We start from the raw sequence: 144,179 nt of genomic DNA on the forward strand, positions 1-144,179 counted from the left end.
TTGATGGTTTATTCTTCGCACGGCCGTGATTCCATCATCAAGAATTCAAAGTTTCACATTTTTTCTTGAAGTGACGTCTCGCTTCCAGACGTCTGACTGTCCCTGAGTTTTCTCACTGACTGTCTAACTCTAACTAAAGTTTTTCTCTATTCCTAGAACTTTCTATTTTCCGTGACGTCATACACATGTTAAAACATGTGCAATTCTTTCACGTGTCCTGGACATACGTGTCCAAAACTTTCCTATTTCTACAAAAGGAATTTTAACCTATATTCAATATGTTAAAAACATTATCTTATAAGCTGCATTCTTTCAATTTAAAATTTCATAACAAACTTGATAGTTAACATTCTTTCCTTGAAATATTTATCTATTTCTAAACAAATGTTTGTTTTACATTTTTAAATTCTCACACGTAATCTATTTCTAAACTAGATTACGAGGTTCGAATTTCGCCTATGCTATTCATTTTCATTTTAAACTAAATTCTCCATTTTTATACTTACATGAAAAGGGGACATCCCTTATCATGTAACATAAGGAAGGCAGGGAATCTGTGAAGCATGATGAGAAGTGTGGGAGGAGTAAGGAAGTCAGAACATCAGAGTTGATTGATCAAATAAAGAATTTCATGGATAAGAACTGTCGTGTGTCTATAGAGACAATAAGTGCATAGTTTGATGTCAGTGTGGGAACTGTATACACAATTATTCATGAGAAACTGAAGATTTGAAATATTTGCGCAAAGTTTGTCCCAAGGCTGCACAAAGAAGATCAGACAATTTGACCAAGATGGGCATCGAGACAGTTTCTCGCCCTCCCTATAGTCCAGACCTTGCTCCCTGTGACTTTTGTTATTCCCTAAGCTCAAGGAAAACTTAGAGGCTGTTGTTATGAGACAACTGAGGAAATGAAAGAGGCAGCGACGATGGTCATTGACATGCTCACACAAAAGGACTTCTATGGGCCTTCCAGAAGTTGTTGGACGATACAAGTGCATTGCAGCCAGAGGAGATTACTTCAAAGGGGACCAGAGTCCCATGTGTGTGCTATCAATAAAAGTGCTTATTCGAAAAATATGTCTGGAAACTTATTAAAGGCACCTCGTATTATCATCATATTTTTAATCATTTAAAAATTTCTTAAATATTTTTCCATATTGGCTCCACCTCGAAGCTCATTTTTCTCCTTTTTTTTATTTTTATTTTATATATATATATGTATATATATATATATATATATATATATATGTATATATATATATATATATATATAATTATAAAACACAAATGGCCTTGTAACCAGTGATGTGACCCACTTTCCGGTTTACGACATCCGGTTGCGCATGCGTGCATAAACATTAACCTATAACAACGTAAACAAATAAACACAAATCGCTTCTTTTGCAGATTTTGACTTCGGCACTGAAATATTAACGTTATTATTTCGAAATTATTATTTAACATGGGAAGAGTGGGGGTGTTTTGCAACTATTCTTTATTACAAGTATACTGTAATTGCCCCAAGTTCAACCTAGATATATGTTGTCAGCATACCCACCTGCAATGACTATAACTAAAAAAATAAACATTGGGGGTGGGTCGCAGTGTCGTGCAGAGAGAAGTACACTTTTTTATCGCGTGTGCGTAGAACAGTGAATTACAGTGCATAATGCATGTCATTATATCTCGAAAACTACTTGTTTCCACCAAAGTTAAAATATATTGTCTTATTCAGCATAGTCTAAAACCTACAGAAGTCGTTAGTTTAAAGAAAATAGTGTAGTTGGTGGTAAGGTAAAAAGTACTAAAAAAATTTAATGTATGAGCAGTGTGGAAAAGGAGTCCTGAAACGAGAACTAAACAAAAAAACAACTATAGTAAAAAAAATTTTTTAAAGCCAATATAAAACAAATAAGTATATCCATAGGCAATGTAATAAAGGAGAAATTTGTATTTTAGCGGTGAAAATTATTTGACAGACAAAGGAAGTAAAAAAAAAAAACTGGCGTAAATGTTGTCAAATACAAATTGAATGAAAAGTAATGAAATGATCATTTATCTGGACGTAATTCAAGCTTAGAGTGTGAAAACGTGTTTTATGTAAAAAGAAATGATTTCGAAAGTGAAAAATAATAATTCTTTTTTTTTTTTTTTGCCTAATCACCCTCTAGGCTCGGTGCCACTTTGATGCCGGGAGCTACTACAACTTTCTATTAATATGCGATTCGGCAGACTTTCATGAAATGCCCCCCCTGTAAATTCCACAATATACATTTTTTTCTTTTTTCACGTTAATCTCATCGATAACAAATTTAATTTTCAGATAAGAAAAAAGTAAAATTGTAAAAAAAAAGCATTTTTATGTCTTATCGTCAGGGATAAGTTTTCAATTGTAACATTCTACTGAATTGAACACTTACTTTGTGACCATCACCGAGAAAAATATCATCACAATATTGTACTCGGTGATAGTCGCAAAGTATGTGTTCAGTTTAGTAGAACGTTAATGAGTAAATAATGTTAATCCAAATAATGCGTAATTACATGTGTAACTTTTAAGTAAATATTATGGTTAATTTTTGTAAAATACAGGAAAAACGATGATAGTAAAGTATAAATGATTTAAAAAGAGATTAGTTCAGTTTAGCATTGATTAATTTTTTTTTTTACATAGGCATCACCACTTATTAAGGCCAAGAGGCCACTCGAGGATAAGGGTTAAAGAGTGGACAGTAGAAATTGGACAAAATAGTAACGGTTAGTAATGGAGATTCGGTAAATTTGTTAACTTATATGGAACGGCTCATCAGAAACTTGTTTACGTTAGACTTGAAGACAGCCATATTGTAGTCAGCTAGAAAGCAGGAAAACGGAAGACAGTTCCATAGGCGTGCCGTTCTAAGAAAGAATCTTTGCTCATGGAATCTAGGTTTAGGTTTAGGCAGAGATAAAGAGGTGGGGGGGGAATTAGTGACAGTGTTTTCTTGTGAAAGTTTGGCGAGGGGGGGGGTCATAAAATGGAGCTCAGCCGAGCACTTGCCATGAAAATAACGATAAAGCAGAGACAAACTCGCAACATCTCTTCTGTGAGAAAGATGTTGCAGGGAAGAGAAAAGGACCCCCCCACAAGGTTACGAAGTCTATTTTGAACTCTATCAAGGCAGGATAAGTCCTTTCTAGCAGCTCATAGTTGGTACACGGAAACCGGATATGATATAAAGAAAGCAGCGACCTATTTTTTTTTAATGTAAGAATGTCTAAATAATGTTAATCCAAATAATTCGTACTGGCATGTTTAAATTTGAAGTAAATATTATGGTTATTTTTTATAAAAATCAGTCCGTAAAATAAAGGAAAAGTGGCGGTAATAAAGTATAAATGATGTAAAACAATGCGTGGCGATTGATCGGCCATATTGAATAAGGGCTGCAGGGTTCGTCATTTTTTTGTATATGTGTGTACAATCAGGAATTTCATGGTCGCAGCTAATAAGAATATGCGGAATATTATTGGGGAGAAATCATTATTTTGAAATAGTGAAGTGTTTGAGTGTTTAATCCAGTTATTAAGGATGTCAGATCAATATAGTTATAATGGTTGTATATTTTACCCTGTTCTTGCTGAGAGAATGGGAGGACTTTTCAGGTAGAGAGAAAAATACAAACTACTTTGTCTTGCCACTCGTGATGATGTTCTTAGGAAGTAAGATAGGATTTTATTATAATGAATAAATATGTCTGTAACAGCGTTGAAAAGTTACATAAGATGGTGGGTACAAGTTTAGACACAATAAATTTGTATGGGACATCTGTTATTGCAAACCTAGCGTAATTTGGTCCAGAGGGGAATTTCTCCAATCAAATTATATATAATGTTATGAGATAGGTAGAACCGAGTAAATTATCTATCTGTTGATCTAGCTATCTGTCCATCTCGATCTATCTATCTATCTATCTATCTAACTGGAGAGGTGGACAAATGATGGATATGATGAATATTTATAAAACCTGTCAAAATGTGAAAGGCTAGATCATAGACGAAGTTTACCGGAAGGTCTGGTCAGCTGATCAGATCTACGTGTATGTTACATATGAGTCACGTGATCAGGTTAGCTGGAGATCATTGAAAAGTTGGAACTTGGATTTGAAGCAGAGCAGTTGGGCTTTACGGTTGTCTCTTCTCCCTTCTTGGGAGGGAGTGACGTGTCTCTCAATATAGACTGTTAAGACCACAAGCAAAGAAACTCAATTTCTATTTTCATCTGCGCGACATCCTGGAAAGTGAAATAAAAAACTAATATGAAAACCAATCATCGTCTTGGAGTCAAAGTGTTTCGTCCAAAAGATTGCAGTCCCCTCCAAGAACAAGATGAAGTCAGGATGGACCAAGTTCAGTGAGCAGAGAAGATAAAGGTATGTCGAAGATACGCATGTGATCCACACACGCACACATATGAACACTAGATGATCACGAAGCGTAAAATAGGTTCAGAAAGTGAAGAACTCCTAATAGAAATTTAGTAACACATTTAGGACACGTCACAAACAAACACGAAATGTATACACACGTTTACATGAGTGCCTTTCATGTTAGATAACATAACATGGCTCATATATATATAATTATAAAACTCAAATGACCTTGTAACGAGTGATGTAACCCACTTTCCGGTTTACGACATCCGGTTGTGCATGCGCGCATAGACAAATCGCTTATTTTGCAGATTTTGACCTGCACACTGAAATATTAACGTTATTATTTCGAAATTATTATTTAACATGGGAAGAGTGGGGGTGTTTTGCAACTATTCTTTATTACAGCTATACTGTCGCTATTTTCTTACAACTAAACAACTTTATTTATGTTAAGAGTGTAGATATAAAAGGTTCTAAGTTTATTAAAAAATGGAGAAGAAAAAAAAATTGTATTAAAATAACTTAAACATAATACAGAAATGAACTATGTCAAAAAAAAAAAGCAGACAGTATTAACAATTGTTTATTTGGATAATTCAAACGCGAAAAAAAAAAGAACAATTGGGACGCTGAAAACGTATAAGTATGGCCAACCACTTATAATTCGATAACTTTTTTTTCCAAAATAATCAATTATAATAATCAGAACGACTCATAGAAATTTATTTAGATTCTTTTTTCATTTTAATATACTTTCATAGAAATATTTCTGTTATGTCAAAAAAAAGACTATTTTCTTTACATCACAAGTGTCACGCTCATACATGAATTCCATAGCTAATATAACATACTGACCCAAAGGGTGGTAGTCTAGTATATATATATATATATATATATATATTGTGTATTTATTTATACAAGCATTATTGGCTGCATGTGCATGGATGTTTCTGCTGCAACTCCTTTGGAGAAGCAACCTGTTCAAGGCAGATTTTATTTCTTACGAGTGTACAGGACTAGGATATCTCAATCCAGTTCATGGAGAGAGAAAACGTATAAAATGTACATACTGTCTGTTAGCTCTTTGTCCCACATAGTAGCAAGTGGTGTGAGGCACGCGCATACACGCGCATGCCGAAAAGGCACGCTGTCGGTCCGTAGACCGTCCAGCTTGGAGGCTGGTCTGAAAAAGGCTGGAAACAGCTTGTCTCTTTCTTTTATAGGTGTTTCCGCTGGTCTTTTGCACATGTGTGGATTTCCTTTGAAAGGGGAAGTGACGTCGTCCTTGTGTACGTACGTGTGCGCGTGTGTGAGTGCATGTGTGTACGTTAGCGTGTGTGTATATACACGCGAATGTGAGTATATGTACGCGAACGTGAATATATGTACGTGTGTGCACGTATGTATATGACAAGTAATATAGCTTGAGATGTGAATTCGTGTTTTTGTGTGAGACTAGAAAAGGCTCGCGCACGAGCACGGCCCGTGTAGGCATTGAACGGCGCTGTGTATCCATAGATTAATACCATCATCATATTAAGCCGGTTTTGAAGGAAAGATTAATACCTCATACTATGGTAAACAATTTAATGTTAAAAACAACTAATTTCAAAATATATAACTGTTCATTCCATGGCTAAACACGGAGATAAGCGGACTTGTATGTATTAATAAATACTAACTTATACATGATATGTGATATTGATGCTTAAATGATAAAAAGCGAAATATAAGATGTAATATATAAACGGCTATATGTCTGTCTGTCTTCATATTTTCAAACTTTATCTCCTCCGAAACTAAAAGTTGCAAAGTGGTACTAGGGGCCTCAGATGATTGGGGTTTTTTTACGAGCCATTCTTTAAGGGTCTCTAGACGATTAAAATTGTTTTTAAGGGGTCAAAAATGATTAAAATGAAAAAAGAAATCGTTAACATTTTGTACATTCATCTTAGTTTATTTTAAATTTTTAATTTTTAATCGGTTTATATGCATGTCACACTGATACAGTGGTAACGTCACCAGCTTTGAATGCTATAGTTTCGGTTTCGATTCTGGTTGATGATGCCTAATTACTTTTTTTTTTACTTTTGAAATCACGACTCTATAATAATATATACGAAATCTTGACAAATTAAAATATCATATTTAAGCATATTTTACGCCCGGGCAAAGCCGGGCGTCCCCTCCCTCCGCTAGTTGCATATAAACCGTTTGTCTAAAGTGTTAGATATTTTCAATTGTCCGTAGCAAGAAATATTGACAAGCGTTGTTACGTTTGATATTATCTATTTCGTTTACCATATTAAGATATTTTTTATATTATTATTTAGATGTTGTAAATTAAGGTATTAATTGGATAAAAAAAGACACATTTTTGAATATGATAAAAATCCTCTTTGATTTATTTTGTTCAAGGTTAGATTCAATTCACCCTTAATCATTAACAAATTTCTAAAAAGAAAAGGCGATGGTGATAATACTAATTCTATAACTTTTTTTAAAAAAGCAAAGGTTTACCCGTTGTATAATGATAAATACTTGAAATTTGGATATCACTGGTTCAAATATACACACATTTTCATGGCAAGTGCTCGACTGAACTCCAATTTTTGATCCTCTTTGTCAAACTTCCACAAAAAATGCTTAACTACTTACAACCACTATATACGATTTCCCCACTCTCTATCTGTGCCTAAATCTAAATGCAGATCCCATGAACAAAGCTCTTTTCCAGAACTTCCTGCCTGTGGAACATTGTTCTGCTAGCCTGCTTTCTGGTTGAATACAACATAGTAGCTATCAAATCCAGCGTAAACAAGTTCTTGTTGAGTCGTCCCCATAAATAATCAAATTCTACCTAATTTACACCATTAACGGTTACTACTACTTAGATTTATTAACCCTTATCCTCGAGTGTCCTTTGGGCTTTGATAAGTGGTGACTCCCAAGTAAAAAAAAAAATTCTTTATACAATTGTTCATTGCATATTCCCTTTGCTAAGCAATTATGTCTTATGTTTTTACTCCTTTATATGAAGCCCCAAAAATCATGCAGTACCGAGCACCATATACATAGGGAAAACAACTTGTGTACACAATTGCAGTCCCCAAACTTTCCACTACATATCATGCAGGTCAGAGATGCAAAATGCATCTGTCAACACGGTCAAAAGTAAAAAATAAATGAAGGTGACTTTCGTCTCTATATCCCACTGCTTGGAGCTTGCATCCGGCGTGAGAATCAAAAAGTATCTTATCTCCGTGGTGTTCTAGATGAACAAAAATCTCTTCATAATAGAAACCCTGATCTCACAGGCAGCTGCTGCCATCGGTGAAGAATCTGATAATGCTGATGATCCGGATGATTGCAACGCATTCATAGATTATATTGAGATTAGCATCAGTACAGAATGATTACGAAGCAATGTAAGTGCAGTTTATCCCCTGTTGTAACGTTTTTCCTTTATTCAGACCCTTGTGTGTATTATGCAAGATGACATGTCATAAAATGGCAGCTTCATGCTTGGGAAAAGTACCCGAACATATGGTCATTGAAAACGTGAAAATTAGAATATGAAATATTTGGTAGCTTTAGAGAATATTCTATCCTTGGTGTGATTCTTTTAGTTTTCAAATTCATGAATATTACTTTTTTTAACATTCAATTCATTTATTTGTATTTAATGCAACCATTAAATTTACTCGTACAAATATGCACCCAGAAGCAGAATATATTTGCTAGGAATAATAATATGTTTTCAGTATCTGTTACATTGGAATCGCCAATCGGGTGTGAAATGCAGTGATACGTCACTACATTGTGTTATATTGACGAACCTAAGAACACTACATTTCAATTGTATTTTTTTATTTAATTAAAAAGTTAAAGAATGGAAGTGCGGAAAATATATTGTTACTTATATTATTCTTCAAACTGACTTGAACGATGGCGTTTTTATCCATTATATAAATATCTTCTTGTCTTTCTCTGGAGTCGTAAATAAAACGCTTATTTGCCTCTATTCTACCAGTCATAATGATGGTGAAAAAATTCTTTTTTAATGTAGACTTTGTGAATTATTAAACTTACACCACTTACTTAAAGTAAATTAACTAAATACTTACCTTTTCTATAATACTATTATGGCATGTGTTCATTAGAATTATCTGATCTATTCCTTGCTTCTTTTGTTCCAGCTCATTTTAACTTGTTGATCTAGTAGTCTCCTTCAATTTGGTGTTTCAATACTTCATTGAAATACAGCTTCATATTCCAGAAGACTAAGACCTTGTTTGCGATAACCATCATACGTCCTTGCTGGCTCTTTGCATCAAATAGTTTCATACCTTGTCTGGTGCGATTTCCATTAAAAATAGATAAGCTTATATATATATATATATATATATATATATATATATATATATATTATTGTAAATAATTATATATATATATATATATATATATATATATATATATATATATATACGAGCAAACAGTTAATAAAACATGTTAAAAAAACACTTTGAAATGAGTTAATAACATATTTAATCTGAAAAGGAAACACTAGATAAATGGATAGTCCTTAATCCGCGGAGTTTCGAATAAATACTTTCCTTCTCATCAGAGGGTAGGAATTAGCAAACTGCGGGATTTATTTTATTTTATTATATATATATATATATATATATATATATATATATATATATATATATATATAGAGAGAGAGAGAGAGAGAGAGAGAGAATAAAAAGAAACAAACCGTATTATGTGTTCATCAACGTTTCGTCTTTATTTCGAGACTTCCTTTCGAAATAAAGACGAAACGTTGATGAACACATAATACGGTTTGTTCCTTTTGATTTTCTCTATTTTGTCGGAATACTATTTCCATTACTTTCATTATATATATATATATATATATATATATATATATATATATATATATATATATATATATATATATATATATATATATATATATATATATATATATATAAAATGAAAATTACAATTGAATTTACCAAAATGATCCAAGATGGTAAAATTAGAGTAAATTATAAATATTAAAGAATTAATATTTATAAAATTATCTCAGCCAGATATAAAAGCTCAATAAAACCAAATAGGAAATAGAGCTTATAATATGAGCAAACAGTTAATAAAATAAGTTAAAAAACACTTTGATATGAGTTAAAAACATATTTAATCTGAAAAGGAAACACTAGATAAATGGATAGTCCTTAATCCGCGGAGTTTCGAAGAAATACTCTCCTTCTCATCAGAGGGTAGGAATTAGCAAAATGCGGGATCGGATTTTGCATGAAACAAGTAAGTCAAAGATCTTACTTGAAAACAAAATAAGTTAAGCAGAGGGAATATGGTAAAGAAAAAGGTGATTACACATGAATGGATAGTCTGGTGGAAGATAAAAAAATCCAGTGACGGTAAAATCCAAATGTAAAACTTCAAGAAAGTTAAAAGAATTTCCATTTGTACAAGTAAAATCCAAGGAAATCCCGTAATTGGAAGAAGATGGTCCATAATAATCCAAAGGCAGAAATCCATGGAATAATTCACAAAAATGCGTATAAGGAAAAAAATAATATTAATAAAAGAAAAATAAGATGTGCTTTTCACTCTACTTCCGAGACATAACTATAAATAAAAAAGATCTGGGAAGAGAAAGGAGAGAGAGAAAAAAAAAAATATATATATATATATATATATATATATATATATATATATATATATATATATATATATATAGAGAGAGAGAGAGAGAGAGAGAGAGAGAGAGAGAGAGAGAGAGAGATGATTTAACTATCCTTCAGGGAATTAAATAATGTATTACCAAAATAATGTAGTGGCTGAAGTACGCATCTAATATTTAGTGAAAACACGTGAATATCTTATTAAGATATATATAACAGGCACGAATTATTAAAAACATAACTGTCAAAAATTTTCAAAATGTTCCATAATAAAAGGGAAACAACCCACTACAAAGTATCTACATTATTACCTCCCTTCATTCTGAACATTAATATAATGTTAATTTTTTTTTTTTGTTTTTGTTTTTCCTAACAAACATTTTGACCAGCAAATATATCTGTACATGGGTGAAGTAAGTGAAAGGGTATTTGAAAAAAACATGAGAGACTAGTATACCTGCTAAGATAGGCTTTATTAACTAAAAGAATACATGCGCCATGTTCTTGACGAGGGTCATAATGGCGGAAGCAGTGCTATCAGAATTTTTGTAGGAATTTTTGACACCCCTAACACGAAACTGCGAATAAAATATAAAAAAAACTCGTAATTTCTCTTTTAAAAGTGGGTTGTTTATTTTTTTTATGGATTATACTTCCAAAATAAATTATTAAAGTTATATAAAAAGTAATAGAAATATTATTTTTTTAAAAACAGTAATGAAATTAATCGAATTTTACGAGTTCAGTATTTTTCAATTTTTAAACTTTAAAAATCTATCAAAATTTTTCTATTGATTCTATTTTTACCATATTTTCAGAGTCAATGTGAAATTTTATGCTCTTTCCAATAAACTGAATATAATATTTTAGACAAACGTTTTCTTTTAATTCACGCCCACCCCCATTTGTAAATGTCTATTAAAAAGTAAATAATTAATTTACTCACCAAAGTTTTATATATCACAAATTGAAGATAAAAGATCAATAAATAATATATTCAAATTTAAAACAAAAAAAGTAGTGTTTTTTATAAATTTACCTGTAAAGTCCGAAGTTTAAAACCTTTTTTTTTTTTAAATCAAGTTTTTTTTTTTTTTGTTTTTTTGTTTTTTTAAATGAAACCTTGGTCCTTTCTCCTTTAATTCAAAAATAAATTAGGGCTTGAATTACATTTTTCGAGTAGTTATAAGCTTGGAAACACAGGGGGGGGTCGAATTATTCAATATTTTTCACAGAGTTTCTGACACACCTACGGAAGCACGTCTACTGGCCAAGGAGAATAATCAGCGGTATTTTATTACCGCTAAGGGTCGCTGGAAGTGATAATATTAATGGGGCGGGGGGGGGGAGAATAATTTAAAACCATAAGATTTTCATCTTCAAGAATTATTATGAAAGGGGTTATGAAGGAGATAATTGAGGGTTGCCTGTGCAGCAATGAAATCCTTAGGGATTCTTCGTACTCTGGATGATCTTCGTACAGGTTCATGGGAATTTAAGTCCTTAGTATTTAATTCTTGGAAGGTTTTGATATCTTCAGAGGTGAGCAAGGGATTCTTTTCCACCTCATCGGTTACTTTTTCATCAGTAGGTAGTTCTTTAGAGGCCTCAGCGCTTATAGAGTAGTTTCTATTATGAAGTTCTTCATTCGAGGAGTTAGGAGCTATGCCCCACACAATGATAGTAGTTTCAGCACCAGACGGTAGACGCACATGAGCATAGTAAGGGTTTTTGTCCAACAGAGTAGCTGGAATTATGGATAGTTAAGATTACTAGTTTTAGTGTGATTTCTGACATATGTAGGGCCCGATTTTACCCACAAAGGAATTGAAGTCTCAGAGGTGGATTTATGGGTGTTGTTTTCCAATTTGTCATTGTTCTGAGGGAGGCAACTCTCTTTTACTAAAAGATTCGTTCATTTTTTTATTTCATAATTTAGGACGCTAATAATGCTGTCAGTAAGTTTTCATTAGCGGTTTACAAAGGCATGTTTTTCGTTATTTTTTTTTTTTTTGGGGGGGGAAGAGGTATTCAATTATAGAACTTGTATAGTTTTTAACAGGTCCTTCCTCAGTTAAAATAACCGTTTTTCCATAAGTAATATGCCAACATTAACTGAGCAGAAGAACCATTTAATATTTCACAAAAATTCTGTTTACATGCGAAGTGGGGTGGAGGAGCAGGGGGGGTGGCGGTTCATGTTTTTGTAAATCGCTTGTGTAAACTTACTGACAGCATATTTAGCGTCCTAAATTATGCGATGAAAAACTGAACGAATTCCTTAGTAAAAGAAAGTTGTCTCCCTCAGAACAATGACAAATGGTAAAACAGCACCGATTTATGGCTACACCTGAATAGTCTGTTGTGAGGAGTCGCGTTAATAATGACCTAATCGAATGGAGCAAATCAGGTAGCATGTCTTCTCAACAGGGCAGTTTCATGTTGATAGAATGTAAAATTATTTGAATGGCCTTCCATAAAGTGCCATTAAGTTTTTCAACTTGTCCATTATCTTCTGGGTGGAATGTACTTGTTTTAGATGTAGTAATACCTTTTTGGAGTAAGAAGTCTCTGATTTCGTCTGTTAGGAAGTCAGTAACTTGATTCGTTGATTCGTATGTATCATATCAGGCATACCAAAAATAGAAAATAGTTGGTTCAAACAGCGGATTACAGTTTTGCTTGTCATGTCCATCCAGGGAAAAGCATAGGGAAAGCGAGAATACTCATCAATTGTGGTAAGTAGGTATTTGTTATCATGTGTAAAAAAGTTGGTAATGGGCCTTTAAAATCAATGTTCAATCACTAGAAAAGTAGTATGGTCTTTTTGAGTGTTCTCTTGTTACTACTGACAAATTTGAGTTTCAGATACTGGCAGGAGGAGCAAGAGTTGGTTATGCTTTTTATTTGGTCTAAAGAGAACAGGAGATTTTTCGTTCTGATAAAATGGCAGAACTGTGTAACACCAGGATGGCATAATCGAATATGCAACTCATGAAGGTCTTGCAAAGTGTGAATGAGAGCTGAGATGTGAGAGAACGTGTCAGCAGCGACATTTTCTGTTCCCAGACGGTAGATAATGCTGAATTTGAACTGCAACAGTTCAACACACCAACAACATATTTTGTCATTTTTAAGTTTAGATTTTTTTTATGTTGTCGAACATAAAACTAATGCTCTTTTGGTTCATAATGACTTTGAAATGTCTGCTGAGTAGGAAGTGGCACCATTTTTGAAATGCTTCAACAATCACGGCCGCTTCCTTTTTGGCCACATGATGCTTGATTTCACTTAGGTTCAGTGTCCGAGAAAAGAATGCAACTGTTCGACCCTGTTGGTTTATTGTAGCAGCTATGCAGTAATTACTTGCATCTGTCTCTACTTCAAATTCTTTATCAGGGTCAACCATTATTAAGGTAGTATTTTTTAAGTCATTCTTCGATGTCTGAAAAGAGTTTAAGGCAGACGGGAGCAGTGGAAATTCCTTGTTGTGGTTGAGCAATAGTATTTTGTCAGAGAAGTTTTGAATAAATTTGCTATAGTACAAAAACATTCCGACTACTCGCTTTTGAGATGCGAGATTTAGAAGGCGTGACATTTCGAGAAGAGGTCTCAGTCTTTGGTAGTCAAGAGAAATTTGGTTGTTTTGTATAGTGTATCCAGGTAACCGAAATGACATTCTTGCTTTCATTCAGTGTGATATTATATCTTTTTGCTACATCATAGGATCTTTGAAGGTTGTGATCATGATCTTTTTGATTTCTTCCACATATTGTGACATTGTCTATGTACATGAATGTATCCATTGATTTTTCCTTATCCATGATATCATCAATACATCTTTGGAACGCACTTACTCCATTAGTAATACCAAAAGAAAGACGAGTGAATTGATAAAGTTTATCACTTCGAATGCTGTGTACTTCCGATCAGTGTGACTTATCAGTATTTGGTGATAGACAGACTTCAGGTCGAGTGTTGTAAATATACTATAATGTGCTATGTCATCAATGATTTTATTGATATTAGGCATAGGATAGGCATCCAATTCTGTAAATCTATTTATGGCATCACTGTAGTTAATGACCATTCTTTTTTTGTGATTTTAATTAGAGGTCACCAGAACTTGAGCCTGCCAAGGAGACAAAGAGGGCTCTATTATGCCTTCTCTCAACATCCTAGCAGTCTCGTCTGTTATGAATTTAGTGTCAGCAATAGTATGACGGTATGATTTGGTGGCAATAGGAATTGTACGTGGGGAAGGGTGAAAAAATAGAGGAGACAGAGGAACGTTTATAGATGAAAAAGGGTTATTCTTATTAATAGTTCCAATAATGAGCTAATCTCCAGGACCGTCGAATTTAAGAGTCACTCTTTTGTAATTTTGTAGGATGTCTTTTCTGATAACTAGAGATCCTTAATCACTTCTACTGTTATGCCAGGATGAGTTTTATTTTTTAGTGTAATGTCTACAATTGTTTCACTAATAATTTTGGTGTGTTGGTTAGGGTTTGTCAGAGTTATAGTTTTTTGTTCAGGTATAGTAAAGAGTTTCAGTTTTCGGCAGTATTTTTGTTGATAAATGTTCCCACACTACCCGCATCTATCATCACGTTTACTATATGTCCATTTATTTCACATTTAGTGAATGTAATGTCTGTAGTTTCTATTCTTAGTCAGGCAAGACTAGGCAATAGAGAGTCAGGGTCGAATAATACAGGCAGCATTAGAAGAGGAAGATTTACATGTCCATTTTTTTTACATTTCCGGCACTCAGTGTCACAAGCCGGGTATAACAGTCATGGATGCCAAGCATTTTCACAGAAGAAGCAAACTCTTTTAGGTTGGGCTTTTTCCTTTATGGGTGCTAAATAGGCGTCTTCCGGAGGAATTACAGCAGTAGCTATGTTAAGGTTGTTTTCATAGCTTGTTTTCCCACCCGTTCCACTGATCTGGCCATTGCACAGGTTTCTTGAAGAGATGCCACTGATAAAAGCGTCTTGAATGTACAGTGTTTTGTTTTCTTCAGCGGTTACAGCTTGAAAATCGCACGACTTTGCAAGTACTTCCAACTGTTGCATGAAAACATCAATAGTTTGTGCTGGTTGTTGTTTGTTCGTGAGTCATAGGTGTCTGTTGTACACAACATTAGTCGATTTAATGTAAGCGGTGTCAAGGGCCTCTATCGCACTATTGTAGTCTGTGGCATCACCCATTATCTCGTAGACTGCAGCCGAAATGGTGTTAATTAAAACAAAGAGGTTTGGGGGGGTTCAATTTCACCATTGTTGATAGTCAATAAATAGTTTCTGAAAGTTAGTTTCCAGTGCTTATATAATTTCTCCAAGTTTGAATCAGTAGGTTCAATGTCAAATCTTTCTGGGCATAGTAGTCTGTCCATTTCTGGTTTTTTGATTTTGTTTGTTTGTTCCCTCCCCCTTTTAGTTAATAAAATTGAAGTGAGTGAAAGAATATTTGGAAGTGAACTCTATCAAGGTAGGACAAGTCCTTTCTAGCAGCTCCTGCCCAGATGTGGCAACAGTATTCCATCCTTGGACGTACCTGGCTCTTATATAGATAGAGAATTGCATCAGCAGTGAAATATCTACTGGATTGATAGAAGGATCCCATCATTTTTCCAGCGGCCTTGGCAACAAAATTTGATGTACGTGTTCAATTTCAGATCAGGAGTAAAGGTCTAGCCCAGAAGCTTGTCAAAACATGAGGCCTCCTCAAGACGAGAGCCATTCATTTCAATTGATGTCAGATGGAGATCAGAGCATTGATGATGTAAAGATAAAAGCTTGGTTTTAGATGCATTAAAAGTAACCAGCCACTCCTTTCCCCATTGTACAACGTGATCAAGATCAGAGGAGAGAGAATCGGAGAGAACTTGGTCGTTTACTGTCTTAGATGTGCTACCATAGATGGTAGTTTCATCAACATAAATGTCTACGAATGATGTAAGGGTGTGATTTGGTAGATCATTAATGTAGATCAGGAAGAGAGTTGGGCCCAGGATGGACTCCTGAAGGACTCCAGCATTAATACTGTGATCTTCTGATGTTTGCCCATCAACTACTACTCTTTTGAACCTATCAGAGAGAAATAATTTAATAATTGAGAAGACATTTCCAGCTATACTATAGCTGGAGATCTTGTGAAGTAAACCTTTATGCCATACCCTATCAAAGACCTTCATTATGCCATGAGCAATTGCCCTAGAAAGGTTGCCTTCATCGAGAGATTCGCTAATCCTATGAGATATAACTGTAAGCACATCTGCTGTAGATCTAGCAGAACGGAAACCATATTGTGTGTCACTAAGAAGCTTATTTTTACTGAGATGGTTGATTACTTCTCTATTTAACACAGATTCTAGCAACTTACTCATGACACACAGGAGACTTATTGGCCTGTACTGAGAGGAAGATGACCAATTACCTGAATATTTAAATACAAGGCATACTGATGAGATTTTCCGGAGTGATGTGAAGCAATTCACCTTAAGACAACGTTTAAACAGTTTTGTAAGTATAGGCACTAGTTCTGGTTGAAGCTTTTTGAGTACTATAATTGGAATACCGTCAGGGCGGTTGCTTTACTGGAATCAAGGTTCTTGATTAGCTTGGCAACATCACATACAGATATACGTATATCACATAGCGTGTTTTCTGATACAGGAGGAAATATTGGGGGTTGGCGGCCTTGGTCGCAAAGGGTAGAATTAGCTGCAAAGTTCTTGGCAAAGAGTTTGGCTTTGTCTGATGCTGACGAGATTACCTCAGGTCCATTGATAATAGTTGGGATGGAACACACGCTTCTGTTCAGGATTCTGTTTGCTATTTGCCAAAACTGGTGGGAACCAAGCCGCTGCTCAGCTACTTTGGACTTAACAGATTGAGCATACAACTCTCTTGCGTTCCTTATTACTTTCTTACAATGGTTGCTGGCAGTCCTGAAAACGGCTTTAGTTTCCATACATCTATTACGTTTGAAGCAGTGGAAAAAGTGATTTCTGTGCGCAATGGCAGCAGCACATTCTGGAGAGAACCATGGCTGGCTGTTAGGTTTTTACTGGAACTTTTTGGATGGTATGAATCGGTCTACACCTACAATTAACCATTCTGTCAGGTCTGATACAATAGGGTACACATCCTTTTTAAACATGCAACGCAAAGGTAGATCTGATATAAATGTATGGAAGCTATCCCAGTCAGCCATAGAATATCGATATACTGTACAATAGAGAGGTATGTCTGAAAACTTATTACATTTCATTTTTATCTTAATTGATACAACAGAGTGGTCGGAAGATCCAAGTGGAGACAGAATGGAAACTGAACATAGTTCAGGGCAAGTTGTGAGAAAAAAGTCTAGGAGACTCGTATACTGGCCGTCAGGGTTGGGCACACAGATGGGTTTGTGAACAATCTGAGTGAGGTTATAAGCAATGGAAAAATCGTGACAGAACCTCCCCTCATTATCGGTCTTGTTTGAGTGGGTTAACCATTCCACATTGTGAATATTGAAGTCTCTACATACATGAATGTTAACTGAAGGATAAGCAAATATTCCATGCTCATGGCGATCTTGGGAGTCAGATTTGGGAGTTAAGTTAGAGTATCCTTTAATTATGAACTCATCTAGAGAAATAGTCTGTCCAATGCCAGTTTCGCTTAGAAATAATAGGTCTGGTTTAGTCTCCTGTAATTGCGTTTCAACCTCTGGAAGATTAGAAAATAGACCCCTGATGTTGGAGAAGGAGACATAGTAAGGGAGGTCTACGTTGGAAGTTGGAGATCCGGGTTTAATCGTGTTTTTTTTCTTGAAACTTGTCATGATGGAGGTTTGGGATTTGTGGACTAGGTCGACAGACTTGCTTGGAGCAGGACGGAAAGGAAAAGTAAGAGAGAAAAAGAAACAAAGAATTGTTTTTGTAGCACACGATAAGGTAAAGCCGTAACAATTACCCACTACTATGGCATCGAGAGGCCCCACCAGAAGCTACTGCATGGTCCAGAATCCATTCACCAAATAGCAATACATCAGTCCCAGTACTTTGCACCTGCTGATAGGACAGCCTCCTTAGTGGTTAATCCAAGGTTCGGATCCCTGACTATCAAGTAGATAACGTCAGCCCAGATAAAACGTTTACTTCCAGCACCCTTACTAGTTACATGGCTACAAGAATAAACATAGAAACAAAAAATTTCTGACATCTCTGGCGACTGTTCGCGCAAAATACTGCCAAGCTAGAATACAGCTTATTATTCTCCCTTTGTCAGAAAAATCACTCATTAAAAATAAGGACTGAGGGACAAATAAAGAGACCCGAGAGTAACGGGAGCTGCCGATAACGCACCCACAATGCATTCTCTACTCTCCATTAAAAAAAAATATATATTTTATTAGATATTGTACTTAATAAAAGTCCAATTGGCGTGTTTAAGGGAAAATATGGTGATAGATTCCCCTCTCACGAATTGAAAATGAACACAATTTCCTAATCTATTTATGAAATCAACTTGGTAGAAATAATAAACAACATTTATGGACAAGAAAATCTATTATTAAATAAAACAATCAAAAAATAAAAATATAAATTAAATACTGAAATAAAATGTAGTTATTAATATTTGAATCTAAAAAGATAAAAATTAAAATTAATATACCAACGACTTATCTCGAAAGAGTCCCATCTCCAAAATGCAAACGGTTGAAGGGAAATTAGCTTTAAAAACATCAGTGTTCCAAAGACATTTTTTTAATTATAATTCTTCTGCAATTACCATCGCATAACGCGACACCCTTTTTCTGTAATGTCAATGTTTTTTGTTTTGTTGCTGTTTTGTTATATATGTTATAAAAATTTGTTACATTAAAAAAAAGTAATTAAAATGATGTTCTTTTTTTTTTTTTTTGCAACTACTGGAAGGTTTTGTTTAATAAAAATTGCAATATAGTTTTTTGTAAGATAAATTTTTGTAGTGTCCCAAAGTCTCGTACAAAAAAAATGAACGGATCTCTCAGTTATCTCCCGTTAACCAATGACGACGATCACAAAAGCGCCGTTTATATCAACTTTGTTACAGGTAAATGTATATTTTAGCGGCATAAATTATTTGACGAACAAATTTATAAAAACTATTATTTATTTTTATATAAAACACATTATTAGACCGAAAGGCTGCAATAAAACCAGAGAAAAAAATTTCATGTTTATTATTTTTTCATCATTTTATATTAGACTAAATGTACGACATTCGAGACCGATGGTGCCGTATTGCTTTTAAAATTTAGCCTTTCTAAGATTTGACAGATTGGCCCTTTTAAGGCCAAATTTGGCCCTTTTTATGCTCTTTCATGACCTATGATTTTGGCCGCCATATTTTTGTAATGAAAGAGCGTAAAAAAGGCCAAATTTGGCCTTAAAAAGGCCAATCTGTCAAACCTTAGAAAGACTAAATTTTAAAAACCATATGGCGGCCTCGATTGTCATACATTTAGTCTAATAAAAAAAATGATGAAAAAATAATAAAAATGAAATTTTTTTTTTCGAGTTTTATTTCAGCCTTTGGGTCTAACAATGTGTTTTATATAAAAATAAATAGTTTTTATCATTTTTTGTCTGTCAAATAATTTACGCCGCTAAACTACACATTTGCCTTGTTACATTTTTTAAATCAATCGCTGCCGCTTTCTTTTTTTAATGTTTTAATTTAATATATATATATATATATATATATATATATATATATATATATATATATATATATATATATATATATATATATATATATATATCGCGTTCTGAATTATGAGATGAAAAAAATGAACGAATCTCTTAGTAAACGACAGTTGTCTCCCTTTGCACAGTGACAAATTGTAAAATAGCGCTTATATACGTATACGCACACACGCACACACTCTAGTTAGATATTTTACTGCAATAAAAAACTAAAGCAAGTTATCTGGTTATTCAAGGAAGATAACCCTGTAATATTTTATAAAAGTTATTTCCCTTGTAAAGTTATTTAAAAATATATATATATTATTTTGTTCCTTTTTACTTGTTGCTTTACGGGAGCACAGTTAGCCATAATGTCGGTTTTTAATGTAGCATATATCGAGCTCCCTGAAAAAGGGGTATTCTGGGTCGAAACAAAAATTTTAATTTACGTAGCCAACAAGAACATCTCCTTCACTGACAGAAAAGATAAGCTATCACCAGAACAGATAATATACTTTGTTTCTAGCCAAATCATATTGTTAATATGTACTTTTTTATCTTACTGATTCAGGGAATATGTAATCCATATGGCATTCATTATTCATGAGTGAATCAACTCTCCTAAAATATCTTATCCAAGTCAATCCTATTGCATAAAACATCATGATGATCTATTCAAATGTGGAGAAATATACAAAAGTGAAATAAGGCATATAGTATGTGCAGAAATTTAATAAATCAAACATGGATGACCACATATGAAGAAAAAATCATCTTCCGATATGGAAGGAAGTAAAAATCATAGACAAAAGAAGTTGCAGTATTTCTGCAACAGAGATATGAAGCTTTCAGGTAATGAATGCATAAGTTCAGTCATCATAACACGCAATTTACAAGTCATTCAGATCCATTCAAGAGGAATAAAAAGAAGAGGCTGTAGCGGGACTGGTGGATATATATCCCCCATTCGTACAAAATAGGAAAAATGAATTGCTTTGAGGAAGGAACGAACAACGCGTTTATTGAATTAAATGAACTAGGATTTATTTTGTGAAGAAACAAATGAAAGAAAAGGGTACAGCACGTGTTTAGTTGGGCGTGCGTCTCTCGCTGTTAGCTGGTGAGAAGGAGAAAGTCTATTGTTGTAGAGAGAGAGAGAGAGTGTGAGAAAGTCAATCCAGGTTGGCGTGCATCTCTCGCTGTTAGCTGGTGAGAGGGAAAGTCTATTTTTGTAGAGTGAGAGAGAGAGAAAAAGTCAATCCAGGCCATGGAGATAGAAAGCGTGTAAGGTGTACGTACTGTCTGTTGACTCTTGCCCCACACATAGTAGCAGGTGACGTGAGGCGCGCAGGCGTGCGCACCCCGAAAGGGAGCTGATGGTCCGTCGACCACTCAGCTCGGGAGCTGAGTCGAAAAGGAGGAAACAGTTCATGTCTCTTGCTTTTATAGTTGTTCACGGTGGTCTTTTGCGCATGTGTGGATTTCCTTCAAAGGAGAAGTGACATTGCCCATGTGTGCGTACGTGTGCGTACATGTGTGTATGTTAGTGTGTGTGTGTATGCACGTGAATGTGAGTGTATGTATGTGAACGTGAATATATCTACATGTGTGTACGTGCACGCGTATGTTTGTGTGAAAAATGGCTTGAGATGTGAACACGTGTTTTTGTGTGAGACTAGAAAGGGCTCATAAAAGGCATTACTTTTTGAACGTCCCTCGTACTTGATAGAATTAAAAAACAAGAAAATTGACGATTAAAATAAAAATTGAATAAATTACAACATTTATTTTCTGTTGAAATGTTTTGTTCATTTAAAGGAGAATAGAAAGTAGTTTGAGTCCCAAAGGTTTCTTACTAACTCAATCCTGTGCTATAATTTAAGGGAAGTAGAAAGCGAATCTTGGGTTTGCTTTCGACACACTTGTAACTCTCACTTCCCTGATTTAATTCTTTAGTTATCATATTTGATGGGTGATGTTTCTGACAAAGAGAGAAACAATTTTGTTTTTTTAGGTTAGACTGTATTCCATCTAACACTTACCTTTAGTAATTTTTTTTTATTGGCGCTTACATTAAGTGGCTTCACACCTTGTCTGTAGCGATTTCTATTAAAAAATAAAATACTAATCTTTTCGAATTCTCTACTTGCCAATAACATGGACTTTATTCATTATATTGATTCCCTCAGAATTTTTAAAAAATTTTTATGGATCTCTCATTTTATTATTAACTGACTTTTTAGCCTACAATCTAATCCATTCACATTTCGGATTGCATATTCTTTCCTTCTGGAGCTTACTGGGTATACCTTCATTTATTGTTTGATAGTCTGGACCTGTCATTTTCTTTAATTTCATTAACGATGCTTTTTATCTGACGAAAACGTTTTATTTTTATTTTTTTATCTATTATCAAATTTATGCTAATTAATAATAAATTTAAAAAAAATAATTTTTGTCCTCTGATGAAAAATGTTTATCTTTGAAAATCCATGAATTAAGGATTAAGAATTTTTATTTGTGTGTGTGTGTGTGTGTGTGTGTGTGTGTGTGTGTGTGTGTGTGTGTGTGTGTGTGTGTGTGTGTACATGTTTAATGCTTTTTTTAGTCAAAATCTATCAGTAAAGTTACTTTTAAATATAATGGAAATAATTAAGTTTATTTCAATTGTTAGAGTTATGCCCCTTAGACTGTATTTTCCACAATAAATAGTTTAGTATAAACAAATCTTCCTTAATATGAGCTGAGATCCGAGTGTAGTAGTACCTGTTCGAATGCTACTGTTAAGGTAATTTGTCCTGAGTCAATGTAGGGAAAACCCTCCTATACTAAAACAATTTTTATGTTTACCTACTGCCAGAGTGCCCTTTTGGGGGAGCTGGTTTCCCCTCATTAAAAACGACCTTGCGTCACACATCGCTTTTGTGGGGAAACAATTAAATACTAATACGAAGTATAAGGTTAATTAACTAACAAGAAAAAAGCATTGGACAATATATATTCATTCGAATGGCATTTTTTATATCTTCGAATTATATAGTTAACAATAAAATAAATAAAACAAATTTAAAAAATTATAAATCACAAGGTTATAGGTAAATAAATAATATGATATATCATAGTTTCATTTTTAAAAAGTGATGAGTTAGTTTCGTACTAAATAATCCCAACACACTCATTGTACATATTGTTATATACATCAAGTAAAACGAGTTATCTCCCCTTGACTGGGATTACTCCCACCATCACCATTGCCTGCAACCTCCCACCACACAATCATGTGGTATATCATAGTAGCAAAAACTACTACTCCTTCTTTAGTGTTAATAAAGTTTCTGTTCCGTTCACACATGTGTCTCTCTCTCTTCTCTCCATGTTATCGCTAACCCTTTACTAATACAGGTCACATAATACAATATGGTGTCAGAAAATAATTACGAACCTTAACACTCCCAAACGTCAAAAAGAAAATATATATATATCTATATATATAAAAGAGAAAATGTGTGTGTATGTATGTTCGTTTTTTGTGTATGTGCGAGGAAGGCTTTTTTTCCGAGAAGCGACCGGTCGACTCACTCCTTCTTAAAACTTTTTATTTCACGTCTAAATTATAATATCTATGAGTTAACAATGGGAGTCGTCTGTCTATTTAATTTGCCAAAGTTTGAAAAGCTAAATATTCCAAATTTTTTGATCGCCGCATGTGGATTGGGCTTTTTTCATATAATAAAAGCGAAACAAAGCTTAAGACATCGTTCCCGGTGCAATCGCTGGGAACATCCAAAAGCAATGAGCTTTGATCAATGCGGAGTTTCTGCTTATATCAGACAATTGCTATTCAATTTGGACAATCCGCTTTTTATGGGGAGCTGGTCCCCCCCCTCTCCCAACATCTTGGGGAAACAAACAAAAAATAAAATAAGCTGCCTCGCAGTAAATAAAATACTGCCTTGCAGTGAAAGTTGACCTCATTAAGTCGTTAAGTACGGGCACCTGCCAATTCTTCATACTTAAATAAATTCAAACATGTTTCCGTTACTATTTCTTGGTGGCCCAGTGATTAACACCGCACATTTTTTTTTGTTCACACTTTAATTTCCAACTTCGCCTCAAGACTTTGGGTTTGATACTTACCTACCAAAACTTTTTTTTTTATTTTAACCCCCACCCCCACCCCGATCACCCATGCAGTCTTGTCAGAATGTAGAGACGCAGCAGTAATGCATCATTTTTACACACAAATCCATGGAACTATATTTCATCCATTCGCGGAAGAAAACAGTAAACATTCTAGAAGATTGATATAAAAGAGCCAGCGCCAAAAACAAAACCAGTCTAGACAGTGTTTCCGCAAGTCACCATCGTCGCCGCCTGTAATTGTTGCTTGTCCAAGTCTCAGCAACAATTCCGTAATTTCAAAACAGCTTTTTGCAGACTAAGTAGCCACTGCTCAAAATTATCATGCATGTCAACTCCGTCACACAACGTTAAAAATCTGCACTGGTAAGAGTGTAATGTTCAAACTGTAAACAGAGAAATTATTCAATCCCTTACTAATTTTTGCACCAACCCATATATATATATATATATATATATACATATATATATATATATGGGTTGGTGCAAAAATAATGATGCTTTTTGACATTCATTTTCAAATCAAAAACTGACATTTTTTTTGCACCAACCTTATATATATATATATATATATATATATATATATATATATATATATATATATATATATATATATATATCATAATTTAGGAATTTAAAATTTGTGATTTGAAAAAGTTAAATTTCAAATATAGAAATTTTATTCTATGCAAGACAAAGAATACAGTATAGTAAAATATATTTCCTTAACCCATGAGTTTTCGATGTTTATACATCTCCTCGGAGGAAAAATATTATCAAATATTATAAAACGTTTGCACTTGAAATTTAACTTTTTCAAATCACAAATTTTAAATTCCTAAACTATGATTTATTTGCTCTATCTAATATATTGAGCAATTTTATGTAGCTAGGATAGTCTTATATAAAATATTACATCCAATAATATTTTGTAAGACAGATAATCACTGGATTTGCACACCAGTAGATTTATTATATTTCATTATATATATATATATATATATATATATATATATATATATATATATATATATATATAGTAATTTATAAAATTTATAAATTACTAACTAGCTCTACCTACATATTGAGCACTTTTGAAGTAAATACTTAAAGTTTACGCATAAATCTATACTTTCGTATATTAATTTTATGTGAGTTATAGTAGTTGTAAGTAGTTATATATATATATATATATATATATATATATATATATATATATATATATATTGTTTTTAAAATATAATTATCCTCTGACACATGTTTTGGCGTCTACGACTCATCTGTGGCTGAATCTAGCGGGATTCGAAATCAGGACCCTATAGTAAGAAGCTTAAACTCCTACCACTGGACCATCTCACACGACTGTTTAGATATATCGTGATTTACGTAGATGCTATTTATTTGTTTTTGCTTTTTGCAATCCATTTTTGAATGAATTTAATTTTTATATGAAAGTGCATTTTAACCTAAATGTGAGTTGGGAATAATTTTACCTTTAACCAATTTCATACCTCCAAATGGGGAGCGGCATATATATTGTTTTTAAAATATAATCATCCACTGACATGTGTTTCGTCATCTACGACTCATCAGAGTGGCTGAATCTAGTGAGATTCGAAATCAGGACCCAATTGCAATTACGAGGGAAAGACATGCTTTCATATTCATAATTTAAACAAAAATTGGAAGCCATCTGATCGGTTTCACCCTCACTCTTCTAGAGCTGAATCGAGGGATTCATTTTATTTTTAAAAGTGAGATGAGCCTGAGAGGGAAAATATACATTTAAAATACATTTAAAATAAAGTGCTATAATGAAGTGAAAAAAAAAAAATTAAATCGGGGAGACATTATATATTTAAAATAAACCTATGAAGAATCTATGTACATTGATAGAATCTCCTAGAAGCTAATCACGTTCAATCCTAAGAGACATTCCTGTTTACAAAGAGGAGGTCTTTTCAAATGAACGTGAATGGTCTCCAAGATCTTCAGGTGAAAATCAAAATGAGCACAGCTCAAAAAGGTAAATGAGGCAACATTGAAGTTCATAGCACATGAATGGGTTTTCAAGCAAATGATCAGCTATTGGAGACCCGGATGTGTTATCAAAAACATCTGTTGGTACGTAGGTCCTATTTCTGATTCTGCTAGATACATGCTGTTGAAATCTACTATCCAATCTTAACGATGTTCGTCCCACATAGTCCACACTGCAACTATATTTGAATTGAAAAATTGCATTATTGTTATGGAAGGTGGTGTAGAACGTCCTTTTGAAAGGATGTCATGGTTTTTGGTTTTGTAGAGAACACAACTCGTACGTTGAAAACAAATGATCATTTTTCTACTGTTGAGCTAATTTGCTTCGTGAATTTCTCACGTACTGACCCTAATTAATTTAATAAAAAGAAATTTTAGAATATCAATTAAAAAAAATCATGAAAAACTATAACATTAGGTGATTAAAGTAGAATTTGTTAAATAAGTACTTATCATTTTATTTAGTACTAGCAGCCCCCCTCCCCCAAGTGCTGCCTGGTCGTAAAATATATTTTAATTCATGCAGATTTATTATTTATCCAATATAAAGCCAATTCTCTATTGATTATTATCCAATATAAAGATTTCAAAAGTTACAAAAAAAAAAAAATAGGTACCATCTTGTAGAATCGAAACCAGAACGTTTAGTGCTCCAACCTTAGTTGTTATTTATCTCTCCAGCATTGTTACCATCTGAGCTACCAAATGATGCATATGAAAGATTAAAAATGTGATTTTCGGTTATGAATGTTTAATTTTGTGCATGCGCAAAAGTAGCAGAAAGAGTAATATTTTATTCAAGGTCAACTGTTTTGTTTTCAATTTTGACCCTTTTAGCAACAATTTTTGCTGGCTAAAAACCAAATCGAAAGTGGGCTACAGGTTCAAATACTTTATATATCAAATTTCAACTCTGTAGACCAAATATTCGGAGAGGAGTTTGGTAGAGACTTTTCACACACACACACTGACAAGGTCACTTTTGTATATATATATATATATATATATATATATATATATATATATATATATATATATATATATATATATATATACTTCAGAATAGTTTTTATTTAACAATCAGTTGTTATGGAAACGTGAGATTGTAGGTTTACAAAATATTACTGGCAGAATGCATAGAATATAACAAAAAACACCCTTTAGCGAGAAAACTACACTCAGTAATTACTCACAATATGACAATAAAAAAAAACAACAACAGCCAGGCTAACGTATCCAATAATATAATTCCCAGTGAAGACCAGTTTAGGACTAACCAGAACCCAGGCTATGAATCCCCAGGCCCCATCTTTGCCCAGCCCCCCAATATAGGACTCAATAGCAATGGGACCGATGAACAAATAAACAGTAATAAAACAAGGAAAACTTTCACGTATATAGATGCATCTTCAAGCTTAATAAAAATAAGAATCTCAAACCACCTACATTCCTTCAGAAATGAAAGATCTCCAAACAACGATAATAATAGTACATCCTTAACTAAATTAATCAATAGCATAGAGGACAAGAAAATTCCATATTCAATTAAATGGAGCATACTGAATAAATCTAGATCATATGCCCCAGGGGATAAGTTTTGCAATCTTTGTATATCTGAAGCAGTTAACATCATAACCTTCAACAAACCCATAATAAATACCAAGAATGAGCTAGTGTCCAGATGTAAACACAAGAAAAAATTTAAATACAGCCATCTTAAAATAAAATAGCATACACTCTGTATAAATGATGAATAGGGAAAAACAAAGGACTAAATACACATCAGTCTTGACTAAAATCTAAACTATTACTTTGCTAATACAATAATGTTCATTTTCTAAAGATAGGTTCTTAATCACCTCTTTTAACCCATATAATAATTTTCTCTTTTTGTATATATGCACATGTTAAGTAGGGCCTTAGTTTAAGCACATTAGCATACTACACTTTAAATCTCCTACACATAATTTGCACTCTAAGATCTAATTATAATAGTATTTCCAAAAACATGTAGCTTCCCAATTAAAGAATTTAAAATTTCGCCCCCATCTACTAACCAGAAAAGGAGTAAAAATTCCCCATTGCAAGGTAATCTCCAGATCCGCACATATAAACAAGAAAGAACTATACTCATCGATGCGTCATCCCTGTTGGTACTAGGGTAATTCGATTCTATAACCATAGTTACACAATCCCACTCTTTTCATCTTATTAATGTTAAATTAGCAGTGTAGGTGTTAAAAATTATCTATGATAAACTTAGGTAAGTTACCTACACTAATTATTGTTATAATTGATGGTGTTAAATAATGGTATACTTTCTTTATGTCTAAATATATTTTTTTTTGTATATATGAGGGTATATCTAGGTATATATGGAATAAGTGTTATATGTGGGTATATATGGGCTTAGATGTAAGTATATATAGAATAAGTGAGAGTATGTGTGCATAAACTGTTTGGTTGCATGTATGTAAAAATATATATTGTATGCGTGCATGCATGTGTATGTGTATGTGTATGTATATATATATATATATGTATTCATGTATTTATAGGTAACTTTGTGTGTATTTGAATGCAGTTGTAGAAAATTTCCCCAGTTAAATATTATTAAATAGTATAATGTTATGGATATTACTGATTTTAAACGTTTTTCAGTAAGGTACTATCATTACTTTATTACCTTCGTTTTAGCTTATTTAGCATTGAACTATTACAGTAAGGATCATAAAATAAAGATAAAGCGTTCCATTAATAATCTTAGAATTGGTTTCACAATTAGCTCATAAACATTAGTACATTCTAAACCTTATGTCAATCCTCCTTTCTAAGGGAAATATAGATACATATAAAATCAATAATAATTAGCACTTCATGGGCAGTATATATAACTTGAGTTGACTGAACAAATACGATTTAAACTGACAAAGAGATTTGAGATGAAACTAGGAAAAATCCGGAAAAAACGAATTATTCCATTTACATATTTGGCCCATCTTTTTATTTTTATTTTTATTTTTATTCTTATCTCTATATTCTTCTTGTCCCCCCTCTTCCCTTCCCAACCAAGTCTCTATATCTAGTACACGACCTGACCTCAATTAAGTGACCGGTCAAACTTTATGATTCTTTGAATTCTATTTGAAGAGATATCTATTCATATACATGTATGTATGTTTATGTGTGTATATGTATGTAGTCTCCCTGAAGGATTAAAAACAAGACCTTCCAAAGGGCGAATGAACTCTTTTCTGGGTCAACGGCCAACTAGCACCATGTATATTTGTGTGTGTGTGTGTGTGTGTGTGTGTGTGTGTGTGTGTGTGTGTGTGTGTGTGTATTGGGGTAGAGAGGGCTCCTGTAAGCCGTGGTGAAGGCAACCTTTTTAGGAGAAGCAAATCTCTGATTTAAAAAACCATAAAGTGGAAGACCTGTACCCGCATTAAGCTGGTCGGCAGTTTAATTTGTTGCTGGCTATCTTGCTCTTGCTTGTTGCTGGATCTCAACATTTTGAACTGAGAGAGAGACTTAGCTGTCGTACAAAGCTAAGACTCTGTAACATCATATTCGTATAGATACTCCCTCAGACATTTGGGCTCATGGATTTTAAATGTCTGAGGGAGGGGCACTCGTCTGACAAAACGTTGCAATCATCATGTATGTATATGTATATATATATATATATGTTTATATATATGTGTGTATATGTATATATATATATATATGTGTGTGTATGTGTATGTGTGTATGTATGTATATGTATATATGTATATTGTGTGTATGTGTGTGTTTGTATATATGTGTTCATGTGTATATAGGGATGAATATGCACATATGTTTCACCCCACTTCCTACTACTCGCCACTACCTACTCTCCCTAATATTAACGCCTCGCCCCACTAAAAATAATATAGACTTCTAATGAAAAGGATTCCACCAGACTTTTGAATTATTATCACTGGACCCACAAACAAATTTACACAAGCACTTGCCCGATTCGGATATCTACACAGCTATGCAGATTACCCAATATATAACTTAGACCTTATTACCAAACGGATGTAAAGAACACATAACATGGATTTTACCAAGCAAGCTGGATCAAAAAAACATTCATATCATTTTTCTGCAAATCCTCCTGCTACAGGACTTCTGATAAATTTATTATTTTGACTTTGACTTTCCATGCCTCACTGACTTTAGCAAATAGGGTGCATACCTTTATAAGTATTTGCTAATATTTTCTCTCGTCTGATGAGATGGTAGACATCGAAACCCTATAGGTTAAGGAGATTAGTTTTCTAAAGTATTCTTTGTCTTGCTTAGAATAATAAAGATTCTTTGATATGAAACCCAACCACTTCATTTCATTTCAATGAGAGTTTTTTTGAAATTCATTGAATTACAATTTAATATATATATATATATATATATATATATATATATATATATATATATATATAGAGAGAGAGAGAGAGAGAGAGAGAGAGAGATAGATAGATAGAAAAATAAAAATATTTCCGTGCGCTAGAACGTTTTTGTCTTAAATCCTACACACTTATGCAGAATGTAGAAACTATGGATAAATAGAATTCAATGTAATAGTGGAATAAAAGCAATCATCTAATGAGAAACTTTAAAAAATGAGTAATTAATTAACATTCGTTTTTTAAAGGAATATGCAAATTAGTTAACTTTCATGTATTCGCTGACATATCCATGACTGAGTATATTAAGAAGTTTGTTTTAATAATTTTTCAAATAGAAAAAGTAGGCTTTCAATATCAATGCCAGAGCGAGAAAAACTCAACTTTATCAGTATATAGATAGATAGATAGATTAATGGAATATTTTCTATTTCTAAAAGATATTTCAATATCGAAATCATTTCTTACATAATTTTTTAAATTCTGACTGACAGGCATACAGATAAACAAATGGAGTAAGTGCCCCTTATATTATGAGTGGATTACAAAACATATTCTTTCTAGTTTTTTGAAAATTTTCTCCATTAACCTGAAAATAGCATAAAAATATTATACAATAATTTGAATAAAAACTATAATCGTTCAAATTACAAGCGCAACAAAATATAAAGTTGGCATTTAAGAAATATAAGAAAAACCATAAGGGAACGTCATTCTTTAAGTGGCCTATTGACTGAGATATAGCTTTAGTCGTGTGAGTTCTAGGAGGCCCATCCTCTAAGGCTTTGCTTTTCTTGAGTATTATTTGCACAAAATTTCAGTCGATGTAACCTCCAACCTTCTTCAGGTGCATAAGTCACCATGTTTGGCCAACAATGGCGACTTTAACATCTGAAGATGGTAGAAAGTTGCATCAACCGAAACGTTATGTAGATAGGTCTTCTTTCCCTAACAAAGAAAAAAGAAAAAAAAAAAAAACGGCAGCAAATAGCAACGACTCGGGCACAGATACAAACATTTAAAATAATAATTTTTATTTAACTAGAGAGGGTTTATTTTTGTGTGTGAAATATGTGCAGGCCACAGTCCTTCTTGAATGCTCAATATCTCCCCATGAGCATGAAATTAAAAAGATTGAGGTCCATTAATGATGGTGAAAAGTGTGTATTTTAATAGGACAAAAGTTCAGGAACATCATGCAAGTGGAAAAAGAATATTTGCATAATTGTAAAAGTATTGCTGGAAGTCTTTAGTCTCCTCCCTATCTGAGGAAATTATTAATGTCAGCATATTTTATGAAGAAAACCATGCGTATGAAAAGTACCAGAAGGGTAAAAGTTTGTGAGCAAAAAATATTTGTACATTGTTGATGGTGTGAGCTTCATTGGTAAGGGATTGAATAATTTGTCTGTTTACAGTTTGAACATTACACTCTTACCAGTGCAGATTTTTAATGTTGTGTGATGGAGTTGACATGCATGATAATTTTGAGCAGTGGCTACTTAGCCTGCAAAAAGCTGTTTTGAAATCACGGAATTGTTGCTGAGACTTGGACAAGCAACAATTACAGGCGGCAACGATTGTGACTTGCGGAAACACCGTCTAGACTGGTTTTGTTTTTGGCACGCTGGCTCTTTTATATCGATTTTCTAGAATGTTTACTGTTTTCCTCCGCGAATGGATGAAATATAGTTCCATGGATTTATGTGTAAAAATGGCGCATTACTGCTGCGTCTCTACATTCTGACAGGACTGCATGGGTGATCGGTGACAAAATCAAATTCTTTCTGAAATTAATAAATTTTGGCTGATTACATGACGAGTGAATTGGATTCATCGGATTACTGTTCTCATATTGAGTGTGATTTTCATAACGTTTCGGTTGATGTAACCTCCGACCTTCTTCAGGTGTATCTTCTCGAACCTGGGAATGTTTCTGTCGAACTCGGGAATTTGGATGGTCCTGAGTAATTCACAATTGTATTTTTCAGTCACCCACACCGAAGATTGAACCTTCAACCTTCAGGAAAATATCACTTTTTACAATTGATTTTTCCAAGTACTCTAACCACTGCGCCAAGGACCTGTCGTTAGAATACTTGGAAAAATCAATTGTAAAAAGTGATATTCTCCTGAAAGTTGAAAGTTCAATTCTTAGTGTGGGTAACCAAAAAATACAATTGCAAATTACTTGAGACCTCTATTCAGTCATGGCTGACGGAACAAGAGCACGCTACACCCACAAAGTAAATAAAGGGTTCTGCTCGAATTTCCATCCAAATTCCCGAGTTTGACAGAAACATTCCCGAGTTCGACAAGATACACTTGAAGAAGGTCGGACGTTACATCTACTGAAACGTTGTGAAAATCACACTCAAGATTAAAACAGTAGTCCGACAAATCCAAATAATACGAATAACCAATCCTCATTTCAAAAATTCAGAAACGTTGATTTAGCTAGTCACTATAGATTAATCCAAATAATACAAACATCATACCTCATCTGAAAATACATAAAAACCTGTTAGTTTGAAAGTAAATTTTGTACTCATAAATATATAAGCATATATAAATAGAGATTATATAAATAGAGATATATAAATAAGATAAATAGAGTTTATATAAATAAAGATAAGGTGTTTTCAAATAGTGGCGAATGGTAGTTTTTTTTAATTCTCCTAATTTTAGTAGTAACCTAGTTTTCATTTATTTTATTATTTGGCGATCATGCATATTAACCTACTTGATCGTGGTCTACATAAATAAAAGGCAGTTTCACTAAAATCACGTTACTTGATGACGTCACAGAATAAAGTACAATGTTAGTTGCGGTTAGGCAATAGACGACTATTACGAGGATAGCTATTTTCTATTTCAATTCTCAAAGAAATTGCCGAGGGATTTTTAAAACAGGTCTAAAAGTGACTGTATTTGGCAATCATGCATATTAACTTATCTAAGTCATTGCTTGGTGTCTACATCATGGCACTTCATAGGAAATAGATAGTGTCAGCTGTATTATCAAAAAAAAAAAAATTGTAAAAAAATCTCATTAAAAATATTTTAAAACGGATGCATTTTTAAATTAATAAATACACTTTAAAAATATAAAACTTCACTACAGTATTTTTCCGGAAAAAAAAACAAAAAAAAAAAACTCTCTTCTTATTGCACGTGTCCAAAAATAAAATAACCCTTTATCTATCTGAAAAGAAAATACCGTCACTTTGGGATCAATTTTATGAATATCTCGATAATTTCTTTGAAAATTGAAATAGACAATAACTTTATTCTGTGATGTCAGCAGGTTACGTGAATAGTAGAACGGCCTTCTCTTTATGTAGCCCACGGTCGAGTAGGTTAATATGCGTGATCGCCATTCGTTTTACAAATGTAAATAATCATTCAGTTTGAAAATGGAAAGGATATCAATATTTCCATTTAAATAGATTTGGTGAAAGAAACAGAAAAAAAAGAAAAAAAAAGTCGCAGCAGCAGCACTGCATCAGCACAGTTGAATTATGTTAGACGTGACTAAGCGATTTTTCGATTACTCACGGCGGCGAGGTTGCTATCATCAACTTGTTCAAACCTGCTATAGTGAAACCTTTCATTTTTAATATAACACTGTTCTTTTGTTACTTTCTAAGTATTTAAAGATCTATATGAACCGTTGGTTTACTATATCGTGTATCCGGGCCTTTAAAAACCAAAATGTTTGGCCTCTATCGAACTTTCCATTGTCCGGCGGTGGCATCTTCTCCTCGTGTTATCCTTGCACGTGTTGTTCCATTTCATCTTCGATCCTAAAAACAAGGAAACATTCTTACTGCACGCAAAATGACGCCGCCAACAATCCGATTGCTGGTAGCGATGGCGAACAGAGTTTATCTCACATTTATAAGCCGAGAAGGAAATACATTAGCAAAATGTTCCAAAATTTTGGCAAGATCCAACCGGCGGAGACTTCTTTGTCCTGTAAAAGTCATAAGGTGAGTTTGAGTTAGTTGTTGCTCCAAGCAATCTGTGGATACGGTCGAGTTAATTCCTATTTTAGTCACTTAAATTATTTAGCGTGGAAATGGATTTCGACATTATTTCTTATTTCTACTTAATTTATGTTTGGTTACAAAGTTGTTTTTATAGATTCACTCCCGTTTTCAATGAGGTGGCCATATGTATTTTGGGGTGCTTATACAGATTGGCACGTATGGCAGTAGTTAAAAATAAAGAAAATACAAAAAAAAGCTGTATGATGTACGTACTCATTACAGAATAAAGATGTCATATTCCAAAAATTACGTAAATAGATCAAGTAGTTTTATTTAAAACTGAGAAAATCCAAATTTACGATTTGTAGCGATTTTACTATTAAACTTCATTGAACATAAGGCTTATTTTTTTTTTTTTTTTTTTTTTTTTGGACCTCTCAACTTCGAGTTGAGTTGTCCTCCCCTTTTTTATTTCATCGAATTTAATCCTGGCCGACGAAAACACTATGCCTCGCTTAGTCATAAAATTTGGGTAAAAAGTGAGCTGGTTGACCAGCTTCAGGAAGTTGGGTATTTGTTGTCAAATGTATTCTGTTAATTATTTAGAAACCTATTATTTAATATAAGTAAGGGAGGGTGTTTTGTAACTATTCGGCACTTTAACTTAACAAATTAATCCCAAATTCTTAAAACAAAGGGCGGACGTTATCGAGAGTGCTCCCCCTCTAAATTCCACAATTTTCATTTTTTTTTTATTAACATTTTTCCTGTTACTATCATCGATTACAGACTTAAGTTTCAGATTATAAAAAAAAAAAAATTTCATAACTTTTCACGTGTGAGTTCAGTCGTTGTACTAAATTGAACACGAAATTTGTGACCACGATGAATAGATAGATACATAGATGAGATGGATACATGCATAGACGAGAGAGAGTGTGTGTGTGAGGGAGGGGGTATTATTTAACCCCTCCGTTCTAACCCCTACTTTCCGGTCACATCAGAGAGAGTTGCCATTTTTTCCCCCTCGTGTTCAATTTCGTACAACGTTATAATTGAAAACTGAACCCCCACGTGAAAAGTAATGAATATCTTTTTTTTTTTCTTTTTTTTTTATATATAATCTGAAACTTAAGTCTGTAATCGATGATATTAACAGGAAAAAAATGAAAATTGTGGAATTTAGAAGCGGGGGGGGGGCACTCTCGACAACGTCCGCTAAACTGTTTTCTGGTGGTCTGGTCACTGGTCACCTAGCGCACTTTTACCTAAAATTTGATTTGCTTCAAAAAAAAAAAAAAAAAAAATTGATCAAATTATGTGGTTTTTGGAATATTTCATCTTCGTTTCATGGCGTGCGTACATACAGATATTTCTGTATTTTCTTTACTTTTATTTGTCACCATTCAGTGCCAATCTGAATAAGTACTAAATTTTTTTAAAACCAAATTCTTTCCTTGTCAGTGTAACTAGGAATTAAAATCTAATTCCTTATATTTATTTGCCAGATATTTCATATTTCCACTCATGGGTGACCGTCTTTATCATAAATTTACAACATAACAAAGACCTTTAAATACAGATGACCGTCACAATTGACTGAACAATCCTTATTAAATTCTTGTATGAATACCTCTACTATTATATAAAAGAAACTGTGTGTGTGGTGAGTTTGTTCGGTATAGACTCGAAAATAGCTGGTCCAATTTTTATGAAATTTCACACGAAGATACTTTATGTGCCTGGAAGTGTTTTTAGATAGGTTGTGTATTGGAATGTCTTTGGTAAGTATCGACAATCGAAATGAAAGAATGAACAGGCGATTTTGACCAAAGTTAATACCTTACACAGGCCTTAGGTCAGGCCTTTTAGCTTGAGCAGTAATAAAACTTCTCAAATGTGCTTGTGAAACATCACAAGCACATTTGAGAAGTTTTATTACCACCCAAGCCAAAAGGCCTGACCTAAAATAACAGTAGATTCTTTGATATGACAGGGGCGCATTCCAGATGAATGTTTTTGTTTAAAGCACAATTGCACCATGATACTTGACTTTTTCATTTTAAACTTTAATTCAAGCCATTTTTAGTGCACAAGCTGTAAGGCCAAGCATATAAAATCAACAGTAGGTTTTTTGATGTGATAGGAGCATGGTTAGAATGATTTTTTTTTTTAAATTCCATTTTCAACCCAAGCAAGGCACAGTGCCACTTTGATGTAGAGGGCTACTATCAGGGACATAAGTTGCAGGGATACTATGTAGGGAGATGAGCAGCAAGATGTCTGTTCACATTACATTTGAACTTTTGCATGGGGAAGGAGGAACCCGTTCTGGGGAAGAAACTATTAGAGTAGAAGGTTTTCTTACATATAGAGATCTCGACTGTGTAGGGGTGTGATTTTGCTGCTTTTGGGGGTGTATTTACATCAAGGGGGTACTAGGGCTTGTAGTCTGTCAGAGCATCCACCATTAAAATACTTGGAGAACAAGAAGACGGATGCAACATTTCATTGATGGGACAGAGGTTGAAGCTTAGATGACAGTTCAGGACTTAACAGGTGGCGACTCTCTTTTGAACCCTGTCCAGGATCGAGAGATTAGTAGAAGTTGCACCAGCCCAAATGTGACAACAATACTCTATACATGGACGAAGGATAGCCTTGTAAAGGTACAGAATACTTTCAGGCATAAGTAACTTTCTAGCATGGTAGAAAGAGAGCCCACCTTCCTTGCAGCGGCCCTGGCGGTGCTCTCAGTGTATCTGTTCCAACTTCCTGTGAGCATTAAGCCGGGGATTTTAAAATAAGTATTTTCATGTAACATATCTTTAGTCATAGATATTAGTGGTTGTTTTTTTTTTTTTTTGCCTTTTAGCCAAAATGAAAGTGTAGTATCTGTTCTTCAGATGCTGCACTTCCATTTCTTGTTCTCTTTCAGTGGAGGAGCAGTCCTTCATGACTGAGACAATTTTTTATTTTTGTACCTTTTCTCCATGTTAAAAAAACGACCCTGGTGTCTAACTCTGTCCCGTAGGGAGGCATTGTAAATAGGTACAATGATTTCATTCACTTTTTCTCGTGTTAACAGATCAGGCTGTCTGAAGATATCTAAAAACGCACCAAACATTGATGGCTATTGGTTTTGTTTGTTTTTTTTTTTTCTTTTTCTTTGTAAAACTCAATCATGTTCTGCAAAGCCAAAAAACATGAACAATTTTCCTTTACAAAACAACCAAACCAAACACCATGCATAAATATTTGAAGATATAAAAACCTGGAGCATAAAACTTTTACCAGATTCAGTATTAAATAACCCAGAAGGGTTGATATGCCGTAAAACAAAACAACCAAACCAAATTGCTGTTCAGTATGCGTATACTGACCGTACGCAGAACTAGTGTGTAAATAAAACTTGTATTTTTAGTAACAAAACAAAGTTATTTTTATAACCTTGTTTGCATTACTAAAAATGCAAGTATTAAGTTACTCTTTTTATGAGGGAGGAGTTACTTGTACATATTTTCTTGTCTTGTTTGCAGCGATTCTTTACAATAACCCCACCATGATAACAAAACAGCTTTTGATTTTCTAAATAATCCAATTTTTAGCATAAGTATTCCAAGTCATAAACTTGTAGAATCTTGTTGCATTTTGATAACAAGCAGATACCGTTTACGATTATGAATTTTTTAAATGAGGATTGGTTATTCGTATTATTTGGATTCTTAAGACTACTGTTCTCATCTCGAGTGTTATTTTTACGTTTCGATCAATATAACCTCTGACTTTCTTCAGGTGTATTTTGTCAAACTTAAGAATCTTCTTTTTTTTTTTTTTTTATGGAAATCGCTCCAGATAAGGCATGAAGCCACTTAATATAAAGAGCTAAAAAAAAAAAGTACTACTTCAAAGTCAAAAACTTGCCAATAAGTCTTAGATGGAACAAATTCTGACACAGAAAACAGCAATTCTTCCCTTTTTTTTTTTTTTTTCAAACATTGTTTCTGGAATGTGAAAACTGAAGGACAAAATAAAGGAAGCAAGTTATATAACTGCCGAAAGTAGACCTGAAACTCCACAATCTGCACAGAATTTCAAATCCCAAAATGACACTCAAGATGAGAACAGTAGTTCAAAGAATCCAAATAATGTGAAAAATCAATCGTTATCTGAAAAATTCAGAAACGTAATTATTGTATTTGTTGTGAATGTTACCATAATTTTGTAAGTAGGTTCTTTTATCTCAATCTTTTAAAATAATGTTTACCAAATTAATCTATAATTTGATAATTTAATCATCATTTGTTCATTAAATTAAGTGAATTAAGGTAATGTTGTTAATCAAGATGGCATGTATGAGCACTTTTGCAGTTTTTTTGTTTTTTTTACACAGTAATCACCACTTATCAAGGCCCGGAAGCCACTCAGGGATAAGGGTTATTGAGGTTAGAGTGAATAAAATTTATCTACATGTATACTTAAAAATTTTTTTTCAAAAGTAAATAATATTTTTGCAACAATTTTGAAGTAATGTTATTTAGATATAAATCTGATTGAGTTCTCTTTTTTTTTAAAGGGAGTCACAACTTATCAAGGGCTGAACGCCACTCAAGGGTAATTGTTAATGAATGTAAGGTGGTTAGGGAGACAATAGCATAATGATCGTTAATGGTGGAAATTGTGTAGAATTTGATTAAGGGGATGCCTCAATAAGAACTTGTTTGTATTAAACTTGAAGATGATCCTGCTGTGTATTCAGCTGGAAAGCAGGCCCCACAGTACAGAGTTCCACAAATGGGCAGTTCTAGGAAAGAAACTTTGTTCATGGAATTTGCATTTAGATTTAGGCACAGACAGAGATCAGGGGAAATTGTTTTATATATTATTTTCTTTATGTCTGAATACATAATACACATTTTAAATGATCCTTTGTGACTGTAGTTTGATATGCATTAATTTGCAATGAATTAGCTGTGCTAAAAAGACATGATAAAAAGTAGTCCGAAGAATCCTCATTTTAATGCTTTTCAAAGTAACTCATCAGTTATAATAGGGTTGACACAACTTCCCCTAAGATTACTGAAGTTAAGCAACGTTAAACCAAATTAGTTCTTTGGGAATACCTGGTATGGTTTGTATGGAAAACTCAAAGTGACCATATAATAAGGCAAGAACTAGCTACCAATCTGCAATTACAATGAACAGTCCTGGGACATACATTGTGATCTGTTTCAACCAGACCTGTGATGATAAGATTCTTTGTAACGATAGTAAGTACTAATTTTATCTTCAGGAAACTTGTTATTGTGTAAAAAAAAAAAATTTAAAAAAATTCAAGGATATTTTTGCACCAGGTTTTATGAGATAAGCTGATCTATCCATTTCAGGAATAAATGAATTTACCCAAAGACAATAAATATTGTTATATTTAAATGCCATGGCAACGATTTGTGGTAGTTAGGCCCACAGAATCAGACATAATACAGTTTTTGTTAACTATACTACTGTGTTTATTTGTTTATTACGAGCCTGCACAGTTATAACAGTTTGGTAAGGTTTATTTGGCAGCTGGAAGCAGTTTTCTATGAGTATGGCTCATCATGTAAGATCTACTGGCACTGGCACAAATTTCTTCAGTAGGAAATTGAAGAATTTTGCATGCAAGTGAAGGAGATTTGATGAGAAAGAAAGACCAAGAAGTTTCAGTCGCTTTCTCCTCAAGAACAGAACCATCCATGAAAATCTCAAGTAGAAAAGGGGCACACCTACGATTGAAATACACAAGCTGGGTTATAACAAAACAAGCTATTTCAGATCATAATCCATAACTGAACATAGGTCAACTTCTAGATTAGCTGCACATTTTAACTGATCTGAGCGAGATGGACAAGAAGCAACACCAGAATAGACTGGTATCATGAACATAGATGTAACATGCTTACGATTGAAAGACACAAGCTGAGTCTTACCAGGTTAAACGAAACAAGTTATTTTCATAGCACAGTCTATAACTGAATCCAGGTCAACTTCTAGATTAGCTACATATCGCAGCTGATCCAAGGGAGAGGGATAAAACAGAAAAATTAAACCGATGTCTTCTATTTTTATATTTTTTATTTATTTCATTTTTTATTTATTTTTTTTTTTCACACTGTTTTTCTCTTTATTCCTTATTCTGCTGGCTTCTTTTGGATAATCACTAGGGTTTTTTTCTCCCTTGGTATTCTATGTGACACATTTACAGCCACCAATTATTTAAATCTATAATTTACTCCTTAAAAATATAACCCACTGGGTCACTCATTGAGCTCTGGTTAGATTAAACAATCTAACCAGATATATTAGAATGAAGCAGTGGGTGGGATGTTTTCAAAGCCAGTTAAATTTTTTTAGAAAATTAGATAAAAATCCCAAAGTTCACACATACCAACTAAGGGTTAAATAGTCTTAATACATGTGGTGATATTTCTTATTGTTCATGAAGAATTATTCGAATCTTTTGTTTTATAGTTAGTTTTAATATTCTTGTAATAAACATAGAGAGGGAGATAGAAGTCAGAATAATAGAAAGTGTATAAATAAGAGAAGAATGGTGGTGGACAAGTAAGTGATGGATGACTTGGTGATTTTTGCAAATTAAGGTTAATTAGAACAGTCAGAATGGTTTTTTTTTTTGTTTTGTTTTTTTGGGGTTTTTTTTAAACATAATTATAAGTTATCAGGTCAGGCTGTCTGAAGATATCTGCTAAAATGCCCCAAACATTGATGCTATTGTCTTTTCTTTTCCCTTTACAAAACCCAATCATGTTCTGCAAAGCTAAAAGCAATTTTCCTCTACAAAACAACCAAACCAAACACCATGAATAAATATTTGAAGATATAAAGAATTTAAAAAGTAAAAACTTTTGCCAAAATGACCAAATTCGGCATTAAATAACCTGAAAAGGGTTGATATGCTATAAAACAGCCAAATCAATCCCAATACCGCAGAATATTTTAACATATATTTTATGTGATTTAAAATATATAGGAAAAAAAGCGATGCATTATGCTCACCAAACATCGATTAATTCGGCTTTAGTAATAAGATATTATATTTATCTTTTATCTTTTTTACTGTTGGTGCTGATTTAGTGTTATTCTACTGGATTAGTATTCAGAAGAAATGGAGAAAGATTGTTATTTGGGACGTGCATAATTGTACATGGTTCACAAGCTTTAAAATTCCTTGAATTTTGACTTTTGCTTTGAAAAAGCCTTATTTCTATTATTACTTTGAAAAATCCTTGAAAATGTCCTGAAAAGGCCTTGAAAATCGTATTCTTTATGTCCAGCAAAATTTGGATTGCAATATTAAAAATAAAATCGAAATAAATACTATTAAAGTTTTTAAGTTTTAATAAAAATAGAATTAAACTGTTTTTTTAAATATTGAAAATAGAACTGAAAGATTGTTCTGAACTTACATGGTATTATTGTAGATACAAGAGTTACGTCCCTTTATCACAAAACTATCTGATGTTTTCCATATAACATTGAGTAGTTTCATGACAAAGAGACGTTACTCTTGTATTCACAATACCAGAAATTCAAAATTTAAAAGTAAAATGAACACATCATAGACCAATCTACAATGGGGAAAATAAAATTTAATCGCGCTTGGTTGGCCAAATATATGTGTGTCAGGGGATGTAAATATGATTGTCACCAAGCATATTGTTTTGTATGTAAATGAAAATGACTTTTCCTCTTGTCAGTTATTAACTTATTTTTATATCTTTTTATATATCAAATGTGTTTTGAAAACTTGAACTTTAAAACGATACTAATCTCATGAAAATCTGTCGCCTCTGTCGAAAGTTTTAGGCAGACATATAAACATACATGCGTACACATATACATTAAACAGACAGGTGAGATTTATATTATAAAAGGCCTTGAAAAGTTTTTGAAAATGGATATTGAAAATTTGTATGAACCCTGTTATGTTAATGTCTGATTTTTATGAATAAAATGTATGTAAGAGTTTTTTTTTTTTTGTAGTGTTTAATGGAACGTGAAATATTTTTATTAGTTTTTTTTTTTTCTTTCTTTTTCTCTTGTTCAGTTGATGTTATACAATGAGATTATCCAACAATGTCATCCTGGCCATTATCATATTCTTCCATTGGGTATGAGGTCTCTCGAGAAACTCATCCGCCTTATCGATGAGGAAATGGATGGAATTGGTGCCCAGAAAATATTAATGCCATGCATCACACCCTTAGATTTCTGGGAAAAATCAGGTAATATTTTCTTTTACTGTTTTCATCTGCTGCTTCCTCTTGCATTCATATTTAACTTTTTGGTACTTGTACAGTTTAATCAAGACATTAAAAAATGAAAATATCGAAAAAAAAGTTATATTGTACGTATCCGTTTTGGACTGAAGATCAGATCTCTGAAAAAAATTTCACTTAATTTGATTGAGTAGTTTTTTTTTTTGTTTTTTTTTTTTTTTTACAGCGGAAAAACACTTTTTTATGAGAGCACATTGAAGTCAGCCATTATGGAATTTATGGAACACGTTACGAGGAGATAACTGCAGTTAAAGCGCCAACACTCCCTCATCTTTAATACTAGCTTTTTTTTCCTAAAAATCGAACCTTTTGCTCGGTATCATAACAAATTGTTTTTTCGCTGTAAAAAAAAAAATACTTGATGAAATTAAGTGAATTTTTTTTTCAGAACTTCGTTCCATAACGGATATGTACAATTCAAACTTTTTTTATATTTTCATTTTTTAATGTCTTATTAAACTGTATAAGTACCAAATTTTCTTTTTTTTATAAAATTGAAAGTAGAATTGTTTTTTTTTCTTTTTTTTTTTTGTAACATTATGCGACATTAATAGGTTGTTTCCACCCTGCCTGTGGACTACGAATTTGCCACCAACTGCAATCCCATTAAAAGGAATAAAAAATGTGGCCACCTGAAAGCTGTGGGTGGAAACTTATAATACTTTAGGATGAGATCCTGGTGACTGAGTGATTCTGCCATTCAAGTTTTTGCTTTGGAGATCAGAGAAGTGCAATCTAATTGGTTCATTCGTCACATCATGTCTAAGTGCTTACTCAACCATATTATTCAGATTCTTCAAAAAATCAAATCATATTTTTTCCTTTTTTTTTCTTCCAAAATAGATACTAGAATTTAGTGGCTGAGAGTCATTAATGTTCTATACTTGTGACCACATTCAACCGGGGTGGGTTGAACCAGCTCCAAGTGAATTTGCTGGATCACAAATCAAGGCAAGTCCATTCAGATCTGTCTACTGCTGACTCCTCACCATTCCATTGTTATACGTTGAAGATGAGAGAGCTGGGCATAGCTTCCAAGTCAGCTTTGACCATTGCGAACCACTCTTCTTGCGTCATCTATTGCCTTGTGAATCAGGTCCGTTAGTAGATGACGAAGGATGTGCACAAACCATCAGAGCCTCCTGATAAAAAGTACTTCCTTTAGTTAATTGACATTGGTATTAATGGACAAAGAAGATTACTAATGCCTAGGAGTAATTTAAAAACAAAAAATAATGTTCCCATTTTTATGAAAAATCCTACGAGTGATTTTTTTTTTTTTTTTTTTCTAAGATTAATGTATCCTGAGATGTCACTTGTTGGGGTGCTCCTTTTTCCTGTTCTAGAGTAATAATGGTAAAATTTCTAAAAGTAATGTTTTCCAACAGCAGAGCATTGTTTTCCAAGAATGGAGCAATGTATGCAAGAGCAATGTCTTCTCAGAATTTGACCAATTTTGGTTGGCATTAAATAATCCATAGATGGTCGATACATCCTAAATAAACCAAACTAATAAGCTCTTTGTAATGTTAGATGGGGAATCCCTCCAATCCCAAGTGATTGTCTGTAATTGTCTTATTGACAGAAAACATCTGAGTTTCGTGTTGACACGTTCTAAGTAGTCAGCTCAATGTGTAGTAACAGTGATGACCGTGTTAGCCTCCCCCTCCTCCACTCATCAATTATCCCAATGTCGTGGTCTTCTCCTTGGTTTTCTCTTCTGGCTACGTTATCATTTCTCACAAATTATCTGTTGCACTCGGGATGTGTGTATGACCCCCACTCTCTGAACATTAAGGTTCACATTGAATACTCGGCAGGATCCAATATCACGTGATATTTGTAACCCAAATTATTGGATACTGCTGAGTATTCTTTTCCATTTTTCGTATAAACTTTTATTTTCTTTCAAAAAAATTGAGCTAACCAGCAAAAATAGATATTTATCTATATTCACCTTTTGCTAAAGTTTTTTTCCTCTGAGGAGAAGAGCCTATCTTTGAAACTTCATGGAATAAGGAACCTTTCACACTCCCCCCCTCCCCGCTTGTTTTGAATAAAATATTGTAAATTCAATTCTACAATATTTTAATGTTTTGTACTTATGTTAAGCTGTATCACTGATATTGAGCCTTTTAAATTTGGATAGGGTTTTTGTTCTAAAGATATATATTTCTATATCTATATTTCTACACTATCGAATTTGAAAAAATTTTGTTAATCTTTTCTTTATTTGCAAAGTTTTCTCCTATTATATACTAGCAGTTCAGCATGGCTTTGATCGGGCCCTATGTACTGTTCATAACTTTATGTGCATATGTGTGTGTATATATATATATTTTGACTCGTGTCCAGGTAACATTTAAATTTAAAATTTCAAGTTTTTAGACCTCAAATTGGCAGAGGAGTTTGGTAGTCTGCAAAGGTCAACTCTTTAAACTTTGACCTCTTGGCAGCCAAATTTTTGCCCAAAACCTGATTAAAAAGCTTGCTGCATGTCTGAATACTTTCTGTAAAATTTCAAATGTTTAGATCCAAAATTTGCTGAATAGTTTGCTAGATCCTGCAAAGGTCAAATCTTTTGAATTTTGACTCCTTGGCAGTCAAATTTTTGGCCAAAACCCGATTAAAAAGCTTGCCCTATGTCTGAATACACTTTATGTAAAATTTCAAATGTTTAGACCAAAAATTGGCTGAGTAATTTGGTAGAAACCGCAGAGGTCAAATCTTTAACTTTGGCCCCAATTTTGACCCCTTAACATTTGTTTTGGGCTCAAATCACGTTAAAAAGTTTGATCAGTGTCCAAGTAACCTACATCTAAAATTTTAAGTGTTTAGACCCAAAATTGGCGGAGGAGTTTGGTAGAGTTTTCAAAGGTCAAATCGTTGGAACTTTGATCCCTTGACAGCTAAATTTCTGTCCGAAAACTCGATTGAGATTTTCCCAAATCCCAGTACCCCTTATGTCAAATCTCAAGTCTGTTGACTGAAAATTGACAGTAATTTGGTAGAGAAATGTACACACACACACAATTTCACTTTTATAGATATACTGGGGTTTAAAAAAATTAATTTATCTATTTGTAAAGAGAAAATCCTAACAATTATTTGAATGAAGTATGACAAAGAAAAACGGCTGTGATCAATGTACAAGTTCTGCCCCAAGCATCAACGTTAGACAAAGAAATTTGTGCTATTGTTTTGACGACTTTTCGTCATCCTTGTAAATGACAACCCAATATAAACCTAATGTCCTTTCTGCAGTAAAGCTGATACAAACAATGAATTTCTCACTGCCTCTGGTGATAATAGCCGACCGTACTAGTTGAAACACTACCAACTTTTCAGCAGTTGTTGTCAGACATCCAGCACAACAAAGTGAGCCATGTCCGATTATGCTAATGATTTGTTTTGCGGACCAATCAATATTTTGTGTTCAGTATAAGCAGATGTATTTTGATTTATTCGATTAATTTGACAACTAGCCTATCGATCAGTTCTAGTTGGTTTCTATCATAAGCTCACTCCTCATAAGCATTATTTTTTTTAAACTCACGTTCATTGAAGTCTTGTAGCCCTTGTTTTTTTTTTTTGTTTTTTTTTTGCCTGTCAAAGTTACATTGACCTTTTAGTATTCTGTTCGTTATCCCACTGGAGTCAAGCCACAATAATCTTATTGAGTTTTCTTTACTACAATTTACTACACTTGTTGTGGTCATTGTAGTAACACCTTGGTGACCTCCTCTTTCTCTAAGTCCAATTTACAATAACATTTTTGGTCCCCCCGACAAAAGGAAGGTGGATCTGTAAATTCACCCTCGTCCGTTTGTCCTGTTTGCACTTTTCTCAATGGCTACGCCTTGAAATTTTTTAAAACTTTGCACAAACATTAAACATATGAGTAAAAAAAGTAACAGAACGGATTTTCCAGGAAAACTCTGGTTGCCCCCCCCCCCTAGGGGTGCCTTTTGGGTTAAAATGGCTAAAATTGACACTTTTGTGCTTATTAAAAAAAATTGATCCCTTGGATTTTTATAAAACTTTCTGAAAAGTTGTAACTAACTGATTTCTATATAATTTTGTTTGTCTGTACTTTGCGATAACTCTTGGGTGTGCCCCAGGGGCTTTTTTAGGGCTAATAAAAACCTTCCATTTTTGGGACTATTTTCACCATATTTGTCCAAAAATTTTCTGTGTATGTCTATTTATTAGCAGTTTTGCATGGTGCTGAACTCAAATTTAAATATGTTAAGGTCTAAAGGACTTTTGGGGCTAAATAGGGAGGAGGGCAAATGATTGACTTAGTCATTTCTTTTTTTTGCATTGTGCAGAACTCAAATTTACATATGTTAAGACCTAAAACTGCACCGTTTGTTCATTTTCACCAGGATTTGACGTCCTCTGGGGCTAAATGGGGCGGGGGGGCAAATGCTGAACTTAGTCATTTTTTTATGCCTCGTTCACTGTGCACTCATGGGGGACCATGCATGCTTCACTTGTTTTTTTACTGTCTTATCATTTAAGACGAATTTAACTTTTCTTAATGCACAATACTTTTTAAAAAACTTTTATTGGTTTTATTTGCTTTTTGAAAAAAATATTTTACTTAAGTGAATAATTCTGTTTATTTTTCAGGTCGCTCGCAGATCAAAGAACTTTACAAACTCAAAAATCGACGAGATCAAGATCTATGTATTAATCCTGTAATTATTATTTTTATTTTACTTAACACAAAAGTTACCCAATTAATTGAAATAAATATTTGTTTGTCTTTTATGCATTTAAAACATTTAATCTTTTTTAAATTTTAAAACTGAAACTTTTGTAATGAAATGTTTAATTTAATTTAACGAGTTATTGTGTAGACCACAGCTATATAGTAGCAAGCAAGAATTGTCTATATGAAATCTCATAAAAATATTGGTGTTTCTGCAAAATAGACTCGAGATGAATGTATTTCAGGTGTTTAAGTTGATTTTGCACTTTAAACATCAGCTCTAAGTCAAAATCAGATGTAATAGAAGGTTGCACTCTGCTCATTTCAAAAGAAAGTGAATACGCAATGTTAGCTTATGTGCGTTTGGACAAACCCAGTTTGCCTATGTATGCCCTGCTTAGGCATAGTGCATGCTGACCTAAGGTCTCATCCGACTCTATCCCAATTAGCAAAGTGTCTTAGCTAATGGTATAAATGAGCTCCAGCCCCTATTCGTTTTTGTTTTATTAGAGATCCTCCAAGATTCCTACTCCCCATTTTTGCTTTGTCCACACCCTGCCATGACAGCTATCTAAAAAGACACCCTCTTTTCTTATGAACCCCCATTCCTTTCATGTTCCTGATAAACCCCACTCTCACCTTGGAACTGGCTTGTTTTGGGCAGTGGAAAGACCCCAGAAAATGGTAACCATCTTATTTCTAGCCTATTTAATTTGAGAGGGTCTTACTGACCACCTAACATTTTATTCTGTAGTGTTTGCTTTTTAGTAGAAACCTCCATTGTCAACTGATGAAGTAAAACAGTATATTTTCTTTAAATAAAAAATGTCCTTGCGACAATGTTATGAATTGAAAATTTGAAACGGTCAAAACCTGGTGATAATATTAAGTAAGTTTTGAGTTGTAAGTCATTTTAGTTTTAGAAAAGAAATATTGGTCCAAACAAAATGTTAGTATCAATCCAGAGAAGCTTGGAATTGTAAAAACTTTTTTTAAATTTATTATTATTTTTTTTTTATTACATTTTCACCCCAAACAAGGCACATTGCCACTTTATTGTAGGGGGCTACTTTCAGGGACATAGGCATCAGGGATACTGTGTAGGGAGTTGAGCAGCAAGATGTCAGTTCACGTTGTACTTGAACTTCTGCATGCCGGTACAGTTGGGGAAGCAGGGACCCAGAAGGGAATTCCAAAGTCTAGCTGTTCTGGGGAAGAAACTACTGGAGTAGAAGGCTCATTTACATCTAGGGATCTTTACTGTGAAGGGGTGGGATTTAGCTGCTTGTCAGGTTTGTTGAGGGGGCACAAGTGCTTGCAGTTCATCAGAGCATTCACCGTTAAAGTATTTGTAAAACAGGCAGAGGGATGCAACATTTCGTCAATGGGACAGAGGCTGAAGTTTAGATAACAGTTCAGGACTTATCAGATTGGCGACTCTCTTTTGAACCTTGTCTAGGAGCGAGAGACTAGTGGCAGATGCACCAGCCCAAATATAACAACAATACTCCATACATGGGCGAATGGTGGCCTTATAGAGGTACAGGATACTTTTGGGTGTTAGTATCTTTCTAGCACGGTAGAGAGAACCTACCTTCTTCGCAGCTGTCCTGGCGATACTCTCAATGTAATTGTTCCAACTCCTGTTTCCTGTGAGCGTTAGGCCAAGGAGTTTAAAATATGTACTTTCAGATAGTCATTAGCCATTGCTATTGGTGGTAGAGAAGGTTTCTTGTAATTATTGAAGGAAACGAGTTTAGTCTTGGCAGCATTTACGTGACCATCCATTTTTGTCCCCATTCCACTACAGATCGGAGGTCATCCTCTAGTGTTTCTGCCATTTCCTTAGATATGTGTTCATTTGTTTTCCTGTTGTGTCTGTTATAGAGTGTGGTGTCGTCAGCATATATACCCATCTCACAAGCAATTTTGTCAGGGAGTTCATTTATGAATATTAGGAATAACAGCGGTCCAAGGATAGACCTCTGACGCACTCCAACATTTATATCATATTAATTAGATGTACGACCGTTGAGGACAACCTGGATTTTTCTCTTATCTAAGAAGGATTTAATTATCTTCCAGTGATACCATATAATCTTATTTTCCTGAGAAGACCTTCATGCCATACCCTGTCAAAAACCTTAGATATATCTAGAGCTACTGCTCTACCCTCCCTGCTTTGTCCAGTGAATGGTATATATGTTCTGAGATTAGTTAGGATGTCTGCTGTGGAGCAGACTTACCTAAATCCATATTGTTTGTCAGTCAGAAGTTTAGCATCTATAAGGTGGTGGACTAGAGCTTGATTAATTATGGTCTCAAATATTTTGGCGAAAAGTGAGAGGAGGCTAATGGGGCGATAATTTACTGGGTTAGTTCTTTCGCCAGAATTCTTGAAAACTGGTACCACAGAAGCAGTTTTCCAGCAGGCCGGAAAGCAAGATTCATTAAGGCATTTGTTGTAAAGTTTGGAGAGAATTGGAGCTACTTCGGCGAAGCACTTTTTTAATAGCACAGCCGGGATGAGATCAGGTCCACATGCTTTTGCAGTGTCAAGATTTTTTATGATAGCATGCACCTGAGCAGGGGTGATTTTCAGATCATCTAGTGTGGCATCTGTCCACAAAGGAAAGTCAGGGAAGGGGTGGTTGGCAGGGTCCCGTGTGAAGTTGGAGGCAAACCGACTGGCAAGCATGTTAGTCTTCGCAATTGCAGAGTAAACAACCTCATGATTGTTAGATAGTGGGGGAATTGTTGATTGCCCATTATTTACTACACTGTTGTAGATTTTCCAGAAGTCGCGGGTTCCTAATTTCTGTGCTTCGATGCATTTTTTGGCGGTTTCAGTAAATTCTCTCTTAGCTGTTGCTATTTCTTTCTTACAGTTACTTCTGGCTTCTATATACTTCTGTCTGTTTGAACTGGACTTATGTTGGTTAAATTTGCGGTACGCATGCTGCCTTTGTGCTATTGCAGCTACACATGTGGAAGTAAACCATTGGGGAGAGTGGGGCTTGCAATAAAATTTGCACGTGGGAACATGTGCTTCAATTGCCGTTTTGAACCATTCAGTGGCCTCATTTGTGCAATGTTCAGCAGGAAGTGAAAAGATATTTTGCCATGGGGGTCCCTGATGAGATCCCTGACGGCTTCCCAGTCAGCCTTTTTATAATATCTTGTTGTTTTGAGTAATGGCTCTTCGGTTTTGGCTCTAAAGTTTAGGGCTATTTCAACCATTACCACTCCATGATTGGTGTTCCCAAGTGGGCCGTGGGCATTAGTTATACAGTTATCGGGAACTAATCTAGAAGTGATGTGTGTTCTTGCTGGTCTGGGAAACGGGTTGAAAACGTAACCATCTGTGATAGGGAATTAGATATACAGAAGTTATGTGTTGTGATACCAGCTGCGTCAGTATAAGTAGAAAATCCAAGCCAGTTGTTGTGGTGGACAATGAAGTCACCAAATACATGCATTTGTGTGCTAGTGTCGAGGGAAAGTGCTATATCTATACTGTCAGAGACTTTATTTATTAGGGTACAGTCCTGGGTTGAGGGAGAGCGGTAAAGAAAATAAAAGTAGCTAATGTCATGTTGCATGTTGAGTCTAAAGCACATAAAGGCTTGATCATCCGATTCTAGTTTAGTTTAAGGAAGGGTGTTTCGAATATAGACTCCAAGCCTGTGCATATGTCTGTCAGAGTCCTTACAGCAGAGTGGGAGATATCCAGGCATGTTAAAGTAGTTAGAGGGGATGGAGGAGTGTAGGTTAGTCTCACTTAGTGCTAAGATATTCGAGGTGTTTGTTAGGAGAAATGCTTCAACATCATTTAAATTAGTTCTAAGCCCACGGTTGTTCGTAAATGCAAGCCTCAAGGGAGAAGGCAGGTTGGTTTTGTTTGAGTATAGGCCTGGTTTTAGTGTAATTTTTTATTGTATTGTCATCATTTTTTTTTTTTAAGAGTTTCAGTTTAGGTAATGGGTGCTGAACAAATGTCCTTCCATCTACTAGGATTGTGGCCTTGGGATAGCCCACCGGGGATAAGTGCAGGGTCCTTTTCCATGCGCGACATGGCACTACAAACAACCAGATATTATACATTATGATGGAGCAGCTGCTCTAAGCACTACCAAGTTAGGGCTACTGTACTACCAGTCGGGAACAGCAGCCAGGAACTGTCTATCCAGTACCCTGAACCCATCAGACGATGGTCAACCCAATCTACTTGCACTGACATTATGACATTCAAGCACTCCCAAGTGCCCAGTTTAAGGGATGGGATATGATAAGATCGAGTGTTTCTGTCGACTCCGTGATTCAACCTCTACGCCTGGCAAAGAAGGAGTATGGAAGCCGGGCGATAGACAGTGCCTATCTACTCCTTAAGCAGTTTAGGTTTGTAGACTGGTAATTTGTTTGAGTCACCAGCTCTAGAAAGGTTGTCATCCAAGACTGGAGAGGCCTTCCTCCCCTTAGGTTTAGCTTCAGAGTTTTCCTTCTCCTAGACGGATGACCTGGAAAGATCTATGGGTTCATCAGAACCGAGAGGGTTTTCCCAGCGCATGGGTCCTAATCCAGGTATTTCTGCGACCCCGCGTTGGTAGTTAGTGTTACTGGGTTAGTTTATAAAGGTTATATATCTACTGAAAAATTGTACTCCTCAAAGTGATTACGAGACATTGCTATTTCATTGTTACTGGAGGAGAGGGTGAGTAAGAGTTCATGGAGTGGAAACAGCTATATTTGAAGACAGGTGTGTGTGAAGGAGTTAACATGGTTTAATGATTTTTCCTTTAGCTTTGTATAAAAAAAAAAAATTCTTATTTTTATGTTGGCTTAGGAAAGAATAGTTTCCCCTTTGAAAGTCAATCCATAGAAGTTTTGAATTGTAAAGAGCAAAACTCCTTCTCGTGTAACACGAAAAATTATATGTGGGAATTCTATAAGATTCAGTATGTTTTACGGAGTGATTCCGATCTCTGATTGCTTGATAATAGAGCATCGTACTATTTGATTGGTCAGTTTCTATCAATATAAATAGAACCTTTCAATTTTTTGTAATCAAACCCTCATTACCATACCAAAAATATTGCAACAATAGTGTGAGTGCTGTATTGTGGTGACTGGAATTACTTCAAAAGAAGAGACAAAAAGGATGACGTGCAACCCCTATCTCACCTCCCCCAATTTGAACTTGTGCCAAATTTGTAGCATAATTTTTTTCAGTATTTTTTTGAAAAATATTTTTTGTGAAACATATTGTAAATCTTATGCATAAATCAATATAATCAAATATAATTTTTACTTGAATTCAATTTTCACTTCTGACTAATACTATATAAGCACTAAAATAACCCCTAATTCGCTGGCACACAAACATGCTGGTTCTCATTAGATCACCAAAGTTAAGTAACAATGAGCCTAGTCAGTACTAGGCGGGTGACCTATTGGGAATACCAGGCACTGTATGTAGGAAGGCACCAACATCTTCCTGCAAGAGTTGCAAAAACCAAACATCATCACCCCCTGATGGGGATATACATGTGACTGGGGACTGCTGGTGAAATTTTTTACTCTCATGAAACTTTCTTCTTTGGAGGAAACAGATTCAACCCGCCTAAGGTGCCATTTCGGCAATTCATTGAAGTTATAGCTGCGAATAATTGTAAACAAGCATTTTGTATAAATTTCAATGTTGTGTTTTATTAAAAATTCTGTCCCTTATTTTTAGACTCACGAGGAAGCTGTTACATTGCTATTTGCAAATCATGCACCCTTTTCTTCTAAACAAGCTCCCATTATGCTCTATCAGGTAAGTTAGATTTTGAATATCTTTATTATTATCTATAATATAAATCTCACCTGTTTGTATGTCTCACAAAAACTTTCAACAGAGGCAACAGATTTTCACAAGATCGGTATTGTTTTGAAGCTCGACCCTTTGGACGTCAAATATCGAAAAATTGGACAAAAAACATTAATTCCTTCACCCTAAACTCGGCCATTTTGTACAAGGAGGGGTCGATTTTTTTTTTCGCCAACATTTTAGCATGTTATCGTCACCGTTGGATTAACTTAGGTTAAATTCAACGCTTTTGACTTCCAGTTGCGTCATGGAGATATCGGCTAAGATGTCAGATTTTCTTTCACTTACTTTTCTGCAATCGCAGCACGGGTTCGAGCCTGCCTGCCTACTACCATTTTTTTTTTTTTCTCAACACACACCTCCAACACCTGGGCAATGCCAGGCATCGAGGCTAGTTTAACATTAAAGAAAAAAGGGCAATATAAAGTATAGTTTTTATTGTTTTTTTTATATACTTTCTATAAATCTATATTTGATAACTAAAACATTGTTTTCAGTTATTTAAATGGATCATGTTAAGAAAAATATAGCTTGATTTTAAATCCTTTCAGAAAAATTTTTCAGTCAAAATTATTTTAATATGGATGCCATCTTATAAAAAACAAAAACTACTTGATCAATTTATATGATTTTTGGAACATGACCTCTCCATTCCATGATTAGCATGTACATCATAAAGATTTTTCTGTATTTTTGTTTGTTTCATCAAATGTAATTCTAAATAACACTAATGATATTTTGGGGAAAAAACAGCAGCTTGAGAAAGCCACAAAAATATGTTAAATGTAAGTAAAATCATGACTAAACAATGCCAGGTAAGTTTAACTAGTACAGAATGTTTCAAGATCCCAGTGAATATCTACAACAATTAATAGTACCAAACTATCTGTTTTATATGCACATTGCATAAATCATCAATTAGCAAATTTTACATTTGCAGAACGTTAAAGAGTGCTTATTAGAATTACACTTGATTAATAAAAAAAAAAATAGAACAGTATCAGTAATTGTATCAGAATTAGGAAAAATATTGGAATTGTCCCATCACTAGTATATATTTTTTCACCCTTTACTGTTGTGCAGCCTATATTTTCAGTCTTTATCATAACAGAATGGTTTTGATTGTAGTCCAACTCTTGTTATATATTTCATTATTAGTATTATTGTTATTGTTCATATTTCTTGTTGTTATTGTTATTCGTTGTTAGGTCTTATTAAAGTGTGAGTCTTAGAGTCTTATTAAGAGAGTCTTATTAAGAGGGATTGTGGTTGAGAGTCTTATTAAGAGAGATGTTGTTGTGTTCTGTGTTCGTGTTATGACGAGATTTATATATATAAAATGTTCATACTTAGAAGTGTTAGTGGAGACATTCTTAGTGTTCACATTGTGTATGTAAAGACATTTTAAACCACATGATATAGAAGACATATAATGAGAATTTCCACTTTACCTTTTTGGTAGAATTACAACACAAAGACAACGTTTATAAAAACACATGATGGGTTTATTTCCATGGACCGGCTGGTGGCTTTGCTTTCAGGAATTCAAAGTTTCACATTCTATGTTTCAAAGGTGACCGTCTCGCTTCTAGACGTTCGACTCCCAACTCCAGACTATCGTCTGTCGTCCGCAGACTCCCTCTCAGACTCTCTTCTTAACTCTAAAGTTTCTAACTATACCGAGAACTTCCCATTTTCCATGACGTCATACACATGTTAAAACATGTGTCTTCTTTCACGTGTTCTGGAAATGCGTGTCCAAAACTTTTTCCTTTGTTTACAAAAGGAATTTTAACCTATATTCCCAGTATGTTAAAAACATGTTTATTAAATTATCTTATAGTTGCATTCGTCAATTGAATTTTCATAACAGAATTGACAATGCACATTCTTTTCTTAAAACTATTTTATCTCTAAGCTAAACAATGGTTTGTTTTTTACATTCCATTTGCTAATTCTCTCTCGTAATCTATTTCTAAACCTAAATTACGAGGTTCGAATTTCGTCTATTCTATTTCATTTTCATTTTAACTAAATCTCTCTATTTTTATACTTACATGAAAAGGGGACAGCCCTTATCCTGTAACACTCTCATACTCATATTATGACACCTTGAAGCCTTTAACATAAAGACTTAAATGTAATGGTTACAATAAAAATTATGGGTGCTTCTACATGATCAGAACAAAATTTTGTAGTAGATAAATGGAGTTTTCAGATAAAAACAATGGTTTCTACTGGGGTTTTTTTTCTGTCAATTCTAATAAATTACGATGTTAGCTTCCAAATTTTGTAGTCAAAATTACCTGAATATTATTGGATTGTTAAAAAAATAACTTTAATCGTGTTAGCAGGAGAAAAATTGCATTTAAATTGAAACAGAAAATAACCTCCCTTTTGAACTCTACTGTGTCTTACATAAGCAGATACGATCATTTTCTTCAAATTCTATTTTCTTTAATAAATAATTTTCTACCTTATTGATTTTCGTAATTTTTGGATATAATCATCTTAAAAATACTAGGAATACGTAGATACCATAGTTTTCATGTGAAATTCAGTTTTATGATTTCCAAAATTTTGTTCTGATAGTGTAGAAGTGACAAATTTATGTTTTGCCATTAAATAGTCTACAAAAAGTTTGCTGGGTCATAAAACAACAAAAAAAAAAAACATTGCAATACTATATCTGCCCAGAGATGGATATTTCTGCTCCTAATTATAATTATCAAAATCATTTAATTTTTTTATGAAATCTGAATAGTTCTTAAATAAAAGGCTAAGTCTGTTAGTGATTTCGTTTATAGATGTCTTTGAATATATAATCTCTGTATTATTTGAAAAGCGACCACCATTTTGACATTTTATGTTGGTTAATTATTTATTTGAATTTGTTTTGTTTTTTCAGATTGGGCGGAAGTTCAGAGATGAAATGTCGGCCAAATATGCATTGTTACGAGGAAAAGAATTTGAGATGAAAGGTTATTTTTCTTTATTTTTTTCTTTTCGATATTGTAAAAGTCTAAATGAAAATTTGTGTTTCAAAGTTAAGGTTCAACTGACATGATATTATTCTACTGCACAACAATTTAAACATGCTTTAGACATTATAAGAAGTTCTGGAATTTAATGCCCTAACATAATCAAAGCTTATATATATATATATATATATATATATATATATATATTAGTGCTTATTTGTAAAACTTATCTTTAAAACAAAAATTTAGAAAAATCTTTTAAAAGAAACTTTGATGTACGTCACTTTGCAGAACAAAGATATCATATTCCAAAAATTGATCAACTAGGTTTTTTTTTAACTAAGAAAATTACATTATATGATTGAGACATTGTTTTGATCTGTAAGAATTCAATTTGAATTATCAAGATCAAAATCGGCTTTGTAATGGCTACAATTTCCTACTAAAATCACTAAAAATCATGCAGAAAAATGATTTTCTATAAAAAAACCCTACTTGATCAATTTACGTAATTTTTGGCATATGACATATTCATTCTGTGACAGGTGTGTATATCATAAAGATTTTTTTGCAACCTATTTTTTTTAAAATAGGTCTGATTCTTAATAAGCACTATATATATACATTAATGATGGGATAATTCCAATATTTTTCCGATTCTGACACAATTATCGATTCTGTGCTAACTTCCCAATTCTGATTCTTAATAACTCTCTAAATATTTAACTGTAGAGTTGTTATTTCCCCCCCCCCCCGATTACTGTAAAAATCCATGTTAAATGTGCAGATATTTTTTAAATGTAAAAATACATTTATGAGGGATGATTTATAAATGTAATTTTACTATTAGTTGAAAATCAAAGTGGAAGAATTTATTTTGAACAAAATCATATTAAAAAATGACAAAGGATTCATTTTTGACATTGGAAAATAGGCACACAATTTTCCGATACACCAAAAAAGTTCCAATTTTTCTGATTCCTGATTCCAAGTAATCATCCCAACACCAATGGTAGATAGTATTCCTCCCTTGCACATTAGTGCCTGCATTAACTCGCCCCTTTTTGATGGGAAATATTTTTATTGTTATATATATTTTTTTTATAAGAGCAAGAAAAATGTGTCCACGGATAATTTTATGTATTCAAAAAGTACACACGCATATTTGGGTGTTTTTTTTTTTGTTTTTGTTTTTTTGTGTGTGTAATGATATTCATATTAACCCCCCCCCCCTTTTTTTTTTTCAATTTATTTTAAAAAAATGAATCATGGAATTGCATTCATCTGCAAAAGATCTCGCTAATTTGCATATTCTTTTAAACATTCATTTTAATTAATTCCCTATTAGTTTTTTCGGTTTTCTTATTGGATGATCATTTTTAGTTAACTATTACGTGTAATTATATTCATGCAGATATTCTACATGATTTATACTTGCGTAATATTTGCGTAAAAAGGTTATAGTAAACACAAAAAAAAATTTTGCCTAACAAACTCCTTTGTCAGTTTTCGGTCTACAGACATGAAACTTAATATATAGGGTATTTGAACTTTTGTATTTGGGTTTTAGCTGGGGAAAATTGGTGCAAAAGTGTGAAAATTTAAAAAAAAAAATACAATTTGCCAGGTGAAGGTCGAATGATGGCATTACGAATATGCATCCGTAATGTAATAGCTATTGGTTCATGTCTTCATAGCTCAGGCATTAACCTCAAAGGAATAAGTAAATCGTAAGCTAAACGTTTTGGTTTCGATTCTTGGTGGTGGTGCAAGAGTCATTATTTTTTTGTTAACTCTTTAAATCATTTCTATATATTGAATCCAATCCAATATAATTATGGAATCTGCATTAATCAAAATATCATATTTAAGTTGTCTGCTAGTGTGTGTGTGTATATATATATATATATATATATATATATATATATATATATATATATGGCGATTAAGCTACACTGAGTATTCCGCGTTTCATCCACTCTAGGACTCTTCAGGCTTATATATATAGATACATACGCATACTAGCAGGCCACTCGGCATTGCCCGATTGTGACCTACGTTTAAATATGATATATATATATTGTGGAACGATAAGTGTCACACTTCAGAAAACACTACAGCTTTATTTTAAAACTTTTCTAGTCACTGCACCACAGGGCTCGTGGCGCAGTGGATAGAGATGTTGAATCTCTATGGTTCCAGGTGAGCATTGTCTAATGATAGAAGTTTCAATCCTACCCAAAGCCGGCCAGAGGCTTACTTGGCCAAAACGTGGTGAGACGACAACTATGGAAGGCAGTAATTGCTGAGGGTGTTTTTAGGTGGGGTGGGGTTGAGAGGTGGTAAAGAAAGATAAATATATAATCATTCCTACCTGAATTTCAAATTTAGTTCAAATAATCTAAAACTATTTAGCATACAAACACAAAATGTAAAAGTAATTTAATAGAAATTAACTAAATTCAGTAGTTGCTTGCCAATCCTCTTTTTTTTCTTGCTATAAGAATACTTGTCAATTAAATGTTTCCTAAACAAAAATAAAAATGTTTTAACGTTTTAATTTATTGTAATAATTAAAAAAAATTTTTAAACTAATGTGGTTCAGGTTGCACTTCGCTATTGAATCTTAGATACACCATAGTAACACTATCATTTTGACCTCACATCACCAGATCCTCGGGTTCACAGCAGTCATATTCACTCTGATCAATTCTTTATTAATAGTTTTAGACCGATGCTGTGAATTAGACCGACAAAACTCTGATATCAATGTCACTGACCTGATCAGATGGTAAGGGTTTGTTCATATCTTCTCTGCAGTGTTGTGACTTCAGGGATGGAGAATGGTCAAGTATTCAAGCTCGAGTAAAAGATATGGATAGGAAGAATAGGACAGGAATGTTTGCCTGTTTTTATTTATAGTGTATCGTTGACCAAGAGCCAAGCTACCTTGATTGCCATCTACTACAGAACTATGTTTTTTCGTCGCGTCATTTTATAAATTGAAAAGAATTCATGAGAGAAAGTAAAAAGAACAGGTTCTCACTCGCATTTACCACCTTGCATTCACACACATTGAGGCTTTTAACTTGTCAGAGCCCAACGTAGCTTACCAGTTTTAACTTGATAAGCTTTGTGCACTCTATAATGCTCCGTTATTTCAACATGGGAAATCCTGTCTTTGACTGCAGACCCAGTAAGCCTATAAGTTTAACCACTATTGGTCTCCAAGAACAAAGTCTAGGCAATATTCAATAATTTCATGTCCCAATTTGAAAAAAGATTACAATTTGATTTTTAATTTTATCAAGTTTGATGCAAGAATATGTGAAATAATATATCTCCAATGTACATCTTAACACGTTTTAAAAAGTCTTTCTTACCATAAAAATAATTATCAGCTAAATATATATATATATTTTTTTTTTTTTCAATAAATAAAATGAATTGATGGTGGATAATAGAATTCTGTTTGATATTATACTTAAAAGTAGCCTGACCTTTCTAATCTTTCTCTTAACGACCAACTGACACCACAAGACAAAATGCAATTCTTTTTCCAACAAGATGGCACTACATGCCACACGCCTCACAGATCACTGACACGAGTTCATTGCATGTTTATGGAAGAGAGAATAATAAGCAAAGAGTTATGGCCACCACTTTCTCCGGATCATGTGATTTTTATCTTTGGAGGACTTTAAAACAAAAGGTTTATGCAAATAATCCTCACAATCTAGACCAACTAAAGGAGAACATTACCAACGCTATCAGGAGAATCACCAGAGAAGATTTATAGGCAGTATCTGCAAACGTTGGTAAAAGTTCCTAGAAATGCATAGATATCAATGGGGAACACTTCCAGTATTTTTTGTAACACTACAGGTAATTTAAACAATAAAAGAACGTTCCTCCTCTTTACAACATTTTTATGGGCTACTTTTTAGTGAGCCACCTTGTATTCAATTTGGAAGAATTCATTTTTGAAAATGAAAAATTTTCATTTTTAGCAGTCACCGACATCATATAATCTTCAGTTACTTTCTATCATTCAACTTTGGTGATTGGATGATCTCATTTTTAATATACACAGAAGTTTATTTATTTGCTTAGTGTAGCAGGCGTTAGTTTTGACTAATTTCCAACTTGCACTTTTTAGTACATTATCTCTCACATTGCTGTACTGAAAAAAATTCTTATATTTTTTTTTGTTTTTCTTATTTTTAGATTTGTACACATTTGACAGTTGTTTAGAGAAGGCAAAAGAAACTTATAAAAATGTCTGCCGTGCTTATGAAAAGATCTTTAATCGTCTGCAATTACCTTTTGTTAAAGGTATGTATATATATTTTTTTAATTTGTATTTTTTTTATTTTTTTTTAAGAAAGGAGGAGTAATGTTAAAGAGCAAAGGGGAAGGACTAAGAAAAATACAATGCTCTCATTGGTGAAACAAGATCATATGGTAGTTACAGAAAAGGATTTTTGGTTATAGTTAGCTAGCATACTTTCTAATTTCTGGCATAGCTCTACTGGATGTGGTGACAAGGCAAATATGTTCCTTCACTTTTTTCTCTCACGTCTATAAATTTGTTATTTTGATTTCAATAGTTTTATTTTTTATACTTTCATAAACATATTTATTATATAAATTCAAAGAAAAACCTTTTAATTTTATAATTTTATGAACGTGTATTTCTTGTAAAATTTCAAATAAAATAAAGACTTATTTTTTTAATTTTCTTATTAAAAGTGCAAATAAAGACTAATTGTGTTATTTTTATTTGTATAGTCTTGTTAATTTTTATTGTATACTTTTCAGTAATTTCCTTTTCTTATATTTGATTTCAATAAATTTCTTCACAATAGAAATACTGAAGAACAATAAAAGTGAAGAAACTGATTCGCCTTGTCACCGCTCCCGGTAGTGTTATGCCCAAAATTAGGAAGTATGTTAGCTGATTATAACAGGATTTTTAAATGATCAAGTCATACAGGTGACTTTGTAGAACTTTCTTCCAAATTGCCACCTGAATAAGAAAATGATAATGTAAGCTGGTTGAAATTTATGATGCAACCTACCAGCCATTTGTTGATGGTCCATGTATTTTATAATCCTTGTAAAATGTAATTCATATGAATCGGCAAGTTATAGTTCATTAACTTTGTGTTGGTATTGGTTTAATTGATCCGTTTTTGTTTTTTTTAGAATCAGATGTTCACAGAAGGGAATACCTGACAGGTGCCAAAATTTTATTTTGTGAGCAAATATATTGTTTCAGTAACGAACGGAACAGTTTGCAAGCACTCATCATGAAATATCACTTTTGACTACAGGGACAGGAAATAGTTTAAATATTTTGCAACATTATATGTTCTGACTGAAAAAAATTTGAAAAATGGAATGGGTAAAGCAAAAATTTATAGATTTTATCTCACAAGTTGAAAGACAGAAATAAAATAGAAAATGCTCGATGCTACGTGATATTATCTTATGTCTACTAATGTATAAAAGTCACTTCCTCATAGGCTCAGCTGTTTCGGAACCTATCTTTTACAAATTTCGCACAAAGGTAATTTATATTTCTGGTAATGTTCTTAGATATGTTTTGTACAGAAATTTATTTGATAAGTATCGAAAATCGAAAAAATCTGATTTTCTTCTCTCATATATAAAAAAGAATTTTTACAGAAAAAATATTTTACCTTACACCATAAAAAAATTCTTTTTTATCTAGAAGAGAAGAAAGACTATTTTAAGATCATCAAGCCCAAATATCAGTTGACATGATATTATAAACAGACACAGATAGAATTTGACATTTTTAGATGAATAAAACAAAAGATTTAATTTATTATTGTATCCTCTTTTAATGGATGTGTATAGTTAGTATCAGTTCTATTGTCCTAAAACCATCTTCCCAAGAATTACCTCAACCTTTTTAAGTGGTTGGACTAATCTTCTAAAATATTATATCATCCTTTGTGGAAGGAATAATGTATGTTTTGTTATGAAACTATTTTTCCAACATCAGTTGAAACGTGAGAATAACATTCAGGATGACAACAGTAGTCTGAATAATCCAAATAATACTTAGGAATTGTTAAATTATGATAAATGTTTCTTCAATTTCAAACCGTCACAAATGATAAGTAATTTTCTAGGCAGTACAGAAACTGCAAATTTTCAAAAACTGACATTCAAAAAAAATTCTGTAATTTATTTTAATTGAAAACCTTACACATCATTTTCTTTTTTTTTTCTTCTCATTCTCAAACAGTTGAAGCTAGCTCTGGTGACATAGGCGGAAGTATGACCCATGAATATCATTTACCAGCCAATGTAGGTGAGGATAGTTTGTATCTTTGTAAAAGGTAAGTTTCTTATTAAAAATTCTCTTCATTTTAAAAATAAATCCTTGTTTTTTATAAAAGCTCCATATTTCTACTTTCCTCTCTCTCTCATATATGTTTTAAAAAGCCAAGAGCAATGCGGAAAGGACCAGAGCCACAAGAGGAAGAAAAGGAAAAACAAACAAACAAAGAAACAAACAAACAAATAGACAAGTATGTTCGAGTAGAGAAATGTCTAATTATTTATTCATTTATCACTTCTCTCATTACATAATTATTTGCAATCTAGTTATAGGTATGTCCGGTGTATATAAAGTCCGTTGGTGGTAAAAGTTCCATACCACCAACAGACTTTATATACACCAGACATACCAATAATTTGGTTGCAAATAATTATGTAATGAGAGGAGTGATAAATGAATATGAATAAATAATTAGACATTTCTCTACTTGAACATACCTGTCTATTTGTTTGTTTATTTTTGCTTTCTTTCCTCTTGTGGCTCTGGTCCTTTCCGCATTGCTTTTCACTTTTTAAAACTTTCATATATTTCTTTGCCGGCAATGTTTCAATCAAACTAACATTTACTTATATATATATATGTATATATATATGAGGGGCATTCCAAAAATAATACCTCCTATTTTTTATTCGGCCCAAATGAATCGGAGGGAATTGCAAATTGCATTGTTGTCATGGGATGATGTATTTTTCTCTTACAATATGAAGAAATTATGATTTATTACACAAAAAATAATATTAATTACCAAATAATAACATATAATAAAAATAAAATATAATAAGCATTAATATAATTAGTAATGATAATATTAATTATCCAAATAATAACATAATAAGAATAATTAATAATGTTATTATTAATTATAACAAAATAAAAATACTTAACATATTATAACATAATAATAAAAATAATAAATTACTTAATTAAAAGGAAATAATAAAAGATCATATAAAATAATATAAAAAGTATTACTCAAGAATTTGTATGTAAAACGTTTTTCTTAGAGTCTCTGGAGATTTTCAAAACATAGAACAAAAAACATTCTAAACCGTTCATTCCCGAACCTTCTCTAGAGATAGCTTTAAATAGCAAACAATCGTTATTTTTAACTCAGTTATAGTATAACAATTATAAAGCAACAGTTATAACATGACATTGGGACGCAAAGAGAGGTGACCACATACTATAACTCCGACCGAAGGAAAACACAAGAAAACTCGAATCGTTAAAATAACAGATGAACCAAACAAGATACAGAGAAAACTCTCTTTTATCAAAAACTGGTAAATATTTTTCTGAATTATATTTGACCAAAAGCATTTATGTCTAAAAGATCAAAAACAAACATAACTATAAAAACATTTACTTCCATCTAAAGGGAAATAACTAGAAAACAGAGTTACTTCCCTTCTACTATCGATTATAAACAGCTTATTAGACATTCGTTTTTTTTGTTTGTTTTTTTACTATTTTGATTTTGTTTCTCTTTTTCTTTGTTAATAAAAATTTGTTGTTTTTTATTCAAAATTATCTTAAATTGTTATAATGACTGAACTTATACATTCATGACCTGAAAGTTTCATCTCTTTGTAACTCATATTGATGATTTGAGACTCTAAGAAAGCAATCCCTGTCGTAGACGTGTGGCAGAAGCAAGGATGTTTCATTGAATTTCTCCCTGCAGAAAAAATTGAACCGATCAACATTCATTGGCACCTGTTGAACATTTACAAGGCCGATGTACTTGATGTCAACACAGGGGATGGGTTCGTCAATTTTAGAGTGCGACAGATTTGAGACACGATTCGCTCTGGACTTTTATTACATTATATGAGGCATCAAAGGAGGCAAAAGTGTATCGAGAACGGCGATGACTATAGAACTATAGAAAAATCAATATTGGAGTAGAAGTTACTCGTTTTATTGATATACTCCCATTTTTGTAGTTCTTCAGTGTTTTAGTTTTTTTTTAGTTGAAAAATAGGAGGCCTTACTTTTGGAACATCCCTTGTATATAATAAAAGTTTCTTTTTCATACAAATATGTTATGACCACATATCCAGGGCATGTTTAAATCATAGCTCTGATATGCTTAATTTTTAATTCACCGTTTTCACAGACAATAAACACTCCGATTTTTCTTTCTTTTTTGCTTGACAGAGCTACAATGTGAATGTGTAGTCATATTTATATAAATAAAGCTCTTATTACATATAATTTTATTATTAAGCACTATTATATAAACACAGTAAAGACTCTCTGAATTTTACTCTATCAATACAAACTTTACCTGAATTACTATGTATCTATCTATATAATTATTTAAATTCAAACAGCTTAATAAAAAAAAAAAAATAGCAAATCAATAATGTATTCTCTCTTGTTCCAACTTCTTCCCAACATTCAATAAGATTTTCAATACCTTGTTAAAAATCAAAATGGAAATGTCAAAAATGTTCATTTTTTTTTTTAAACTTAACATTCCATTTTAATCATCTTAAAATAGACAGAAATTAACTTAAATTAACTAAAAAAAGAAATAGACTATAAAATTTTAAAAAATAGATAAATAGGCTAAACTTTCAATGTTAGACCCATATAGCAGTGCATCTGATAAATTATTATTTAATTCTGAAAATCTTGTTTTTATCATTCAACAGTGTTCTTTGATATAGAAAACTTAAAATACAGGTTCTGTTAAAAATGACTGCACTAACTAGAAATTTTTTTGTATGGGAGCCATGTTTGTCATTGGTAGCAAAAAAAAAAAACTTAAAATGGATGTATTGTAATAAAAAACAATTTGGCTATTAATGGTAAATCCATAAATTAATACATTCTTATATATTTTACTGTTAAAAAGTGTTTAAATCTTATAACATTTACATTCTGTCTAGAGAAAATATGATTCCAAGATCTTCCTATTGTGTGGCGTAAAAAATTCACATTTTGCATCAACTTTTTAACGTGCATAAAATTGAACTTTTATGTAATTCTTTTTATTGTGCCCTTTGTTATTCTTTAAAGTGTTGTATGTTTTAATCTCTTCATTTTTCATCTTAAATTTGTTAAATTTTGTTATAAAATAGTTTCCAAGATTAGAGACTGAGAATAAACTATTGGAAACAGAATCAAAGAGAAATAACTGTCATGCTTCTTTTTATATCTTTACTAGCGGGTTGCCCGGTTGTAAAATACACATATTAATTATATTTTGATTAATACAAAAGGTATTGGACATCAGTTAATAAATATTCCCCAAATTTCAAGGATGTTTTTTTTTTTTTTTTCATAGGGAATATAATATCAGTACAACCTCCCATTTTAAAATTCAAATATTTTAAGTCACCACTTAACAATATTGTCTGAATTTTGATTTCTTATGACATCTTAAGCCTTTAAGTTTAAACATTTTCTAGAATCAGTCTTATAAAGGATTCTTGCTAAGTTTTAGTAGCATTATATTTTGACCTTAAATCTTTGTGAGGGGACATAACAGTGCTACAAAACTGTTCTGTTGTAGGATTAAAGTTTACTTATCCTTTATGTTTTAGGTGTGTTTAATGTTAAGTTTCTGTCCTGATTTTAATAAGTTATTTTATGTTTAGTGACTTTTGATGAAAGGTTCTTTTCTTGAATTATTAAATTGTAATTTTTCAGAAGCTGAAGATTCAAAGGATTTCTTTTCTAAGTTTTCAAATGTCAAATTATTGCAAGATTAATTTTTTTTTATTAAAAAAAGAATTGACTAGCACTTTTTTTTTTTCAATTTTTTTTACTATCTAATTAAATCTTGACTTTAAGAAAAATCAAAAGTAAGAGAGATGATTCATTAAAACTGCACACAATAATTGAAATTTCTATATTTAACTTTTTAAATTTCATTCAGAATTCAATTTCATAGTTATATTTTTTTAATAATACATGCCAACCTTTTCTGTAGATGGACAAAATTTTTATTTCTTGGGAATTTTCAAAACTTACATCTGATAACATTTCATGAACTTAAAAGTTTGCAAAAATTTGAGAAAGTCTATATGAACAGATACTTTTCTTTTTTCAGAAATATCTTAAAATTTGTTTCCTTTCTTTTTTAGTTGCAATTATGGTGTGAATAAAGACTTACTAGGTTTGTAATATTTTATATTTATATATATATATATATATATATATATATATATATATATATATGTTTAAATGGAATTACAAAGATACATATTATCTTTATATATTAGAATCTATCAAGATGCTAGGAAGTTCAATATACTAAATAGAACAAAAAAAAAAAGAAATTTTCATTTGGACCTTATTGAGTAATTTCATAGATTGTTTGATCCTTTATGTTGATATTTTAATTTTTCCTTAATTCCATTAAAGATGTCTTTTAGATCACAATTTTTTGTTCAATACATTTTTACTTATTTGTGAAAAGAGCTTATTTTGGACATTTTTATTCTTTATTTTAATTTCTTGTTTGAATATATAATCAATTAATAAATATAATTTATTCAATTTTTATTTTTATCAATTCCCTTGTTTGTTTTTTTGGGGTTTTTTTTGTGTATATATATATATATATATATATAAGTCAACTCCCACAACAGCAGAACATTTTTGCTTAAATGTATACAAAATATATATGGCAGAAAGGTTAGAGAATCTACATAAAAACTAAAAACATTTGTATGCTCCTCTCTTACTTCTCTCTTGTAAGACCTTCAGAGCAAGTATTTTTTTAACTATCACCATTGCAAAGAATTTTCTTTTCTTCAGTATCCTTAACACCAAAGAGAACTTCCATAAACAAAGCTTCTTTCCAAGAACTTATCTATGGAACTCAAAAGCACAAGACTGTTTCCCTGCTGACTACTACATGGTCGTTTTCAAGTTCAGTGTCAACAAATACTTATCAAACCATTTCATCTTCTAATAACAATCAGATCCTGCCATTTACAGTTTCCAATCCTCTCATGATATTCTTGTACATCTAATTGACAATCTCATTTATCCATTTCTTCAAATGACCTTTTGACCTTGATAATCATTGATTTGTTAATATGAAAATAAAAAAAATGTAAAATTTTGGAGAAGACAATGGAAGTGATTTTACTATGGATATGTTTACAACAGAACATCAAGTGAAGATAATTGAACTTTACTTTGAAAATGGACAGTCAATTGTTGCAACGCAAAGATATTATATGCGTCATTTCAATGTTCGACACCCTGTCAGTAGGCTTGCAATAATGAACTTAGTGACATGTTTTCAAGAGCAGGGCTGTGTAAATTATAAATCGAGATATAGACGAGGTTGCTCAGTATGTACACCAGAAAATACTGAAGATGTGAGGCGTAGCATTGAAAAGAACCCAACCACATCCACTCAAAGTTGTTCTCAAGAACTTGTCATCTGATGGAGTTCTCTACAGCGCATTCAAAGAGACTTGCACATATATCCTTACAAGGTTCAATTAGTGCAATCTTTATAACCACTAGACTTTCAGAAACAACTAAATTACGCTGTCAGGTTTCAGGAAACTGCAAGAAGTTACAATGAGTTTATTCACAAGTTGATCATGAGAGATGAGGCTCGTTTCCATTTGAATGGGTATGTCAATAACCAGAATACCAGATTCGGGGGCACCAAAAATCCACACCAAGTTTATGTGCGAGTCCAATGCACCTAGTTAGTCACAGTATGGTATGGAGTAACCTCAGAAAGGGTTATTCAACCCCTTTTCTTTGAAGATACGAATGAAAATGCTTTGATTGCCACTGCTGAAAGATATAGAGATATGCTAGTGAATTTTGTTCAACCTCAGTTCGCAAACTTTCCAGGGTATTGGTGGCAAGAAGAGGGACCAACTGCACATACAGCTAGAGCAACAATGCAGTTGTTAACTGTGATGTTTCAGGATCAAAAAATCTCTCAAAATTCTGATTTTGAATAGCCTCCACATTCATCCGATTTGATAGCACCAGACATTTGGCTTTTGGGGATATCTTAAAGACAAAGTGTATGCAAATAAGCCTCAAACCATCCAAGAACTTAAGACAAACATACGACAGGAAATTATTTCCTTACAATCTACAATGTTAACTGTCATGGAGAATAGCTTAGGAAAAGCTTGACTTTGTGAAGCCGAGAATGGAGGTTTCTTAAGAGACATTATATTTCATGATTAAGTCCAAACAAATTTCCACACTCTAAACTGTGTAATAAAAAAGAATTAAACACAGTCATTTAAGAAAAGGTTTTCTTTTTCAAACCATAAAGTGACTTGTGTGTGTGTGTGTGTGTGTGTGTGTGTGTGTGTCTTGAAAGATACTATGTTAGGAGTGGATACACAAGTATTTACTCATTTTCAAAATGCTGTCTTTTATTGGTAACACCTTGCATACAATTGTTTCAGCCCTCAGTCTTGGCATACATCACTGAGAGCTAAAACAATTGTACGCAAGGCATTACCAATAAAAAACAACATTTTGAAAATAAGTAAATGCTTGTGTGTCCACTCCTTTTAATGTGGCATCTTTAGTATCACACTATTAAGCTATCTAATTGAGAACTTTATTATTTATTTATGTTATATATGTATATATATAATCTACTATTATATAAAAGAAACTTTGTCTGTGTGAATTTGTTCCCTATGAACTGGAAATGGCCAGGCTGATTTTTCAGAAATTTCACGCAAAGATACTTGATGTGTCTGGGAGTGTTCGTATATAGGTCAATAATCGAAAAAATCCAATTAAAGAAGGAAGTCAGATTTTGACCCAAGTTAACACTTTTATACAATCTAACATCACAAGTGCTTTCAGAAGTTTTATCGCCACACAAGCAAAAAGAACCAGCCTATAAAATCAACTAGATTCTTTTATATAACATATAACCATTATATTTTCAGTTGCATCAGTTTGAGTCTGTCCATCACACCTTTGCATTGTTCTGCCTTCTATAAACTTAAATTTCTTCTTATATACACGTTAAACAATGCTTCAAGCAAACTACTTTAACATATTAAATTATTTCGAGTCAATAAGTTTCAAATGACAAGATTGAGTGGCATCTTCATATGAGAAAATAGATAATCTGCTATAATGTGCTTAAAGACACAAATGTCTTTCGAAATTCATTGACTTTGAATAGTAAATTAACTTTATTTTTTTATTAAAAATCAACTCAATAATTTTCCATAATTTTTGGTGTACACTAATAATTTTTATTGATCAGTATATCCATAAGTTTTCATATTTTATTTTGAGCTGACATATTTTGCATGGACCTCAATATAAATAAGCATCAAAACTTTTAATTCTATTATCATAAGTTTGGGGATGAGTAAGTTCACCCTTCATTTAACTGCACTCCATCTCCACACTGCCAGTAAGTGAATAAGCTTCTGACCACCTAGGCTGAGTTTTCTTGCCCCTCCCGACTGAGGTCTTTTATTTTATTCTCAGAAAGAGATGCTCCCTCTTTTCCCTTCCCTGTAGTTTTAAATAATTTTCTCTTGGACTTCTTTTATCGATATATTTGACCACACACATACATGTATATGTGTAACGGAGCGCATATGAGCACGTGGGAAAATATCAGCGGGAGCTGTAGGATAGCTGGCTTGCGAAAATATTAACAGGAGTAGCCGAAAAAGCACATGTGCAAATTAGGAAGTGTGCGTGGGCTTGTGTCAAAAGAAAAGAGCAGAGAAAAATGCACCACGTGGTCAGAGTAAAGAAAAATAAATGCCAGGTGAGATGTATGTGTGCCTGTGTTTGCGGCGAGAGACTTAAGCTGGTGTTGAGACTGCTGGGTTTTGTTCATCTCATGACAGATGAAATGAACAGTAAAAAACACGAAGCAGGCATTGTTTGGAAAGTAACAGTAATAAGTGCCTTTTGCTAAAACAGAAAAAAAAGTAGTCGGATTTATGAAGGAGAGATGAAAACAGAACAAACCAAATGTTTCATCTTTATTTGAAGACTTTATCGGGATGATTAAATTACTCATCCCAAGAAAGTCTTGAAATAAAGACGAAATGTTGATGAACATATATTTTGGTTTGTTCCTTTTTTCATCTCTTCATCACACTGGAATATTATTTCCATAATTTTCATCATACATGGATATTTAATGCTTTCTATGACAAAGAAATGTATGAAGATGGAATTTTGCAATTGACTTTGTTTTTTGTTTTATTTTTAATGGATTTTTTTTTTTTCGGAATCTCTCATAAGTATTCTACTAAACTTGTTTGACATATTCAAAAATTACATTTTCTTACATTTTAATTGACCTACATAATCATCACTAATCTATTCTGCTTGTTTTAATGCTTATTAAAATTTAGAAAACACTTTTTAAATATTCTGTTTTCTATTGTACTGATTGAAAGATTATTCACTTCACATTTATCCTCATTTTATTAAACTAACTAGCGGGGGTACCCAGCATTGCCCGATTGTTTGGAGGTGGGGGGGGGGTTTAAAGTAAAGAATAAGCGTTTAAATATCAAAATAAAAACAATGTCAAACTTCTGTAAAAGATCACCAAAACAAAAAACAAAAAAAACAGCAAACAAACGTAAAACTTCTTTAAAAAAGAAATCGGAAAAACAGAAAGCATAAATCAGGGAAAAAGATGGACATGTTGTGAAAAACGAAAACAAAAAAAAAGCACAGTGCAAAGCGAAAAAAAAAAAAAAAATGGCATAAATAACCCTTCGATTCGCTTAAATTCAATAGTGCATTTCACCCAGTAGAAAACATAGAATGAAAAGGAACGTTAAAATGCCATTCAATTTTTTTTTTTTTTTTTTTTTAAGCAACTACAAACCCAAACCAGTGTTTCTTCGTACTGTCCATTGTGAACAGATCCGCAACGATGTAAGTGGTAGCGGGGGGTAGGAGGAATTTAATAAAGAGAAAAGATTTTATCACTTCCATTGATTTTAACCGATTTTGGCCGTGAACTTTCACCAGAAAAAATATAGGAATCCACGATTATCGAGGAAGTGTAGAGGTAATAGGCCTATAACACACCTCAGATAATGTGCTGCAGTTTGTGCATATTACATTTGCATGAAATGTCTTCATTTTCAATCCTATTAAGGTCGAAATCAGAGGGGAAAAAATGAGTTCATTTTATATATATATAGGGGTAATGATTGGAATTTGTCTGCATTTTTTTTTTTCAATTATCCCAATATTTTTGTTGATTATCCTATTTTTTTTCCAATGACCACCCAAAATTTTTTTTCATTGATGAAATTTTTTTTTTTCACTTATCCAAATTTTCAACCTATTCTAAAATATTTAAATTTATTTTCTACATAATTTAATACCTAAATTCATATTTTATAATTCCCTAATTTTTCTTGATTCATTTAACATGTTAAATATCTCACAAAATACATTTGTTATCAATACAATCACAAATCATAACACCTACCACTCCTCCCATGACTGAGATTCTTTGTTTAAGATTGTCTCTATGGAGAGAGAGGGGAATTGTACACAACACACTGACAAACTTGATTAGTTTATTACCAATGATTTATGCAAAGGCAGCAGATAACTTGCATCTATGAGAGAGGAGGTGGGTGAGGTGCTTGTAGATAGCTTTCACTGTATCACAGTTTCATTTGGACAGCATGCACAAAAACATCTTCTCTCATTAGAGTCTCACTGGCTTAGATAATGAAAAAATTCACACCAGGAATCATGATATGAGTAACTTCCATTCAGTGTAACCCCTCTGACATTTTAGTTATACCTCTACTACTATCTAACCATGTCATAACAATTTTTTATTCACAGAGGACAAGGAGAATAAATGTTTAAAATGTGGAGGTGATTTACATTTTACATCAGGCATTGAAGTAAGCATCACCGTTTTCTTTTTTAATTTTGTCTTTTTATTTATTTTACTCAAATTTTGTCTTATTTATTTTTGTCTTTTTATTTATTTTATTTTTGTCTTTTTATTTATTTTATTTTTGTCTTTTTATTTATTTTAATTTTTGTCTTTATTTATTTTACTCAAATTTTGTCTTATTTATTTTTGTCTTTTTATTTATTTTATTTTTTGTCTTTTTATTTATTTTATTTTTTGTCTTTTTATTTATTTTATTTTTGTCTTTATTTATTTTTGTCTTTATTTTTGTCTTTATTTTTGTCTTTATTTATTTTTGTCTTTATTTATTTTGTCTTTTCATTTATTTTTGTCTTTTCATTTATTTTTGTCTTTTTGTCTTTTTATTTATTTTACTCAAATATGAATGTGTATGAGGTGCCTTCAATAAGTTTTCAGACTTGTTTCATACGGGCATTTTTATTGATAGTACACACATGAAACTAGTCCCATTTGAAGTAATCTTCTCCAGCTACAATGCACTTGTTGTACCATTCCAACAACTTCTGGAAGGTCTCATGGAAGTCCTCTTGTGTGAGCATGTCAATGACCCTCGTCACAGACTCTTTCATCTCCTTAATTGCCTTATAACAACAGCCTTTAAGGTTTTGCTTGAGCTTAAGGAATAACCAAAAGTCACAGGGAGCAAGGTCTGGACTATAGGGAGTGTGAAGAACTGTCTTGATGCTCATCTTGGTCAAATAGTCTGTGACAAGGATGGAGTTGTGGACTGGTGCATTGTCCTGGTGGAAATGCCACTGATCTGTTTTGAGGAGTACTGGCTTCTGACAAAATCTCTTCCTGAACTCCCTTAAAACCTCACCATTCCTTGTTGACTTTCTGTCCAGTGGGAACCTAGTACAAGTAGATCATGCCTGTGCTGTCAAAAAAAGGGATCATCATAAGTTTCTGGGTGGATTTGCTCTGTCTCACCTTCTTGGGTCTATGAGAGCCAGCATGCTTCCACTGGGAATTTTGTCTCTTGGTCAGCAGTAGATTCAGCTTTCATCACAGAGCATCAAGAATTGCAAGATCTGAATTGATTAGCTTGACCATCTCCCTGCTGTCATGACAATCTTTCCTTTTGATCTTCTTTGAGCATCCTTGGGACAAATTTCATGCAAATTTTCCACATCCTCAGTTCCTCATGAATAATTGTGTATACAGTTCTCACACTGATATCAAACTGTGCACTTATTAACTCTTTTTTTAATTTTTTTTTTTATTCAATTTTCACCCCAAACAAGGCACAGTGCCACTTTGAAGCAGGGGGCTACTATTAGGGAATTAATTAGCGGGGTCATTATGAAGGGAGAAGAGTAGAAAGATGTTTGTTAACATTACACTTGAACTTCTGCATATCATTGCAGTTGGGAAAGCAGAATCCCGGAAGGGAGTTCCAAAGACCCGCAGTTCTGGGGAAGAAACTATTGGAGTAAAAGGCTTTCTTGCACCTAGGGATCTCTACTGTAAAGGGATGAGACTTAGTAGCTTGTCGGGTTTGTCGGGGGTAGTTACGTCGGGGAGGTACAAGTGTTTGCAGTTCGTCAGAGCATTCACCATTAAAGTATTTGTAGAATAGGCAGAGGGATGCAACATCTCGTCGATGGGACAGAGGTTGAAGCCTAGATGACAGTTCAGGACCTATCAGGTTGGCGACTCTTTTTTGAACCCTGTCCAGGAGCGAGAGACAAGCAGCAGATGCACCAGCCCAGATGTGACAACAGTACTCCATACATGGGCGAATGGTTGCCTTATAGAGGTATAGGATACTGGCAGGCGTAAGTAGTTTTCTAGCACGGTAGAGGGAGCCAACCTTCCTTGCAGCAGCCTTGGCAATGCTCTCAATGTATCTATTCCAGTTCATATTCCCTGTAAACGTTAGGCCGAGAAGTTTAAAAGAAGTACTTTCAGGCAGTGTGTTCTTGGCCATTGCTATTGGTGGTAGAGAAGGTTTCTTGTAGTTATTGAAGGAAACAAGCTTAGTCTTAGCAGCATTGAATGTGACCAACCATTTTTGTCCCCATTCCACTACGGATTGGAGGTCATCCTCTAGTGTTTCTGCCATTTTCTTGGATATGTGTTCATTTTTTTTCCCCTCATATCTGTTATAGAGAGTGGTGTCATCGGCAAATATACCCATCTCCGAAACAATATTATCAGGGAGGTCGTTTATGAATATCAGGAATAATAGAGGTCCAAGGATAGACCCCTGAGGTACTCCCGCATTTATGTCATATTGTTTGGATGTATGTCCGTCGAGGACAACTTTGATTTTTCTATTACTTAAGAAGGATTTAATTACATTATGAATTCTTCCAGTGATTCCATATGATCTAATTTTCCTTAGAAGACCATCATGCCATACCCTGTCAAAAGCCTTAGATATATCAAGGGCCACTGCTCTACCCTCCCCTGTTTTATCCAATGAACGGTATATACGTTCAGAAACTACAGTTAAGATATCTGCTGTTGAACGGGCTTGCCTGAATCCATATTGTTTGTCAGTCAGGAGTTTAGCAGCTGTTAGGTGCTGGACTAGGGCTTGATTAACTAAGGACTCAAATATTTTGGCGAAAAGCGAGAGGAGGCTAATGGGGCGATAATTTAGTGGGTCAGTTCTTTCACCAGAATTCTTGAAGACTGGTACCACAGAGGCGGTTTTCCAGCAGTCGGGAAAACAAGATTCGTTAAGGCATTTATTGTAAAGTTTGGACAGAACTGGAGCAACCTCGGCAGACCATTTTTTTAATAGCACAGCCGGGATGAGATCTGGTCCACATGCTTTTGAGGTGTCTAGGTTTTTTATGATAGCATGTACCTGAGAAGGGGTGATTTTCAAATCGTCAAGTGTGGCGTCTGTTCGCAGAGGAAAATCAGGGAGTGAGTGGTGTACCGAGTTCAGTGTGGAGTTTGAGGCAAACCGACTGGCAAGCAGATTAGCCTTGTCAGTTGCCGTGCAAGCAACCTCATGATTGTTTGTTAGTGGGGGAATAATTGACTGTCCATTATTAACTACGCTGTTGTAGATTTTCCAAAAATCCCAGGTTCCTAATTTCTGTGCTTCGATGCGCTTTCTGGTGGTTTCAGAGTAATCTGTCTTAGCTGTGTCTAGCACTCTCTTACAATTATTTCTAGCTTCTATAAATTTCTGTTTATTTGAGCTGGACTTATGTCGGTTGAATCTGCGGAACGCACGCTGCCTTTGACAAATGGCAGCTGCACAAGCAGAAGTAAACCATTGGGGAGAGTGGGGCTTGCTATAGTATTTCCGTGCGGGAACATGTGCTTCAATAGCAGTTTTGAACCATTCAGTTGTCTCATTTGCACACTGTTCCGCTGGAAGAGTAAAGATGTTTTTCCATGGGGCATCTCTGATGAGCTCCCTGATGGCTTCCCAATCAGCCTTTTTGTAATACCTCGTTGTTTTGAGTAGTGGGTCTTCAGTTTTAGGGCGAGAATTTAGGCTGATTTCTACCATTATCACAGCGTGATCAGCATTCCCGAGTGGGCTGTGGGCATTTGTTGTACAGTCATTGGGAACCGTTGTCAGAAAGAGATCTAGAAGTGAGGCATGTTGATCGTGCTGGTCTGGGAAACGTGTCGGAAATGTAACCAACTGAGATAGGGAATGAGATATAGAGAAGCTATGTGTTGCGCTACCAGCTACGTCTGTGTGATTTGAGAATCCTAGCCAGTTACTGTGGTGGACATTGAAGTCACCAAATACATGTATTTGTGCGCTAGTATCGAAGGAGAGTGCTATATCTATGCTGTCTGAGACTTTGTTTATTAGGGTACATACAGTCTTGGTTTGAGGGAGAGCGGTAGAGAAAATACAAGTAGCTAATATTGTGTTGCATATTTAGTCTGAAGCACATAAAGGCCTGGCCCTCTGATTCTAGTTTTATTTCTCTAGTTAGGGGGAGGTTGTTTCGAATATAGACTCCAAGTCCATGCATATGTCTGTCCGAGTCCTTACGGTAGAGTGGGAGATAACCAGGCATGTTAAAGTGGTTAGAGGGAATGGAGGAGTGAAGGTTAGTTTCACTTAATGCTAAGATATCCGGGGTGTTTACAAGGAGAAATGACTCAACATCATCTAAGTTAGTTCTAAGCCCGCGGATATTAGTAAATGTAAGCCTCAAGGGAGGAGGCAGGTTGGTTTTCTTTGAGTTTGGTCCTGGTTTAAACGTAACTTTTGCTTGAGCTGTCATTTCATTTTATTTTATTTAAAAGTTTCAGTTAGGGTGGATGAGTGAGGGGGTGCTGGACAAGTAGTTGTGCAGAATACCAGACATGCAATACAAGTAGACCATCAGCTGTCCTCACCCACAGGATTGTGGCCTCAGGAAAGCCCACCGGGGAGGAGTGCAGGGTCCCTTTCCATGCGCGACATGGCACTACAAACATCCCAATATTTTACAACTGTTGATGGAGCAGCCGCTCTAAGCGCTACCAAAGAGTTAGGGCTCCTGTACTATCAGTCGGAAACAGTAGCCAGGAACTGTCAATCCGGTACCCTCAATCCATTAGGCAAAGCCAGCCCAGTCCAACTGCACCGACATATATGGCACTGAAGTACCCCACTGTGTCCAGTTTAGGGGGATGGGATGTGGCGGGAGTGGGGAAAAGCGGCGTTCATTGCCCTAGTCAGGAAACAAGGTCAACCACTGGGTGATTCAGACGAGTCCCTGTGATAGTACCTCTACGCCTGGCCAATAGGCAAAGAAGGAGTATGAAAGCCGGGCGATAGACAGAGTCTATCTCCTCCTTAAGCAGTTTAGGTTTGCCAACCGGTGATTTGTTTGAGTCACCAGCTCTAGGAAGGTTGTCGTCCAGGACTGAAGAGGCCTCCCTCCCCTAGGTTTAGTTTCAGTTTTCCTTCTCCTAGACGGATGACCTGGGAAGACCTACGGGTCCATCAGCTCCGAGGGGGTTCGCCCCGCGCCTGGGTCCTAATCCAAGTATTTCTGCGACCCCGCATGGGTAGTTAATATTTATTGGTTATTTAGGTTAATATCTCCTGGAAAAATCGGGCATTTGGGTTAGCTTCTACAGAAGATTTTCACTCCTCAAGCGTGGTTTAAAAAGGGCATTATTATGCTTTCCATTTTCATTTTTACTGGGAGAGGGTATAGATAAAAATTCATGCAGTGGAAGCAGCTAAATTTGCTACAGTATTGGATCGAGAGAGACGAGTTAATGTATGGTTAGATATAGTTTTGTAAGTTTAGCAATGTATGGTTAGATATGGTTTAGTAGGTTTAGGAATGTATGGTTAGATATGGTTTAGTAGATTTAGGATAAAGTGTTAGAGTATGATCTACTTGCTATTAGAAAATTCTGATTTGGTGCCCAAACCGGACATTTAGTAAGACTGAAAGATAAGATATGCTCAGTATAGATACAAGAGAATATTTGATATGGAGTACAGTTATACCTGATAGATATAGGTTATTGCATATTCTGTAAGTATAGTTAAAGTGTAGATGGATGGATAAGTAGTATTGTATACGAATGCATGGAATTTAGACAATTTGAGTAAGTTGCCTTTAGACTACAACGAAGGAGAATGACTTCGCCTTTCTCTTAATATCCGGAAGTTTTTATTTCAATGAGTACCGGTTTAGTTTGTGTAATAATTATTGCAATACTATCTCTTAATAAAGAGATATTAATGGTTACTGTTCATTATAGATTATTTTAAGTCAATGTATTGGGCTATGGCTAGTAAGTATTTACTTAGAAGCTTGGTTAGGAGTTATAATCAGGAGCATGCCTAGGAAATTTAGGTGTTAATGGGTATCGATTTATGAGTTTGTTAGGGTCAAGGGCGGAGAGCAAGGACCCCTCTAAGTTACGTGAGACGGATTAGGTTTAGTGGCAACTTAGGAAATAGAGCAGTTTTGATTTGTTAGTGATCAGGAGAAAGAGAATTTAAGTAAAAAATAATAAGGTTTGTCATGCAAAACAGACAAGGCAGTCATCTTGGAGGTAAAGTATCTATAGGAGGTACTTAGTATACTAGAAGCAGTATTTTGCAGTTTTGAGAGGAATTTTAGGTACAATAGTTTCATGGCTTATTGTACAAGTCCGTAGTCAAGGTGAGGGACGATGTACTTCTAATATTGAAACTGGGTTTATCTAATTTTAAAAGTAGTTGACTAGAGTATTATTAGGTGTTCTACTTAGCTTAGGGATAGAATGAAGATTTAAGGTAATATTCAGGGTGATATAAGCAATTTCATGAGGATTAGATATATGATCACTGGATGTTGAACTGCTCAGGAGGATTCTTATATCAATTAAGAAGGATGTCTTGGTGATATAAGATTTGAGAAATTAAGAGTCTGGGGATACAGAGTTTTGAGCTGATGAGGATTCAGTATAGGCGATTGTATATAGGTAGCAAAGGTGGTTTAGTTTAGTACGCACGTATTGTACATATTAAGTATACTGCTTCAGTTCTATCCTCTAACGCAAAGGAAAATCCGTTTGTATTTCAGTTTGCAATTTTGTCAAGAGAGGAAATTTAAAAACAGCTTATCTAATTGTTGATGATATCAGTTTATAGACAATAGTACAGACTGATAAATTGTTGTGTAAGGCATAAGAGCCCCTCATCTTTAGATGAGATGATGGATCAAGAGCAGAAGTTCGGAGCAGGGATCCGGAAAGGAAATGGCAGTGTATAAGGAAGGGGGGGGGTCACTGATGTCTTAACATTTTATTTTTTTCTTTAAACAAAACAAAGAAAAAAAAAAAAATTGCCTTTCGATGGCTGATTATATTAAGTATCGTACTTAAAGTTTTCATGTCCTCTAAATAAATTAGCATAATTTCTTTTTTTACCGAGTTTGTCTTTACTATAGCATTGACTTATTAATTAAGTGAGATGGCATTGTAAACTGCGAAACGGTCTATTTAAGTGGAGAAAAGTTATCGGTTACAATATGCCTGGAAATGGAAAGAATATTAGCTTTAAATTATATGCGAAACAGTTAGGAATTTTACTTAGCTTTGGTTTTTTTTTTTCTTGGATACTCGAGGCTATAAAGCATGGTGGTCGTTTCTCTTGGCCCCGTACGGTCAAATGGCACTTGTGGTACCAAGATGCTATCTATTTAGTAGGGAGTCGGTGTGGGCTGATTTAGAGGGAGGGGGGGGTCACTTAGTGAAAAGTTTTCCATTTGGCGGCGCGACAATATTTCTTTGCATGTGTATCGTTTTTAGAGGTATTAATGTTAGCAATTGAATACGCGTTTCAAACAAATATGATGGAAATAAAATATTAACAGATATAACGTAAAAATAATAGCATATATAACGTACAAGATGAAAAGCGGAAAAACTGAAAAGGAAATGTGCAGTTGTAAGTACAGCTTCGGGAAAGAATTTAAGTCATATTCACCATAAGTATTCGTTGAAATAAGTTTTAACCGTCGTGAAGGAAAACCATCAATAAATTGAGAATCCTAGAGTTTTAGGTTTAATTCAATAAATCTAATTATTTATATGTTTTTTTTTTTTAAATATATGCAATAATTGGACATGCAATAAGTCTGGATTTATAACACGGTGGAAATGATTTTGAAATAAAGTTTTCATGTCCTCTAAATATGCACAATGGTTCTTATCCATGAAATTCTTTATTTGGCCAATCGACTCTGATGTTCTGACTTCCTTACTCCTCCCATACCTCTTAACATCCCTCACAGACTTCCTACCTTCCTTGAATCTCTTATGCCACTCAAAAACTGATGCTCGATTCATGCAAGATGGTCTAAAAGCAGTCTGAAGCATTCCATACATTTCTGTAGTATTTTTTCCAAGTTTAAAACAATTTTATTGTATATCATTCTTATGAAGTGTCTTTATGTCCAGATTGCATTTTTAAAATTCACCAACTGTGACAATCAGGCTTTGGTAAGGTGTATTCCAATTCTTGCTGTAGCTATTATTTATTTTGTTTAATCTGTAACAATTTCCAAAGTATTTTATTTCTTTTTCTGTTCTATTTCTCATGTGAAATAGGTTGGTCATGCTTTTCTTCTTGGTCCAAAATATTCATCTATATTCAAGGCAACATTTATTGACAAAGATCACAATATCGTGTAAGTACTGTTTTGTAAATTCATTTTAAAATACAAAATTCTTAAAACAAACATAGAAGCAGCATGCAAAGATGAGACCAGCACCAATAAAAATTTTAAAGAATAGTATTTTTAAAATGAAAGGAAATGCATTTGGTCAATATAAACAAAAAACTGTTTCCTGAACTTTTTATGCCTCCTTGTTAGCAGATATTTCAATAATTTTTTGCTGGAAGTAAAATTTATAATATTGAATATAAATAGAAAACCGTTTCCTTTATAATTAAACTCCCATATTTACTTTTACATTCTTTATTTCTTACATTTAAAATGTAAATGACTATATGATTGATTTGCAGATAATGTAAAAAAGTATCATATATATATATTACAGGGAATTAGACTTGGAGTCTAAAGAGCAGAGTTTATTTTAATGTATTAGTAAATGCGTTAATACTTTAAAAAAAAAAAGTGCCCATTGTACTGTAGATCTATAATAAGCTCAATAGGTATCCAGGTATTGAGTAAAATGATTCATAATTGTGAATTAAAAATCAGTTTCAAAAGGAACAACAAACAAAATCAATGATTTTGTTTGTTGTCCTTTTGAAACTGATTTTTAATTCACAATTATGAATCATTTTACTCAATATTAATATATATATATATATATAGTATAGTTGGCATGGAGGAGCGCTGTCCACGAAGGTGCTGCGCTGGGTTTGTATTACTGTACACATAGATTCGAAAAAGTTGTCAAAAAACAAATATAGAACAAATAAATGTTATCAAAGGCAAGATAAGTTACTTTTCTATCTAACTGGATATGTTTTTTGTGTTTTTATTCAGTGTAACATGTTTATTCAGCTCGAAAAACATGCAGTGTTTACCGATGTATTGGAAAATTCAAAATGGCAGCCGACTCTCTCTCGGAGAGGGTACGTTTAGGAAAAGGTATTATAAATAATAAACTAGACAAAATACTGTTAGAAATTCGCTCAATATATGTTACTGTGACATAAGTTGACATATATTCGGTTGTTTTCTAACAGTATTTTGTCTAGTTTATTATTTATAATACCTTTTCCCAAACGTACCCTCTCCGAGAGAGAGAGTCTGCTGCCATTTTGAATTTTCCAATACATCGGTAAACACTGCATGTTTTTCGAGCTGAATAAACATGTTACACTGAATAAAAACACAAAAAATATATCCAGTTAGGTAGAAAAGTAACTTATCTTGCCTTTGATAACATTTATTTGTTCTATATTTGTTTTTTGACAACTTTTTCGAATCTATGTGTACAGTAATACAAACCCGCTGCGCTTTATAGTAGTGACCTAAATCAAGCTGCTGAGGATAAACGCAAGCACAGAAAGGACAGATTATCAACCAGACACACCCAACCCCACCCTACCACCACTGCCTTTATCTGCCCAAATTGCACAAGACAAATTGGGTCTAGGATTGGGCTCTATGCTCACCTGAGGACCCACAGAAGCCAAAACGGAGGACAGTCTTACTCGGACACGAGTGACCACCGATGATATATATATACACACGCACATTAGTCATGGGATAATTCCAAGATTTTTCTTTATTCTTATACAATTATTGATTCAGATTCTTTCTAAATATTTAATAGAATTGTTATTTATTCCTGGTTACTGTAAAATCACATGTCAAATGTACAGATATTTTCTTAAACATAAAAATAGACGGGGGGGGGGGGTGATCTATAGATTTTGGTTTTAGTGTTAATTTAAAATCAATATATATTCATTATTTCATTAGTAATACCAGCAGTTTAAGATTTTGCTTTGAACAAATCAAATATAAAAGACAAAAAAAATTAATAGGCTCCGATTTTTCCAATACCAATTCTTATATTCCCAAAGTTTTGTTTTTTTTTCTTCTAATTTCAATTCCAATTAATCATCCCAACACACACATATCAAGTGAGCTTGTCTGTCTGTCTGTGGAACAGTTTCTACCAAACTCCTCTGTTAATTTTTGGTCTATTGGTTTAAAACTTGATGTATAGGAGATTTGGACATGTGGAACAAATTTGATTTGGTTTTTAGTTGCTAAGGGGTCAGAATCGAAAAAGATTGGAATTAAGCAAGCATAAGTCGACTTTAAGTGCTCTTGTACGCATGCACAAATATGCATTTATGTTAAAGTCAGTTAATTTTTAACTAGTTCTTATTCATTTCACAATAGCTCAAATGGTAACAACTAAATGATTTTGTTTCAATTCTAGCTGATGGCATGCAAATCATATTTTTTAATTAACTTTTAAATTCACTAATATATATTGGATACAATATAATAATCAATATAGTATGGCTCTATAATAAATATGAAATCTGCATAAATCAAAATATATTGAAGCATATTTACGAGTGTGTGTGTGTGCCATGATTGTGGATACATAATCAAATGTTAACTATTCTGCACTTTTCTAAAAGGATTGTTAACTATCCTACATTTTCAACTAACAATTTCCAGAGTTAAATTCAACACACTGCTGTCAAAGTTTTCTACTCTAAAATCCAAATTTGCCTAGTCTCTGAAAAATCGGGTTTTTTATTCAAACCAGAAGCATCTCCTTTGCATAGGAGATTACAGGCATATAAATGGTATCAGTTGCCATTTTTTTTTTCCTTTTCCTTATTTTTTTTTGGTCTGTCATTGGACACTACAAGCTGCACAAAATCATTTTTTTTTTTTTAATTTCTTGAAAGAATTATCGTTTCTCTCTTCATTTCATTTTCCTTCAGTCAAAATTCTCAGAAATAAAGAGGTGGGATAACACTTGAACTGTATATGAAATATATAGGTATTTGAATGTTTCATTAAAGTTCTTAATTTGTCAAACACTAATTTAATAAAGAAGTTGAGAATATAATTTGTTCTCTCCCCAATTGACCATTTTTGTTATATTATATATTTCTTTTTGGTTTCTTGCTTTGCTGGATTCCAGGACAAGAATTTGTCTCGTCTGTTGGAGTATCCAGCTTCATGTTGCTACTTGTGGTAACGTCACTTGGAGGAGGTGTACTATTCCTCGTAAAAACTAGTGTGGGTTATACATGCCAAGGAAGTCTTATTTGAGATGCGAATACTGTGTTTTTAAATATTTGGTCAGCGTTTACTTCTAGGGGAAAAATATCTCTATGGCTGGTTGTCCTGACAAACCTCTGTACAGAAAGACTTTAGAGACTCCAGGATAGTGTCTAGTAGGTATTCAAGTTCTCTCCAGTAGGCATTCAAGTTTTCAAATAAGATTTAATGATTATGAACAACATAAATCCAATTAAATCTTTCCAAAGTTCATAAAAGATCTAGAAATGAAAGAAATCTTAAAGTGTCCTTGCAATTTTTACTTATTTTAATATTCTTCACTCTCCACAAGATTGTTTTAAATGAAACAACAATGGCTTTATGTTTAACTAACCTTAATTATAGTTAACTAGTGGTACCTGTAGAAATTCCACAAGGGACTCATTCATATCTAATATATTGATGTTGGCATTCTGTAGATATTCAGTGTAAATGGAAACGCTCTGATATTATTGTAACTTTTTTGTTAAAACTGCAAAAGTATTTATCTAATCTAGCACAAACGCCCGGCAAAGTCCGGTCTTAAATATGATATTCTTGCAGGTTTTGTATATATTATTATAGAGTTGATATTCTATTGATTTTTATATATTATGAAGTCACGATTTCAAAAATAAAATATATTCACATGATTTGGGTGCATTAGCTTGAATTGAAACCAAAATAAAAACTTATGAAAAAAAATATATGTATATATATATATCGCTTTTTCTTTCAGCCATAATCAAAACCGAAACCAAAACTTATGAAGAATTCTTGATAAAATTATTTATAAAAAAAATAGATGACTTAAGTGCCATCAGCTATAATCAAAACCAAAACTTATGAAGAATTCTTGGTAAAATTATTTATGACAAGAAATGGAAGTACATAATTAAACGACCCGGATGTAAGCGCGACACAGAAAATAACACCATGCTATCATATTAATATATAGATCATTTCTGTTTAGTGGATGTTATTAGAACTGGCTATACCAAGTTAAAATCCTATCAGATATTTTTTATTCAATTATGCATGTACTATTGGAAAAGGTATAAACACAATGTTTTCACTGATAGGTAAAATAGTCACTTCTGTTTAATGGTTTCCAATAGGCATTGTGTATTGGCATTAAATAACTAAAAACAAAAAAAAGGATTGGTTTGACATAAAAATACATTAGGACTGCAGTGGTCTAGACTTGATAAATTGGAGAAAAAGTAGTCAGTGGTAATAGAAAATTATTCACAGGTGCCAAAACATTGCTGTTATCTTTTTTTTTATCCAGTTTTCTTGATGCCCAAACTTTTCTGCATTGCTGCAGCCTTCTAAAATTAAAAAAAAATCTCATGTCACTTTATTAACAAATTTAATTGTGAGGAAATAATTTTTTTTTCCCCAGGCCTTCGGAAATGGGTTGTTATGGATTAGGCATTACCCGAATTCTCCAGGCTGGTATTGAGGTACTTTCTTCTGAAGGACGGATCTGCTGGCCAAGTCTCATTGCTCCCTATCAGTTATGCATCATCCCCCAAAAGGTTTGTCTGAAAAAAAAAAAAAAACATAAAACTTTGAAAATTGTTCTCATAATTATAGTGACAAGTTGTGGAAGTGGAGTTGGAACTTTAATGAGAACTCTGCAAACATTTTTCAGAAATCTGATATTCTGTCTTTTTTTTTTTTCTGGAAAATATTACCTACTAGCAAACACACCTGTCTATGCTGGATAAGAGTTAGTAACTGGAATTCTAAAAGTCTTACAAACTGGAATGTGGAGTTGGTAGTTTCAAATGCTTGAGTCTGGTTCTTTTGAAAATTAGTTTAGTCTCTTAAATATTTAAAGCTCCAACTCCTGAAATTCTGAAAGATTTTTAATCTAAGTAATCTTTTTCACATATAATAATTTATATTTTATGTATAAAGTAAAGACAGTTCTATCCTTTCCATTTGCATTAATAAACTTTCTTAACAAAAGGTACATAATTACATCTAAAATGAAACAAATTATTTCTGATTGATTTTAATATTTAAACCTGATTGGTTTTTTTTATTTTTGATTAAAATGAAAGAAATTGGAGGAGCTATTATCCTTACACTCTATCACTCATAACGTAAATAAATTTAATACCAGACAATTTTTTTTTTTTTTTTTTTTTTTTTTAGATTTACCAGCTGCCACATATTCAATTGTAAAGTAAGGTAATGGATGAAGTAAAGAAAGTAAAAAAAAAAATTCTCTCCAAAACAGCAAAAATCATCTGTTTTATGTAGTCAAGAGTGACACCATTGCTTAATTTCTCTTATGGCTCAATCAGTTAACATGCCCTACTTTCAGACAGGGATTGCAAGTTAAAATTAAATCAGGAACTTAATATTTTTTCCTAAAACAAACTTCAACATTTCATATTGCAATTTTTTTGTTTAGTTTTAATTTTGTTTTGTTTTTTATGTAATTTATGGAAATTAGAACCCAGGTAGCTTTGTCTTTATACTAGATATTATATATAGCATTCTGATTTTAAAGAAGATGGGGGTGTTTTTACGGCTCTGCGAATTAAAAAAAAAAAAAAAAAAATGTTATTAACAGAAGTCTGTCTCATAGACTCTACTCTAATGAAGTTATGTCAAATATTTTTAATTTGTCCTTGATTTACAATTATCCTGATTTAGAATATTTGATTCTGACAAGAAAATTTATCTTTTCTTTTTAGGTCCATGTTTTTTTACAAAATTATTTTTTTCCAAGGGAGTCATCACTTATGAAGGCCTGAAGGCCACTTAAAGGCGTAGTAAACATTAGTTGTGGAAATTGGAGAGAGAGATATATATATATATATATATATATAAAGGAGACGGCTCAACAAAATCTTGTTTACATTGGACTTAAAGACAACCACATTGTAGTCAGCTGGAAAGCAGGATGACGGAACAGTTTCACAGGCAGGCATTTCTAGGAAAGAAGCTTTGTTCATGGAATCTGTGTTTAGATTTAGGGGAAATTGTTGATTTTTTTTTTTTTTTTTTTGTGGAAGTTTAGCAAAGGAGTCTATAGATTGGAATTCAGATGAGTACTTGCCATGAAAATAATAGAGGACAGACATGCTAGTAATGTTTTCTGTGGAAAAAAGGTTGTATGGAAAAGAAAAGGGCATCACCTATTAGGTTTTTAAGTCGGTTTTGAACTCTGTCAAGGGAGGATAGGTGCTGAACAGCTCCTGTCCAGATGTGACAACAGTTCTTCATCCTAGGACATACTTGGCTCTTATACAGACAGAGGATTGCATCAGTAATGAGATGTCCACTAGAGCGGTAGAATGATCCAGTTCTTAATCCAGTTGAGAACGTTTTAGATAGACATTTTTCCACTAACCACCTGTATATTTTCAACAGCTTACATTCTTAAAAAAAAATTATTCTACATTCTAGTCTTAATTTTTCTATCAATGCTAGCTTTAACATAGATAATTATATATGTTTACAAGACATGCTAACCATTTTTTTTTATATGTTAGGTGCAGATATTCCTTATTAGATTATCTTATGTGGTTTACATTCAATCACATAAGCAGTCTTGGTCTCATCCATTAACTTATTATCCTTTCTTATTTTAAGTTTACTTTTTATCTCTTTAAATACTTTTTTTTCCATAAATGCTTTTAATGTGTCTTCTTTAAAAACAGAACTTTTCAAAGTAAATCTATCTCTTATAAACAAAAAAAAAAGATGCTATTAAATTAGCATTTAAAACACAGTAATGTGGGATTTTATAATGAAGCAAGGGTTGGCTTATCACTAACCATGTCAATGTATTTATGTATTAATTTGAAAATCCTGCTGAGACATCTTCCAAAAATGAACTAATTTTTCTTACAACTATAGTGCCAATAGTGAGGAAGTAAAGAAACCCAGTAATGTTGAAATTTATGGTGAAGCAAGGGTTGCCTAATCTTTAACCAAGACAATGTATTTATGTATTTATTTGGAAATCCTAATGATCCATCTTCATTTTGACTTCATTTTTTTTAAATTATGGTTGCCTTGGTGGAAAGAGAAATTATTTCATATGTTGTAAAATACCTGTCAAGAGTATGTTAAATTGTTTCATATGTGTATTTAAATTGCCCATCCGAGGGTAGGTAAAATTATTTTAAATATGTGTTGTACATTAACCGTCCTCGTGAAGGTAAAATTATTTCATATACGTGCTGTAAATTACCTATCATAGGGAAGGGACAATTATTCTATACATGTATAATACCCGTCCTAGGGTAAGTAAAATATTCTTTTGCTCGAAATAGCAAATAATACATAGACATTAAAAATTCCTCTATCTTAAGAATAACAGATATGTTCAAAATCAACTTCAATTTTCTCATTGTTTATACGGTCCTGATGAATGCCGGATAGCCCTGCTAGTCTCTTATAAACGAACAAAAAAAAGTGCTATTAGCTCAGAATAGGGCTAGAGAAATACTAAATTTAACATAAATTTTTAAATGCACTGACAAATTTTTGTGACGGAGCAAGAGAGAAAAATTGCGATGTTGACATTTGATGTAGCTGTTGGGCAGATGATGTAGGTTGCTATAGAAACCGATAGTGTGTACACCAGCAGATTATAATTTGGACTAGAATGTTTCTCTTTGTGCATTCTTACAAGTTATATTCTTCTGTTGATAGGTGGATTTTTGAACTGAGATCAAAGTGTAGTATCTTTTTTTTCATCAAAGGATGGGGTGATTAAAAAATATTTGTATTGCAATTGCTCAGAAAAAAATCAACCATATTAACAGATTATTTTGTGAAATAAAACATTTTTAATAAATAATTTATTTACAAAAACTTATTTTAATAATTCAATTAATCCTAATAGAATGCAATTCAGTTTCTTAGAAAGCCAATTAGTTTTTTTCAATGCATGTTTGGAATGAGAACAAAATTCAAAAGCCACAAAATTGAATTTCCATTCAAAATCAATGTTATCTACTTAATTTTGTTGTCAATTTCAACTAAAATCAATGTTTTTTTACAATATTTTTATATAAAACATGTACTTTCTTTCATCATTTTTTTCTGATCGAATATATGTTTTGGTTGAATAGTATGTTTTACCATCAGAAAGTAATGTTTTATCAATGCAAAATTCATATATTTTATTATTTTGGAAATTTGCAATGTAGCTTCATTTAAACAACAGTAATTTGTAAACTAATATTCCAATTGGGTTCAAATTTTCGGACCTACCATTTAAAGGTTAGGACATTATAAAAAATCAGATGGATTTTAAGGTGACACTATCCATATGTCAAACTCGGAATGGACTTATTGAATGATATGTTAATTTTGTAATGTGGCCATTAAACTCCAACCATGTCGGTATATTTCAACCACCTGGACCTATACATTGTCTGAGACTTCATTGCAAAAGAACCAACATAAAGGGAAAAAAAAAAAATCCAACTCGGCATTTTTTTTTTTTTTTTTTTTTTTTTTTTTTTTTAGTGCAAATGAGAAGCATTTATTCATGGTTCTTTCAACAATAACACATTTGATTATCTTTCAAACATCTTTTCACACACCAATGTGGTTTACAATGCTCTGCCATATAACATGTGCTTTTTAAAAGTCTTTCTCCCCTGCCACCTGATGCTGGCCATAGCCAGTGCTTTCTCACCTGTGACTTCACCGACTTCTCCGACTCATACTTTGCTTCTCGTTTTGCTTGACCACGTGCTGTCCTATTTTTCCTTTTTCTTTTCTCCTTCCCGTGACGTCAGCACATATACACTTGCTTAATTTGCATATGTGCTAAGACAGCTGCTACTTCTGCTAATATTTTCGCTAGTCAGCTATCCTATGGCTGCTGCTGATTTTCTCACATATGCGCTATGTTACAACTTAACTCCTGACCTAAATTGGATAGTTATTTATAGACTTGGATAAAACAAGTTCTACAGTATTTATGAAATTTATATTTAGAGTTCAGGGATGGGACGAGTGTTACTTGTGTTCCACAATTTTCCTGGACAACACTGGAACAGAGGTGAATGATAATAATAATAATAATAATAATAATAATTAATTTCCTTTTTTCGCATAATTGTTGATTTGAAAAGAGTTTTTTAAATTTTTCTTTGTCATAAATATATGTAAATTTTGAAAAATTAAAAAAAAAAAAAAATTTTATATTTTAGGAAGGTTTTCAAAGTAAAGAAACAATGGAGTTAGCCGTGGCTCTTAGTGATCAAATAATAAACATACCTCATTTAAATGGCGAGGTTCTCATTGATGATAGACTGCACCTGACTGTTGGTAAACGCCTGTATGAAGCACAACGGATTGGGTATCCACACATTGTGATTGTTGGCAAACGGGTAAGTGTGTACATGAATATTTTTATTGATTTTGATTTTACTAATAAGTATGAATCCCCAAAGAGGATTGACATATTTTGATAATTGTACATTAATGTCTAACAATTATCTTGAGATATATCATCATATTGCTATTGTTTTTTTATAACTTTCATGCTGAGATCACAGTATATTTTGAAGATCAGACAGTAATCTATAAAATGCTATTACTTGCTTATTTGCACATGTGATAGTCTTTGCTAAGATCTCATTCTGATTTATCAAGTTTTATCATAGCCTAACATAACACAAAATATAAAAATGCATAATGAGCAAATGGAGCTCTTTCAAAGTTATCACAATAACAGTTGCAGCGTGAAAAAAAACTGGCAGCAGGAGCAGAAAGAACGATTTCTGCAAAAGTGATCAATTTTGATTGGTTAGAAACTTAGAGTTCAATTGGTTGTAGTGGTCTAACTTCAACCAATCAGAACAGTCACCATGGGAGCTAGGCACCTGCCAAATTTCTTATATATAAAGCAGAGCACATGCTCGCCCAGCTCAGACACTCTAAGGAGTAGCAACGTTATCAAACAAACCCTTGTTAGTCAGAACCACGCCTTTCATAAGGGAGCTACCAATTTGATTCTGGCCAAGGGTTATTTTCTCAAAACAAAGCAGCAAGCATGGCCACTATTGACACTACTATTTCACCAACACCTATCATTTCTGCCATGCTATATCAGCTGGGATAACTTGCTTCAATTAAATCTGTCATTGAACTGACAAAACTTTTTCCTTAAATTTTACTATCAAAACAAAGTACAACCACCATCAACAAGAATTAATACTATTACTACTACCATGCTAGAACTCCCTGCCATTGAACTGACAAATCCTTTACTCTTCTCCCAACTTATTTCTGAAATAAATGATAGGATATCAATTAGTTAAATTTTTATTTTTATTTTTTTTTTTTTTTTCATAATTCCATTTTCACCTCAAACAAGGCACAGTGTAAATTTGATGTAGGGGCTAATAAACAACAAACAAACATAACAAAATAACCTCCTCAGCATTAAATGACCCACAAAGGTTGATATGCTGGTTAAATAACCCATCCATCCATCCATCACACCAGCTCGGCAGAAGGGCATCATTGAAAACTCGGAACAAACTGATGGAAGTTATGACCAGTCTTCAAATGTCAAAATAATCAAAGGTGTCAATAGATTTATTGTGGCCACTGATCTTTGGATGATTGTGCCTCACTTAAGCAACAGAGGATGCGAGGGGGACCCAATTTGGGCATCTAACATCAACAAAGGGAATTTAAGTCTACCTTTCAAAAAGGTTTATTGTTTTTTAATCTCAGTGCCAAATTACGGTTTCTACACAACCCAACAAAAAATGTACCAAAAAATGTGCTTTTATCTAAATAGAGAAAGCCTGATGTCTCTGTCCAATTTTTTTTTTTTTTTTTTTTTGTCTGTAGAACAGTATATCAGAAGTGGTAGCGATGATTACTATATCCAAGTTTAAAGTTGTTCTGAGCAAAGTTTCGGATTGTATATCGGTGTACACTATAGATCTGTCTTTTTTTTCTTTTTTCTTTTTTTTTACATGACTTGTTGCATTTGCTATTTTTTTGTCGATAGATTTGATTTAAAAATAAGAATAGCTTCTTTTTTTTTTATATATTAATGTTTTATGAAAAAGACAAAATGAGGTTCATGGGCCATGTCTACAGAAAAACGGAATAGAACAGATTAGTTTGACAGGAAAAATCGTGGGTAGAAGAAGCAGAGGAAGACTGTTAGAAACATACATTAACAGTCTGAACAACTTGGCCAACATCAAAAATGATGAGCAACAATGAATTCATGAATGCCTCGAGAGGGAGAGAGAGATAGATGGAGAGCCATAACCGTCAATGCCTGTACCAGGCAGGACACCACTTGAATAAATTGATGTTGTTGCAACTGCGTTCATTTTGGTTATGAATGTTAAATAATCAAGATTCCACCATTGATGACCAACCACTTGTGGATCTGAGAGCTCAACAAAGTCTTCCCTAATGTCACCATCCAGGAGGAGAAATAGGGATGACTATATCACAAATTAATTTTCTTTCTAGGTGACAAGCTACTGCGCTGCAAATCCGCAAAAACATTCCTGCAATAAGACTGGCAATCATTCAGGAATCACTTGAAGATTTGTTTATGAGAATGACAGTCTCCAAAGAATTGATTACAGCAAGGATGAGTGTTGGTCATTGTAATCTGATTAGAAAAAAAAAAAAAGTAATTGCCAGCGCATGGCATTTTACATTCGTCTTATTCACTTCACTGCCAACCACTCGACTGCTGTCCTCTCACCTTTGGTCTTTTCATGGCATCTTTTTAGCACAGCTAATTCATTGATATGCAAATGAATGCATATAAAACTACAGTCACAAAGAATCATTTAAAATGTGTATTATGTATTCAGTCAAACAAAATAATATATAAAACAATTTCCCCTACTCTCTGTCTGTACCTAAATCTAAATGCAAATTCCATGGACAAAGTTTCTTTCCTAGAACTGTCCATTTGTGGAACTTTGTACTGCGGGGTCTGCTTTTCAGCTGAATACAGCATAATCATCTTCAAGTCCAATACAAACAAGTTCTTGTTGAGCCATCCCCTTAATCAAATTCTACACAATTTCCACCACTAACAATCATTAGGCTATTGTCTCACTGACCATTTTACATTCATTAACAACTACCCTTGAAAAGTCAGATTTATATCATTATTACTACCAAGTCAATATATTTGATTTTGAATAGCCATTTAAAAGTTTATCAGTATTTTTTCCAAAAAAAAAATAAATGAAATTTTATTTGATTTAATTGCTTATATATTCTTTATATATTCTATCTAGCCTGTCTATAGCAGAGATTTCTGGGGTGCCAGTGTTGGTCAACAACAAAAAAACAGTTCATACTTCAAAATTGTTGCAAAAATATTATGTATAGTTTTACCTTTATTACTTTTGAGAAAAAAAAAAATTAAATATACATGTCGATAAATAAATTTTATTCACTCTAACCTGTAAATGTGCTCATATATGCCGCCTTGATTAATGTTACCTTAATTCACCTAATGATTTAATGAACAAATGATGATTAAATTATCAAATTATAGATTTCTTTTGTAAACATTATTTTAAGATTAAGAAAAAAGAAACTACTTACAAAATTATAGTAAGATTCACTTACAATACAATAATTACGTTTCTAAATTTTTGAGATAAGGATTGATTATTCATATTATTTGGATTCTTCATACTATTGTTCTCATCTTGAGTGTTATTTTCACAACGTTTTTGTTGATGTAACCTCCAACTTTCTTCAGGTGTATCTTGTTGAATTCATGGCATAGTGGATATAGTTCTTGGTAAAAATCAGTTGTAAAAGTTACATTCTTCTGAAGGTTGAATCCTCAGTATGGATGACATTCAAAAATACAATTGTAAATCACTTAGGACTTTTATCGGGTCATGGCTGACAGAACGAGAGCATGCTACAATTACATAAAGAGTTCTGTTTGAAATTCCATGCAGATTCCAGAGTTAAAAAGAAAGGTGTATCTTGTCAAACTTGGAGATACACCTGAAAAAGGTCAGGTTTCATTGAGTGAAATGTTGTGAAAATAAACTCAAGATGAGAATAGGAGTCCAAAGAATCCAAATAATACGAAATACATTAATATTTATTCTCTGATGAACTATTTCCGGTTTCAAGCATATTTGTGATTTTTAGGGGTTTTTTTTTGTTGTTGTTGTTTTTTTGTTTCATGGATCTTTATAGCTTCATAGTTATTCAATTGTAAATTTTTTATAATCATTTCAGTTTTACAAAGTTATTAGATAGATTTCTACTGTTGACTAGAAAGAATTTTCTGGCTTCTAACAATCAACATTTAGAAGCTACTTATATCTAATACATTTGTAGGCATATATTTAAACAACCTTCAATCAAGTAATAATTTAATGTCAAAATGATACTGTAGTTATAAAATTTGCTTTTAAAATAATATTTTTTTACATTTACAAAGTAAAAAATAAAGACTTATAAACATTTACAGAAAGTATAAAATTTGGGTTGGTTCATTCATAACAATATTTTAAAAAGAAAATGTGCCACCTTATTTTTTATAACACTGCCATGTGAGCCACATGTTGCACTTGAAAAGACATAAAAACTGTCCATTTAACAATTCAGCAGACTATTACCCAGAGAGATTTTTTACATCTCCGAGGAGAAAAGAAAATAATTAATAAAAAAAAGTTGCTTGGCAAAAGCTTGCTTCATATCTTTAAAGGTAAAAAAAATCTCTTTTTAAAGAAAAAAAAGAAAAGCTTATATCATTTGCTTTTCTTTAAAAAATTTTTATATAAGAATTACGTTTGATTGATTCAAGTGACAGTTTTTATTTTAAATATGTTTTATTTTTTTCCCCAAATCTAAGAACTCTGGTGCATTTTAACAGTCCATTCCATACATAGGTAAACAACAAAAGTGTATTCAATATGTCAAATCAGGATCTTTCCATGTTGATCTCCACAAATCCAAAGTTTTCTTCCAGAAAAAATATATTGTAAGATAGCAAACGAATAAAAATCACAAACAAGAAACTTATGTTGAATTCAATTTCCACAAGAAAACCATGAATTTTTCTGTTCAATTCGAGCAGCTATCTTATATATTATCAAAACTTGCTAATTTATATATATATATATATATATATATATATATATATATATATAATATATGTGTGTGTGTGTGTGCGTGAACACTATAGAAATCATAATTTACAAATATTTTTTCTTCGACAAGGTACTCGCAAAGAAATATTTAGATTTCCTAATCTTAATATTTCTTTTTGAGTATATTGTTGAACAATAAATTCTTATAACTTATAATTTACAGTCTTAAATTGTGTTCTTTTATGAGAAGCTCTGTTTCCTATTTTGATTATATTGGGCTTTTTATATTTGGTTGGGATTACTATATTAATATTTATATTTGCTTCAAGTTTACAGAAGCTTTTGGCTTGTAAACTTAATTTTTTTTTATTTCTTGATTTTATATATATATATATATATATATATATATATATATATATATAAAGCTGAATGTCTGTATGTCTGGTCACAAATAGGCTCCTATATGGTTAACTATTATAGAAAACTGATCATATATAATGATAGAAGATGTATCGAGACACAGGAATGGGTATGTTTGATCTGGCATAATGATGATTCATTAAAATTGTGGGATCAGCGTACATACCTGGTCCACAAAGTATGGAAATAAAAAATTTAAAAATTAAAAAAAAAAACGTTTACAAGTGTTTTTGATATAGATGTACATAATAATACTTTGATAAGTATGTTTTAACTTAAATAGGGATGGTATAATAAAATTATGGAGTCTGCGTTTGCGCCTGGCCTCTATAGAATGGAAATAGGCAAAAACTTTAATAAATACTTTTCATATCTATCTGCGTACTTTGATAATTATGTTTCAGTTTGAAGAAATATGGTATAATAAAATTATGGGGTGTTCGTTCGCGCCTGACCTCCATAGAATGGAAATATGTCACAAAGTTTAACAAGGTTTTTTAATATAGATCCACAGAATATTGTGATAAGTGTTTCAGTGTGAACAGGTATGGTATAATAAATTATGGGGTTTATCTATTTTATTTTTACTTTCATCATATTTTGCTTCGGTTTTGATACCCCCAAATTCGAAGCTATCTCTTTACAACCCTTCCTTTTCATAACCTATTATACTTTCTTAAATCAGAGTCCATTTTCTGTAGGCTGTTTTTGAACCCAGTCAACGACTGGTACTTTTGCTAGTATATATATATATATATATATATATATATATATATGCAAAATTATCATATATTGCAATTTTTTTCAAATTTCTTTTTCTTTCTCTTTTTTCCAGGCTCTTGAAAGTCCCCCTCGGTTTGAAATGATTTTACCAAACTGGCAAGAATCTCAATTTATGTCTATTGATTGTGTCTGCCAAATCCTGTCCAATGCGAAAACAATATGAAACACCAAACATTTTTTTTAATGAAAGATTTTTATTAAAATATTATGAGGAATTTGTTTTTATTATATATTTTATACAATTGTATAAAACATTCGTATATCCATAACAGATGGATTGAATATTTCTTTGCAGCCTTGTTGGGTCAGATGTAACATTTCAATAACACTTTTGGGTGCTTTTATATTATAATAATGATAAAAATATTAAATTTCAAGTAAAACAAATGGTACCTACATAATTGTTAGGTCTCAAACAGTAACATATCCAAAAATTACGACAAATAAGGTAGAAAAAGAATTATTCAGGAAAAATGGTTCCTACAAGATTAAAAACAGTTCAATAAAGTTACATATTGGATGTGATGCGAGCAAAAAGGGAAGTAATTCAGTTGAAACAATTTGTTCATTTATTCAGAAAACAAAAATAAACATATATATAATTAGTCAATTTTTTAAAAATTACCTTTTTTTTTTTTTTAAACTGTTTTCAAAACTTATGGAAATTACTTTTCCAAAATCGGCATAAGATTTCTGAGAAATTGAAAACTTAATTACTTCCCCTGTTAACTCTCCAATTCAAATCGATAGATTTTACAATTTTTATTTTTCATGAATAATTAATTTTCTACCTTATCGTTTTTCATAATTTTTGATATGTTACTATTTGAGACCTGGCAATTACATAGGTACAACTTGTTTTATTTGAAATTCAATATTTTTTCTTTATTATACTATAGAAGCACCCACTTTTGTACTCATGGGTTATCGCTAGTGAGCGATCAAGGAACTATTCAATTAAATTAGTCTTTTTTATAAACAGTTTGGTCGTCATTCTTTGATGGTTACTTTTTCCATGTGATTGTTCCTTGCATTGTTGCATCGTTTAGTGGCTGTGATCAGCTGTTTAACTTAACACAAATAAAGCTCATGTATGGGAACACAATGAGACTTGTTGATGATTTTAAAGGTTTTATTGGGGAGAGGCGTGTTCACAAGGGCAGAAACCAAAAAATTAATTTCTTATAAAAAAAATTCTAAAATGAATTCATTCTTATTTAATTTTTTTACTTTGCTTAAAAAACAGCTGACTAACAGACGGGTCTCTAATAAATTTCTCTTAGATTTCTACATTATTGGAACATATGTTCCGGCTGTGATCGGTGTTAAAACTCTGTACCAATCCTTGAACCCGTTATCATTTCTTATGCAATCATTGACACGTAGCATGTTTTCTTTATGGAGCTGATCTCTGAATTCCCATCATCATGTTAGCTGCACTGGGTCCATCTTCGTTTGTTGCTAGGCCATCCCAAGATGTATTTAATGTAACACTTCTGAAATTCATAATAGTTAACATAATCTCTATGTACTATATATATATATATATATATATATATATATTAGTGTTGGGACGATTAATTGGAATTGGGAATTAGAAACATCGTAACTTTTCAGGATATCGGAATTGGAAAAAAATACTGTAATTTTCGGTTCCAAAACCGATTCCTTAAAGAAAACATGTTAAACTTAATTTTACATTGTTGGCATTTAAGATAAAATGATGGACATTTATCATTTTTAAGTACTTAATGATATTAAAATCTATATTCATAATAACATAAAAAATGATGTAAATTTATTTTACTGGTGCCAAAAAAAGAATTTTGGCTTTTGTCCGGTCGTTGACAAACTTTAATGAATTAGTCGACCTAGAAGTTTTTCACATTTCTACGCTAGACAGTGTTTATTTCAGCATCTCCTGTCTTTTAGTAGTGTTTACTTGTCATAATAGCAAATTTTCAATATGCTGAAAAAGGCCATAAACTAAATCGAGTAATAAACGATTCATGGTTATCAGTTAAGTTTAGATTATTTTCACTGATAAGACAGATGCAAATTGAAAATGTGTCTGCGAACAAATATGTAAGTGCATATATATTTTTTTTTTTAATAGTTAAAAATATATTTTACTAAAATGTTTTTCTTATATTTCATATTTAACCTTATATTTTCATGTAAATATAAAAGTTAACTGGATTATTTTACTATATAAATGTTTTTTATTGTTGTGGTAGTATATAGAAGTCTTCAACAAATCCCTCTAAGCAAAAGTGAGATTACATATGAACACCTTGAAAAATTTGTCAAGGAAGAAAAATATGAATTCTTTTTAGAGTTTAGTTTCACATAAATTTAACATAAGAGATGACCTGATTTTTTTAGCTATTCTAGTGTTTTAGGCCAGTTTGCTGGACATTGGGGAGGTGTGTGGGAGGGGGGGGGTAATAATAACTTTTTAAAATGATTGAGTGTGATTTTTTTTTTTTTTTTTTTTTTTTTAGAAACTCATTTTATAAAGCAATTATTTAGTTATGGGTGTGATTACGGTACCCGGAAAACTCGTCCACAGAAAACTGACCCGTTATTGAATAAATATCGATTGAAAACACATTTTATGACTGTTCTTGCAGGCGATATTGTTTTTAAAAGAGTACACACCCCATAATATATTTTTTTAAATATTTTTACTTATTTATTGTTTTAAAAAAGATAAAATCGATTTTTAGCTAGCTTGCTAAGTTTTCAGTGGTTTAACTTATTTTAAAGCGTTCATTCAGTTAAAAAAACAAGTAGTGTCGAGTGTTACGCGAAAACAAGAAAAAATGTCCGACGTAAGCTGATCGCATCTTGGGAGTTTTGATAATAGGACAAAAATAGAAGAGTTTGTATTAAGTTTTTAGTGTTTTTATTTAATGTAAAATGTTTATTTGGTTCTGAAAAAGAAGTAATGTTGAACTCTAAGAAAAGATGGCAGCGATATCTTTGAAGACTCAATAATCACTTCAAAATAAAACAAAATGATGATAGAAAATCACCCAATAAATGTTACTGTGACATTTATTGGGTGGGTTTCTACCACAATTTTGACAACTTTTTCGAATCCATGTTTATAGTAAAACAAACCCATACAAACAAGACAATTAATGTCGGCCCATTGTTACGAATTCAGAATATGAGCGAGAAAAGCAAAAGTAGAAATCAGAAGAACCAAAAATATTATAGGGGGTGTAGTCTCTTTTTAACTAAATAAACACTTTAAAATAAGTTAAACCACTCAACATATCTTGCTAGGTAAAAAAAAGAACACTTTGAAAAGTTTTTATCTTTTATAAAACAACAGTAAACAAGTAAAAATATATTTTTTTAATATTATATGGATGTAGTCTCTTAAAAACATCCTCTTCAAGAATGTATATAAAATGTTTTAAATCGATATTTATTCAATAATGAACCAGTTTTACTACCTAGCAAAAATGGACGAGTTTTCCTAAATTCGTTATTACTTATGTGTCATTCATTTTAGTTTAGATTTAGACGCAAGGTTGGTTTATAATGTACAGACTCCAGCTCTCCAAGAAGGGTCATTCTAAATTGAGGCAATTTTTATTTTAATCCCAATCTAGAAGGATTTCTTTTTCACACTGAGGACAGAAAAAATAAAGTGTAATATCAGAACAGGTACTACACTTTAAATTTATTTGCTAAAAAATATAACCTAGAACAAGGTCATCAAAAGTGGGAAAGTGGGGACCGTTGGTTATTCTCTATCTTACACTATCTATATTATTCTTAGCTAGAATCATTTCAATCACCACAATAACACATTTACTTCTATTCAAAATAGTGTCAATATGTTGAATATATATATATATATATATATATATATATATATATATAATTACACCTTGCCTCGGTAGCCGAGTTTAACGCATATCTTATTTTTCTTTTAATAATATTATTGGAATTCATTCCTCTTTTCCTTGTACCTATTTGTGAATTATTCCAAGGATTTCGGCCTTTTGAATTATTTTGGACCATCTTCCAATTATGTGATTTCCTTGGATTTTACTAGTGCGAATGGAAATTTAACTAACTTTCTTGAATTTACATTTTTGGATTTTACCGTCATTAGATACTTTACCTTTCACCAGACTATCCATTCACGTGAAATCACCTTTTTCCTCACCCTATTCCCTCTGCTTCACTTTTTGTTATCAAGTAAGATCTTTGACTTACTTGCAGTTTCATCAAATACTTTTGCAAGCAAAATCCGATCCCGCATTTTGCTAATTCCTACCCTCTGATGAGAAGGAAAGTATTTCTTCAAAACTCCAGATTAAGGACTATCCACTTATTTAGTGTTTCCTTTTCAAATTAAATATGTTTTTAACTCTTTTTCAAAGTGTTTTTTAACATGTTTTATTAACTATTTGCTCATATATATACACACACACACACACACACACACACACACAAAAAAAAAACGGGCCACAACTCTAATTAGACCCTGTTTCTTAGTGTTTTGTCCGAATGAAATGAAACTTTGGTCAACTAGTTTATTATATTCGAAACATCACATCAAAACACTAGGGTCTTTGGCCTTTTTTTCTCCATTCTACAGCATATGTTCTAGATGGCCTTCATTTAGCTTTTGTTTTTTGTGGGGGAGGGGGGTCACCCTGTAATTAAATATTAATACATTTATAATTATTAAATATTAAATACATTTATAATTATTAAATATTAATATGTTTATAATTATTAAATATTAATATGTTTATAATTATTAAATATTAATGTTTATAATTAAAAAATATTAATACGTTTATAATTAAAAAATATTAATACGTTTATAATTAAAAAATATTAATACGTTTATAATAAAAAAATATTAATACGTTTATGATTAAAAAATATTTTCCATAATATGACTAAAAAATATCAATAAATTGTCTGGCAATAATAAATTTATTCAGTGTTAGAAATCCAGTCAATAAAACTTCCACAAAAAATCTATAAGGTTTAAGAAAAAAATCTTAACAGTTTTAGGTCATATTTTCCGGTATCTCTAATGACATTGTTATAAATGCATGTTTCTATCACATAAAAAGAATTTATTTATGTGTATATAAATTATCGGTGAGATACAAATAAAAAAAATGGACATGTCTGTTTATGGATTTTCTTTCACAAAATTATTAAAGAGAAAGAAAAAAAAAAACTTAGTTGATTTTTAAATAATAAATTTGGTATATTTATATCTTAAACTCATTGTTCTCTGCGATAACTAAAGCTCCAAATATCAGAACATTTCTTAAACAGACTTAAATTGATGCCATTTAATGAACTCATTCCATAGTTGTTTTTTTTTCGGGCGCTTTTGTAGTTAGAATCTGGAATCGAAAATTTAGAAGGGAATCAGTAATTGGAATCGGGGAAAATTTTGGAATCTTCCCATCACTAACTAATATATATAAGTTATGATTACCAGTTTTGTTGTGATATACGGTATGATTCTAGAAAATATTTTGTTATATTAATGCTGTGACACAAAATGTTTTGTTACATTAATTCTGTGACATGAAACATTTAAAAGTATAAATTGTAGTGTATTCTCATTTTGATTTTAAAATGTCTAAAAGTTAAATGTAAGTGGTCTTGAGAAGAAATTGAAATTCAGAGAATTTTGTTTAATTTTTGTCTCATGTCTATGAATCAAAATTCAATAGAAAATCTAAAATATTTGAATTTTCAAATTGGAAGTTATGCTCATATTATGCCCCCTAAAACGCTTTTAAAAGATAATGCAAAGAAATTTAACCTTGCAGAATATTTATTAATTGATGTCTAAAATCTATTGTTAAAATTTGGAAGTATCAGAATTTTCATGAATAGCTTTAAACCCTTTTCGACCTTTGTATAAAACTGACTTGAACTATATATTTGCTGGTTAGCATTTGGGGACGTTTAATCCACTGGAAGATACACTTCAAATCTTTAAGACATTTATCTAGGAGAAGGAAAACTTATGTAAAACCTGGAGAGTACTGTTTTTTCTGTCTTGTGACAATATTAACAGTTGTACCAAAAAGTGTGGTTGGTTCTACACAAAGCCTTCACCACTATAAACAAATCATCTGTGTGGATTTCCGAACAACTTAGTTGTTGTGGCAGACTTCATATGTCAAAATCAATGGGAGGAATATCCATTATTATATAGATATACTCCAAATTTGGACCTGTTAGGTTCCAAATTTCATAATGATCAGTTTGTTAGTTCAGAAGAAAATCCTGTGTAAAGAAATATATAAACATATACACTAATGATGGGATGATGCTGATATTTTTACTGATTCCAATACAATTACAGATTCTGATTCTTTTAAAACCTTTAAATATTTAGCTATAGTTTTTTTTTTTTTTTTTTTTTTTTTTTTTTTTTTTTTACAAACATTACAAAATTACCTGATTGAACTTTTCTTTTTGTGCTCAAATCTTGAGTGAAATAGTATTGTACGCATTAAATTCCCCATGTAATGTGTGCGTTTATTTTTATAAATATAAAAAATAAATGTGGTGGGGAGGAGGTATGATCCATAGATTCTGATTCCTATTAATCATTCCAACACTAATATCTATATACCTAACTTGGACAAAGTAAGAAAAAAAGGACGTCAGCCGACTTCACTATGAAGAAAAAGAAAACGATAGATTTCGGTTGACACTAGTTTGTTAGTTTCATGTTCAAATGGAATTTTGCAACCATAAGTTTTTTGGGTTTTTTTTTTGGGGGGGGGGGTTAATATTTACACAACTTTTATTAATCTTTGGATTGATACTTTTATTTTTAAAAATAAATAAATTAATAGAGAACAACCAAGATTGATTTTTATGGAGAATGCGTTTATATATTTACAAAATTTTTAATAAAATTAAACCAAAATTTGGATTGATATTTTTATTTATAAAAAAAAACAATAATAATAATAATAATAATAAAACGAATTATATTATTATAACCCAAGCTCCCTAAAATGAGGCACTCTAGATTGATATTTTTATTTAAAAAAAAAAATAACTGACGTGATAATTGAAAATTTAGGACACTGATCTCTCCTGTCGGTGGTCAGTGAAGGAGAAATCTTTCTAGACTGAGGAAATAAAATATTGCCCTCCTCAAAATATCTCCTACCTCAATGAATAAAGATTTTTCTTTGTTTATAAAAAAGTTTTGTTTAAATAAATTTTGTATAAAAGAAAAAAAAAACACACCCTACATTAAGAACATAAATTTTGCCGACAAAAAACCCCAAAAAAAACGAACAATAGAATCAATGCTTGCGAACAGAATGTCATATGTGAAGGTTAAGGGTGTGTGTCTTTTTTGTTTTTTGTTTTTGTTATACAAACCTTTTTAATAAACAATGGATAATTATTTTACATTTTAAGTTATTTTTTGGTAGGCTTTTTGATTCTTTGATAAAAATTTTTTTTTTTTTTTTTTAAATGAAATTGTGTTCATCAACAGATCGATTTGGGGAAAAATAATATTTTAAGAAAAAAAATATTTAATGTAAAATGCATTGGTGTGTGTGGGGGGGGGTAATATTTTTTTTTTTTAATGACTCGCTCTAGAGATTCTCTTTCACTGACCACCAACATGAGAGATCAGCATCCTATTTTCAATTATTACGAGAGTTATTTTTTATTTATTTTTTTATTTTTTTTAAATAAAAATATCAATCTAGAGTGCATCATTTTGGGGAATTGAGTTTTAGTTGAGATTAATTATTTTTTTATTATTGTTTGTTTGGTTTTTCTTTTGTTTTTGTTTTTTTTGTTTTTTTGTTTTGTTTTTTCTAAAAATACCGATCCAAATTTTAATTTTAATAACTTTATTAAAAAATTTTGAAATATATAAACACATTCTCCATTAAAGAAAAATCAATCTTGGTCGTGAATAAAGAATATAATGCATTATTTATTTTTTAATAAAGATATCAATCCAAAGATTAATTGAAGTTATGTAAATATAAAAAAATGCACTCTTGGTCATGAAAATCCGCTCGATCGTGTGAAGGTCAAATCTGTGTCAACTGAAATCTGTTCTTTTCTTTCTTTCTTCATAGTGAATACTATTCTTTCTAGTTTCCCATTATCTCTTTCTCCATTTTCAAACCCCCATCCTTTTTCATTAATTCCTATATCTCAACACACTCAAATCCGCACCCCTATTGGGTCTTATTTACATACAACCAATTCTTATTTTTCACATTTGACGGCACCTCTTGATATTAACTCCCTGTGATGAGGAAAACCCGATATTTTCATTGAAAACTTTGCTTTTGTATAAGCAGTATCGCCTGAAGAGGTCTCTAGTTACTTGTAACTAGCTGACTGAAACATGCTCATGACTGTAGCAACATATTGTTTATGTAAAAATAAATAGACATATATATAATTTTAACTCTAGAACAAATATGCAGAGAGGACTTTGGTAGGTGTTTCACACAAATACACCGAGAAGATTACTTTTATGTATGTCTATATATGTATAGATAGATTAAAAAAAAAAAAAAAAAAACTTGTGCTAGAACGTTTTTATCTTAAATTCTACACAATTATGCAGAATATAGAGAGTATGCAGACACAATTCAACGTAATGGTGAAATAAAATCAGTCATCTAATAATAAACCATAAAAAATGTATAAGTAATTAATGCTCGTTTTTCAAAGGTGCAAATTAGTTAATCTTTATGTAGTCGCTCGCATATCTATAACTGAGTATATTCAGAAGTTCGTTTTAATAATTTTTAAATATAAAAAAATGTCAGAAGTTGATAAAATTAGCTTTGCTGCCCACCGTTTTGTAATTGCTTAAAAGTCCAGCAGTATTAGCATTTAACCAGCACTTTATGCTAAGTGAAATAATAGATAAAAAGTCGGTTCTTATTTAGAATTCAACCTAATAAAAAAAAAAAAAATGCAGAAAAATCTTTAACGTATTTATCCGTCACAGAACGAAGATGTCATATTCCAAAAATAACATAAATTGATCAAGTAATTTTATTTTTAACTAAGAAAATCAAATTTTATGATTCAGCAGAAAGGGATTCGCACATTGGCATTTTGAAAAAAAAAAAAAACAAGGGCAGATAAATCCACAGTAATCCAAACTTACACGATCAGCCTTGTAATGCTACCAATTTCACATTAATCACTTTTAATCATTTAAAAATGATTTTCCTTATAAAAATAAAACTTGATCAATTTACATAATTTTTGGAATATGACATTTCGGTTCTGTGAGGGGTATGTATATCAAAGATTTTACTGTAGTTTTGTATTTTTAATTCGGTTGAATTCTAGAATAAGGACCAATAAATATCTTCTCTGTACTTTTTTCCAATTTCTCGGCACACTGAAAATTTATTTACAAGAAAGCTTTTAAAACGTAAGTCTTTCACAAGAACGTATTACAATAAATGTTTTGTTAGCTAGAATTAAAAAAGAAAAAAAAAAGTTATTTTGTTATTCATTAATTAATCATCAATCGAAGCAATGAAACAGTTTTGAATTACAAGTAACTAGTCTAACAAGTTATATTAAAACCGCAGGTTGGCCAACTACAAAAACTTTTTACTTTAAAAACCTTAGGGTGGGAGTGGGGATAAGTAACATTTATTTTAATTTTATATAACAAAGAAATTCATACATTTTCTCTCTCTCTCTCTCTCTCTCTCTCTCTCTCTCTCTCTCTCTCTCATGTTACTTGGAGTCTAACTTGAATTTTAATTGGGAAATTCCATTTTAACCTTACATAGAAATTTACCATACTTACACTGTTTTTACATATCAGTCTCTAAATATTATTACAACAATGCTTTGATAAGAATTAGATTTGAATGCTGAAATAACCCCCACTTCAAAAGATAAACCACTTGTTTTGGGGGGGTTTTGTGTGTGGGGGGGGGGGGGTCTGTAAAAATTACGTGTTCTCTGCTGACTACAACCAGTCATGTCCATCCGAGTTAATCACCCACCCTCCCCCATTAGGAGATAAATATTTTTTATCATAATGACAATAATAATTTACAACAAGTCATAGTGTGTGTGTATATATATATATATATATATATATATATATATATATATATATATATATATATATAAGTGAGAATACGTGTGTGAGGACACTTCTAAACCTATATACTCAACGAATTCATTATCTCCAGACTTGAAGTTTGGTATATAGAGTATTCAGACATGTGAACACTTTTGAATCCGTTTTTATCTAGAAAAAAAAGGGCTGCTAAAGGGTCAAAATTGAAAAAATTGTATCTAGGGAGTCATTGGATTTTTATCTGTTTGTCAACTGTTTCACGAATGCCCATGCATGAATGGTTCACATGACAGATTCCTTATGTTAAGAATAAGTAGGTTTGAAAACACTTTTTAAAGATTGTGTCAAGCTGGCCTAATGTTTATTGTACTTGACTTAGGTTTTGATTTTGATCTAAGTTCGAGTATTTTTTTCTTACAAGAAGTGAACTGTTTAAAAATAACATGATACTCACATGTACAGATCTCAGTCTCTGTATGAATTAAAATATGATATTTATGCGTATTTTATAATCAGGCAACGCCGGGCAGCCTGCTAATCTATTGTATATTTTGACGTATAAGACGACTCTAACAGTTAAAAAATCACTTTTAAAGACCAATATTTCACAAGATACTCAGTGTTGCAATCTCTAGCCTAGGCTAAACAAACCTGATTTTGTGATTTTAGTAGTCGTTTTATACAACCTATATACGATAAATTTATTAAAATTTGTACCTCGTCTTATCTGACGATCGCCTTGTATGCCAAAATATACGATATATACAAACATTATCAGCTACATGTTTCCATACATGTTTCTGCTGCAACTCCTTTAGAGAAGAAGCCTGAAAATGCTGTTTCTTTAAAGGAGTTGCAGTAGAAACATATATGCACATATGTAGCCAATAATGATTGTATAAATAAATATACTATATTTATGCTCTGCTTGTCATTGAACACTTTTTGATGAATACCAGTGTTTCAGTGAATTTACACAGGGAACTACAGCGATGCAATAACTGTAAGACAATATAATATATAAAGTTCTCCAACATTTCAACTCGGGGGCGAAACAAGATGAGGGAGGGGCCATTAAAAACAAAGAAAAAATATGGTGCTAGGAGCATAGTGAAAAAGTGCATAGTAATAATCTGTTGTTATTATTAGATGATAAAATTGATGGTGGTGATGATTTGTTCTGGAGTTATGAAGCATAGCTTTTACATATAAAAATAGTGAAAGGGATTTAAAAGAAAAAAAAGAAGGCGGATATGTATTGTGAAGTAGATATAGTGATTCAGCCATGTGTAAAATATCATGTAGGATATGAGTGTGTTGTTGCAAGGAGTGTGCATTTTATGGATTTACTTTTTCTTTAAAATAGGATTGATTTGGCCTGAAATATATAAAGTTAAAACACAAATTACAAATGTCTATTACATGAACTTCCGTTTTATAAGATTTTCACTGGTTTCCATTTTGGTATATCATTTTTTTTGTAAATGAACTCTCATGTATAGATATAATATCTATAAATATCATGGAGAACGCAACCTTAACTCTCATATCATGCACGCCGAGTGTAATCTTCTGGACATTAGAAAATATCATTAAAAAAACAACACACAGATTCTCTTCCACTGAATTCTTCCATTTACCACCATAACAAGAAAAAAAAAGAAAGAATTCTGATGGTGTATTACATCGAAATATTAATTTTAAACAAATGTTTGTTTATTTTACAAAATATTGCATTGTAATTTGGCTTATAAACATATACGTATTTCATTATATATACATTTTGGGGCTCCTTTAGTCTTTTCACAGACTATGGATACTCACGAAGGGGTGCCTGCACGTGAAATTTTTGTGGCAGGAGGTGCGCAATCTCCAACCACACCTCTCCTGAGTCAACATTGTGGCATACTAGTGACAAGTGAAGTGCATATACAGAACGACTGGAAACAAATGCTGAGATAAGCGGAGAGCATATAGAGCACCTAGAATTCCCAAATGGTCACCTATCTGGTACAAATCAGGCTCAACATTGTGTAACTTCAGTGATCTGACGAGAGCCGGTGTGTCAACGCGATTATGCCGTATATATATATATGTGTGTGTGTGTGTAGAGACAGATCTCCAATTGTATCTTTTTTTTCTGTCTCTAAGTTGTTTAGTAGAATTTCCACAATTCAACGAAACACGTGTAAGATAAATTATACTAATAATATAAAATGAGTGATGCAAATGCACCTCTGGTTTGGTATGTTTTCTTCTGATATATATGTTCTGAAAATGTAAATTCATTTTTATTGAGCTTAATTAATTGGAGCAGTTAAGAAAACTTTTTTATTGGAATATACATTAAAAGCATTTATTCCCTTATAATTAATAGGGCTATGAAAACAGCATATTCTTTTCATTGTTTTGACTCTCGAGTATATATCCGACACAGTTACTCAACCAAGAACCACATCACTCTATATAAAAGCGTATATAATATCAACGGATACACACTTAAGTCAAAACAAAAAGAATATGCTGTTGTCTTAGCCCTAATTATTAAACATATATATATATATTAGTCATAGTATCAAAATATATTATGGCAAGTAAGCTGCAAGGCAACATAGATGTCTGCATTTATGAAAATACTGCTCATATTACTGACCAGTAAATAGGTCAAAAACGTTTGTGTAGCTTACTTGCCATAAATATATTTTCATACAGCTAAACTCTACTCAAGCATTGAGCACTGTTGATGTAAATACTGAAAAAATATATACACCATATAGTACATTACTTATATGTGTATCTACTAATAATAGAAATAATAAAAATTATATCATTTTCCACTCTTTACAACAATTTGTATTAATATATATACTAGTGGAACCTGTGGAAATCCACAGGGGACTCATTCATATGTAATACATTGATGTTAGCATTCTGTAGACATTTAACGTAAATGGGGGCGCCCTGATATTATTGTAGCTCTTTTGTTAAAACTGCAAAAGTATTTATCTAAGCTAGCAGGGATGCCTGACATAGGCCGGTTGTAAAATGCTTAAATATATTTTAATTTATGCAGATTTTGCATATATTATTATAGTCAATTTTCTATTGATTCTTATATATTATATAGTTGTGATTTCAAAAATAAAAATAAAATATACATATGACTTGGGTGGATCAGCTTGAATTGAAACTAAAACTTATAAAGAATTCTTGGTGAAATTATTTATTACAAGAAATGGAAGGTCATAACAATTAAACGGTAGTCACTCAGAAGAAAAAAGATGTAAGCATGACACAAAATAACATGTTATCATATTAATATATATACTAGCGGGACCTGTGAAAATTCGACAAGGGACTCATTCATATGTAATATATTGATGTGGCATTCTGTAGATGTTCAGTGTAAATGGAGATTCTCTGATATTATTGTAGCTTTTTTGTTAAAACTACAAAAATATTTATCTAACCCAGCATGAACACCCGGTAAAGTACGCTTGAATATGATATTTTAATTCTTACAGATTTTGTATATATTATTATCGAGTTAATGTTCTATCAATTTTTATGTTATAAAGTTGCGATTTCAAAAATAAAAAAATATAAACGTATGACTTTGGTGCATTAGCTTGAATCGAAACCAAAATAAAAACTTATGAAAAAAAAAAAAAAAAAATATATATATATATATATATATATATAGGTGTATGTGTGCAAATTCAACTGTCATATATATATATAAACAAATTTACATGGTCGCAACATTGGACATGCTAATGTTTCGAACAAATGGTTGGTTAAAACCAGAAGTCCTCATTGGTTGCTTAACTGGTTTCTTGTGTGGAAACCAACCATTTATTAAGTCGTTTGAGAACTTCTAGTTTTAACTGACCATTTGTCCAAAACATTATCATCTCCAGTGTCACAACCATGTAAATTTGTTTATAATAATAATAAAAATATAACTTGCTATTCTTTTAATGAGCACTCTTAACCTCATTGAATTCATTAGTTATCACTCTTGAATATCCCTAACCTTATATATATATATATATATATATATATATATATGGTTAAGTGGCAGTTTTAGTCATTTAGAACTGCTTTAAAGCTTCACCACTCACTCATTTTTCAACCAAATTTCAAACAATATATATATATATATATATATATACTGAACATTTCACCATTTAAACTTTACAAAAAATTTTAAAATCTACACAAGCCTTCTAAAAAACAACAAATACTCTTCAATTTATAATTATCTATACAATTAGTTTTTCCAGCAAAATTTTCAACCAAACCCTTCAAAGAATTCTAGATCTATACGATCTGAATGTTCTTAACCCAAGTTTACAAATGTATCTACCAACAATGGATTTACAGTTTTTACTAATTTTCAACTAACTTCATTGATTGGATTTTGTAATAATTTGACTGTTTTTTTCATACTTGGATATCAATTTAAATATCCCTTTTGCATCTGTGTATATTTTTATATCATCTTTCGAACATTACTTTCTTTCAAACTTTGAGGCTTTCAATTTTTTGTGTTGACCAGCAATGTTATAGCAAGTCTATATAAAAAATTTTTCTAACCGTTTTGTTCTGAAACATAATATAGCCAGACTTTGTGGACACCCTGTATGTATGTATGTATGTATGTATGTATGTATGTACACACACACACACACACACACACACACACACTATACGCTTCTTTGATTTAATCAACATTCTCCTGTGGTGTGCATCGTTTTGAATATAAAAAAAAAAAAAAAAAATCACTGCACAACACTCAACAGGCTCCATTTCATACCTGACTCATTTCAAACATGTAAAACAGAAACTATAATTATGGCAACTTATTAATTATAATTAATATGTTCCCACAAGACACATAGAGGTATAAATCATTGTACATGCAAAATTTCAGCTAGATAAGACAACTGGAAGTGGATCAGAGACATTATTTATTGAACGCTCCTCATAAAAGATTTTCTGGAGAAGACAATGAAATTATGTACTTTGATCTCTAAGTGACCCATGGCGACACAACCCCCTTAAAACTACAAATATATATATATATATATATATATATAATCTGATTTTAATGAAATTTGATCATATGTTTAAGATACTAACTTAGAGTTTTCCAAAATTTCAACTTCTTCAAACTATATTAGGTGAAACTGGAGAAAGGGGTGGGGGGGCAGTAAAAACAAAGGAAAAAATGTTGTATTATAAGCGAAAAAGTACAATAGTAATTATTTTCATTCAATCTCAAGCACTGCTGTGTCTTCCTGTTGTTGTTGTTGTTGTTGTTGTTTTTGAGGAAAAGATTATGATTTGCTAGTACGTAAAGCAAACAACTTTTCCAGGATGAATCACGAACCAATCTGACCCATAGGTTAAACTCGACGAGATTAGGTCAAAAGTACCAGACTTAAAGCAATATAAGATCACTCAGAAAATGACGTTACACAAAAAAGAGCAAACAAAGAAAAGATTTACTTTTTAGATTAATCCTGCCTGGAATTTATGGTAATTGAACTTAATAATCATGTCTTCGAACATGACAAAATTCTGGAAAATCATCATCAACGATAAGCAGCAACCTCTCTGTCATATTTACGTATCTATTCATCCATCTATCTAAATAATTAGAGAGAATAACTGTCTCCTTTATGGTTTAAGTGAAGTTGTACTTTAAAAACCGTGGACTATTTCTCCCCAAAATAAACTAGCTCCAAATTTTAATCTTCCTCTTGGCGGGGATTAACAACTAGATGACAGATCAACATGGTAGCAAGGAAGAAGGTAACAACGAGGCAGCACGATGAGAAAGAAAGATGAGAATCGTGTAGTGCAAACTACAATTTTCAAAAATCAAGGATTTTCCTAAGGATATTAGCAATTAAAATGTTCATAGTTCCAAATGTTTAGCATCGTGTATGTGCGTTCATTAGCTTTGGTCTTGTAGTGCGTACATATATGGCAAAAGCCAGGTTGAGGTGCTGAGTAAACCATGAACAGTTTTGCCACCTGTTTCCTTGCTTTATAGGAATTCCCAACTTCGCACTGGCTTATTATTAGGTTGACAAAGTTCTTGCAGCTTTTAACTTTTTAATTCAGATGAACATATCTTGGCTCAAACAAAAATTTATTGATCGAAATAAGCACCATCAGAATCAACATGCTTGCCAACACAAAACAAGTGTACTTATGCCAGTAATATAAAAATCTTGCGTTCTGGTGGTGATGAAGTGGCTGAAGGCGTTTTGATATCACTTGGGTTTTTGAAGTACACAGAAAGTTGTCTCAATAACTTAAAGTGGTAGTTTGTAGGTGAGAGGTTTGGAGAGTATGGCGATTGAGGCAGAATTTCGTAGTCCAATAAATTCAACTTCTGCAGGGTTAAATTAGCAACGTGCGGTCGGGCATTGTTGTGGAGGAGAACTAAGCCTTCACTGTTGACTAATGCTGGGTGTTGTCGAAGTTTCTGATGCATTTCATTCATTTGTTGACAGTACTTCACCGCCGTAATGGTTTCGCCTACATTAAAAAAACTGTAATAGATGAGACCGGTCACAGACCACCAAACAACATGACCTTTTTTTGAAGCAACTCTGGCTTCGGTAAGTGTCGTGGAACTTCATCGCATCTAACTGCTGAGCGTCGCCAGTTTTTGTAAAGAATCCACTTTTCATTACAAATCGCAACCCGATCAAGAAATGGGTCGTTCTTGCGTAAAAGAAGGGAAGATGACATTTCATAACAGTATTTCTTTTGGTTGTCGTTCAATCGTGAGGCACCCATTTATCAAGTTTTTTCTAATATCTCTCAAGTGATTGAAAATCGTTGTATAAGTTACGTCTAATTCAGAAGCTCTAAAACAGTTGTGCGTGGATTGGTTTTGACTAAGGCTCTTAATTGATTGTTGTCAACATCAGATGGCCGATCACTACACTCGTCATCTTCAAGATTTTTGTCACCGCCTCGAAATTTCTTAAACCATAATTATGCTGTGTGTTCAGTAGTGGTTCCTGGATCAAACACTTCATTAATATCGCAAGCTGTTCAACAGATTTCGACCTCGCTTGAATTAAAATAAGAAACTTGTACGCATTTGCTTTTTTTCCACTTTGTATTCAATGTATTGAAAAGAAGACAATTGTTTTAAAACAACTGTTATTCAAACGATTAGATAAAGTGAAAAAAAACTCTTTAAAATGATATATAAAGTAAAGGTTTATCATCCACATACAGTACTGTTTCGTTGTATCATAACTCATCAGTGCGGCTAGACATACGCCTTTCCCCAGCCGTGGATCGAACCTTACAACCATCGCATTGACAGTTGGCAGCTCTCACCATCGCTGTGAATATTTTTGCTCGAGTGTGAATTAAATCCACACCCGCCCATCGTAACAGCGGCCTAAAGTAAAGGTTTATATATATGATTATAACAAAAACTTATTTGAAAATACATCATTTGAAATCAAAATTAAAAATTCCTCAAAAACTTTCTTCTCAACCAAATACTTTCACATACACGTTTTTTTTTTTTGTTTTTTTTTTTGTTTTTTTTTTTTAGTTTGGAAATATTTCCATTGGTTGAAAATTATTTGATTTAGTACCTTCAAGTTATTTGCAATTCAATCACCACATAATTATAAGTAAGAAGTAAATTTAGCTTCTGTTCTATTTAAAGCTGAGTGCGTATAGAAATATACAATGAGTGGCTTGTGGTTTTGAGCTAAATCTATAAGAATTATAAATGAATTGTGCTAAAATTATACAGACATTTGAATAACATGAGCACAATTAGTTTCCTGAAATAATATCATCACTCGTCATTCTCATCAGTTCACTGCCTATTTTTCCAGGTACAAAAAACAAACATAGTCAAATTTTTTTTCCTCTGGATTGTCTGGGGTTTTTTTTTTTTGTTTTTTTGTTTTTTTTTTATGAAAATCGCTCCAGACAAGGCATGGAACCACTTGTTATAAGGAGAGAAAAAATACTACTACAAAGTTAAAAAAAAATAGCCAGTAATAAGTGTTATATAAATAGATTCCAACTCAGAAAATAGCATTCTTCCTCCTTTGTCAGAAATATCACTCATGAAATGTGGATGACTAAATGAAAAAGTTACAAAAGTCCACTTTCTACTCTGCATAGCTTTATGGCATATCAAACCTTTAGTTAGTTTTTTTTTTTTTTTACCTAGATTTACCTAGTTTTGCTACTATGTCAAACATGTTAAAGAATATCTTTATGACACTGGGTAAGCTAAATAATTCAACTGTATGTAATGACTATCTAAAATAAAGTTTCTCAACTGGGGTCCCATATATGTATATATTTGTGTATGTATATTTGTGTATATACAAGGGTTAGACAAAATAAGAGAAACACCAAACATTTTTGGCATCAATCTTTGAACGTGTTTTAAACAATCAAATCTTGACATATTTTAATGCTTTTTTGTTTATTATTTATGTCACATGATTTGCTTAATTAAAATAAATTTATTTTACAGATATTTAAAGATATCAAAAGCTTTTCCTTTAAAAATGGCAAACCTTACGGACTTCCAAAGAGGCCAAATTGTTGGAGCTCGTATGGCAGGTGCTAGGGTAACAGAAACTGCACGAATGCTTAGCGTTTCAAAAGGCACTGACTCAAAAGTAGTGACTGCTTTTAAAAGAGAAGGAAAAACGTCCTCAGAAAAGCACACGTCTGGTCGAAAGATGAAGATGTCTGAAAGAGCCCATGTTAGAGAAGATAGCAAGGCCATGGCTCCTAAAATCACTGCAGAGCTCAATAAACATTTACAAGACCCAGATTCCACAAAAAACTGTTCGTCAAGGTTCTGTTCTTCAGGAGGGGATGCGACGATGCGTCTGGTTGATGATTGTTCATGAGTGTCATCTGTGGACTGGATCGATTTTTACTCAGATAGAATAAATCAAAGACAAAACACATAGATCTTTATTATATCCTAGGCACAAGGTTTGGGAGTATTTCACTTTTAACTAATTGATTTATTTGATCCCTAAAACTGAGCTGTAACATGTGTTCCATAGGGCTACTATGATAATCCAAAAATTTTAATTAAAAATTTTTTTTTATTCCAACTAAGGGATATTGCAAATGACTGCAGCGATTAGGGATTAGATTCATAGAGGACGTACATCTTAAGTGGGGCGTTGTGCAGCAAGATGTTTGTTCACATAACATTTAAATTTCTGCATGTTGATACAGTCAGGGATTATATGGAGCAGGGAAAGAATCCCAAAGGTAAGCAGTCTAAGGAAAGCATCTATTTGAATAGAAAGTCTTTTGGCCAAATTGTTGGAGCTCGTAAGGCAGGTGCTAGGGTAACAGAAACTGCACGAATGCTTAGCGTTTCAAGAAGCACTGTCTCAAAAGTAATGATTATTTTAAAAGAGAAGGAAAAACTTCCCCAGAAAAGAACAAGACTGGTCGAAAGATGAAGATTTCTGACTCTTAAGCGGATTATTAGAGAAGATCGCAAGACCATGGCTCCTAAAATCACTGCAGAGCTCAATAAACATTTTCCAGAAAAACTGTTCATCAAAAGCTGCACAAATCTAGATTTTACAGAAGAGCTGCAATTAGTAAACCTCTGCTCTTAAAAACAAATGCTTCAAAGCGATTAGAGTGGTGTAAAAACCTCTAAAATTGGTCCCTCGAGCAGTGGAAAATGTGATTTTTCTCTGATGAATCATTGTTTTCCTTATTTCCGACCGCCAGCCGAGTCTACATTTGGAGACAGTTGAAAGAGGCATTTTATCTAGACTGCCTTCTCCCAACCGTTAAGCATGGTTGGGGCTCTGTAATGATTTGGGGTGCTATTTCTTAGAAAAATCCGCTGGACCAATGATTACTCATCATGGAAGAATTAACAGTTGGGTTGGAACCCACCTGAAAATCATCCTTTAGTTGGGATACTCCTGAAAATGATCCATTAGTTGAAACCCATCTGAAAATTATCCTTTAGTTGAGAGCCACCTGAAAATTATCCATTAGTTGAGAGCCACCTGAAAATTATCCATTAGTTGGGACCAACCTGAAAATAATCCTTTAGTTGGGACCCATCTGAAAATGATCCGTTAATTGGGTCTCATCTTTAGCAACTTTTATACGTCCGACCTGAAGAATAAAATATTTAATACTATTAAAAAACCATTAGGTACGTCGACAATGTTTTCATTCTTGCTGGCAATAATAATGAAATAGAGAAACTAAACTATAATATTTACATATTTGATAGGTTGATATGCTTAGTTCTAGAGGTTGGATCTTTAGACTATTGACATGTAAATGGGTGCATAAATAGCATATATTCATTAATCTTTGTGGAGTGTTCAGTTCATTTATTTTTTTGGTTAGAATGTTAAGTTACCATTTGGGGTTAATTGAGCGGTTGGTTTCTTAATGTAGTGTTGTTGTTTTAATAATAATTCCTGTAAGTACACATCAATATTTCAGTTAAGGGCGTGCACGACCCATAGACTATTTTAGTTAAATGTTTTCGGGTGCTAAATTATTAAGTATGAAAAGTGTACTGATCTTAATATAATTGTTGGCAAAATGTGTTGCTGGTCGGTTAAAATATCTTATAAAAACCAATGTGGTCTTGACACTCGTTTCAATTTCAATTCTTTTTTTATTCTGATGAAGTGATGTCCTTGAATTGGGACTCCACTGAAACATGTATGCATATATGTAACCAATAATGTTTGTATAATAAACAGACTACATACTAGCTCTGTACTGCATTGAGCCCTCTTTTAATAATCATGCGAGTTTCATCGGGTTTACATCTAGGAAACCAATCGATACAACCGGTATATGTATGTGTCAGTCGGTTGGAACTAATCCTATTTGGGTTTAACTGACTTCCTCCAAAGGAGAAAGTTTCATGAGAGTATGAAATTCACAAGCAGTCCCCAGTCACATGCATATCCCTGTTAGAGGAGATGACAACGTTAGGTTTTTGCAACTCTTGCAGGGAGGTGTCGACGTCCTCCTACATACATCACCTGGAATTCCCAAATTAATCACACATTTTAATAATAACCAGGCTCAATGTTGCTTAACTTTGGTGATCTGGCGGGAACCGGTGTGTCAACGTGATTATGCCATATTCCATATATTCAGTATATATATATATATATATATATATATATATATATATATATGTTATTTGTTTTGGTTTTTGTGATACGTTGAATGAATTAAATTATTTACGAAAGTGCATTTTTACCTAAATGCGAGTTGGGAACAATTTTCCCTTTAACCAACTTGGTACCCCCACATGGGAAGCGGCATAAATATTGTTTTTAAAATATAATTATCCACTAACATGTGTTTCGTCGTCTATGACTCATCATTCAGCCACTCTGATGAGTCGTAGACGACGAAATACGTGTCAGTGTATAATTATATTTTAAAAACAATATATATATATATATATATATATATATATATATAATTTTTCATATATGAATGAATGTTTATCATTGTTAATCCTTAGTCTCTCTTGATGCATGTATCAATTTCAATATCCGTTGATTTTTTTTTTTTTTTTGTTCAAAATATTCTTCAACATTGATCTTAATTTAACAAATAAATATTCATGAAAATTAATCAGTTTCTGTACTTGTTTAAGATCAATTAAAATTTATTTATGTGGGATTTATTGGGAAACTAATTGCTTCATGTGAATTAAGGGGAACTAAATTTCTAACAAGATGAATGTTGTGATATCTATATATATATATATATATATATATATATATATATATATATATATGCACTAGCAGAATTACCCGTTGTTGACTGGGTTAAAAGTTTTCAAAAAATAGACTCTGATTTATGAAAGTATGAAAAATTATGAAAAGAGGGTGTGGGCATAAAGAGATAGCTTAAAACTTTTGGGGTATAAAAACCAAAGCAATCCCTCAAACGAACATGAGGGGGTCGTAGTGGGAATCTTTATTGACACAAACGTATGAACACTAATCGATGTTACCCATTATAAGCGACCTCCATGAGGTCCCATCCACGTTGGTGTGAGTGAGCTATGTAATGCGTAAAAATCTCTCTCTTCCCATGTTGGTGTTATCATGGCAAGTTCGGTAGCTCTATATCAAATGGTGTCAGTCTGCATAGGGTTCCCATTTATAAGTGACACCCTTAAGGTCCCCAACCCATTAGTCAGGGTTAGCAGTGTAACTTATCAAAACCTTCCCCTATCTGATGGTGGGTTTTCCTGCCATATTTAATAACTCTACGAGTGTAAATGAAACTGTGTGAGCATATGAACAGGGTTTCCAGTTATAAGGGACCACCTTGGAGCCCCATCCTTGTTGGTGGGTGTGAGCGGTGTAACCTATCAAAACCCTCTCCTTCCCATTGTGGGTTATCCTGCCAAATTTCGTATCTCTATGTGAAACGGTGTGAGCATGCATAGGGTTTTCCCTCTGGGGCCCCACCCCCGTTAGTGGGGGATGACTTTATCATACCCATTTTTACCCCTTGATACATTTTCTCTCATTGTATGTGATCGGTTTAGTATAATAGTGAACTATATGAGAGTCTATCTGTGTACAGACAGACAGACACACACATACACAGACATTGAGCTTTATTTTATATATATATATATATATATATATATATATATATATATATATATATATATATATATATACTTCAGAATAATGAAATGAAATATATCTACTGGTATGAAAATCCAGTGATTATCAGTCTTACAAAATATTAGTAGATGTAATATTTTATATAAAACAATCCCAGCTAAATAAAATTGCTTAATATACAAGATAGAGCAAAGATAGAGTACTTTGGAAGGATTACAAGACACGTTGGATCTCTTTGCTTCCTTACTACAAGGAATTTCCATTTCAATATTTAGCATTCATTTTGGATTTAAAGTACAATATCCTTTTTTCTGCCTAAATGTCTATTATATGTATCTAAAATGTTTTAAAAACTTTAATTTTTCTATGTTTATTGATTTTAGCAAAAGGTACAAAACAACAATAAAAACATTTGCTAATATTTTTCCTCTGAGGAGATAAATAAGCATCGAAAACTCATTGGTTAAGGAAATAGATTTATTCAATTGTATAAGAAGGCTGTAGCAATATCGAGGTATTGAAATGATGTGACCTGTGAAATTTTGTTGATTTTATAAATCTTTGTATATTTGTATATTGACGTCTTTGCTTTGATGACGTCATGAAGTATGCCCTGGAATAAGCAAGATGACAAGGTCCACAGAGTTTTTTTTTTTTTTTTTTACACAGTGATCACCACTTATCAAGGGCCGGAAGCCACTTAGGGATAAGGGCTATTGCAAGTACATTACGTTAGTGTGGAGATTTGATGAAGTGTTTACTTAAGGGGGCGGTTCATTAGGAATTTGTTAACATTGGACTTGAAGACATCCAAGTTGTAGTCCGGTGGGAAGCAGGCAGACGGAACAGAGTTCCACAGGCGTGCAGTTCTAAGAAAGAAGCTTTGTTCATGGAATCCGCGTTTTGATTTAGGCACAGATATAGAGTGGGGGAAATTTTTCACAGTGGATTCAGCTAGACGGGTGTTTTTCGTGAAAGATTGGTGAGGGGGGTCCAGAGATTGGAGTTCAGACGAGCACCTGCCATGGAAATAACGATAAAACAAGGATAGGCTCGCAACGTCTCTTCTGTGGGAGAGAGGTTGCAGGGTAGAGAAAAGGGCATCCCCCACTAAGCCACGAAGTCTATTTTGTACTCTGTCAAGGCAGGATAGGCTGTTTTTAGCAGCTCCTGCCCAGATATGGCAACAGTATTCCATCCTTGGACGTATTTGGCTTTTATATAGATAGAGAATTGCATCAGGGGTGAAATATCTTCTGGAGCGGTAGAAGGATCCCACCATCTTTCCAGCGACCTTGGCAATAGACTTGATGTACGTGTTCCATTTCAGATCAGGAGTAAAGGTCAAACCCAGTTTTAGTAGTATATACAGGACGGAACAATAAAATTGTCGTCCTACAAATAAAGGACTGATTCCATTTCCGTTTGATGAAAACCGGTTTTCTTTTTTCTTTTGTTGCAGATCATCTACCAGTTGTGTACAAATCCCAAGAGCGATAGGAACCTTCTATGATGTCTGAAAGTGACACAATGTTAAACGAGCAAGATCAGAGATGCACCACTCTACAACTCATGCTCTCTATCGATCTAAGTTATGACAACAGGATCATTGCCAGCACCCTCAAAATGCAAATCTGGACAGTTCAATGTTTGAGAGCACAGCTCAACGAAGTTTCCAGCCATGGTTATAGTCTGTGGTGTGATTTCAAGTGAGAGCCACATCATACCACCTCTCGTCTTCGAAGTTGGCTTGTACTTGGATGTACTGGAGAGTGTGGTGATCCCCTGGTGCTATCAGGTGGCCGCTGGCAGATCCTGGATGTAGCAGCAGGACCCACAAGTCCAAAGAGACTCAGGCTTGGCTTCAGAAGGAGTGCTACAACTTTGTATCCTTGTCTCACTGGACCCCTTCCTCCCAAGATCTGAACCCATTGGACTACTTTGTTTGGTCATGCATCGAGAACATCACCAACACGACCTCCCACAACACTAAACCCAACCTGATTGCTGCCATCTGCTGAGTATTCGCCGAGCTCCTGCTGGCACTTGTAGCAAAGGCATGCTCCCAGTTCCGGACCCATATCAAGGCGATGATTGAGACTGGAGGCGGATACATTGAATAGATGTCAGCTCTATTACATAATCAAATTACCTGAATTGATTTTTATTTTCAATAAAAGTTTTAAAATAAAACTGTCGTGTTATTTTCTTTAGGGCAACAAATTTATTGTTCCACCCTGTAGATAGATAGATAGATAGATAAACTTAAGCAAATGATGATTTAGTGTTTGCCTGTGTTTATAACTGAGAACATTGCATATTTTTCTTAAAATATATCATTTTTTTTTGTTCATATTATTCTCTTGTGACTAATATCTTTGATTATTTATATTTTTAGGTGAGGAAGCGGGTTATTTTTTTCTTTAGAATTTGAAAACAATGATTCTTTTCTATACTACTGAGTAAAAAAAAAAAAAATCGTACGAATAGTTTTCTATTCTGAAAAAAAAAACAGTGCATAAAGTACTGAGAAAAATAATCAGGTATTTTTATAGGCGTTTTATAGAATCTAAAGTGTCTGGAGTTTTATTCTAAAATCCTACGCTTATAAATGAAAATAAAAACTATAATAAAACAATCTTAGTCTACTATGATTTAGAACATCTTTTCTCTCTCTCTCTCTCTTTCTCTCTCTCTCTCTCTCTCTCTCTCACACACACACACACACAACTATTTTGGGGTAACAATTAAGGAGCTTATTACCCTTATGTATTATGGCATAGGCTAAGGCCTTGGTAGAGACCATCTTGAAGTGTCTTTGTAAAAAGCCAAGAACCACATCGACATTTAATATGAATTGGAATAAAAATTACCGTTTTACTAAAGGAAGAAAATGAAGGATATTTATATCTACAAAAAAGTATGTATAATAAAATAAAATAAAATATTGAAATAATAGAAGGGTCACCAGGTCACAAGTGCTATCTAAAACATAAACAGAATTTTTTGCAAAAAAAAAAAAAAAAATTAAGAAATACGAAACTTCATTAGAAAACATTTTATATCTTCCACTTTGTGCGTGTCTGCGTGCATCAATTCGTTTCCTGTATATTCAGAAACGGCTAGGCCAATTCTTATTTTTTAATTTCACACAAATGTATTTTATGTGTTTCTGTAAGTGTTCAAAATAGGTTTTGTTTCAAAATGTCCTCAATAAGTATCTAAAATCGATAATCGAAAATTCCTATTAAAGAAGGAAACAGTCCAATTTTCACCAAAATTAACACCTTTATACAACATAACATCACAAGTGTATTTGAGAAGTTTTATCACCACAAAAGCATATAAAATTAATAGTAAGTTCTTTGATAAAATAGGTGCGCGTTCAAAATGAATGTTTCTGTTTAGAGCACAATTGAACTATGATACTAGACTTTTGCATTTTAAACTTTAATTCAAGCCATTATGTATAAATGATTTTATAAAATCAAGAGTAGAGTGTAATGTAGACTACAGTCACTGTGGGGAGGCATATGAATATTCTTCCCAGTGCACGATAGTTGGTCCTCGACTTGAGCATGCAGTCAATCAATTTGATTGAAAAATGAGCGATTTCACCAATTTCAATGACAATAAAAGTATTGGAATGTGGAACATTTATTGACGCTCATTCAATCCCGGGTAATATGGAATAACCCTGCTAGTAATAAATAAAAAAATATATAAGTTATTTTTCAGTAATGACAATGTTCATAATCCAAATTGTTCATTGTATGAATATGTGCATATGTGAGTATTTGGCAGTGTGGTTTCGTGTATGTCAGTGTTACTTTTGTTCTTGTACTGCATATATACATGTGCGCGAGTGATGAAGCTGATATGTGGGTGACTGGGTTCTATTGGCTTGCCATCTCTATTGCAAAGGATGAGGTGGGATGTTAAGTTCCTTTCCTTTGGTTGACTATTGAAGTCTAAATCTCTTGACTGTTTGTCTCCTCGTTTGAAAGAAGTTTTAAATTTTGCCCCCCCCCGACTTATTACTTTCGCATAAGGGTGTTACTTTTGGGTTTCAGAAATATTTCCAATGGTTGAAAATTATTTGATTTAATATCTTCACGTTAAGAGTTGTTAGCTTTAAGATTGAGGGGGGGGGGAAGCGAATTCCAATGAAGTGTAGAAGACAAGAGTGTAAGTAACCATTGCCATTTGTATTTTAGACTTTGTAGGAATCACTTTCAATTATCACACTCTAACCAGGAAATATGGATCCAAAACACCTATAGAATAAGAATACAAAAATATTATAAAATATTTATTTATGAAAATCATATTTTTATAGTTATGGATGGCCTGAATAGTCTATAAATTTTTCTCCATCTTTTTTTAGGACACTAGCTTGGTTTCATAGTACCAGATCAGTAGTAACAATATGGATATAAGCCTAGAATATAAACTATAGATGAAAGCGGTATTATCACTACCAGTTTAGAATTATTAGGCTGGACTAGTGTTCAGGAGAGAGTTGGTTAAGTTACAAAATTATATATTATAAAGGCATTTCATAACTAAAAAAAGTCTTATTTTTATAAATGTTTGTAGGACTCACTATTACAATATTACCCCCCCCCTACACACACATTCCTATTGTAGCATCTTTTTTTAATTTATTTTTTTTTTACAAGGTAGTCACCAATTATCAAGGCCCGGAAGCCACTCGGGGATAAGGGTTATTGAGTGTACAGTACGTTAGTATTGGAGATTTGATAAAATGTCTTACTTAAGGGGATGGTTCATCAGGAATTTGTTTATGTTGGACTTGAAGACGACCAGGTTGTAGTCAGGTGGGAAACAGGCAAACGGAACAGAGTTCCACAGGTGTGCACTTCTAAGAAAGAAGCTTTGTTCATGGAATCTACATTTTGATTTAGGCACAGATAAAGAGTGGGGAAAATTTTTGACAGTGGTTTCAGCTAGACGGGTGTTTATCATGAAAGATTGGCGAGGGGGGACCAGAGATTGGAGCTCAGAGGAGCACTTGCCATGGTAGTAACGATAAAACAAAGACAGGCTCGCAACGTCTCTCCTGTGGGAGAGAGGTTGCAGGGAAGAGAAAAGGGCATCACCCACTAAGCCACGAAGTCTCTTTTGTACTCTGTCAAGGCAGGATAGACTGTTTTTAGCAGCTCCTGCCCAGATGTGGCAGCAGTACTCCATCCTTGGACGTACTTGGCTTTTATATAGATAGAGAATTGCATCAGGGGTGAGATATCTTCTGGAGCGGTAGAAGGATTCTACCATATTTTCAGGAGAGATGGAGAAACATAACTAAATATAAGTTGCTAGGGCCTTCCATAATTAAAACAGGCCGATTTTCATAGAGGACATTAGTAAAGACAAAACTTAAAAGAAAATAATAGTGATCCCTCCTCTAAAAATGCTACCCATGGAACCGTTAGTAAAATTCAAAATCCATTCTACAATTCAACCATATTTCGTACAAATAGACTTAGGTTTATACCTGAGTTGTCCACCAAGTTTTAGTCATCAATGTCCAACAGTCTTTGTTTTATCGCTATTCAAGTTTGATTGTTTCGTTTTACAGCATATCAACCCTTTTTGAATTCAGTAATTTTGGAAAAAGTTTTTATGCTTCAAGTTCTTTATATCTTTAAATATTTGTTCATAAAGTTTGGTTTGGTTGTTTTATAGCTGAAAATTGCTGTTTTGTTCTTGGTTTTGCAAACATGACTGAGTTTTGCAAAGTGAAAGTTTAAAAAAACAATAGCATCAAAGTTTGATGCAGTTCAGGTCAGAAAGCCAGTCCCAGATAATTGTAAAATGATGGTTTTCAAGTCTAATTTAAATAAGTTCTTGTTGAGCCGTCCTCTTATACAATTAAACCCAAACCAAGTTCCACCATTATTGATCTTTACGGTGTTGTCTTACCTTCTACCTAATATTCATAAACCCTTATTCTAGAGTGGCTTCATTATTTTATTTGTGTTTATCATATAACATTGCTATTGGTCCCGCTCACATTTGAGTATTATTAATGTTTCCCTTTAAAATGTCTCCTTAAATTCGTCTCTCTCTCCCAAAATCTTTCCCCCTGAAAACTAGAACCCTAAAATGGACTCCTAAAAAATATCACATGGACTCCGTCGGGTTTATTGACGATAAATCACAACTGAAATATTGTCTTGTCTGCTTTACTGCACTCAATTTTTTTTTTATTTACACAGGAATCACCACTATCAAGGCCCAGAGGCCACTCGAGAATGAGGGTTAATGGGTATACATTAGTAAATGTAATTATAGTGTAGTAAACATAAGTAGTGGGAATTTTGTAAATTGGATTACTTAGGGGGATGGTTCATCAAGAACTTGTTTATATTGGACTTGAAGACAATCAGGTTGTAGTCAGCTGGAAACCAGGCAATTGGAAGAGAGTTCCACAGGCATGCAGTTCTAAGAAAGAAGCTTTGTTCATGGAATCTACATTTAGGTTTAGACACAGATAAAGAGTGTGGAAAATTATTGATATTGGTTTTGGCTAGACGAGTGTTTTTCGTGAGAGTTTGGCGACGAGGGACCATAGATTGAAGCTCAGATGAACACTTGCCACAAAAATGACGATAAAGCAGAGATAGGCTCGCAACGTCTCTTCTGTGTGAAAGAGGTTGCAGAGAAGAGAAAAGGGCATCCCCTATGAGCTACGAAGTCTATTTTGAACTCTGTCAAGTCAGGATAAGCTGCTTCTAGCAGCTCCTGCCCAGATGTGGCAACAGTACCTGGCCGTACCTGGCTTTTATATAGGTAGAGAATTGCATCAGGAGTGAGATATCTACTGGAGCGGGAGAAGGATCCCACCATTTTTCAAACAACCATTTGGTTATTTAATGCCTAAATACAGAGTGACCCCCACCACACAACAACCGCAACCAAAATAAAAATGCCACCCATTGAATATTTAATAAAATTCACAATCCTTTTTACAATCCAACAATCCTTGGGACAAATAAATTTTAGTCTATGCCTGACTTGTCCACCCAGTTTCATTCATGGATGTCCAACAGTATTTGTTCTTATAATATTAAACCAGCATTGACAATGTAGATATAGCCATCTTTTATATAAAGGGCAGTTGTCTGTGCTTGTACGTTTATATATATATATTTTTTTTACAAAGGGGGTCACCACTTATCAAAGCCCGGAGGCCACTCGAGGATAAGGGTTATTGAGTGTACAGTAGTCAATGGGATAATTTCTTAGTAATCGTTAGTAGTAGAAATTTGGTAAATTTGATTATTTAAGAGGACGGTTCATCAAGAATTTGTTTACGTTGGACTTGAAGACAACTAAATTGTAGTTAGCTGGAAAACAGACAAGCGGAAGAGAGTTCCACAGGCGTGCAGTTCTAAGAAAGAAGCTTCGTTTATGGAATCTACGTTTCAGTTTAAGCACAGATAAAGAGTGGGGAAAATTATTGACGGCTAAAAGTCCCAAACAACTAACCCAAACCTCACAAAGTTTATATTTTCCTGATCAGCGTTATCCCGGATCTTTACTGTAAATGAATTACATTATTAATCTTTTTTTGAACACATCAAAACACAGGAGGGATGAATGGGGAGGGGCGAAAAAAATGGGGTGTAGGAAAAAAGAGAAAGATATAGAGGCAGCTATGGAGTGAGGGAGGTATAGAAGTTTTAATCTAAATATTAAATCTACTTAACCTCTTCTATTTAGTTTTTATCGTCCGGGTAACGCTGGGTAGCCTTACTGGTAGAATATAAAATATTGATTTAAATATGTATTTCTGAAACAGGTGCCTCTAAATAAGTTTAAAAAACAAAGAGAAAAATATGAGTGTAAAATGTTGATGAATATAAAGACAAGCGAGAGAGAGAGAGAGACAGAAGGAGAGAGAGAGACAGAAGGAGAAAGAGACAAGCGAGAGAGAGAGAGAGAGAGACAGACGGAGAGAGAGAGACAGAAGGAGAAAGAGATAAGCGAGGCAGAGAGAGAGAAGGAGAGAGAGACAAGCGAGAGAGAGAGAGAGAGACAGAAGGAGAGAGAGACAAGCGAGAGAGAGACAGAAGGAGAAAGAGACAAGCGAAAGAGAGAGACAGAGAGACAGAAGGAGAGAGAGAGACAGAAGGAGAAAGAGACAAGCGAGAGAGAGAGAGAGAAGGAGAAAGAGACAAGCGAGGGAGAGAGAGACAGAAGGAGAGAGAGAATAAATTGCGAATAACACGGCAACGGGCAATTAGAGCATGACCGGAAGCTGGCAGGAAAATGAGTGTAATAGGTTGTTGTCATAGTTTTACTTCATATATTTTCGGAAATAAGTATGAAGTAGGTTTAGTTCAACAAAAAACAAAAAAACAAAAAAGGTTTAGTTCAACAAAAAACAAAAAAAACAAAAAAAAAACAAAGAAAGAAAGGAAAAAGAGCAAAACAAAATAAAACAAGAAGGAACCATCTGTAAAATGCGTCCATTTCAAATTCAACCCTTGATGGAAGAGGACGATCGGATATTTTACCACTGGCAGAGACGTGCAGAGATCTAGTAATGCCCAGATTGTATGCCCCAAAATATCAAGTATAAGTCCTAGTACTGAGAAATATTATAAAAAAAGGGGGATGATTTGAATATGATTGGATGATATCCTCCCCACAATTTGAATGTCCTAAACCGCCACCATGTCCATCTCAGACTGCACCTTATTACCCAGCAGTGCCTAGGGATTCACAGAGACATTCATTGACAGAGAGAAAAGTATACAGTATTATGAAATGCTTAGTATGATGAGGTTGCTAAACAAATTAAGGAAAAATATTGACACAAAAACATTTTTGAAAATATTCAGTGACTCTGATATTTTCACCGGATTTATCGAGTCTAGCTCATTTTTTTTTTTTTTTTTTTTACATAGGTATCACCACTTATCAAGGCCCAGAGGCCACTCGAGGATAAGAGTCAAAGAGTGTACAGTAGTCAATTGGACAATATAGTAATCGTTAGTAATGGAAATTCGGTAAATTTGTTAACTTAAGTGGAACGGCTCATCAAGAACTTGTTTACGTTGGACTTCAAGACAACCATATTGTAGTGATTCATGTATTTTTTCTTCAAGAACACGGACTGATGACTAAATTTGAAATATCAGTCTCTATTTACGTGCCTTCCCACAAGAGCAGATTTAGATAGAAGGTTGGTTTTTGATGTGGGGGAAAATCCAACTCCCCATAAAGGGGTACTCTTGTTAGAAACAAAAATAAAAAATGCCTTGCTCTAAAAAAATCTATCCTTCACTGACAGAGGACAGAAAAGATGTCAGTCCATACAGTAAACGTTTCATTTTTATCAGAAATTCATTTTTCTTTAAACAAATTGCCTTATGTGATAATTATGCATATATATATATATATATTTCACTTTCTCTGGTTAGACCAGATTGAGCACTGACATGAGGAGTTTCTGAGACTTACTACTTCTGTGCTGACTCATTACAAATTGGAAGTGAGTATTTTGTTTATGACACCATTATTGTCGTACATGGCCAACGGGCTCCCTCTGTCCATTTTGGTTTTTCAAAAAGGCCCTCTCTCCTACATTTATTGCTTCCATTACAGCTAAGAAACTATATGTATGGTAACCCTTCAGAATATCAGAAGAAGGGTAACAGGTACTACACCATGCCCCAAGATGACCTAGAACTGCGCAAGGTAGAGGCGTTCATCTCCCTAAGGTATCATACATACCCACTTACCTGAATACATATAAAACCTAGCATCGCTAAATGGTCACTCATCTGGCACTAGCCAGGTTTTTTTACAAGGAAGTCACTGCTTATCAAGGCCCAAAGACCATTCAAGGATAAGGGTTAATGAGTGTATGGTGGTCACTGAGACAACAGCCTAATCATCATTAGTGGTGGAAATTGTGTAAAATTTGATGATTTAAGAGGGCGGCTCATCAAGAATTTGTTTACATTGGACTTGAAGACGACCATGTTGCAATCAACTGGAAAGCGAGCTAGTAGAACAGAGCTCCACTGGTGGGTAGTTTTAGGAAAGAAGCTGTGTTCATGAAATTTGCATTAAGATTTAGGCACAGATAGAGAGTGGTGGAAATTGTTGGTAGTGGCTGTAGCTAGACGAATTCTTTTTGTGAAAGTTTGGCAAGGGAGATTGAAGTTCAGATTAACATTTCAATGTCGCTTAACTTTGATGATGTAATGGGAGCCGGTGTAATAATGGTATTATGACGTATATTTACACAATATTATGTATGTTGTACAAAATCGTAAACTTTCTAAATATCTGTTGGAAGCTGAATAGTTTAATAATAATTCAGCAGTGAACCTCTTGAGTTGTAAGCCATGTTTAGTTTCAGAAGAGTTTCCGACGGCTAGTTATTCTATACAAGTCTTGGAGATGATGAATTCTCAGTGTACAGCTGTTCTGTACAGGTTCTGGACTTTATAATTTTGCAACCATAGAGCAAAAAATCCTTCTCGTGTTGATACGAAGGAAACATATGCAACGTTGTTAAAAAGGTTTGATTTTTATGGAGCAATTCTGGTTTCTGATTGGTTGATAGCAGAACGTGAATTAATTTGATTCGGCAGTTCCTAGCAGCAGCATTTATAGATAGAATCTCCCAACTCTGAGGGAGCATACTCCATTATTCATGATGAGATCAGTCGGTAAATTTTTACAACGTGCCCCAGTATATTATAAACACCCCAACCTCCTCATGTTAAGAACGGCTTTTGGAATACCCCCCCCCAACCTCGAAAGCCGTTCTGGAAGGTTGAAAGGTTTATATTCCGAAAGCCGTTCCTAACATGAGATGGTTGGGAGTGTTTATACTACGCTGTGTGTGTGGGGGGGGGGCGTGTGTGCGTGTGTGTGTGTATGTGTAGAAAAGATGAATAAAAGAAATGTATTTTTATTTTTACCTTTAAAAGGGTACGTGAAAAAGGAAGCCATTTCTTAATTTTGATTATGCAGTCTCGTTCCAAAAACGCATACATGTATACATATAAATAAATATACGTGTGATATATACTCGTTGAAAAAAAGAGAGAATTTATTTTTTTATTTATTTTGTGTGTGTGTGTGTTAATTAAAACAACGTAAAAAGAATAAGAAATTTACGGTAAATTAGAAAAAAATTAATATGCATAAAATAGAAGTAAAAGAAAGTTAATTGTAATTTATGCGCTCCTTAAAATAAGCATGCAAAAAGTATTTGAGTATTTGTAAAAAAAAAAAAAATATATACAAAGAAAATGTTTCCAAAAAGTGATTCTTTTTTTATTGATTTTTTTTTTTTTTTTTCAGTAAAAGTATTAGTTACGCATCGGTATGTTAGAGTGTTAATACAAACAAAATGGATGCAGTTTAACGTCTTGCCCATGACAACTTTCAATATATATATATATATATATATATATATATATATATATATATATATATATATATATATATATATATATATATATATATATATATATATATATATATATATATATATATATATATATATATATATATATATACATATATATATACATATATACATATATACATATATATATATATATATATATACATATATATATATATATATACATATATATATACATATATATATATACATATATATATATACATATATATATATATATATACATATATATATATATATATACATATATATATATACATATATATATATATACATATATATATATATATATATACATATATATACATATATATATATATACATACATATATATATATATACATATATATACATATATATATATATATATATATATATATATATATATATATATATATATATATATATATATTGAAAGTTGTCATGGGCAAGACGTTAAACTGCATCCATTTTGTTTGTATTAACACTCTAACATACCGATGCGTAACTATGCGCATGTGAAAAGTTATTTAATCAAATCCCGACAAGTTTGGAGGCCAAGCGCTTTAACTTTATTTTTGTCGCAGGTTTTGTGAATACATCAGTGATATTTTGGTCTGATGATATGTGATTTACAATAATGGATTCGTTTTTCACTTCATTTCTCATGAAGTGCTATTTAATATCTATATTTAATATATATATTAATATATATATACTTAGATCTTTGGTGAATTACTGTGTTCTGTGCTAGGACTATGCTGGCTTGATTATCGCAATTAATTACTACGGGGGTTTTAGTTAATTCTGGTTATAAAACAGTCTCTAGAATATTTTTGAGATAAAGTGCTTCTTACGCAGTATGTGTTAGCGCAATAAATTCTGCCTCCACGTAGAGATACAATCTGTTGCTCTTTAGATTTCCATGAAATAATAGGTCAATTATGAGGGACCATACCCCATTATGAGCCGAAAATATTGAAACATGTTCATGAAGCTATGTTCATGAAATTTGCATTAAGATTTAGGCACAGATAGAGAATGGTGGAAATTATTGGTCGTGGTTGTAGCTAGACGAGTTCTTTTTATGAAAGTTTGGCAAGGGAGATTGAAGTTCAGATTACCATTTCAATGTAGCTTAACTTTGGTGATCTATTGAGAACCGGTGTAATAATGGTATTATGACGTATATGTACACAATATTATGTATGCTGTACAAAATTAGGCCATTATTTAATTTGTGCTGCGCTTGCAATTAAAACTAACCATAAACTTCCTAAATATCTATTGGAAGCTGGATAGTTTAAGAATAATTCATCAGTTAACCTTTAAGTCAAGGTTGTAAGATTGCGTACTTGACAAATGAGTTTGATACACGTGCCAATTTGTTGTTGAGAATCCCATAGCAGTTAGGAGCAAAAAAAGTTAAAGTAGAACCAAAGTAGATGATAGAGCCTGTTAGATATGTGTGATCTACTCTCTATCGAATGGTGAAAAAAGATGAAGAGCCAAAGGTCTTTATGTAATAGTGCAGACGCGCGTATTCAAATGCATGCAAAATGACGTCCCCGGTAAAGAAACAACAAAGACTATACAAAAAGAGAAAGATCACATGAGAAATGCGGATAAAGTCCGAGATCATGTGCGAGGCATTAATGACACTCGAGAAGATCATTATGTAACATAGTGCGGACGCGCGTATTCAAACGCTTGTAAAATGATGTCACCGGTAAAGAAAAAATAAAGACTATAAAAAAGAGAAGCGAAAGATCACATAGTGAAATAAATTTTGTTGAACCAAACAAAAAGAGAGTTGAAGTTCTTTCCTATTTTTACTCTCCTTTGCGACAGAATATAAAACGTGTTGGTTCCCGAATAATGTTACAAGTAAGATAGCGAAAGGGAAGGAGCATAGCAAGATTGCCACTCTCAGACCGAAAGTTAGCAGTAGGTAATACTTCAAAATATATGATTCATCAAGAAGTTTTCAGGTAGGAATGAAGAGATTAAACCTATATTGGTTGTGCTGAAGGAACTTAGAGCTGAGATATTTTAACAGTGTCATAACGAGACGTGTCACATAAGGGTGAGAAAATTTACAAATTGATAATAATAAGAAGAAATTATTATTCACTTAGATTAAATTAATTAAATGATCCCCGGGGGAGAACTTGAATGTGTAAGTAGTTACGTGATATGCAAAACGCAAAGTAGGAGATTGAGATCTCCAAATACCCATTAAAAAGAGTCAATATAGACATTTTAGGTCTTTATAGCAAACAAGGGATATGTTAAACACAGAGTTCACACCACAAAACGTGCTACAATGAATGAGTTGAAAGCAACCATTGAAAAAAGATGTATCAACATACTAATTGAACTGATTGAGAACGTTTTCGATTTAATCAGTGAGCGTTGTCAGCTGTTCATAGACCACAATGTCAATAATGTGAACACTTTCGACAATTAGCTGGTTTCACAGTATTTTCATGTATGAAACTTTTCTTTCTTATAATAAATGTTGGTTTTATGGTCATTTAAAGAATGTATATGGGACACCCCATATATATATATATATATATATATATATATATATATATATATATATATATATATATATATATATATATATATAAATAGAGAAAGAGAGAGAGAGAAGAAATAGCGAGAGAGTATTGATTCAAATAGATAAAGCAGTTGCGGTAGAAAATCCTTAGTGTGAGAGCTCAATGCAAAGCAGAGCATCTATAACGATTAAAATCAAGAATACAACACAAACTTGCCCCAATCTCATTATAAATTTATTTCAGCCTCTCCAAACTGGCTTTTTCAAACGAGCTGAGCTATTCAGATTCGCATCTGATTTACACAATGGAGAAATTCGCAACCAATGTTTGCATTTATTATAAAAATCAGTGAGAAATAAAGAAAGAAGGAGAGAAAAAAAGGAGTGAGGGATAATATCATTGGGGAACGAACTTAAGAACTATCGAGACAGAGATGGAGGAAGAAAAAGAAGAATCCAAATTGGTTTAAAAGACAGGTGAGAGGTTGACAGCAATGGACATGCATAAGGGGATGGGGGATAAAGAGAGGAAGGAAAAAGGAAAAAAGAGTACTAGTTGAGGCACTCTTTGAAAAGGGTCTTTACGACCCGGCAAGAAACATTGAATTCCACAGGAACAAGAACTTCTTCCAGAGGAAACTCGATAATCTGGTAAAAATATCACGAAATCAAATAACCTTCTTGTAAAAGCTGAAAAAACTAGTAATTTCTATAACCTCAACCAACAACAATACAGAGATCTAATAATACAAAACTACAACATCAACCTAGTAGAAATCATCGACAATGAAAGCAGGGAAATTAGGGAGGATCTACAGATCAGCAGCAGAGTTAGTAAAATAAAATGAAGCATACATCCTACTTAAAGATCACAAACCCGACTTCCTAAAAACCCCAGGAACTAGATTAATCAAGCCCATTAGACTGGAAATTGGGAAAATCAGCAAGAAAATTTCTGGGAAAAATCAACCTCAAAATTAAGACAAAATACAACTTCAATCAATAGATTAACACCTTAGACTCAATCAAATGGTTCACCAATATTACTGACAAGATAAACTGTGCTTTCGTACAATTCGACATTATGGATTACTACCCATCGATCACTAAGGAGCTCTTCATGAAAGCAATTTTACCAAAACTCCACTTGTGTTCCAGAGAGTGATATCGATACAGTAATGAAGGGTCATACTATGTTATTAGTAACGGTGAGCAATGGATAAAAAATAGCCGAAATAGCTTCTTTGACCTAGACATGGGTTCCCTGGACTCGGCAGAAGCTACATACCTTGTTGGATTATTCATACTACACAAATAAATAGCGACATAAAAATTGAGGATATAGGCTTATACAGGGACGGCGGCTTGATAATAGTTAAGGATGCCACAAGCTAAAATGTGATGGGCAGAAGAAAAATATATAAGGTTATGAAAAATATGGGCCTTAAGGTGGAAATTACCAGCAATATTAAACAAGTCAACTTTCTAGATTTCACCTTTGATTTATCTACTAATACGTAAAACCCATACATTAAAGATAACGCAAACCTCACATATATCCACCCACTCTCCACCCACCCACCCTCTATTATTAAGCATGTACCAAAATCAATTGAACATAGAATAAATAATAACTTCTCCAATGAGGAAATATTCAATAGATGCAAAAATATTTATAATAATGCACGAAAAAAACTAGCGGATACAAAAATGTCGACATTAAATACAATAGAAGCAATATAAATACGACTAGATCTAATAATCGAGTTAGAAAAATAATCTGGTTCACCCCCTCCTTTCAACCTAATGGTAAAAAAAAAAAATTAGGGATGGTAATTTTGGTGCTTATTTCCTTTGGTGTTAGAACAAATAAATCATTTACAAATTCGATTTTATGTTCTATACCTGAATAACAAATATTCATCTGTCAATTGCATTTTCTATCACTATTTCCAGGCGTCTGGGTATTTTGAAGGTAAAGAATAAATCAAGCGTCCACAATTCATAATGTGTTGATTTTCAGTGTGGGAGGGGATGTTTATGCTTTGTGTCGAAGTTCATTTACGGCACGATTTTAATATTTCAGCCTCTCCCCCTTGCTTATGCCCTCATACCTCAGCCTGACAGAAGCAGACCGCCAGCTTAAAAAAAATGACAGATATAGCAACGAAGAACCCTTTGACTATATGACCGCACCCTTATTTTCTCTGTTACCACAGATTGCATTACAGTTTCCCCACCTGAATGAGAGAATGTACTTACTTTGAACCCTATGTGTAGCTATCACGGAAGTCGTTATTACCATAAACAACGTATACAACGTTAAGTTCCAACAAAACGCTGCCCCCCCTTATTCTTTTCTCTCTTCTTTATTTCCCAACCTTTTTTTTTTTCTCTCCAAACTTTTCTCTATTATCAAACTTTTCTCTACTATTACCGCTACAATTATGCTGCATATTCTTTCTCTTGTAATCATCCCTTAGTAACTTTATGCCTTGACCCTATAGCCATATTGGATTTTATTATCTTTAGCTAGAAATTGGTTTACGATGAACAAAAACGTTGTAGAATATTTTCAACTAACTGTCCCGATTCGGTGTTTCTCGGTAGTTTATTCACTTGTAATTCGTTTGGCTTCTCTTTTTGTAAACTATACCTTTTTTTTTTTCAAAATATTCTTTTGTTCCAATCAACGAAAAGTAACTCTGTATGGATGAATACAGAATTACTTCGTTTTTAAAAAGATAACGGCAATTTGAGAATAATTCGTCCTGTAGGGACGCCCCAAGTGATTAGCAAAAAACTAACTTCTAGTCAAAAATGTGATAGAAGATTAAATCTGAGGGGTTGGACTCTTGAGACTGCATAGCATCGTACTTCAGCTCGACAGAAACAGGCTACCAGTTTTTAAACTGGCCAAGATACTGTCGAACTGATTGTCGGTGACGTATCCTGAGCTGATATGAATAGCTTTTACCTTCAAAAAGCTTGCATCTCTCGGTCAGAGGAGGAGGAGCAAAGGGGATTAGAAGTTATTAGCCCCTGCTCTACATGCTTATATGACTACGCACCACCCAAAATTCTTAAGAATCCAAACCTACCGTTATGTATTTCCTAAATCTCTTCATTATCATTTTTTAAATGCTTGCTACAGAAAAAATAAAAACTATGAGAGAAAGCGCTCATTCGCCGTATGGGCACGCGATTTCTTATTTCTGCTCGGATGACCGGTAGCACGCCATGCAATCTTCACAGAGAGAGAGAGAGAGAGAGAGAGAGAGAGAGAGAGAGAGAGAGAGAACAGGAGCTGGGAAACGGGGTAACCTCGCAAAACTGGTTTTGGAGAAAAATAAAAATAGTATCTTCTTTTTCTTCTTCTTCTTCTTCTTCTTCTTCTTCTTCTTCTTCTTATTATTATTATTATTATTATTATTATTATTATTATTATTATTATTCGTCTCTATAAAAGCCAACACCTTTTTCCATTCGTGGGATTTAAAGTATATACACAGGATACTATTATTATTGTTTTTATCTGAGTGGGTTGTTTCTCTTAGTTTTTACGTGTTTTCCTGTTCTGTTCAGACATTTTTCAGTTGTAAAGAAATAGAGGCGCCACATGGGAAAAAAAAGGGTACCCATTGAAACGTTTGTGTCATTCAGTTTCCCCACATTTGTAAAGGTGTTCGGCTGCCACGTACATAGCCAGGAACTAAAAAACTGGTCTTCTAACCAACAGAATTGAGAGTCTTGCATACCTTTTTAGTTTCTTGATACTTGTTTCGTTATTTTTTGAATAATTTATCGTCGCGTCAAATGCCATCCGAAATGGTCGGTGATACCGGGACAGTAGAGAAGACGGCACCCGGGGATGAAAAAGGGTTGGATCCGATAAATCTAAGTATGCAACTCGAGAAAGGCTGTCAGCTAACGGAAGAAAGTAAAACCGACGACGATGTACAAAAAACAAAATTACGAAGGCGGTAAGTTTTTCTTTCTTTTTTTTTTTTTTTTTCATATTTTTACAAGGGATTCATCACTTATCAAAGCCTGGAGGCCACTCAAGGATCAATATTAACAAATGTAAGACGGTCAGTGGGATAACAGTGTAGTGATCAGTAGTGTCGGAAATTAGGTAAAATTTGATTTAAGTGGGCGACTTATTCAGAACTTGTTTACATTGAATTTGAGGATGACCATGTTGTAGTTGGTGGGAAAGCAGGCTCGCGGTACAGAGTTCCACAGATGGGCATTTTTAAGAATGAAGCTTTGTCCATGGAATTAGGCATAGATAGAGAGTGGGGGAAATTGTTGACAGTGGTTGTAGCTAGACGAGTGCTTGTGGTGAAAGTTTTGTGATGGAGGGACCATAGATTGAATCTAGATGGAGCACTTGCCATGAAAATAGCGATGGAGTAGAGATAGACTCGCAACACTTTTTTTTTGCGAGAAAGAGTTTGCAGGAAGGAGAAAAAGACATCATCTACGAGGTTTTGCAGCCAGTTTTACACCTTGTCAAGGTAGGAGAAGGTACTCTGAGCAGCTCCTCAACAGATGTAGCAACAGTCCCCCATTTTAGAACATATTTATTTAGCTCTTATGCAGGTAGAGGATTGCGCCGGGGATGAGTTGGTTTCTTATTTATATTTTCTTTGTTTCCCTCCTGCGGGTTCCTATTCGCATGGCTCGTTACACAGACGAGGAAGGGTATGCGAATAATTTGGTGTTAGCATTTTTATCTTCATTAACATGGGGGTGCCTAAGTAGGAACAGAGAGACAAAATGGATCTTTGTCGTTACTGATGAATCAGATTCTTACTCTTTGCGCACCCACACACATACATATGTACATGCATGCATACATTGATGTATGTATGTATGTATGTATGTATGCATACATAAATACATGCATGTACGTATGTATGTATGTACGTATTGTGGCATTTCTAGACACTGTATGTGCTCTCTGCTTATCTCGGCATTGTTTCCAGTCGTCCAGAACCTTCACTTTCTATTGATATTTAACAACACCAACTCAGGAGAGATATGGTTGGAGATTGCGGAACTCTTACCACAAAAATTCCACGTGGAGACACCTTTATTATGGATATCCATAGTCTTTCAAGACTGCAGATAGCTACCATGTATGTATGCATGCATGTATATGTGTATGTGTCCATACATACATACATACATACATACATCCCTAACATATATATATATATATATATATATATATATATATATATATATGATGCTGATTGCTGCATCTTTCCAAATGATCGCTGTCATATTGAGTCCTCTCCATCACGTCGTCCATGTCATCTCCGATGATTCTGCAGTCCCGCCGCAGATTTGCACATCTTGAAGCAGATGTGACATACAAATTGATCAATTTCGAGTTAACTTCCTCTGGAGGTTGAAGGGTATTCCTATGAACAACGATATGTCTTCTCAAACTAAGAGTAGACTTGCAAACCATGCTGCATGCCAAACAGATCGTTTGATTTGGACTAATAAGCACAAAGTTAACCTGAACAGGAGTTTTGTGTGACTTAAGGTGGCTGACGTAGTCAGCTTTTGACGGAAGCACTCGTCCACAAGTGTCACATTTTCAGCTCTGTGTGTCATGGTTAAGACCATTAATTAAACCTTTGCTGTGGGCTTGTTTCTTTTCTCAAGAGCATTACAACTTTCACGTATAAGCTCTTGGTACTTCGGCCTTGGCAGAATAAGTTCTTCCCAAATGTCGATGTTGATTTGCAGGACTTTCAAATTGTTCTTTGTACAAGCTTTGAACCTCTTCCTAGGCTTATGTTGAGGGCGCTTGCCATTTTCCAGCCCCTCCCTCCAAAAAAAATTTGTTTTGGCAGCCTACATTCTTTCATTAAAACCACATGATCCACCCAGCGTGTACACATACATACATACATACATACATACATACATACATACATACATACATACATACATACATACTGGTAGTACGATATCAGGCTGTTTGAAGATACTGGCTTCCTGACCTAAAATGCACCAAACATTGATATTATTGTTATTTCCCTTTCTCTTTGCAAAAAACTAAATCATGTTCTACAAAGTCAAAAACAAAACAACTATTTTCCTTCATAAAACGACCCAACCAAACACCATGAATAAATACTTGAAGATATAAAGAACTTAAAGAAGAAAACCTTTTCCCAAAATGACTGGATTCGGCATTAAATAACCCGAGAGGCCTTCTGTAAAACAAAACAATCAAACCAAACTTCATAAATACATAAAGAAATGAAGCATTTTCTTTTCCAAAATGACTAGATTCAGCATATCAAAAGGAGTTGATATGATGTAAAACAAAACAATCAAACCAAACACAATGAATAAATATTTTTAGATACTAAAACCTTGAATAAAAACTTTTACAAAAATAACTGGATTCGTCATTAAATAACCTGAAAAGGGTTGATATGCCATAAATCAAAACAACCAAACCAAACATACATATAAAGGGAAATAAAAAAATTAAGCATGTTTTCTTATTAACTAATGTCTCTCCAGATTGGTTATGGTTTTTTTTACTAAGGTGTTGCCATTTATCAAGGCTGAAAGGCCACTCAAGGATAATGGTTAACTGAGTGTCAGGTGCACGGTAAGATAACACTGTGGTGATTGGGTAGATTTTAATTCTTTAAGAAGGCAGCTAAACAAGAATTTGTTTATATTGGAATTGAAAATTACCATGTTGTAGTCAGCTAGGAAGCAGTCCCAGAGTATTGTGTTACACAGACGAATAGTTCTAGGAAAGGAACTGTGCTCATGGAAGTTTCATTTAGTCTTAGGCAGGCAGAGAGAAAGTGGTTGTAGCTAGATGAGTTTTTGTTATGGATGCTTTACAGGGGGATGGAAAATAGATTGAAGCTCAGTCGAGCACCTGCCATGAAAATAACTATAGCGTAGAGAAGGACTAGTAACTTCTCTTTTGTAAAAGAAAAAGCGGTAGTAAGGAGGAGAAAAGGACATCACCTACTAGATTTCAATGTCGTTTTGTACTCTACCAAGGAAGGAAAGTGTGTTCGGAGCAACATCTCTCCAGATGTGGCAGCAGTACTCCATCTTCTGGCGTATTTTGCTCTTATACAGGTAGAGGATCGCGTTAAGAATAAGATTGTAGCAGTTTTTTGTTAGCGTTACCGGTTGTATTCTACTTCTCCCAGCCAACTGTCGTATTCATTCTAGACAAAATGAATCCTTGTTCAACTGGTGAATAATCTCTTTATTCTTCTTCTTTATGTCGCTCGCTAGATAAATTCAATCCATATAAAAGATGTATTTGAAAACTAACGGATCTGATATCATAAGAAATTTATTCGAGCTTCAAACAACACGTTTCCCCAACTTCAAAGTCTAATACACTCCTCCCCCATCCTCTGCACTGCTGGAAGGATACTTCTAGAAGCGTTTCGACTCTCTTGATGGTATCCACGACTTTAAAACGACCCTCCCCCATGATGATTTCCCTAAAGAAAAAAAAAAAATTAGTCATTTTTAACAAAAGCCAACAATACAAAAAAGGTGTTAACAAAATAATGGTAGATAAATCTATATAATCTATAAAAGTGAGAATGTGTGTGAGTGTGCATGTGCGCGTGTGTGTGTGTGTGTGAGGACACTTCTGAACCTATATACTCAACAAATTTTTGATCTACAGACTTAATTTGGTATATAAGGTATTTAGATATGTGGAAAATTTTTTAATCGTTTTTAATCAGAAAAAAAAAAGAATATTAAGGGGTAAAAATTGAAAATTGATACTTGGGAGGTCGTCGAATTTTATCTGTCAATTGTTTCACAAGGCTTAAAAACACTTTTTAAACATCGTGGCATACTGGTCTAATGGTTATCGTTCTTGACTCACTCTCTTTAGGTTTTGGTTTCGATTTCAGCTCTTGTATGTTTTTTTTTATTTACAAGGAGTGAACTGTTTAGAAAAAAAAAACATAATACTCGCATGCACATGTCTCCATTTCTTTCCGTTTTTTTTTTTATTCAAATTTTTTTAAAAGGAATTTAACATTACGTATAATACCGAGCAACGCCGGGTACATTTCTAGCATCCAATAAATGTCACCAATCGTGCGAAAATGTAATGTTCTACCAGTATTTTGTTTAATTTTCGATTTTCCAAGGGTTCTCGTTCAATATATAGCAGCCATTTTATTTTTTTTTTTTCTAACTGAACAGAGTGAACACAAAAACGCTTTAATATATGTTACAACAAACACACACACACAAAATATATATATCGAGATAGGTAGAAGAGTATCTTCGACGTATCTTTTTCTTGTTTTGGGTTATATTTATTTGTTGTATATTTGTTTTTGTTGCTCTTTTTGTCTTATTGGCTTTTAGTAAAAATGCCCCAAAAATGTTGCATGGAGAAGATCAGATGAATAAGGTGGTTGTTCCAGTTCCAGTTCGGCGATATTTTTGTTTTCTATTCGTTACTCTCTGTTCATTGTTTAATCTTCAGTAACTGGAAAAAAAAAGAAGTAAATGTGAAAAAAAAAAAAAAAAAAAAAAAAAAACGCGATTGTTGCAAAAAGCTAAAATTAGTTCTGTACCCTTAAGATAATCCCTCTTTCATTCATATTTCACACGACATACCCAATCCCGTACTAGTATCATAAAAAAATGCGTACAACGAGTTCATTCATTCATTCATTTAATTGGCAAAGAGAATAAACACACAAGCGATTGCCATTTACAAGGGGAAAAAGTCAGTGAGAATTTAAGGGGCTATGTACAAAGAGAAACTATACAAGGGAAAACCGTGGAGGTTCGACCAGCGTCAGTCCAAGGCCACTTTGGTTCCATGGAGATGCCATTTGAACCGAGAACGCTGCTTAGCATCAAAATCTCTGGAGCCATCAAAGGTAGATTTTTTTTGCGTGCCCACGATCTGGGGCAGAGGTGAAGAACAGGTCATGGTCCAGACCCCACCGTCCATGAAAGATGTTGTAGGCAAGGATGAGGTCGCCTCGAAGCCTCCTGTTCTTAAGGAAAAAAAGATTTAGAGCCCTTTAATGTTGCTCATACGATAGACCTCTGAGGCCAGCCACCATTCTCATCACCAAGCGCTGAACCTGTTTGAGATACTGGACGTCCTTCATGTAATAGGGGGATGTGGCTTGAATACTGTATTCGAGAATCGGGTGCACCAGGGAGATGTAGAGGAGAAGGAAGATGGAGGAAGTGAGACAACCAAAGGAGCGGCGCATGAGGAACAGGACACTCCTGGCCTTGTTTTGCAGCAGTGATGTAGTGATCAGAGGGTGAATATATGGAATGCACAATCACTCCAAGATTCTTGGCCTGACCGACAGACTCCAGCAGCCAGTCATCTGGTTGGAAGTCAAGGGAAAATGGAGGAGTTGAGGGATGCCAACCCACTGCCATGTGGTTGCATTTGGTGACGTTTAAACTCAGGTCCCAATCCAGTGGCCATCTCTAAACTTCATGGAGGCAATGCTGAAGGTCTTCATAGTTGCTGCGGTGGGGAGGGGGCAAGAATTTTGGCGTCATCAGCAAACAGGAGTGACAGCTGAGAAATAACTTTGGGCAAATAATTGACAAAGATGAGAAACAATAGGGACCCAATGACTGAACCCTGTAGCACACCACTGCATACATCGGAAATTTGTTGCACTGAACCCGGAATGGACGGGTATTTAGCTGAGACAGCATTTGTCATAGTTCTCCGTTAACTGAAGCATTGTGCTTGTAGTATGTTTTAGCATCGATACAATTAAATGGAATCAGAATCGGAAAATAAAAAAAATTGGAACCTTTAGGCGTATCGGAATCGGTATTGGAATCAGAAAAAATTTTGCCAATTTTCTGATGCCAAAAACGATTCTTTTAATTGTTGTTGTTTTTGTTTTTGTTTAAAACCTAATTTTCCTTTGATTGTACAAATGATAAAATTGATGAATATTTTCCGATTTTAAACTATCAATAAAGCTACAATCTTAAGATTCACCTCCACAAATGCATTTGTAAAAAATATATGCATACATTATATGAGAACATAAGAAATTTTTTTTTAAAAATGCAACAATTCTATAGCAAAACATTTAGATTTTAGAAGAATCAGAATTAGGATCAGTAGTTGCATCTGAATAAGGAATTTAGAGCAGAATCTGTAATTGTATCGGAATCGGGAAAAATATTGAAATCATCCCATCACCAGTATACTAATATATCAAATCTTTTTTCCATCTATTATTATGATATGTCAGTAACAACAACAAAAAAACATGATAAACTATTTAATCAATACTGATGAACGCAACTGTAGCTGTTAACGCTCTTCTTGCTCATTCTGCTAGTACAGACAAATAGTTTTGAAATAACTGCTTGCCTTAATATTCATTGATTCATTACTTCATCAGCAATCATTGTGTTTACTTACCTCCTTTCTGGGAGGTTAGACACAAGGTGAAGTAAAGAAGTGCACACTTGTTTACAAAAATGCCTGGGTGGCTCTGTCGGCATTCCCCGGTGTATACACGTCAAATGATTAGCAATAAACTAATCTCTTCTTAAAGGGGGAACGGGAAAGCCTGAGAGGGTGCGACTCCTACGGTTGTAGTGCCGCTCCTGGCTACAGGTAGTGTGTTTTGAAGTTAGCAACGTTTTTAAAAAGTTCCAAGAACAGCGCTGTTAATTTATATCCATGTAGCTAAATTAACCAATGAAAAAGATGGATAAAAACATGAATGTTATGAATGGGTCACCCGTTAGCAAGTGCTAACTAAACAACAAGAATTTTGGAATGAAAGCAAGAAAACCTGAATTAATAAAGAAAATATATTTGTATTGATAATTTTACAAAAATGTAAAATATATTTTGAAAGACTAAAGTTTGTTGAGAAATTTTTAATTTTTTGAATAAGAAATAGACAAAAGCGTCAGAAAGTTCATTTCGAAGTTATATTGTGCATATGTGTGTGTTTACCTTCTGATTGGTTCAGTTCACTGGAGATATAACAGCAACTTTAAACGAATTTCAGTGTGGGCATTCCAGTTTTTTTTAGGATGGGCGCTGTTGATGTGGAGAGTCGCAGGTATCACCCGGAAGAACTCTAATTTCAAT

General features: G+C 33.1%; 2 protein-coding genes across 2 annotated transcripts in view; both read left to right on the forward strand.

The window, feature by feature from the left end:
• Positions 1-33,987: 33,987 nt before the first annotated feature.
• On the forward strand, positions 33,988-96,394 carry LOC145258928 (putative proline--tRNA ligase, mitochondrial). The gene is made up of 13 exons (XM_080116651.1): positions 33,988-34,469; positions 42,577-42,754; positions 47,444-47,511; positions 53,260-53,340; positions 56,303-56,375; positions 60,603-60,710; positions 62,656-62,749; positions 66,849-66,880; positions 72,574-72,635; positions 80,705-80,784; positions 85,274-85,409; positions 90,066-90,245; positions 96,232-96,394. The coding sequence occupies exons 1-13, from the start codon at positions 34,143-34,145 to the stop codon at positions 96,340-96,342; spliced, it is 1,530 nt and encodes a 509-aa protein (XP_079972777.1). The 5' UTR covers positions 33,988-34,142; the 3' UTR covers positions 96,343-96,394.
• Positions 96,395-136,460: 40,066 nt separating this feature from the next.
• Positions 136,461-144,179, forward strand: part of LOC145258976 (uncharacterized) — a 62,953-nt gene continuing 55,234 nt past the window's right edge. Inside the window, exon 1 of the mRNA XM_080116655.1 lies at positions 136,461-137,010. Within this exon, the coding sequence (XP_079972781.1) occupies positions 136,844-137,010 (167 nt within the window). The 5' untranslated portion in view covers positions 136,461-136,843. The remainder of the gene's footprint in view (positions 137,011-144,179) is intronic.

The sequence above is a fragment of the Euprymna scolopes genome, chromosome 3 (genome assembly GCF_053919585.1).
Source record: "Euprymna scolopes isolate OS-2025 chromosome 3, ASM5391958v1, whole genome shotgun sequence".
Classification (NCBI taxonomy): Eukaryota; Metazoa; Mollusca; class Cephalopoda; order Sepiida; family Sepiolidae; genus Euprymna; species Euprymna scolopes.

Excerpts from the sequence above, each read along its gene's own strand:
- LOC145258928 (XM_080116651.1), top strand. The coding sequence starts at position 34,143 with ATGAACCGTTGGTTTACTATATCGTGTATCCGGGCCTTTAAAAACCAA. Across the intron at positions 42,755-47,443 it reads AGATTTCTGGGAAAAATCAG|GTCGCTCGCAGATCAAAGAA; the intron begins GTAATATTTTCT and ends TTTATTTTTCAG. Across the intron at positions 66,881-72,573 it reads TGTGAATAAAGACTTACTAG|AGGACAAGGAGAATAAATGT; the intron begins GTTTGTAATATT and ends TTTTATTCACAG.